At 45.8% G+C, this 144,179-nt stretch overlaps 1 protein-coding gene across 1 annotated transcript; it reads left to right on the top strand.

Annotated features, from left to right (window-relative positions):
• Nucleotides 1-23,640: 23,640 nt before the first annotated feature.
• Nucleotides 23,641-143,127, top strand: LOC149352144 (neuropeptide SIFamide receptor-like). The gene is made up of 4 exons (XM_089577116.1): nucleotides 23,641-23,764; nucleotides 59,762-60,302; nucleotides 132,508-132,607; nucleotides 142,036-143,127. The coding sequence occupies exons 2-4, from the start codon at nucleotides 59,843-59,845 to the stop codon at nucleotides 142,808-142,810; spliced, it is 1,335 nt and encodes a 444-aa protein (XP_089433242.1). The 5' UTR covers nucleotides 23,641-23,764; nucleotides 59,762-59,842; the 3' UTR covers nucleotides 142,811-143,127.
• The last annotated feature ends 1,052 nt before the right edge of the window (nucleotides 143,128-144,179 follow it).

Here is a 144,179-nt window from a genome sequence, read left to right as displayed (position 1 = left end):
AGCTGACGTTATTTTAAATGAATTTATGAATCTTTTTGCTTTCTTCAGGGGACATTTTCACACTAATTGTTCAAGCTGCAAAATTTCGTTGCGGATTAACAATCCTATTTTCCTGGTGCAATCATACTGGTGTATAGTTTTCGCCGTCGTGTCGTTATCTTGCCTTATGCAGCCTTTCCTGTTACATTACTCCTGTTCTCCTCTCTTCCTGCTTTCGATAGAGGCCTGAAGCTTGCCCTAGTTATTAAAGTGTTGTCCGTTCGATTCAGTGCCACGTTACAAAATTACAAAATACGCCTGGCGTGAGACAGTAGCTGGTTTGCTAAAAATATGGGCTTCTTTCACGGATTGGCCGAGAAAAAGCATCTCTCTTTTCGCAATTTATTCAGAGAAAAGACAGCAGTTGCCAGCGTTTGTAAGATGGTAGCGCTTGTAAACTGGTAGTACAACTGGTGGCGGTTCAATAGTAAAACAGAGCGCCAGTGCGCCCATAAATGGACTGTCTGAATGTCGACACTTTTTCCATATTATTTTCTCTCCACTTTATAAGAAGGAAATATATTTTGGCATCTTTTTAATTGTTTTGAAAGCCCAATAATGCTACGCAAACACATTCTGCTTTCAGTCGCGCTCCGATTAAAAGGCGTAAAGGAAATAACTACTATCTGAAATCGAAGCGAAACAACATTGTCTCCTGAATACACATATGTTCTAATGGAACACGAAAAGGAGCGGTCCCACAGCGCCCGTACAGCGTCGGCAGAGATCGAAGTCTTGAATTCTGAGTTCCTCCCACACATCTAGACCTTGCTCGTACAGTGACTACCAAATTTTCGGACCACTGAAAGAAGTGAAGGGAAGAAAAAAGTTTACCTCTGATGGTAATTTGCACCTGGCTCCAAGCACAATCAAAATTTTTTTGGAAGGCATTCGCGTATTTCGAAAACTCCGGAAATCCTGACTGAGCACAGCGCTGACTATTTGTCGCAGAGTAGCGGCATTGAGTAATCTAATGTGGTCCCTAAATTTTAAGATAAAATAATGAAGGTTATCATTTGGCTGCCCTTCTTGCCAATGAGGGTACCACCGGTCGATTTCAGGGAGTACACATTTTGCGCCTAACATACCTCAACTCTCGAAGTGCTCATCAACCTGACCGCAGTAAATTACTTGTTGTAGAGCACGACGTCTGAGAGCTGCCGTGCCGATCAGCTACGGGTGTTGAAGTGCATGGCTGGCTTGCAGCCTTTTCTACTGCAGAGCTTCTCCGCGGTGGCCTGAAATTGTGAGATAAGTGTTGCAGTCGAGGGTCGCGAAACAGCCTTTATAGACCATGCATTTAGAGTGGGGAGCCAATGAAGAGCGTTGCCAATTCATTCATAGTGCTATTGTCAACGTAGTGCGAGAGTTGTGCCTCACTTGGCGGGACTCTGCCCATACTTATCATTATCGTCGTCATCAGCCCATTTCCATTGCCAGATAGATACCTCCCCCACTTACCTCCACTTAACCCTGTGCTGCTCAAGCTGGGACTACCGTACACCCAAAAACTTCCTAGTCTCATCTACTCACTTGATTTTGTGCGTATGCTATTCGGATGCTAACGCTGTGTGCAACATATGTGCTCCAGCTGCGGTTGACTGGGGTACGAGGGACGGAGGCACTCCAAGCTAGGGCTCCTATAGTGATCCAGTTAGTGGACTCTGCGGAAGCCATTCAATCTGCCGCGGTGGCTCAGTGGCTACAGCACTCGGCTACTTAGCCGGTGATCCCGGGTGCGAACGTGGCCGTGGCGGCATCGTTTCGACGGCGGCGAAAAGCAAAAGGCGCCCGTGTGCTGTGCGATATTAGTACAAGTTAAAGATCCCCAGCTGGTAGAAGTTATTCCGAAGACCTCCACTATGACAACTCTTTCTTCTTTCACTGCCACCTCCTTCCTTCTCTCCCTTACGGCGCGTTTTGGGTGTCGACCGAGATGTGACACGATTACCACGCCATATCCTTTCCTCAAAAACTAATTTTCAGTTTTCATTTTCAAGCCATTCACGTTGCGAGCTGGAGCTGACTCGGCCTGTTGCGTATCAGGAAATTGATAAAAAAAAATTGTCCGTGCGGATTGCCATTTGTTCGCAGTGGGCGTCCAAGATCGATACCTTTTCAGGCCCTGCCCACGTCGGCGACGCTGAAATCGTAAGATTCCTGTCTCTACTCTTATATTCTTTGCACTGCTGTAAATAAATTTTGCACAGGCGCGAGCAAATGTTTGCGGACCAGGGATGGTGCAAGGTGAAATTTCTTCGCTGAATCGATATGAAGCCTCGAACTGGGCACTCTGGTCTGAGCATATACCTATGAAAACCAGTGTGCACCCATCAATCTCCACTTCCGCTCGCTGGCTGCGAAAAAAATTGGCCTTTTCCGAGACACCAATTGTCCGTAGACGGTCGCTCGCGAGTGCGCACTTAAAAACGAGTCTTCGTTTACTATGAAAACATGTCATATTTTCTCTGATCAAGCAAACAGGAAGTGATCCCGCTCAATAGGAGCTACAACGCAAAAACTGTGGCAGGGGCTCTGTTCTCAAAGCAGTGCGAGCCGTATGGTGCTGAAAATTGATGCATTTAGCGTCGATACAAAGAAGAAGGTACATATTGTGTGCGATTGTGCATGTCCGTGAAACAACCTGAGCTCCCATCCGTGGCGAGTAGCGGGTGTCACACAGAACAATAAAAAGCGGCCTAGCTGTGTTTATTCCCCATGGAAGACGTTAGGGCATGAATTTGAAGAAGAAAAGAAAAGAAAATGGCCGCACGTGGGTACACTGAAACTGAAAAATAGGAAGCCTGCTTGGCGTTTCTAACGAAAAAAAACAATTGTTTTACTTTGTGCTCATAAAAACCAAACTTATCGCCTTTAAACTACTGCAGCAACATGTAACAAAAGAACTATAGCGCAACCAAGACGAACACAAGAAAGGACCACACAGGACTAGAGCTAAACTACACCTAACTTTATTCACTAATAGCGCAGCAAATATAAGGAATAACCAGGGCATGCGCAGATACCAGTTCTCATACAACACTATCAACCGAGCAGTTCAAAGTATGCCATTTCCGATTTGAAGCAACGCCATTTCCGATACTGCAGCAACGCCAGAGGTTTCAACTAAAAGTTGTAGGCTCTCAAAATAACACCACGTAGAGCGATTACTGAAAAAAGTGCTTCGTACGTTTTATCGCCGCTCTGAATGAAACGCACAAAACTGCCGAGCAAAAGATTACGACCGCTCGCGCCCGCTGGTAACGCAAATGGGCTCGCAAAGCGCAGCGAATAAAGGCAGATTACATTCTAGTTTTGTCTTTCCCGCCCTTCGTAGTTGACCTACTCCACAGGGTCTCCCACCTTCATTCTTTGTTATGGTAGAAGCTTATCAAGAAAGGTATCAAGAAAGCTCACACGCGGCGCCCCTTGACACAAGCATTGAGGGTCGGATAAAAAAAATGAAATCGGAGCAGAAATGGCGCATTAAATCAAACCTGCTGAATGAATTTGGCTGCGCAATGTCGAACTAAGGCTAGTAAAAGAGCGGTGAGGAGCATAGAATATTTTGAAACGAGCTCTCGTTACGTGAACGTATCGGACAGTAGACAGTGAAGTCTGCACTAAGGGCCCAACCGGGCTCTCCGATGAATACTTTGTGATTTCCAATAATGGTTGTAAGTTAATCAATAGATCAATCAATCAATAAATCAATCAATAAATCAATCAATCAATCAATCAATCAATCAATCAATTAAACTTCGTGTAAAGGAAATTCTTTTTGCAGTAACACTCTCTGAACCTAAGTTACACGGTTCGATTCCTCTTCTAGACACTTCACAGTTTTCTTATCGCGAAGGTTTACACATTATTCATGGTTGAATTTATTTTATTTGATGTGAATTTACAAAAAGCCCTTATTTGCTAAATGTGTGATCTTACGCGGCTGTGGTAGCCGGAGTCTCGTCATATCAGCCACTATTTTTTTTTTGTGTGTTGGCTCACGTCAGTTAATACTTTCTGTACGCCTGTGCATCAGTCAGAGCTGTTGGAGAAGTTAAATCAGGCAAATGAGTTCAGTGACACCCCCACGACACTTCGAGCCATCGATTGATGACGAAGAATGACTATTTCTTTTGCTCACAAACTATGCTTTCTGGAAAGTTTACGAAGCATCTAGAAGACCGAGCTCTTCATACAACCATTGTGAAAAATCCAGGCGCTAACAAAAAACGACACAGAGGGGACACAGCGCTTCATACAACGCTCGGCGCCATTTTTCAAATGCTACAGTAGCTGGTAATACGGACTGGTCGACAATAGTAATTTTGTTTGAAATTGTCTTTACCAGGGGTTTTTATGTTCCCAACATGATATGAGGTGAATGTGCTGGGATTTGCACGAGAACGATTTACGCAAAATGTCTACAAGTTGCGAGAAACTTGCAAAAGTTCCAGATTTTATAAGTATGAGCATGCGCTAAGGCAAGCCACCTTGCCGCATTTAGACCGCAGTCTGTGCAGTTATGAGTGTCAGCGGAGATATGAACGCTAAGCGGTAATTGTAAGCATGAATGGTATTTTTGACACGCTTTGAGTGCGTTTAAGGTAAAGATGCCGGTGATCTTCGCAATTCCGGCCTTCGGACAACAAAACCTATAAGAGCAGCGCATGCATACTTCACCTCTTCAGTGACATGCGGTCCATGGTATTAGAGTTCGGGGAAGCAGCGACGCTGTCTTGCAGAGAAAGACGTCGAGATGCGAACACTGTGGAATAATGCATAGGTCGTTCTCATCGCTGCAAGAGCCGCCACTGGCACCTGTTGTCACCGTTTTGCTGATGTTAAGCTCGAAAAGTGGTCGTAATTTTCATATTGAAACGCCCGGTCGAATGTTCATGAGTTGTTTCGACCATGTCATGATCAAATACCTTGCCTGCCTGCACACACATGCATACGCTGTCGGCATCTCGTTGGCTATCGCAGGTGGAATCGCCTGGAATTTTTACTTTTCCGAAGCTTCGGCAGTACCGTAGTAAGGGGCTCCTGACGACGGCAAATGTCTCGGCTTCTGGAGAGCTAGCGTTGGATGAATGTGACTTGCTTGCGCCGACGACGGCAAGGAACTCACTGAGCGAAGAATCTTGCTCATCCAAGGAGTCTAGCGTGGAAGCAGTTCGACATGCCGCATAGGTTGGGTCGTCGTCCATCTTGTACGCGGAGCTCCACTGTTGGTGTTTTTCATCACTGAGAGAGGAAAGATTCAGAGATCCTCTTGAGGCTGATCCACAATCTGCTTCGAAACGTGTTGCCTTACCGGATGGGAACTCTTCCAAAGCAGGAGCTTCGCGACTCCCGCCTGACGGGAAAAGTGACATGTTTTCAAAGTTGACCGGAAGTGAATGCCCCTCCAGTGAACGCAAGCTATTGCCTCCAAGGAATCGATGCTATTCCATTTGTTCTGTTGACTGGATTTGTAGGCCACTGACACTTGTCTCGAGCTCACTGGGATGGCTATTAATTCCCACAAAGAAGTCTTCCTTCATCGCATTGCAAGAGGAAAGAGAAAACGATGTTGCATCGGCAACATTTCCCGATTTCCCGCTTGGGCTCTCTGCAGCCACTGAACGTTTCCACGAGTCTAGATCAAATCGCGCGCAAGTGGCGTCGCCGAGGTCGGGACTGATGCCTTCACGGTTTCTTGAGATGCGGCCGCCGCCGATATTGTCTGAAACGTAGCTAACTTACAAATTCTTTGCATACATGCCGAATGGACTCAATGGACGAGACTATAGACAGATGTTCGTCCCAACTCTCCTTGCTACGTAATGTAGAAGAACTTCTTGCTGGGCGAGTTGGTGCATAGCTTTCTTGGGATGGCGTTGCGCACACGAACAAACGTACACAGGAAGACAAGGCATTTGTATTGGATCCTGTGTCGCCCCGATCCTCTGCGAAATATTTTTAGCTGCTATTGACCGTTCCTTGAATGTAGAGCTTACTAACCACGGTGTTCTTAAGTGTTTTAGATATGTTGACGATTTTTTAATTGTTTTTTCGAAACAAAAAACGCTGACCTACACTGATTCAGTTAGCAGTGTTTTAACTCTTTTTGGACAACATGGCAAAGGCTTGGTTTTCACGCACGAACTCCCAACCAACGGTTCATTGCAGTTTTTAGACATAAAAATGCAGGTTGGCTGGCATCATGTCTGTTGGAAGTATGCTCCTCGAGCACAGAAAGCACTACTTCCATTTGATTCTGCACATTCAAAGATTGTGAAAAGAGCAATTGCAAACTCGTGCCTAGAATCAGCCTTAACCAAATCATGCGAGCATGAAATGCATTCCAGCTTCCATAATCAGATCACCAGGCTGCTTTCAGCCGGATTCCCCTGCTCGCTCATCACAGCGGTAGCCGAGAACCTTCTCCAGAAGACAAAGAAAGGCAAGCATAGCTGTGACCTTGAGCGCTTGCGGAGTGCGAAGCCGACGGTGCTTCCTTACATGCACAAAGTCGCCCACAATTTAAAAAAAGTGGCAAACAGGCATGGTGTTCCGGTGGTTTTTTCCGCTCCAAAAAAGCTTGCTGGGTTATGCCCCAGGATCGCCGAGGAAGGAGCCCCACGGAGCGCATGTACAATAAAACATGCAGAACAATATGTCAAATGTGCCACGGGCGTGGTGTATCAAATCCCGCTCAAGTGTGGACGCGTGTATGTCGGCCAAACTGGACGCTGCATAAATGAGCGCGCAGGGGAGCATGCTCTTTCTGTAAGAAAAAGAGACGGGGCGAACTTGCCTGCCCATTGCATTTCATGCTCTGGTTGTGAGCCGATGCTCAATTACATCAAGATTCTGGGCAAGAGCAAAAGCAAAATAGCCCGCGAACTTTTAGAAGCTTTCCACATCAGGGAAAAAGGCGGAGATTGTATTAGCGATACCTCGGTCACCTTATATGATAGGGAAAGGAATTTTATCCGTAGCTTTCGCTGACCTATGCAGGCCTGACTTGATATCCCCTTCCCCCCTGTCCTTTCTTTCCCTCTCCCTATTCTGTTTTGCACGTGTGTATGCTGCATATATATTCTGTTGCGAAAGCAATAAATCTAGTTGATAGTTTGCGCTCTTTCTGTCTTCTGCCTCTTCCTGTGTACGTTTGTTCGTGTGCGCAACGCCATCCCAAGAAAGTCTCCTTGCTACGTCTGGTTGGAAGAACCCATGGTTAGAGAACCTACAAGAAAAGCACACTAGAGGTATTGGCGTGAGTATCCGACAGGTGGCAACGTGGTCTGGTGAGCGGCTGCTTTTGAGTCACATCACTCGTTGCAACCCCGGCTCCGTTCTTGGACTCCGCGCGTGCCCTCTCGCCTTTGATGACCTGCAGCGACGGACACGACCTGTCATCGCTCGTTCTTTTCGACGGTAACAGTGCACTGAAAAGACTGCGTAGCATGTTTAACTTCGTTCGAAGCGTGTTCATAATATTGACTTCGACTAGCCACACGTCGTCTTCCTTCTCTGCCGTTAGTCAATCTTATATTCATTTTTCCTTCTTTATCTTTATTCTGCAATGTTGTAAAGGCTGTATAAACATAATTAAAGCGATACATGTGCTATAGGAATGTCGGGCCAGACCATAAAAGCGTCTCGCCCGAAATAATGGGAAAATTGCGTTAAAAAGGTAAAATATCCTGCAAGAGTAGAGAAAGCAACAGTAAAATCAGCGTAAGGAAAATGCAGTTAAAAAAAGACAAGGAGTCTCGGGCTTTCTAGCACGCCCGCGGGGCTAGTTTGCAAGGACACTTGTATCACACCCCCTTACGCAAGAGCCCGCTTCAAAACCCGACATGACTACAGAGTGCGCTGAAGAGAGCAATCATTCCTCCACCCATGCAGCTCTTAGTCCAGGGCCCGCCAGCATAACATTCTTAGTGGCCAACTTGACGGAAGTCAACAGCCGTAACAGCCATAACGAGTACCTCTTTTATGCTTGGTGGCCAACTGGTAGACATATACCTATAGTTACCCCGTCCATGGACGGCTGTGGCGGCACCACTCGCTCTAGAAAGTCCCGTAGATAGCTCTTTGATTACACTAATCGCAAAATTCTCCGTAGAAACTATGTTTAGAATTCCTTTGCTCTTATTGTTCCAGAACTCAACGCTTACAAGGTTCCTGTATAATGAGAAGGTAGCGCCATTCTTTGATCTTGCCGTCGTCTTTCTCGAGTTTGCGCTTACTCTGTATACACCCTCTCTTTCACATTGGTAGTGAACCGAGGACAAGTCCGACACTATTGGACAAAATTTTTAATATTGATAAATTGCAAGCTACTGCTATCGAAATAGCGAATGCAATGGTCCATCCATCCTATGTGTAGCAAAATCTCTTAAATTTTTTCCATCGCTCGCACAGAGCAGTTAATACTGCAATAGAAAACCAATGGGGAATGCTTTTGACGCTAAAATTGTTAATAGCAAATAAATTCCAACCTGCCGACGCGAGATCTGCAGACATATTGATTGTTACAGTGAAATCTTACAATAAATAAGAAAAAAAATGCGTTAATAAACTCTTCTCCGCACAAAAATGCTTTTGTCGAAAATTGTTGGGTGTGGTTGCAAGCGAGATGCAAAAGACTCCTCTATGCTGGCGAAGTCAGTGCAGGTTAAAGAACTCCACGTGGTCGTCATTAATTGGAAGCCCTCCACTACTTTGCCTCTTTCTCTCTTACTTCTCTCACTCCTTCTTTCTTCAATCCTCCCTTTCCTCACGGACTCTTTGGGTGTACACCAAGACGTGATCCAAGACGTACTGCCTACCATTGTTTTATGCTGCGTTTAGAAAGGGTTTAAACTTCACCTCATCTGCCAGCCGCGGTCGCGACGCAGTCGTTCACGCGAGCGGTTGCATGAATGGAACAATGGTTTTCATTTAAAACTGGTTGGCGCAAAAAATGGCGAACTTCGCAAACTGCAGAAACGCCTAGAGGTCGTAAGCTATAACGGGCAGGGAGGATTTTATATTGTGGGTTCGGCAATACATACGTAGGTATTAGCCTCGAGACAGGACTACTCAGGGATTCGGCCTGCTGACTGTGTCCTGGCCGTACAAGGCGGACCAAAAGTGGTGTGGTGCTAACATTAACAATCATGCAGACGTTCATTTCAATAACAAGCTATTACAATAACCTAGGAAAAATAACTGGAACACAGCAGGAGAGCAAGGCACATCAAGAAGAAGGTATATGATTTTCTGCTCTTTCAAAAGAAACTCAGTAAATAACGTATTTATGACAGGAACACATTAGTGACAAAATTTTCATCAAAGACAAGGGCAAAAACATGTCAAGCTACTCACGTACTGCGTTACCTTTTAGTGAGGAAACAGAAGGCAGGATTTTATATTTAAAGTTCTGAGCTGTGAAGGCACTACTTGCTGTTTCGATATGCTTGGATACTCTACATAGAAGCATGATCTACATGTGAAGAAAGCCAACAGTCACAGAAGCAAGGGAGTGTAAGGAAATGTTTTTTTTTAATTTGTCGTTTTGATCAATAGGAATTATTTGTTTATTTTATCGCTGAAAGATCATTAATTAGAAATTACAAGCAAAAGCAGCCACATGCCGCTAGCGACATCCGAACCCACGACCTCCGATGCTATACCAACTCGGCTAAGGCGGTTGCCTAATCTACTTTCGATGGTATTTATGTTGTGCGTGACCTAGCCTGCACAGTGTCCACTAGCGCCTTCATCGTCCCTAGCGGCGGACATAGCACACCTTGCATTACCGTGACTGTCACGCGGAACGTGACCGAACGCTGAGGGAGGAAGCTGTGCCAGAGTCATCTTATAATACCTGGGCCATCATGACTGCCGTAACCGAGGCCCTCGTTAAACTTCGAGCAGACAAGGGAAGGGAATTGAGGGGCTCGTTATGGCATACGTGTGAAAGAAGCCAACAGTCTCCGCAACCAAGCAGCCTAGGGGAATGTTTCTATGTTTTTTTTTTTTTGTGTGTGTGTGTGATGTTGCTACGACCGCCACTAGGGACCAGGGTTGCGCTGGTGGACTCTTGAAACGTTAGTTCACATGCAGCGTAATTAAATTGGGAAGTTCAGGATGGGACAGCCACCTCAGCAGCTCAGTTGTTAAAGCAACGGACGTGAAATTCGGAGGTCGCTGGTTCCTATCCCATCGGCGGCATGTGGTTAATTTATTTTACTTTATACCCAATTATCTTCCAGGGTTAAAATAATTATACAATTAATTTCCTATTGATAAATATAAGAAATAAAATAAAAAAAGGCAGAAATATTCCCCTATGGCCCCTGCTTTCGGTTCCTGTTAGCTTTTTTCCCATGTATGTCATAACAAGCCCCTCATTTCCAGTCTCTTGTCTGCACAACAGCTTAACGAGGAACTCGATTCTGGTATTATTGACACCTTAGGCAGCAAGGAGGGTCTTTGCACAGCCTCCGCCTCTCGGTTCGATTACGTTCCACGTGACACACGCGGTAATAAAGGGTATGCTACGTACACCGCTGTGGGCGAGGGTGGTGCTGGTGAAGATTCTCAATGTTCGGTTACACTACACATAAATACCCCCGAAAGCAAAAGATTGGACAGCCGTCGCCGTAGCTCATTTGGTAGAGTACGAGACGCGAAATTCAGAGGTCGTCGGTTTGGACCCACTGGAGCTATGTGGTTGTTTTTTCTTCTACTTTGTAATCAATTGCCTTTGTGAGATGGAATAATTGCAGTATTAATTTACTATTGGTCTGCCCAAGAAATTAAAGAAACGATGGAAAAATTCGCCTATGCTGCCAGGTTGGCTTCCTTGACATGTATGTCATAACGAGCCCCTCATTTCCTTTCCCTTCCCTTGTCTGCTCAGAAGCACGATCTGATGTTCAATTGTTTGTTTGGAATAATTAGTTCATGGTATGTCAGCGACAAGAATTCCACGTAACTACGGCTAGCACTCCTTCTGCAACAATGGGCAGGTGCATTGTATAATGTATATCCTGTGCAATGAATACGTAGCCAATTTAAGCTGGTAGAGTTTGCTGAAAGTAGGATTACTATATTTAGGCATAAATGTGGGGGCACTCAGGCACTCATGTAGAGACCGAAATGCTAAAATAGCTTTTCTTTACGACCTATAGCGCTTATGTGCGGCACAGAGGTCACTGGTTCCCTATAGTAGCACACACCGAATAAGATGAGAGTTAACCATTGAAAATTAATACTTTCAAAGCTCTAACCTCAATTTTTCTATTAAATAGCCTTAGGGGTTATCAGTCTGTCACGCCACGTGCAGCGGTAGATGAACTGTTGAGCGCCGCATAACAAAAGTTGCAGTGCACCACCAAAACTGGCTGTCCAAATGGTGCATCATCTCTGTACCTCCGCGATATGGCCACCGTGAATAATCAGGTTCTGAAACGTCGCCTTCCAGCGGTCATGGTCAAAGAGCTATGCACCCCTTTTCAGCTATCACTGTGACAGCCAGAATGACTAATAGAAATAAGTTCACGAGCAAGGCTAGCAACTTTTTTCAGTTCTCTGCTAAATGAAACCGTAGAACTCCGGAAGTTATAAAGAGTAGCTCAGTGTCAGTTATAAACAGTTGGATCCCTGTTCGCGTTCAGTATAAATACTGATAATGCTTTAGTGTAGTGCAATCTCTCTCATTAGAACGCGCATAATTAAAACTTTCGGTTTGTTTAAACGGGCACTTTGGTCCCGTGAACCTAAAGTATATAAAATTGTTCTCATTGGCTCGAACTCCGCATAAGTGAATCAAATGTCCTATCCTCATCCAGTTTGAATCACCGAGGGTTGATTGTATAGCATGCTTTAAATGTTTTCTTTGAAGTGTTTGTAATTCTCCACAAAACTAAGTACTTTTAAACATTCACACCACTCTCCACTTACGGATGCCAGACGATATTGAACAACAGAAATGATTATCGCGATTATACACGCAATCCTGAATAACAACTTGCCGCTCAACCTTACTGCTCATACACGCGCGCCCTGTGCACAGCCGGCTCAGGGGGCCGCTGGTGCAAATGGTTTCAGCGCTGGCGCCAACCGCGTCGTGCCAGAGCCAAGGCACGCCGAGCTGACATGAGTCCAGCCGGCCGTGAGTGTCCTGCCCACCTAGCAGAACGCACGGTGTGAACTAGCACCGAGTCAAGCGCCATGCGGTATGCGGGGAGCCCTTTCCGCATGACACACACCAGTGTGCAGCTGAGCAGTGCGCCGTCAGCGTGGCTTTGCGCTGATGCGACGCGGTGAAGAAGCCGCAGCCAGGCATGCGGTGCAGTGGTAGTTGGCAAAAGAAAGTCACAAGGGGCTTGCGCAGAACGCGCGCATCGCAGGACAAATTAACGGAGGAAATTTCAACGCGCATGCAGGAAGGCGAAACAGCAGGGAGGGCTAATTACTCGCCAGAGAGGCACAGCGACTGTAGTGCTTTGTTGATGAGTACATGTTGGCGACGCCTATTCTTAGCTGAGTAGGCTGTTTTTCGATGAAGGCGTGATGCAAAAACGCTCATGAACAGAGGCAGCCGGGAGAATTGAAGAAAAAAACTATTCTCTGGAATGCTCCACTACGCCATCGCCCAAGCCTGGATGTAGCTAAGAAGCTTGTCCAATTATTTTCTAATTGTAGACTTATCCACTGTGCAATCGCCAAGCTAATGTCAAAAACGGCTATAGGCTAAGCACAACTGACAGTAATTGCCGTAAATTTCGTAGCCTTCACTTAATATTCTTATTTTACGCAGCAGAGGGTGGTCTTTTAATGTGGGATACCTTTAAGAATGTTAAAAGCTCGACAAATATGTGAATTTAGAAACGGCTACCCGCACCCGCAGCTGCAGTGCCAGTTAACCTCAAATAGTATAGGTGAGTATAGATTGAGCTTAAGATTTCTTCTGTACGCTGGGTTGAAGATAAACACCTGCGATATTTGTGCAGCTATGGCTTAATTCTATGCTTCGCGCACACCATTGTTTCCGTCAAGGGCCCACGGTAGTGCATAATTCTTCTTGAGAAATATTCTTAATTCAGCGATTGATCTCCGCTTTAGGAACACTCCAGTGGACAGTGGTGTGTGACAAAATAGAGCGTGCCATGTCGGTGGCTGCAAGCGTTTGTCCTCAACGTTGTGTATTTCGTGCAGCACGCAGGCGCTTGTTTGACAGCACGCTACACATAGTTCTAATACATGAAACAGATTACCGTATTTGTGGTTTAGTTTCGGTGTTAAGCTAGATGACTGCCTAAAAACCTCCAAAATATGGCTCTCTCCTTAGGCTACGAGCGCGTTTGTTTCAGCAACGCATTGCTATACTTTTGCGGCCTTTGATTTGTGGATTGCGGGATTTACCGTCCAGAAAGCGACACACGGGATATGAGGGATGCCCTTGTGGCCGACTCCGTACTAATGTAGACCACCTGCGTTTAATTAACGTGCGCTGACATAGTACAGCACACCGGCGTCTTTTGCATTTCGTCTGCATCGAGACGCTACAGCCGCGGCTGGGACCGAACCCGCGACCTTCGGATGAGTAGCCGAATGCCGCAGCTAGTTAGCCACTGCAGCGGGTGCAGAATTTGTAGCTAGGATACTGTCATCAACTACAGTTTTAAATCACGCTGCTGACAAAACTAAAGCCCGCACTCAGCGACTTCGCCGATCATTCTCTGAAGTGTGCTGGATATTTAAGCATCCTAACTGGGCCACCTAAGCGGCAGGTGGGCCAATTATGTCACATGACCTTATGGCACCATCACAGCTTGCCACCAGATTATGAGCGAACTGCTTACCGTCGCAAGTGGCAGTTCAATTAATAACTGGCCGCGGGAGGTTGCTCGGGAAGAGCGACCTGGCTCTCACAAACCCCACCGGTTGCTGCGTTCGAACCAGCCACCTGCCGGGCACTGTCGCATCGCTTAAGGGCTGCAACACTGCGCCGAGAGTGGTATGTGGATTCCCAGCGATCTTTTAATGTAGAGTAGAAACTGGCCACTTCCGCTTATATGGGCATTAACCTCTTTTCTCTATGGCGTCAGTCCTTTAGGTGGAGCTTAAGTGTCTCCTCCAGTTTTGCAGCGCTGGGAATAAGGTACCCAGTCACCGACTTCGCCAGTCTTTGCCTGAAGCCTGCTTTACCTTGGAAACCGAGCCACGAACCGAAACCGGAACTGGAGTTAAAACCGAAGTTTTAGCGCACATAATTGGTATTTGATCTAACCACGCTAAATCGTCCGTCATTGTTTTTTTGGCACACCCGCATCCTGCAAAATTTTCGTGTCATCTGTGCACAAATCAGCCGATCATGTAATCAATTGATTCATTTAGCCATGTGTTGGTCGAGCTTTATTTAAGCCGCCCAAGCAAAACAATGGGGTGCGACTACCACAGTAGGCTTGTAGAGCGAAAACAACTTCATGAAAAAGAGTGACCCAGTTCTGCGCGATAAGAAGGTTGGAGCGTGTACTATCCCACTTCCGGATTGTTTTATACTTACTGAATGCTATCCAGCAGACGGGTTGTTCTCTGCGCTGGAGAGTAAGTGGGATGGTGACAAATTTTTTGCGACTGGTTACTGATTTCCAGGAAAGTAGTTGTGACGTTCCAATCTACCCGGACAAGCCGGTAGAAGCATCTCGCGCTACGTAAATCCGAAGTCGTTGCAATACAATAAGACGGAAATAGAGAGGAGCTGTGAGTTTCGTCTGAAGACAAAAAAAAATCAGGGCTTGCAAAAGGTCCCCGTTCGACCGTTCCTGTTTTTCTGTTTTTTTTTTACTTTAAGCACTGTCTCCTGCTGCATACATATTTTTGTAATGCTGCGTATTCTTTTCATACTCACACTGCTTGCCCGAAGAATGTAGACGTCAAGCTTGATTCACCCGGGGCAACCTTGAACGTTTATACCGGCAATGCTGATTCCCTAGGAAAGCACTTTTGTTTCGAAAAGACGCGGACAAAAATCCTGCAGCTATTTTGCAGCGTTGGACGGAAGAGACGGCCAAAAAGTGATTACTCGTGATAGTAAAGAAATAGCGCAAAAATACAGGCATGGAGGCACAGAAACAGGCAGGACGAGCCCTCCTCGTCTTGGATTAGGGTTCGTCCTCTCTGCTTCTCTGCCTCCGTCCCTGTATGTTTCTGTTATTGCCTTTACGGTCAAGTGTTCCTCAAAAGCCCAAATACTGCCTCCTGGAATATACTATGAAGTTATTTAACGTCCGACCCACGGCCAAAATTTGAATAAACGTGTTAGCTTTGCTCTAAAAGTTGTCCGTCAGACTTTTACCGCGATAGCTATTCTTATCGTTTCCTCAGTTCTGCGCCCCTAATGGCGTCCGTAAGCCCACCGCCGGGCTCCCACCTCGGAAAAAAATTTAGGGACGATGCAGTATTGATGCAGAGGTAATGTCACAGCATACTTCTTTCACTCATCTATTTATTGCAGTTCTGATACTCTACACCATTTAGTTCATTGTCGTTCATTCCCCATTCTAGTCCAATTTTGAATGCGCAAAATGTGTCACATTGTCAGATGGAGACGAGTACGCATAAAGTAAGACATGATATTGTGCTAGTCGGTTGACAGATTCAGCAAATATAAAACTACGCGAAGATGACAAGACGAGAAGAGACATAAAGACGCACGCACCAAGCGCAGATTATGTGTGCGTCTTTGTGTTTCTTCTCGTCTTGACTTCTTCGCGGAGTTTTGTATTTTCTGAATGCTCATACAACTACCGGTGCAGTGGCACAGGGGTTAAGCGATCGGCCTCTTCACTGACATGTGGCTGTTTCAAACAGAGTCACCGATAGGGCTTGCGAACCCCAGGTTCTCTTCCCTAGTAGTGCGATGAGGAACAGCTCCCGGAAGCTTCTTTTTTGCGCTGATAGTTCTTCGGGAGGCTGTATATTTTGCACCTAGCCCTGCTGTTGTCTGAGTCGTTTTGTTTTTAGTCAATTTCACTTTTATGAGTTATTATTCTTCTGGCTTCTCCCTTCTAGGTCCGCTACAAGTGGTGAAGGGGGGACGTTTGACAGGTGGGAGGTAAGGGAGGCAAATCCCCTTAAACACCACTTGGCAGGTGCAGGCTTCACACTGACAACGCCGGCGACGACGCTGACTCCGCCGGAGAAATTTCGCCTTCATGGCCCACCTAGCGCTATCGTATTAAAATTCGCAGGAACAACTAAACCTCCTGTTTCACAAGTCTGCTCTGCGCATGCGCGCCTCTTCTCCTCCAGCTCCACTGGTTGAAAATGAAACCGCTTGCATCTACTGCGCATGCGCAGTTCATGTTCGTGTGAAGTGCATCCGGCAGATGGCGGCTGCTCTCAAGCACACACACTTACCACTTCGCAGGAGCAGCGGGCTCCTCGTAGAACCACATCGCACCTGCGTCTGCTTCAGTCTGGAGCAGTCCAATATTCCCCACTTCCCGGACGGCGCCACATCTTGTGAAAAAGGCGGATTATCTTACACGTTGGCAACGCGACAGCATTATAAGCTATTCATGCGTTTACCTGAAAAGGTGTTACTACAGGTCTGGTGACGCCACCTCCCTCTAGGCAATGGGAATTATCTGGTCTGCTGACGTCACCTCCCCCCAGACAATCGGCGTTTTTCATGACCGACGACATATTCTGGCCCAATGATACTTCTAGTGCAATCGAAGTAAAATGCACCTTCCACATCCCACCGCTGCACCGCTACTATGCACAGTGGGGCCCAGTCGTCACTGCGGTCGCCTAGTGGTTAGAGCGCCCACCTTAATATATGAACTCTGTCTCCCCTGTCAACACCCGCACCTTCCGCACATGAGATGAATGCACTAACCACTAGACCACACCTGCGGTGACCTAGTGCATCCGCTATAACATGTAAACTCTAGTGTGTCTCCATTCTTTCGCGATCGCAAGCCAGCTAACGCTGGATCGTTCGGGGTAAAAAACTGCAACTCTCCTATCTATTTTTTGTGCTTTTTCACATCTTTTGCGGGCTACGTTCGCTGCGATATCCACCAACATGACAAGTAATCATGTTTTCAAAAGTGTCTTCAATTATTACGCATTTTGAGAGGTACCAGTGCAGTGAGGAGCACCGGCACGAATGTGCTTTATAATTCAATAGGGCAGGCAGAGTGTGCCACCTAGTAAAAACTTCAAGAAAATGCTCTAAAGATCAGCTAAACCAACGCTGTCGTTCGCTGCCGCTGAAGCCCTTCGTAAGCTTCGTCGTCTTCGAGAAGCCAATGAGTGGGGTCAGTTTTGAACGAGGAAAACGTTATTCCGGCCCTGCTTAACGTATGCAGTTAGCGCTGTAAAAGCGCACCTTTGATTTTCGTGGCTACTGTAAAGAAATAAGAGCAATTATAAGTAACTGACCGCGAATATTTTCACGGAAAGAGAACAGGCCTGCGAAGAAATTATTTAATTTCTCTTCGGCGCCCTAAATGATAGCAAGGGTCCATGGCATTCTCGTTCTGAGCCCAACTTCGTGGGCTCGGTGCCCAGACACGGCAGTCGCATTGTGGTCGAACTGAACTGCCAAAAAAAAAACGTGCACTGAATCTTCTGGTAATGAAATTAGCGCAGAAACAGAGAAAAAGGACAATGAATAAGCGACATATGACGATTAACAACGACATATGTGTCTGCTGCCATGTCCTTTGTCGCTGTTTTTGGGCTAATTTCTTTCGGAACAAGATAATAACTTGCAAAAAAAACAATAACACTGGCTTTAACAATCCCATGTCCTCCTCTTCCTGTCTTTTGAGCAAACTATAGGGTCCGTGGCCCCTGTCCCCACAATACATTCCACATTCGTTTTTGAATTCTTTTATGAGGGCGTTATCCTCCAGTGTTCTACCCCAAAGGACGACAGTTAGCACTCCATCAGGCTTCTTGCTCACGAGTAGCTCAACACGAAGAGGCCGGTGAAGACTGGTCCCTGTTTCCGTGGCAAAGATAGCCGCACTGATTCGAACATTGGGATCAAAAGCAAAGTCTGTGTTTTCTGCATTTTTAATTAGTAAATGACCAATGTGTCACGACGAATCGAGCCGAGAATCCCACTACAGTTAGGAACTCACCCTGCGTTTGTGTAAAGCTTATTCTCTGCACTGATATTTCTGTAGACATTGTGCATCTTGTTGAGTGCTATGAAAGAAACCTTTTCGCTAAGCATAGTACACAGTTCATGTGGAATGTCACCGCTGAAGTTCTGGCAGAGGCCTACACTTGCGGAGTTAAAAAAAAAAGGGACTTTTTTAAGAGTAGTAGGTCATAAGAGCTGTTAAAACCAGCAAAGTTAGGCAGATTTGAAGAATGACTGGGGTTGTGCTTGACTTTTTTTAGTAAAGACTACGGGGGATGAAATCTTCAGCAGGCGCTGGGTCGTCAAGGCTAGTTTTATTTCAGTCTTCACAAATCTATGACAGGCCATTACAAGAATCTCTTTTGAAAGGTGGCGCTACGGCGTTTTGATACTTCACTATACCGGGTGTTTCAGCGATCACTTTAAAAAAATTTCAAAAATAGGCTTTTTGGGGCGGCTTTTGCGGCATAGTATTACCAGCATTGACGGACACCAAAAAACCGGTGAATCGTCTTAAGTAGCAAGCTAGTTAACTAATGTTTAATAATTAACTTCTCCGTCCGTCAACACTGGTAATACCATGCCGCAAAAGCCATATTTTAACCCCAAAAGTTCTATTTATGAAAATTTCTGAAAGTGTTCGCTGAAACGCCCAATATATAGCAATGCATGCATGCTCTTCCAGCGCTGCCCATGCGACACGAAAGTCCTGCCCGCCTATTAAACTTACTACGTTACTAACGGAAGCTTCACTGAGTTAGTAAATTTGACAAGTTCCAGCGGATATAAGAGGGGCGCACGGTAAGTCTCAAAAACAAGACTTGTAGAGAAATTTTCCTTCGTAGAAACATACTCTGAAGTTGTATTTCTGAGCGTAAGTACATCTGTTCGAAGGGCAGGGCACAGACGCATAATAATCTTAGTATTTTCCAGCATGTGAGTCGATGCTGAATCATTTTGGTAACCTTGGGCTATTTTTAAATTTACACCAGAATTAATTTAGCGGAAGCCGCGGGAAATAGGGCACTGGCAAAGTTTTAGCATACAACGTCTTCGTTTTTCCTAGTGCGTATAAAATTAATTTCGACCTAAATTTTAACGAACGCTATGGTACAGAGATAGAATGAAGGGAGGGGAGAAAAAGAGATAAAGTCATTTTATTGTAGAGCGCCGATCAGGAGCAGAGAATGCATCTTTGGCCGATCCGGACATTTAAGTCCTTTGCTACGAAATTCTTAATAGGTTACATCCATGTAACAATAACATGAGAGCAAACACCCATAAATGACAACTGACCAGCTTCTTCTCACGCAGCAGAAAGTGAGGAAAAATTTGAGGACTCTCCCCATAATACGTAGGATGCTCTGTAGCCATAACTATAGGAACTACTTTGGTGTGGAACGAAATGAGTGCTGTGAAACCTGAATTGACACTTTGCGCTCCAAAAGGAGCCCACATATTCGCGCCACAGCCCCTGGTGCTAGCCTTTGACGCGCTACTTGCCATCGTCCGTTAAAATTTAACGTTACCAGCGCAGACTGCAATGCTAATCACGCCATTTTGCAAACCAGACAAGCCCGACGCGAAGTTCCGGGAGTGCGGTCCTTGCAACTGTCCTTGAAAAATTAGTGGTCTACTTCGTTCTGCGCCTCGGCTACCCAATGCAGGAATGCATGCGGGCTGTTGAGTGTTTCAGCATATTTATAGAAATTTTACTCACGCGACTAGCCAACCAAACTAACCCAGAGTATGACACTCGAAAAGTGAAACCCGGATACTACAAGCACGTGCTAGCGCGGACAAGAGCCGGTGGGAAGGCGTGCTCTAGTAACAGAGAACGCATGGGAAATACAGAGACTGCGCGTTCCAAAAGCATAAAAAGCTGCAACGTTTCGGAGAGTCTGTTTGGCCATCTCGTGAGGATATTGTGTATTCATAAGCGGATAAAATTTCTCTCGCATAGTGTCTTTTTATAATTCTTTGCTTTCCTCCTTGTACTTCGTTGCATACAAAGTTAGAGCCAGTTTTCAGCAGCGCTGTGGTTGTTATCATTGCACTTATTGCAAGTTAGCAATTATATGAGTATGTGCCATTTTTCATAAGCCTCAAGACCTGCATGGCAGATGTCAGAGATGTAGTTGGGGTATTGCTGCGGCGGCAGCTATAGCTTGGGCGTACGTAGTTGCTGCGACGCGCCTATTATTTATATCTTTTCTTTCGCATGTATTTTTTTCTACTCCCTTCAGTCTGCACGTGGCAGTGACAGTGGTCCGGTTGGAGATAGTCATTTTCTCGCAATGTGGACGGACGAACACCGGACGGACGTACAAAACTTTGCGGATAAAAAGAGGTCAAAATGTAGCCATTAACTGCATTTCTGTGTTGAAAGAATGATCTTACATCTAGGCTCTTGCGTAACGTTAACGCCAGCGACAGCTGAACATCGGCAGAACTACGACAGTTACCGACTCTGGCCTTCCGGTCTTTTGATTTATGGCCAGGAGAAAAAAAACGCCAGGTGAAAAAATGGCCAGGTGAAAAAAAATGATCAAGTGGACAGGTATGTGACTGTGGGAGCCATTACACAACCACTCTGCAAGACCGTGGGGTACGCTTTTGGCGTAAGAATTAAAGGTCCCTGGTATAAAGAAGAATTCAGTAAGTCAGTATAGTTAAGCCTGGCAAAATATAGTTTTGCCTATGCGCAGTGCTGCAACGCATAGTTGCGCCATGACGGCCGGAAAAAGCCTCTCTGGGAGAGGATGAATTGTTTAATGTTTTTTGTTTGAATAAAGTCAGTCCCTGACAAGGAATGTGTAGAGGACAAGTGCTTTATTCTCACCTGGGCATATTCTTTGCTCAGACGTCCTGGCGTATGGAATCTCTTGATTTGGCATGGATTTACGTCCGTCATTGATATGGTTTTTGACCACTCTCTCTGAAATGGTGTACTCAAGTGGTGGCGAAGGAGGTGCCCTTAAATTGTGAAGAACTGGGTGCTTCATACTAAAAACAAACTAATCCGTTTGTTATTCTGATGCTCACGCATAAACATTCAACCGATAACCCTGTGCTGTTCCTCGAACAACGAGAACGTATGATGAAGGCGAGGATAGGGAAATGGGGGGGCTCGTTACGACGCGCGTTTTATAAAGGCAACTGTAAACGAAACTAATGAAAGGATAAGAAAATATATTGCACTTTTTTTTAAATATAATATGTTCTTCATTAATTGAAACTTCGTTCTGTAATTATCTTATATCTGAAAGATAATCGATTAGTGCCGCTAGTGGGATCAGAACCCATGGCCTCCTGATGTAGTGTACGGTGCTCCACGAACTTCGCTATAGCGGAGGTGGTCTTATCTTCTGCTTTCGTGGGTAACTATATACGCTGTCTGCAACCTAATCGTGAGAGTGCTCGCCAATATCAACATACGATAGGTAATTATACCTGCCAAGCAGGGGCCACAAATGAAGTGGACGCCAGGCTTGGTAGAGGAAACAACGTGCTAAATAATTGTTAAGTTTGTTAAGTTTTCATCGCCTGTTAGCTAGAGAAAGATATTGTGCATTAGTAAACAATGTGAGCAATATTTTTTTTATAATCTGTGTTGGGCAACCTTCTGAGTTGAGAACTGCGAATCCGTCGATATAAAGAAGTGGACGTGAATCAATTTTCGACCGACCACAGCAACAACAAACTCCCACACTTTTCACCATCCTCCGAGACGAGCTGGTGACAAGAGTAACTGGACTTGACCCCCATGAGAGCAGCCATCTTCTCAGACCATCTGCAATCGACAGCATCTTGAATAACGGAATGCGGAGGACAGGGCCACTTGGATAACAATCTCAATGGCAATCAAATGAACGTTTGAAGGCATGATGCACTGCTATAAATGCGGAAGAGGCCTTGTTATGTTGTGCACTAGCATGTGTTTTACGGAGTAGCAACTACTTATAAGAAATGTATGTATTCACAGCTGTAGAAATCGTCGTGACCGACGAAAGATTGAATGCCTTTTTGTGTAGAAGCTTGCAACGGCAAGGAACTAGAAACTGCCTGAGAGAAGTGTGATACAGAGCGATTACGTTGCATGTTTCTCTTTTCGCACGGCAAACATGGAAAGCAAAGGAAACTCCTGCACGCTATTCGTTCGTTGCCGTTCATATGGTTGAGTTTCTTTTGCTAGATGCTGATTCGAGTCAGATCGGCCGAAGAATTAGGTGTAGATTCATTAGACAATAATTTATGTGCGTTCGCATAACGCAAATGCATAGCCTCAGCGCCAATTCAAGTCCGACCTTGGACTTACTTCACTGAAAAACCACACTCACGCCATGGAACCTTTGTGGCGGTGTATGTATTGACGAATAAACGCGATATTTCCATCGCGGTGAAGTTCGGAAAGAACTTTCACAAAGTAGCTTTCCGTTGTCTTTGTGAGGCAAGCCGTACGTATCTCTTCTCACGAGCATCTGTAGTGCTTTTCTCAATTCACTGGTTTGGCCTAAATCGTAAGATGATAAAATTGGTAAATTGGTAAATTTGTTTTCGAGGAAAGTAAATGGCGCAGTATCTGTCTCACATATCTCGACGGACACCTGAACCGCGCCGTAAGAGAAGGGAGGAAGGTGGGAGTGAAAGAATAAAGAGAGAAAGAGGTGCCGTAGTGGAGGTCTCCGGAATAATGTGGACCACCTGGGGTTCTTTAACGTGCACTGACATCGCACAGCACACGGGCGCCCCTTGCGTATCGCCTCCATCGAAACGAGGCCGCCGCGGTCGGGTTCGAACCCGGGTACTCCGGCTCGGTGGACGACGAGCGCCTTACCACTAAGCCACCGCGGTGGGTTGGATTCCCCCTCTTTTGCACGCAGTTACAGGTGTGCGCGCGCTTCTCCACGAGTGTACAGCATTTCCGTCTGAGAGAACGGAGCTAGGATTACTGCCAGGCTGACATGCCTGGCGCTCATAAACGCACTTCGTCACACCCTGCCCTATCTCAGCTACATAGATGCAGTATATATAACCACTGGTCCACCGCGATGAGTGTTTAGTGAAGTACTCTGCTCATCACTGCCACGCTAGCATGGCTGAAAGAGCTAGCAATGCATTCCTGGGCCTGTCATGGCTGGCAGCTTAGCAATTAGCGTTGCCTTTTCGCCTCGTATACTTCGCGTTAGCACCTCGCCTGCTCATTTCTTCTCGTTCGCGCTCCTTGGCCTCGCCTCCCTGCCAGCACGGACCGTGCGGTAACGCGGGAGCGGCTCTCTCGTATCCGTCGTCGCTGAGGAGAAGGGGTACTGTTGCCCGTGCGGCGCCGGCAGCGCTGTAACTAGCGGCCCTCTCCTCCTCGGCGACTTCCGCCTCCTCCCGCCGCATCCAGGCGGCGGCGCTGGCCGTGCTCGGACGGGGCGCCTCACTCGCCGCTATCGCCGCGGACCAAGCGGGCGCAGCGCTCCTCTCGTCGCTACTATCGGTCCCCCTGGAGAGACCGAGCCAGCACAGAGCGACTTTCGCGCTCGGCTCGGGCCGCTGCTCGACCCATCGTCCGTCCCTTCAAACGTAAGTCCGTCGGCAGACTTCTTTTCTCCGGTCAGGAATTTTTGAAAGTAAACTTTTGTAATGCTTCTGTGCTCTCAAAGGACTTGGATATTTCTCTTTGGCATCGACTTGTGCGTAACTTCGACTAAGGGCAAAGTTTGAGACAGAAGGCTTTGAAAAACAATCTGCGCACACTCCGTGAGAAGTGACAAAATGAGTACAAAAAGTTACTCTAATCTATTTGTTATAAAACCTCCTCTCAATCAATGTTCTGATTTCTGATCACATATTATGCTAGCACGTTAAGAAAGCGTTAAATCCGCTAAGAAGCAATGGATGTGTTTTGGTCGTTTGCTTCACTTTTAGTCTAGTCTAATGAGTTCTGGAAAAGTGGCTTTCTGAATTGGTGCACCTTATTTTGTTTTTGATCCTATTCTGGTAATAATAAGAATCCGGTAAGAAAAACGGAATTGTAACCTGCTTGCGCTGAAGACAGCAACAACAAAAAACTATGCCAGACCGTGCTCACAAATTGTTATGCCGTCTTTTTGTTATTTTATTAAACTCATTTTAATGCCCTTTAAACGTGTTGAATGTCTCAACGTGTTTTATTTGAAACAGTTCCACTTGGCCTCTATAGAACGACCACGACTGGCAATATTCGCATGTGCAACACTCTGTCCTCTTTGTATGAGAGATGTGCGAAAAAAAAAATAAGTTGGTGCCTGCAGTTACTGAGAGCACGCAGGCAAACAGCGCAAATAGGTGCGGGCGAGCTACATTTTTTCTTTGCACAGTGATGAGATACTGCGTATATCTCCTCGCTGGAATCAAAGAAAAGAAGTTGCCCTTCACGTAAGTTTAGAACCGTTGTCAACAAATATGTTAAGGACGCCTAGGTATGCTGCTGCCTCAAAACGTAATATATTATTGAGGTCACCGCATTTGATTGGGACATTTCTTCATATCCCAGAAAACCTCAAGGCACAAAGCACCGTTAGGCACTGCCGCACCGGAGGCTTCTGCAGTGTGGCATCCAGTTTAAATATGGCTCTTTGCGATGTCTAAGGAAAGATGTTTGTAGTGGTTTAATGAAAAAGAAAGTGTAAATGAAACTTAGAGTTAAATAGGTGAAAACTGTAGCTGCATTCGTATCATTTTTTGATGAAGAATTTTTTTATCGCGCTTGTTGTGCAGTGCGCGCAAGTGGTTTAAAAAGTTATCCGCCAATCCTAAATGGCTCAAAGCCCACACAAAATGCTCCACTTTTACTTTTACTTAACATCGTCCAGGTCACATTCAAATAAACCGATTATATCGGCTGATTTACTCATCCGCATTAAAAAGCCCTTGACGCATTTTTTAGGTTTTTATTCAGCTGAATCCGAAGCGGGAATACGTACTCTGATGGGTTTGCAGAGCCCCAAGTTTACTCGCTGGGCGAGTTTTTCATCAAATCATAAATGTTTCTCACTCTCGAATTCAGCAATTCATTCACCAACTCAATCTTCATCTCTGGAACTCGTTAATAACCACGCCTAGTGCTCACACAAATTCACTCACCTATCGATCAACTGTTATTCATGAACCTTGTTCGTACCCAAAAATAGCCTTCACTCCATTTACCTGTCAGGCCTTTTCTTCAGTAGCGCCGGGCCTCAAATTGCCGCGTCTACAGTGCCGTCCGCGGTGCCGATTTATGGTGGTAGGCGATGCCGGTGACGCAAGCAACAAGAAATTCTCCGGCCCTTCGCGCCAGCCCTTTTTTCCCTCCTTGCTCCCTCTCCACAGCCACGGCAGAGGCAAAATGCCGTGGGCGCCGCAGCAGCCGCTCGCTAGCTGATAGGCTGAAAGTTTTCAGACAGCACACATTCTTTTCAATTTACTCACTTTGTGACCCATCCATGAGCATGAATGTTTACTGCTGGAGTTAGTTATGCAGATGAGCGCTTAACAAGTTGCTGAGGCACTCACTCGCAGTATCGCTCCACAATATTCGATGCCTGGCAACAGTGGCTGACCTTTTATGACGATCAAGTTCGGAAACATCAGCGCACCGCGATTTCTGTGCATGAAAGCGTACCCCCATATACTATAATTATTTTGAATACCTTACAGTGGCCTGAGCTACGGTTCTGTGCATGGTCGCGCCCTTTTCCAGATTTATCGCGTAAGAGTCCCACGCAAATAAGTCGCAGAGTCCAACATTGAGAAGTTAGTGCGCTTTCTAAACTCATCGTAAACTTTAGCACTGTTCTTGCTGCATTTTTTTTTTTGGTTGGGGGGGGGGGGGGTAACTTCGACTCTCTATTAGGATTAGCTACGAGCTTGGAAGTCATTTTTCGTGTGGAAGGTATCATAATATTGGCAAATGTGACCGCTGTAGGCCACAGCGCTCCGGAATGAAAAACAATGTTCGTTTGTATCCTTTAAAATACTGCCAGGGAAACACCAGTGGCTGAAATTTAACGATACAATGTGTCCCATTTTTTTTTCTTTCTCGCGAATCCACTAATATCAGGCGTGAAAAGTTGCCAGACGCGCTAATTTTAAAAGAACTGGTTAATTAAGACAGCGATTTCATAGACATGCAGCTCGATGCCTTTCGACAGTTCCAAATATTTCTGGAATGACGATGCGCACAGGGGTGACTGGTGACATTAGAATGAATGCAACTTTATTTCCTTCAAGGGACGCGCAGAAATACGAATTTCCCATCATTGCGCGATGCGCTCCGAACGGTTCGCCATTTCGACTCCTTTTTCTCAATCTAGTTATGTTGCTGAGAAGTGCGGAATTTTGCATTTTTGCTCTGCACAGGCGAATTCTGAGCGCTTGATTCGTTAACAGAATGTAAGATTTCAACGTGGTATTGCAATTTCTGGGTGGCAAAACGAATGCAGTGTTTCTGTTGTGGCGCTGCCTTTAGTCAAGAACATTTGTACAAGATGAGCTTTGCCGCCAAACGTTATTTTACTGCAGCCTGTGCTTCCTTTCCAGCTATGCATGTTTTGCTCTTTTAAAATGCAGATATTTTGAATTGTCCCGTTTTATTAAAATCAAATGGGCATCATGAACGTTTTACAAACATAAATAAAGAAAAAGAAAGTAAAGGGCTCTCCTAACCGCTGCATGCAATTAGAGTTGCGCCTTTAGTCTGTTGCCGCATGTAGTACGAGCTGCGGTGGGTTTTTTGCAGCAGATGCTTTGACTCAACATGTGTTTTCTTTCTGGGAGTTATTCACACAGGTTGTCCTGTGTTACGGCAGAATTTCGCTTTCGACTCTTAGCAACATCAATTGAAATTGCCTCTCCTGAGTCGTACCAGTAGGTTCCTTTGCTCCATCGTAAATTGGTACGTGCAGTGTTTGTCATGCATTAAGCACATGAACAATTTGCTAGGTGGTTTAGTTTATTATTTATAGGCGAGAGGAGTAAGTGATACTGTCGATGTGAGCCACTTTACGGCGGCGCATGTGGCGCACTGTTGGGCTTGCGAGGCAGTGAACTGAGATACAGACTGGAGAACCCCATCGGTTCTTCCAGACCGATGAAAATGATTCAGTTATGTGATGCTGCTTCCCAGAGAAAATGCATACCGATGAAAATACGCTATCTGCGACAATGCGACGCCGGCTGGGCGAGGATGGATGAATTGGGATGTTGCTCCTCACGTCCCCTACTACGAGGAGGGTGCAACGCCGGAGTGTTTTTCCTTCAGCCTTCACAATTGCTTTTACAGCTCGAGCAAAATGTCGTGAAAACGGAATGTCTTTTTGAAGAGTATTGCTAGCTTAGGACAGCCTAGCTAAAGGAAATCGTGGATCGGGAAAGATTTGTTATGAAACCTGTATAAAATATGCTTGATCCACCGCTCTACATGTTGGACAGGCAGTACCGATATCTTCATCGAAAAGTCACTCTGTATTGAAATAATAAGGATATTGACAATAGTGTTTATTGCCAACAGAAAATAAAAATGTAGGATAATGCGGGCATGTCAGCGCTTACAAGGGCTTGTGCGACTAGGCACGGCAAAGACAAAAATTTCCTAGTATGTTAGCAATGCGGTTAAAATAAGGAATGAAAGCACTTGTTGTAAACCTTCCAAATAACAAACAACGGTACAGCCACTGTTTTTGAATCTTAAGAGATTATGAAACAAAAGGTGCCGTCCAATTACATACTGTCAGGTAAATAAAAACCGACGTCAAGTTCTGGACGACTCAAGAAAGCGACTGTTGAGAACTTCAAGACGTTCTCAACAGTCGCTTTGAAGCATTCAATGAAGTATCCGTGAGCATTTCGTCTCGAAGTCTATTAAACAATTCACGAACGTGAGCACAGCATCTCGCTTGGCTTGAAAGTAAAATATTTTGACTTGAGACTTGCCACGGCTACGCGAAACGCGGGGAGCAGCGTAGGTTTGTCTTGAACTCCGAGCTCCGAAAATATCTAGTGACCACCATGTGGAAGGAGAAAGAAAAACTTTGTTAGCTCCAAAAATAAAAACGGAATTTCAGGTCTACGCTGAAAAAAAGGAGTGAATGAAAGTAACAGAGCTTTAGTGACCAGAACAGGTTACCGATAACGCGGTGGAGGAGATGTAATGGCCAATTACTTGTACTTTGTTCGGTAATTTGTTGACCCATTTACAGCACGAAAAGAAAAACTGAGTGCCGCGATTCCGTATGAGAACACTGCACACAAATGCATGCATTAGAGTTCGTTCTACTGGTACCGGAGCCAGACTTTAAACTGTGCTAAACCCAAGCTGCTCTCCGCAGTCTGCTCTCTGCCATTTTCAAGTGCCATACGTGTTTCAGTCAAATATAACTTCGGTATATCTGAGTGAGTCCACATCATGAACAGGCGTACTTAGTTAGCGTACACACTTAATGACAGTTAGCGCGTAGATGTAGGCCATTTGGTAGCTCATAATGGGATGAAAAACAGCAGAACACACAGGACGGTAGCAATGCGCCACACAAGGCAACGCTAGCAGCTGAAGATTGATTAGCCATGGTTTTGTTTCAATAACTGCATGTCGAGTTGCTAGCATTGCCTTGTGTTGTACACTGCCTCCGTCTGTTCTCTTCCGCGATTTTACGTCCGCGAGAACTATGCGTATACACAGGTAGGTCAATTAGAGCACCAAAAACCTTAAATTCATGACCAGCGGATTTTGGAAAGGGAAGTTGTTTATGAATAAAATTTTTCCTGTATTGTGAGATTATTGAATGGAAATCAATATAAATGCAGATCTTCCCTCGGGGCACTTGTTTTCTCCTATTTATAAACGAGCCCCATTGGTTTTCTATGGCAGTTTTAACTACTCGCAATGAGCCCAGAAAGAATTTTAAAAGCAAGATTTTGCTATGCACCGGAAGATTAGACCATTCCCATCACTACGTACGTAACAGTATCTTACAAAATTCCACAGTTGTCTCCCTACTAAAAGTGAGGTCTAAAAAAAGCTGCACTTCTTTTTAAAGAGTTTTTAAGCATACATTAATTTTTTTTGTTTGGTTAAATGGCATTCATGCCAAACAATTCTGGACAAACACATTTTTGAGTGAGAAACAGTTTATGAACGCAATTTTTTCATACAATGTAAGATTTTAGTGGAAGAATCGATATATCCGCCGACCGCCCGTCGGCAGTCTTGAATTTTTTTGTTATTAGCGTTTTTGCTATCGCCAAGCGCGTTGTCCATTGGTTTTAGGTGGCAGTCTTCACTATCTTATTCGATCGATGTAAACACATTAAAAGAAATAATTTGTACACATTAGAAGAATGGGTCATATCCTTCAATATTTCCGTAAGAGTATCTTGCACTCTTTCAATATTAAAATTTTTCTCCGAGAATGTTGGACATGCAATCACGCGAGACCCGTGAAATCAATTCACAAACATTTTGACGTAGCGAATTGACTGCTTTTTCGTGAATATTTACGCTTTAAAGAGACGGCGGGGGCATCTGCATATTTTTAATTTTTATTATTTCGCACACTTGCCATAAAGGCATAATTTTGGTTCGCTGTAGACTATAGGAAAGCTTGCAAGCTATATTTAACGATTCATCCTTTAAACACGATAGCAGCTAAGATACTCATGAAAAAATAAGTGTGAAGCGGAGAGAGTAGACGAGCGCCTTAACCACTGAGCCACCGCGGCAAATTGGGCGACAATGCCGAAGTTGAAATCAAGTAATATAACAATCGCAACATTAAGATGCAACTCGACAAAAGCGCTGCAACGTGCCCAAAGCGGTTATTAAAAGTATAGCATCTGTAACAGCTTCGAGGTCACCTGGAAATGAATTCGTGAGGGAAATATTCGACTCTTGTTTGCCGCGAAACTGATTTTGCAAGGTTTCTTCAGCTTTGAATAAATTGTTCTTGAAAGTAGGGGTGCTTTTCTTAACTTATAAGCGCTACCATCCTGTGTCCTACTAGCCTGTGCTCAGTACGAAGGTCATTGTTTTTTGGTGACCACTTGCAGCGTTTCCAAAGCCAGTCGCGATATTCGGTCACGTCAATTATGACAGCATTTAGCGTGTAGTGCTTCTTTCCATGCTTACTTCTAACTCTGCGCGCACATTTCCCTCAAAAGTGACCAAAGTACAGCAAATGGTTTCATAAACAACTTCCGGGCCATCGAATTTTAACAATAACAACTAGTCGAATTGTTTTATTCCACTCAAATTTACGTTGATATACTATGCCTAAATTCGTCTGATCTCAACGCTCCCTGGCTTCGGCTAGCTGTTAGGCGTTGCGAGCCGAGAAACGGCAACATGTAAAATAGTGGTCGGCAATGCGCAGAATTACCGCATAAGTCTGATTTACATAAAATGCCAATATTCATGACACCTTCAAGAGACAACAGGTCTTCATCGTCATGACATTTCAGGGTACTGTCCAGTTCAACCAAGAAACGGTTCACATGCTGGACGGAGGGCGCTCTACTGATTAATAAGAGTAACGCTCATGATGAGTTATCGTCTCAATCAATTTCATTATGTACACGCCGCGGTGGCTCAGTGGTTATGGTGCTCGGCTGCTGACCCGAAACACGCGGGTTCAATCCAGGCCGCGGCGGTTGAATTTCTATGGAGGCGAAATTCTAGAGGCCCGTGTACTGTGCGATGTCAGTGCACGTTAAAGAACCCCAGGTGGTCAAAATTTCCGAAGCCCTTCACTACGGCGTCTCTCATATCCTGAGTCGCTTTGGGACGTTAAACCCCATAAACCAACCAACCAATTTCATTATGGCATCTTGACAACTTGGAAACCACTCCTTGTACTCGCAACCGCAGCTGCAAGCGCAGAAGGTGAATCAACACATGGTCCCAAAGGAGACTTTTATGCAAAGCAACAATGGCATATCCATGCAGAAGCTTACATGGACATCATCTGAGTTTTGGCACCATCGGGCCACTCAAGCGCAAAAGGTGGGCTGAGCAACAAAGCTTCAGCCTTGCTGTAAATAAATCCGCCAAGTTGACGCTGCTTTCCTCAGGGGCCTATGAAGCAGGCAAAGCACTGGCGCAGACCGGCCAAGTAGACCCAACAATTATTTGTCAATATCGCATCCTCCTGCAGCTCGAGCTGTTCACATCGCAGACGGAGGCTCACCTTGTTATTGGATTCTTGCCTGCAGCAGTCGTGGCTTATCTAATGTATTCAAGGCGCAGCTGGTCGGTCTTCCGAGCAGCGCATTTCTGTTTGATTTTCTATTCTAGCCGACCTGGTGTGATGTAGGCGGACGAATTGGAGCTTGTCGGTGTTCCCTTCTTCTCTTCCGTCGGAGACGCAGCACAAGTCGAATTACTCTTGCATAAACCACAACGGTTTAGCACACTGAAGGCTCCAAGCTGCGAAACTAAGTTATCCTTGGCGTAGAGCAATGAGTGTAGTTCAATAACATGTGCCATTTCCCAAAGAAATGGGTGTCTGTATCGACACAGCTGCAATATATTGTCCCTCATTGCGTTTTTGGTTGGCTGCCAATGGCAATGCGGCATGACACTTGCGGACGTGGATTGTATATGTAATACTCTTCCTGCATATTACTGGCATAAGACAGTTTAGTAAAGAGCTGTTGTTGGACAAAAACGTGGACGCCTTTTGTTGGAAATAATACGAAATGTACCATCACTGGTATCAATTAAAAGCGACATACTTCAGCAACACCGCCGATTAAACATACAAAAAAGCTTTTAATCAGAGTTGACTTTACTTGTGTTAAAGGGAAAGTAAAATTTATTTCACAGCAGTTGCACTCCAGCCTCCCCTGCTACTCGACTGGTTATTCATGAATTAACGCCGTTATTTACCATCCTGACACATCTACAATTTAATGAGAGCGTAATAGTTAATATAAGCACAGTGGTTTCCAAGAAGCTAAAATGAGCGTAGATAACAAAGTGCATGAGCTGCAAACTCAGCAATGTCTCGGTTCTCTTTGCTGCCTTTGGAACTCGTAGAAACATTCAAAGATTACGAATAGGTTCAACAAACATAGAATGGCGATCTAGCGTCCAAACCAGCAATACTCTAGAATAGTAGTAGAATACTAGGCCTATAGCCAACGGCTGTGCTTATTTCACAAATTTCCACGCTTACTCACTAAAGTTGTTGATTAACGGGTGGGGAGAAATTCAATACTTACGCAAAAAGCACCAAAAAATTTCCACTGAGCGTAGCAGAGCGGAAAACTATAATCTGCATTTCTCCGAAGACTTGTGTGCCTAAGTTTTGGCAGTCTTAAATTACAGTGCCCTAATTACTACTTTATCATAGTTGTGGCTATCGTTCCAGTCTTTGTGACGCAAAAGAAAATCAGTATCGAGACTCATTGCCATTCCTTGCAAGATATGTAGATAGTGACAGCTGTCATGTCCACCGTCTTTAAGTTCGAAGTTTCATGAATGTCGCCATAAAAAATGGTGTGCCTTCAGCATGCCGCGCCAACTTCGGTGGCGGCCGGCCGCAAGCCCTGGTAAACTAGACTTTACGTGCACCGAACCAACCGCATCACAAGTCTCAGAAGCGAGGCTTCAGTGAGCACACCGACCGGAAGACCAGTCACTCAGTCCCCATTCCAGACGATTCGGAAGGCCGAATAGCATATAGGGTTGCATTAAGATCAACCAAATTCACCGAAGCCCCTAAACATTTCGTCATGCTGCACTGCATGAGACCGTGGTGTCGTCTGGTGCCTTAGACCAGTAGCATTCGCTCTGCCGATCGTTCTGCGACATTCGAGGTCGTTTTTTAGTCAGCCCAGCCGCAAATCACCGAAGTATTTGTTCACGCATCCTAAAAGTCCTCACGGACATTAAATAGGGGGAGGGTGGAGGAACTCAAGACATGACGAAAAATGGTGAAATACATGAATGGCGCAACATGAGGGGTACATATCGGTAACTAAGCGCGAAAGTAAATTTGCTTGCCCAACGTTTCTAATCGAAGCATGTTCCTTTCGGAGATATTCACGTTGCATCGCAACCGCAAAATGCGACTTCCCCTTCCCCCTCATCATTCGTAACCACAGTTACGTGTTGCGCCTGCTCATCTATATACCCCACAAAACTTCTCTGATACTGCAATTGCGCCAAAAACTAAAGTCACAGCAATCACCTCAGCCTTGTCTGATCATACGGCCAGCATTGGAAACTTTGGGCAGCGTGCACTAACTGTCCAGCTCGAATATGACACGTTCAAGCATGCATTCCTGTAAGGTCGTCCGGAGTGATTTCAGTTACCCATGATCGTTCTTTCTACTTGAAAAAAAAAAGTATATTTACTTGCTTCTGCCATCACGCGATGGCTGAAGCAAGTATATTTTTTTTAGCTTTGGTTTTTCACTTTCTTCGGCTACTGGTTTCCGCCAAAATTGCTGCAGGCTTTTTCCTCTTTGAGATTACTGCAGCCTATTCTCTGACTGCCATAATAATACATGTGGTGTCCTCCTTAACGTATCTTTACGGTACGGTACCCTGCAAGACTTTCACTTCAGCCCCGCCGCGGTGGCTCAGTGGTTACGGCGCTCGGTTGCTGACCCGAAAGACGCGGGTTCAATCCCGGCCGCGGCGGCTGAATTTCTTGAAGGCGAAATTCTAGAGGCCCGTGTGCTGTGCGATGTCAGTGCACGTTAAAGAACCCCAGGTGGTCGAAATTTCCGGAGCCCTTCACTACGGCGTCTCTCATAGCCTCAGTCGCCTTGGGACGTTAAACCCCAATAAACCAAACAACCAACTTTCACTTCAACCCAGTAATACTAACAAGGGCCGCCGCGGTGGCTCAGCGGTCATGGTGCTCGGCTGCTGACCCAAAAGACGCGGGTTCGATCCCGGCCGCAGCGGCTGGAATTTCTTTGGAGGAGAAATTCTAGAGGCCCGTGCACTGTGCGATGTCAGTGCACGTTAAAGAACCCCAGGTGGTCGAAATTTCCGGAGCCCTCCACTACGGCGTCTCTCATAGCCTTAGTCGCTTTGGGACGTTAAACCCCATAAACCAAACCAAACCAACACTAACAAGGCCTATAATCTAGGATCAATGACAGACTACTGAAAATGTTCGCAAGTGTGAGCACTGCTCTGATTAGATTACGAGCTAAGCCGAGAATCTTACAGTTTAAGAAGAAGATTTTACATTGCTTGAAAAAGCGCAAACATAACAAATGTGCGGTCCGATGCTTGACACTGTAAATCTCAAAGCACCGAATCAGTAATATTTTTAATATTTTATGCGCATCATTAGCGCGCTCTTTCGCAAGTATCCTTATGCATTTTTTTTTGCTCTTCACGGTTCTCCCGCTGCGGTGGTTCAGTCGGCTCTGGCTTGCGGTTCGTGAACACGAAGTCGTGGATTCAGTTCTCATCAAGGCAACCGCATTCCAACCAAGGCAAAATGCAACACAGCTCACGTAGGAATATTTCAGAGAAAGGTAAAAAAGAAGGCGGTCGAAGTTAATCCAGAACCGTTTACTATACGACTTGCAGCCTTTGCGAAAAATGTCTCGCCCGTAGGGTTCACTATCCAGGCTTCTACTGGGGAATTTAAGGCTCCCCTGCAACTCGAAAAATCCATGGGGGGTGAGCAGATATCTATTCGTCACTCTTGCGGAGCTCTTCAGCTGCAGAAGTATCGTATGCAACTAATTACATGGCTCACTAGTGAACCCCGTGAGGTGGGCACTTTTGAGAGGGCGTCCCTCAAGGTCGTGTTGTAGTTTTGGCTTGTGAAAATTCAATAACCTTGGGGTTATACTGCCAGCGATCAATTTGAAATCTACAGTTCTATTTCAGAGGCTGAACTCCAACACATCATAATTCGTTTCCAAAACGTCGCTGCCCGGTAGCTAAAATTTCTGGGTAAATAGGTGTTCTTGTATTATTCATGAGGGGGCAATAATAAACGTCAGCACTCTTCATCGTGACCTCGGTTGAGACGTTATGAGCATCAGCGTTGAATCATAATGTGCGCCTTAACGATTTTTGGGAGCTCATGAGGTGAAAAAACACTCTTGTTGAAAGGAAAGGTTCTGAACCTTAAAAACATAAAAGAAAATAACGTCAACTTCAGGGGTAAGTCATGACCATCGTGACAGGAAACGCTTACCGTTATGAATGTCCTACTTGTATTCAGTGCTTGCATCCAACGCCTTAACTTGCTGCTTCCTTTTCTTTAAACTTCCCTTTGTTCTTGTACTTCTTCCGCGCAAAAACCATTCTAGTTTTTTAGGGGCCGAGTCATTGTTTGATCTACAGATTTAAACTTTATGTAAGTATGTTTTCTGCAGCTGACCGAAGATAGTTTAAGACGATTTACGCGTCGAAAAGCTTTGCGGGGGAGTTAACTTAGGGTAAGCTAAAGCCATTGTTGAAAACAAAAGAATATATCAAACAGGCTTGAGACGGAGGTTCGGAGGTCGTGGGTTCGGATCCCACCGGCGGCATGTGGTTGTTTTTTCTTCTGCTTTTCTAATCAATTAGCTTTAAGCGATAACATATTCAGTAATATTCTAAATTGATCAACACCACAAAATAAATAAATTAATTAAAAAAAATCCCCTGTGCCTTTTGGTTTCTGTGGCTGTTGGCTTCTGTCATATTTATAACGAGCCCCTCATTCATCTTCCCTTGTTTGCTTAATTCCTTAGGCTTGTGACAGGTAGGCATTAACAGCAAGTACGGGACAAAGACTAAACTTGTGGCAAGAGCGATTCTTCTGAGAACTCATCCAGAAACGTAGCAAGAACAAAATTTCAGCCTCGTTGTCTGCATAACAAAAGAGTAGGTGAGGGAAAGCCAAAACAATATTTTGCTCTTCCGCACACGCACAGCAATTACATAGAAAAGGGGCTGCCGATATCATTCATCAGTTGTCAGATTTAGGGCCATCACAAGCAGCCTGTATTGTTTACACCCGGTCATCGTAAATAACGCCCTGATCTGTGGTCTCCCAAAATGTATCTGACAGTTGTGAACAAACACGCGGATGAACCATAACTCACAGCTCTGTCTCGTCGGGAAAAGAAGGTGCGCAAAAAGAAGAAAGCGTTGAGTTGCTCTGCGCACTCTTTGAACAAATGCGGAAAGGCAAAGAGACTGTTCCTTGGGCGCGAAAGTGACAGGGATAGCGGTGCTATCCTGCGATTAATATCGATTGCGACGCCAATACTTGGCCGATCCACAGCGTAGTAGGACAAAGCAGGCCCCTACACCATCTGTAGAGTGCAGTATCTTCGAAGTGGGGGTCATGGTAGAGATGTGTTATTTTCGGACGAATTTTCCTCAATTTTTTTTTGTTTCTCCGAGTTAGGCAGGCATTAGAAAATTACGACCAATGCAGGCGTCTCACTATCATTTCCAAACTGAACGTTTTCACGCACGTTTGAAGTGACAAATTTACTTCATTATTCGCATATATAATTGCACCGTCATTAGGGGTCAAAAATATTCTTCTGTATTTCATACGGCCGCCAACATCACTGTTTGGATTTTATTTTCGTCAAGTGTGCCAGTTCATTTAGACCTTTTGGTCCAAGTGACCTGAAACTCACCTTAGTTAAGCCGTCGCATAAAAGTTGGCTAGCTGTTAGTAAGCATTGTGCGCTTCTTCTAGATGTTATCCTTATCTTACTGTGCTGCTGTAGAATGACCTCGCACGTACGGACCTGAATTTTGGTCAAGACAGCTGGTCTGTCTTTAACGTCAGACTGATTTGAACAAAGCAGAAGCGCTTCGGAGGCTTTGCGTCTTCTTCAGCTGGTTAGTTTTGAGTAGTTAGTGCACCTAACTTCACCAGCTATGCTCCTGTTGGTGGCGCCAAGAGAGGAAAAGAGGTAGCAGGCTACAGTAATGTCTTCCAGGAAAAGCGCATTACACGAGCCTGTTGTCTGCAGGTTAGCGTTAGGCGCATTATTAACTTCATGTAAGGCCCCCTTCGTCTAGTCTTGTATTCTGTTTTCCTTAGGCGTATAGTTTTCAATGCATCACGCTTCATTTATTTCGCAAAATAATGCTTTATCTGGCAGAGGATATTGTTATTTCAGTTGTTTTATAATGTTCCAGCTGTGATATTTCTTCACTAAATGACGACATATTTTTTGGAGTTCTAAAAATATACACTGCCTTTAAGGCTGGGAATCATTAAGGGAGGCCATCATATTTATAAAGGAAAGCTGAAGTGAAAGGGAATCATATTTAGAAAAAACTGCTCCATGTAACTTTTTGCCGGAAAGCTAGGACTTCGACTTTCTGTTTTGGGCTGATTTCTGCATCCAAATTTCCATCCGGCCTTCGTTCTGCGCCCCTCACCCTTACTTCTGCACCGATCAAATGCATAGAATGTCCATTCTAATAAGCACAATGCAATTATCAGTATATCCCGCAAACCGAGTCAGTCATCCTCACGCACGTTTACGTCAGCTGCTATGTACTAAAATAGAAAACCGCAAACGTGCTTCTAAGTGCATGCTCCGAAAAGTAACTGCTTTGGGGTGCTGTAGCCTGAAACATGCTTATTACGAGGTAACTATTCAAAAGAATCTCGTGAACTATGAACGCCAATTTCATCGCGCATAATTGTGAGATTGTGCAAAGTACAGGAGCGGAAGACGAGAACAAAAGTAGGAGTTTTCTGCTTGTATAAAAGTGTAACCCGCAAGCATATTACAGATATAAGTGTCAGATGCTGACATTTATTAGTTTTAAAAAAGAGGGTTGGGGCGACGACCAAAAGATGCAGCAAGTATTTGCACTTAATTGTGTTTTGCTGCGTTAGATTAAAAATGAAATGCTTCAAAGTTGTTTGCTGCGAAAGGCTCGGAAAGAACTCGCGTCGAAGCTACCGTTGCTTTTTTCTTCTCTAGATACCAAAATTTTCCAATAAATCACATCATTTCAGATAAACAAGAACCATGTAGTGAACTAATTATGAAGTGGGCGACGTATGCAGCGTAAAGTCTATTGATTACGTACACATGCGCTTCACAATCGCCATCGCCAACAGGGTCTTGAAGTACGTGGGAAGGCAACATGTCCTGGTCTTCAAGCAGTTTGTTGTGTGCCATATAACAGACAAAAAGGCAAACAAGTGCGGCTGTCCAGCAACATCGTGCACCTTTAAGAGGAATTTGCGGTGGGATGTGCGCTTCCTATGGCGCAACCAGGTTGATTCTGCTTCAGTGTTAGGGAAAACGGGTTTCAGGAAAAATGTGCCCGGAAAAAACGACCCCATCTTCGAAGGAGGCAAAAATGTCCCCAAACAGGTGCCACCAGACCCCCCGTAACCCCCTGTAATTTGAGCATCCTCCTCGCTTGCAGGAGGTGGGGGGTTCGGTCCCCAGTGCCACCGGGTGTCCACAGGTTTAATAATGGGCACACACTTTCTCTTGGTCTGGTGCTCTTACGCAACGTGCAGGGCCGGCATGCAATGAGCTTTAAACTGGATACTTGTCCCCGCTGGTGCTGTGTTAAGCGTAATGTCTGCAAAAATGCTTTAATTGGGGAGTGTTCCCCAAGCGATTCTGCCAAAAGCTGCCCAAGAAGTACTAGACTGCTTGGTAGATGGTATGTTTCCGGCACATTAAATCGGGTAAACATAGAACATAATAACTTCCCGGTGAACGCCTCCAGTTTATCCCCGTGTGATGTGGAGCGTCCACTCGGGCACTCTTGATGGAGCACACAGGACCAACAATCGTGCAACACTGTACCCTACAGCGGTTCCACTCATCGACATAGAAGTGTCTGAACAACGGCCATATTCAGGGCGTTCTGTGACAAACGTAATGGCTGCCATCGAGTACCTTAAGGGCGCCCCAACAGAGGGGCGATCAGTGTCACAATCACTATTGAAGTATTTAGAGGACATTGGGCTTATGAAGCTGTGATAGAGACGCAATCATTTAAATAAGTGACTCAGGCGGAGTAATTGCCGAGAGGCCGCTTTAAGTCTCATCCCGCCTGTACATTCACACTACTACCACCACCGCCACACACCCACCGTAAGGCGTCCATAAAAAAATGATGGCGGCGGAAAGGAAGTGGCCTAAGGCAGCTGCGTCTCTGGATCGTTGGGCACTTCAGCGGTGTCACCGGCGGAAGTGCTTCGTAGTTTGACGTTTCTTGGCATGACCTGCAGTAAATGACCATACTCAGTGTCAAGGGACAGTCCGATAAAAAGGGCAACTTTTAGAGTGACAGCTTTATGCGATTTTCATCAACCCCGCTCGACACCACGTCACCTGTCCGCTGTCCGAAATATTTGCGACCGACTGCACACACATCCTTTGCGCCCGCTTTAACACACTGTTGTATAGAAAGGGGACGTACGCCTGCCATTGCATCGGTAAAGGAAATAACGCCTCCGTCAGAACTTTTGTCACCTGTCTTCTCGATAGACTGTATAGGTATTGTGCGGAAAACCATAGAGTCAGGAAATCGAATGTGTTGGCAACTTCCTTAAGAAAACACCACAAAGGCCCCTGACTCCTAAGGCTAGTGGGCTCAAATAGAATAGGCAAATGGGCACTTAATCGTCTGTTAAACACAGCTAGGAGGAAGGGACAGCCGAACACGCCTTGTTTAAACTGCACTACGCTCTCGCGCTGTGCACTGCTGAGAGTCGTTTTCATCAACTTCCATCTGCTCCGTCGCTGCGGCACTGCCTGCTCATCGTCGTCTCCTACGTAGCACAAATCGGTGCTTTCGCTCGAATTCCCTAGCCAAAATTAGACCCAACCGCGAAATTTGACCTAGGCTGATTTGACCATAATCGATGTTCAACCATAACTGAGCGTGCCCTACTCAATGGCAGCCTCCAAGTTTGTTCCGGGGCATTTCCAAAATTTGGCGCGGCGACCACCGAAATTTGACCTTGGCCGATTTGGACCAAAACTGATGTCCAACCATAACTGACCGTGCCGTACACGATGGCGACCTCTAAATTTGGCATGAGTTAGTGCCAAAGTGCTATCGCTCGACGTTTAGGTGCAACCGTGATTAAACACTGCCTAACTTTTTTGTCAAGTAGGCTCCCAAAGAACTCAGTCTTTGGGTAATTTTTCACTTGGAGACCCTTTTTTCCAAGTGGGAGCTTCCTCCAAGTGCGAGCTTCGTTACGGGCTAGTTAACGAATGTGGCAGATTCACGGTGCTGGCTGCTATGAATTTCATTAATACAATGCCTTCGAAACCCGGTGGTCGCGAGCGTATAACTTCGGCAGAAGCACACTGCAGCCAGTCTCTAGCGTACCGGCGGCTTGTAAACGGACGGCTGACATTGCCAGAGGGTCGCGTTGCAGTCACTGGACCAGAGCAGGTTGAAATGAGACGCCGCAACGACTTCGAAAATAAACCGAAGAGAGCGGCTGCTACAGTTCGCATCAGTCCGGGATATGAGGGCTAGTACGCAAATCGGTGATCTCGGAATCAAATCGGGGTGCTTTTAGTTTCAGATCCACTCCTTTCGGGCCCTATACACATCCGGTATCTGCAGCTGAAAATGCATGCCTCACAAAAAAGGCTTTCCAACGCTGTGAAAGGCCCAACTAGAGCCAAGGAATCGGCTTCCAATTATCATGCGCTCGCTTTGCTGTCAGGGCGTCGAGGCTACCAGGGTTGTCGCAGCAACGATCCATTGTCAAGTGCTAGCCTCTTAGAGTCGAATATAGCTGCTTATACACTGACGACGACTGAGGCCTTCTAAAGTGCATCAAGCGTCAGTAAGACCAGGAAGAAACGGAAGAGCTTAGGAACAAGTCGACTGCAACAGAGTGCGTACGCGAGCGAAAAACAAATGTGCTCGATGGTATGTGGGGCGTACCGCCTAGTCGTTGAGCACATGCTGATGAGACGAATGCCCTAACTCTCATCAAAAGGATATGGTATAAGAGGCAAACAGTGAGTATTTCAAATATAACTCATGTTTATACTATCGATGATGTACACTAGGGATCTGGGACCTCCGTCAGGCATCTATCCACTGTTTTAGCTCCCAGCATCGCAATGCGCAACGATGAGCGAACAAAATATTCAATTCAATATTCAATTATAGCAAAGTGCAGTTCCAAGGCTACGGACTGCACCTGGCATGGGCCCATTTGGTGTTAATTTCTGTCCGGTTGAGAAGAAAACAGATGTTTTTTCTTGTGCATCCAGCGTTTCTCTCTTTCTTGTCTGGAAGGGAAGCGACTACGTGAGGAGGCGCTCCAAGTGACTAGTTAACTACTGTCAGTGCCAGCCGTAGGGGAGTGTACAAGCTATTTTTCTTCCTTGTCGGGCACAATGCGCATCTACCGCGGACTCTCGTGTCTGGCTTCCGCGGAGCACTGGTGGGCAGGCACTTGTGGGAAAACACAGAGCAGGCCGACGTGCTCGGCTTAAGAGCGCGCTCACACGTTGGATAATTGCTTATTGCTCGGGAACACAAGTAGTCACGACCATGAATTGTCAGAGCCGGTCACGTATTTTCTCGTCGCTCTTGTTGGCCAGATACAAAACAATGCTCCGCTACAAGCCGTTGGCATGCCTTGTGGTCGACGGTCGCGTGGTATTATTAAAAACCCTGAAGGTTGTAAAATACAGATAAATAGCCGGCATTAAGAGAAGAATTCGTGTCGTTACGACAAGATCACATGCAAAAATAAAACAAAAATATCTTCCGTGTTTTTTTGACTGAGCGTGCAGCGCGGCTAAAGTAGGGGCGGAGGAATGCGCACGCAACAACACGAGTCCGAATACGTGTACCCCACAAAGGCATGCGCGCACTTTCTGCTACCTTCGCTGAAAGGGTTGCAGCGGCAGCTATTTTGAGTTCCAGACACAAAGAAATCTACAGTCGTAGGTGCAAATGTGTAAAGCAATATAATCCTCTTTCGTAGCCATTTAACATTGGCGGATAACATTAGCCATATGTTATAGCGCGTAGCGCAAAGATTACCGAAAATATCAAAGCTTCAGAACTGAATGCATTTTTTGAAGGCGATTGATTCTTCTTATAGATCAGACTAACTTTGCAAAGATGGAGTTTGTGATTGGCTGATTGATCCTTGATGGCGTAGAGAAAGCTGTTTTTGGAAATTTGCGAAAGCTTTGCTTATAAACCGATAAACACGGTGCCATAACAGTAGCAACGGCAGTGATGACTAGTGCAACAGAGGGATGTGCAATGTAATGCGGGCGACGTGCTTTGGCGGCTGGCTGTTTTTCTTTGTGCCGTTGGGGGAGCACTCCTCGATCGCTCGGCCTCGGCCCTCTGGCCATTTCAGAGGCGTCTTGGCGTTTCGATGGGAAGCACGTTTGCACGGAGTAAGTCACGAGAAAACATATGAGGCCTTTTCAGAAAGCAAGCCGCCTCTTTTTTTTTTTTTAAATAAAATGTCCGTGACATGGAGCAACTTCTGCAGAATTCCTTCGAATGTACTTCCCGTGGGAGCGCACCAACTTAATCCAGCATTCCTCCTACGTATAGAAACAAACAGGAAGCTTGTCCTTTGGAATGAACATCACACGCCCTAGCGCGCCGCCTTTTTTATTTCTGGGACGGCTTAAAATTTCTTTCCTTGCACTTTCGGCTTCGATATCTGTTGGCTTCTTTTGTGCATACTGCCTTTCACACGAGACGTCAAAACTTGGTGTTCAAGCGAGTCGCACGGAGTCCTAAATGGGGTACGTCAGACACGAACGATGCGACATACTTCAAAACTCCCCATGACAAGTGATGGACGGGCAAGCACTTTGGTACGGCAGTCAGTTGTGAGAGACTAAAATTGCAGCTGCCGGTATGCCGCCCAAATTACGCGCTACAATGTCAGGAGCAGTTGCCCTTTCAACGCCATGGTTGTCTCTACTAGTTCTCTGGTTGCCAAATGGCAATTTTATTTGATTGTGTACGTGGACTATCCCACCTTTAGGCCGTTTAAGCAGCCGAAGGTCTCTAAAAATGCGCATACCTCTCAGCAATCCTGCGGACATTCGGGAAAAGAAGGTATCAAAATGATATTTGCTTTTCAGTCATGCAGTCGTCATCGCAAAATTTTAGATAATGAATTTCCAAACTGGAAGAAACAAAATACAAACACGCTGATCTAGCCGCTTCACCATTCCGAATAGGTTTGTGTTGTCCATAACTAATTCATTGGCGGTCTGTTACCATCGAGGGAACAAGAACGACAGTGACAACTTATGTGTATGCAGTTCAGTTTCTTCCAAAGGACACCCATATCTGGTGCAAGGTGAGCCAGATGCTTTGGGTTCTAAAAAATTGCGAGGACACTTTGGTAACTAAAGTGTTGAGAGGCGAAAGCCTAGCCTTGTCGCGACGACTTCCGGTGGATGTGACGTCACACCGCTCCTATGGCTATATCGATTCCCAAGTTTTACATCTTTCGCGGAGCTTAAGTGTTAATTACACTTAATTAAACCTTTTTTCATCTAATTTGACACCAATCCGACGTTTTTCCGACCATTCTGTGATAATTTTCACTATGCCGTAACGACTTCCGGTGGATGTGACGTCACACCGTTCCCGTGGCTATATCGACGTCCGCGCTATTTCGACGCAGTCTCGACATTTTTGCCAATAATTAATTAACTAATTAATCTACAATCGTCCAACTTAGCTTCTCGGTTCATTTTTTCCTCCTCTATCTGAAGCAACCATTGGTTTTCTTCTATCTTTTTGAGTTCCCGAGTTGTACGCGTGTGACACGCTCGAACGATATTACGAAGACATGAGTGGACTGATGGATTTTATCGGCATCTGCCCCTTTTAATCGGCGTGGTTGTTGGAGACACTTTGCCTATGAAATTTAAGGGCGAAATTAAGTGTCGAAGGGGACGTCGGTGTCCACGTGGCGTAGTAGACGACGAGATATCCTTGTCTAGATTTTGTCCTATTCCGAATCATCAGTGCGTCGACCCACCGCGGTGGCTCAGTGGCTGAGGCGTTCGACTGCTGATCACAAAGCTACAGGATCGAATACTGGCCGCGCGGCCGCATTTCAGTGGAGGCGAAATGCTAAAATGTGCAAGTGGTGTCTGCGCACATTAAATAACCTCAGGTGGTCTAAATTAAATCGGAGCCCTCCACTAGGGCGTCTTTCATATCCTGCATTGCTTCGGGAAGTTAAACCTCACATACCACATCCTCACTACGCCTAGTAGAGCGACGCGATTAATTATAGTTTACTAGCCTTCCCTGTCACCCCCGTTACTGCGCTGTATCGAACGCATTTATCTTGAAGCTTTTTTTACCTTTCAGTCGTCTTCTGGTTCCTTTTCGTTGTAAGATATTTTATTCATATAATCCAGGCTATGTAATTTTAACTTCTTTAGAGTTCGAGCAATTTTTCTGTTCTGCGTTTACGCCAGCAATATTCTTGTCTTTACGTCAGCGATGGCCTAGTCGTTTAAGTATACGCCTTGCATGCGGGAGGTGCTTGATTCAATACCCATTGCCGCCGGATATCTACCGGCATACAGTAGGTACAAGCTTTCCCTTGGCCTGCTACTCGGCTTCTCTGAAGTGAAATGCTTGGAAAATTCATAGCGCTGGAGAAGTGGGTTAGAATGTACGGTGTTTAGTCCAGGTAATTTTTAACGTCTATTTGCAAAAGGAGATTAAGAATGCCACTCTCTGTTATTGTAAGTAATCTCTTGCATCACAAACCGGCACGTTGTCATATGCTAAGTTAACGATAGTGTAAGAATCTTGAGTAGCAGTGCCGGAAATTTCCATTTTGCAATTAACTCAGTAAGTGTGTTAGCAGGAATGTTATATCCCACTCCCCCTATTATCGTTTTAGGCCAACTCTTGTTTTAAGGCGGGTAGTGCTTCTTGTATTCAATGGTGCTTTCCCGCCCACTCCTTTTGAGATCAGAGAATACATTATTAGCTTTAAAGAGAGCTAGTGAATCCTTGAATTTTAACTATAAGGGATTAACTTCTTGCGAAGTCGCTGTAGGAAAGCTGTCCTGCAGCATTTTAAGGAAGTCAAATATGGTTTCGTCATTTCCTTCACTGTCAACTTTAATTTGTATCCCAGTTTCGGCGTGACTACGCAACACGTTCTTACCCAAGCCAGAAAAGGCAAAACGAAGAGAGAATTTTGTAGTCACATATCGCCTTTTCTTTGACGATTTCAGAGATTAAAACCGAAGATCTGACAGCAAGGTAAAGCACCGAACACGTCGACTCTTGGACACGTGTCGGTTGGCCCACAAGCTGCGTTAATGAGAAAATGAACATGTTAAAAAATAGCTCACAACTTTTTACTTCTTCGTTGTCACTTAATAAATTAGCCCAATCTTTCCCTGGTAAATTAAAATAACCTGCCAAGATCACTTTGGTTGGTTCGTTGGTTTCGACAGTCGTGCAGAAAGCCATGCAGTCGTGTAAAGTAACTGTGAGGAGCACCTGGACGTCGGTAAGTGGCGCCAATCAGAAGGGAAGTGTCATACGCTTTCGTGGTCGGCGATGTTATTTCCTGTTTTAAAAGATTATCTTTAACAGCAATGACCACAACCCCGCCACAGCCATACCGGTATGTGCGAAGGACTGCATAAGATGAAGGAACTATCGTAGAGTCATGAATATGGGATTGCAGCCCGGTGTTTTGGTGACACAAACTACGTCTGTAGCGTAGAGTATAGCGGCAGATCTTCAAACGTTTTGCTTATTGGCAATGGTTCTTGCCTTAAAGCATAATAATATTAATGTCTACTTGTTTGTTGTTAAGCGCTGCACGATGAGATCGTGTGCGTTTAGAAGAGCACCCTTTAGTTTCCGTATCGTTCCAGTAGAACATATCGTTATTATTTTACGCCCAATTCATTGCAGATTACTTCATGAATTTCCTTCGAATCTCTCGTACACCACACGGAAAATGTTCAGGCATTTATATATCTGTTGTTTTCAGCTTGAAGCCGAAGTGCAACACTCACCACTTTCCTGCAAAGACACAGAAGTTTAGAATGACCTGCGTTCATGGTTTGCCTTCTTTAAACCAATTCGGTGTATGCCCTCGATATAATTTGCTTCGATGCCCAGATTGTCCTTAGGCATATCTTAAAATGCCAGCTATGCTCCAATGATGTAGAATTGTTTGTTTCATTTTCTTTTGCGCCAAAGCCGAGTATGTTATCTGACACACTTATATTTGTATGATAATTTCTTTCTAAAAATTGAGAAACTGTGCGCAAGGCACAGACAGAGGCTTCAATTTTCCTCAACAGGCATTCTTCAACTTTTTCTTGCAATTGCCTCAGTGATACGAGCGTTGTTTCATTCTGTGAAAGCTATATGAGTGCACATTTTCCAGTCCAGCTTCCAAAACAGAATGTGAAGCCTTGATTTCAGTGAACACATTAGTCTTCACATCTATCTTACGAGGCCCACGAAATTCTTCAACATCGCCCCTGAGTTTCATTTGGAGAAGAACTACAAGAAAGGGGTTCTAAAAACCAAAACAGTATGCCCTCATGTCTACGCAGCAGTACTAGACAGACATGGTTACTTGACCACAGTTAGCGAAACAGAATTTGCCACCAGCCTTTAGAAAGAATAGAGAATAGTTGGCCATCGTGCTCAGAATAGTGCCGCCGTGCCTATCGAAGTGCGCGTGGTTGGTGAGGTGAGTTCATGCGATCACGTGACCTTCCAAGTGTCGCTGGGGCACCAAAGAGATGCTTCAGACATGGCGTAGCCAGCAGGTGATCCGTTTCAGTTTGGGTTCGTACCGCTGTCGCCGATATGGCCGAAGCGTGAGACTGCTGACCGGCGGTTGTAGTCGTTGATGTTGCAGCTAAGGCGAGGCAGTCAGGACCTAGGAAGTTAAAAACAGCACTTCCATCAATTCCCAGCAACAAGTGTTCTAAGAAGAGCGAGATCTGAATTTTGCACTGCCTTACCCCTTATCCTTTACAATACCCCCTCCCCTTCCACCGTAGCGCCTTCGGCGCATTTTAATGTGGAATAAACGTGGATTCAATCAATCAGTCTTCCTTCATTATATGTTTTGTCCTATTCTCTACATGAAGGGGGCAGTTGGTGTATGAAAGTCAAAGTCCAAGACAAAAAATCGCCGTTTACTGAATAAAGTAGCCAAAGCTAGCCCGAACGAAAGATCCACCTTTTACCTAACCCAACATTCCGCATCGCGAACAGAGGCGTTGAATGTAAAGGTGTTGAGGATGAATCATGTAACCGCTTTTTCCTGACTCGTTCTTTAGCCTCTTCGCCACTGGTCAGCCACTACAGCGATACTGCAGCTGACAAATAATATAGCTTGCTAGTTATCTGCGAAACGTAGCGGGTGAGAACTGCATAATGATAAAGAAGAAAGAGGTAACCGAGGGAAGAATCGTTGCTAAATAGGACGACCACTACGTGCACTACTCATCACGTAAAAAACAGTACTGCACCGAAGCCTAATTATTGCCTCATTTGCTGCAACGGCTTGATACGACCGCAAGCGTTCTATTTCCTCGTTATCGCTGGCACCGTCGTCTTTTCACATTTAGGTCATTAGTGCTCGAAGCCGTGATCTTCTGTGTGCCTAACCCGAGTTCGTTACTTCATGCGAAAGTGAACAATAAATGACATAACATGTTCAGAAAAGCAAGCATGCAGGATAAAGAGGGGGAGAAGAAGATCATTTACGCCACGATAAGTTGCAAATGATGACGTACCTAACCGGTAACATTACAGAAGTAAAGTAAAAGGAGTGCGCATAATGACTGAATCTTATCTGCGTTAAAAGCGTTACGAAACGCTGGTCGACATTGTTATCAAATGTCTTTTAAAACATTGGTATTGCTTTGTTTTCGCCAGCTCTTGAGTGCCTTGCGTGGGCACAAATGGTAATATTTTAATGGCCGCTCAGCTGTAGTCCTGACAGGATGACGCACAGCATGCAGCATAGCTTAGGTTGTTGTCACATCACCAGGGCTAAGACTAGGCTATTATCCTGTCACCGTGTATATAGGCATATTTATCTTCAACCGTGTGCCTGCTTTCTGTCCCAGACTTCTATACTACCTGTCGTAGTTTCAACATCATAAACATCCGGAATGAAATTTGTTTATTTTCTCAAGGGGTGTCAAAGGAAGTGCAAGGTGCTTCGCTTGGAAACCTTTTCCTGTCTACGAGAGAAAGTATGCGAATGTGTGTGGCGCACAAAATCTCCTTCGCCCTCATTAATGTTGTTGCTGAAGCGGTATGCGCTGTGGTAGCGCAGTGGCTAAGGCGTTCTACGGCTAAGCACTAGGTCGCGCGATCGAGCCCCGGCTGCGGCTGCCGTATAGCGCTTGAACAGAAATGCTAAAACACACATGTTTAGCGCGATGTCAGTGCGCTAAGGAGAATCTCTAATGATAGAAATTAATCCGCAGCTGTCCAGTAGGACACCTCTCATGTCCCGCGAGCAGTTTTGGACGTCAGAACCCACACAACACACCACACCTACTGTCTCAGTCAGCGAATCCCTGTGCAGCCTGTACAGACAGTATGCGTCCGCAGTATGAGTACTGCTATCTGTGGCCTTCATTAGTATCGCAGGGACAATGCCACTGTAAAGGGACTATAGAAATGTTGCGAGACTTCCGAGGGTTAAGTCGAGTACTATTGTGGTACTTTAAAGGGCAGCTGCCGCACTTTTTGAGAATTCCAGGATATTCAAGGGTTTAATTATATGGGCGGTAGGTAAAGCATATCAAGTGATTACTTGCGTTAGCATTTAAAATGGTGACATAATCTATGATTAAACCTCATGCTGCCCCTCGTAGCATTGGAGGAGTGGGGAGATGCTCGATGATGACGTCACGGACGAGGAGATCTCAATTTCCGCGGCCTTCACCCACAACTAGCCGTGCGTCGTTGGATGCCACCAAACAATGCTCCGCAGGCGCTGCTTTCGATTGCGTTAATTTTTTTTTTTCCGTCAAGGAACGCGTTTCTGTGCTGTAAATGCTCCGGCACCGTAGATGACGTAATCGTGCGCCCCCAACCCGGCGCTGTGCGCTGCGAAGAAGCGTGAACGCCGCCGCGGTTTTAGTCAGCGATTGCGTCCCCATTTCTAATGTTAGCCCAAAATACTTAGCATGCTATACCGGCAAGTTCCACACATGCGATGTCTTTGAGCTCGCCAATTTGAGAAACCTCTTCAGTTTCCATTTAAGAAAATTTCAAAGCGTTCTGGCGGTCTGTGTGCTGAAAGACAAATAGTAGAGAGTTGACTATGGCATCCAGTGGCGCATGATACTCTTTTAGTCAAGAGAACTGAATCCTGGATGGTGATGTCGGTGAGGGGACGGACCTTACAAAGAAATTGCGTCTGTTGTATCTGTTTGCCATGCTCAAATAACTAAATCCGGTTGCCTTTAAGGCCAAGAACAATCGTTTACAATTCCCCAGTCTTCCTCTGTCTTCTGGTATATAAAAGTCTAACACGGCTTTGTATCTGCGCTACAGAGTTGCTCAGAGAGCAACGCGCTCATTAGAGGTATTCTTTATCTACCCACAATCTAAGGCGACCGAGAATATAACGGCAAAAAAGTATGCGCTACTGTGCTTGTGCACGCTATAAGCAACAGCCATTTGCGTATCGGAAAGCCTGGAACAGGTTTAAGTCTGTCCCGTCCCGGGGTTACAGAACATTGCGCCCTCGACGAGTATCGGTTGCTTAGAATAATTGCGAGAAATTGCTGAATGTCGTTCTAACGCGAGGAGAGTTCAGGTGGCGCTACAAACTCTGCTTTCATGGACAGCGCAAACGTACAAATCGCTCACAGAGATAGCACCGGACCGGCACATTGGGAGGACACCTAAGAGGCGCCCCATGGGTATTCGTCACTCAAAGGCGACCTATAGCTTCGTTAGCAGCCATTGCGAGGCGTGTAGCAGGGGGCCCTGGCTGGGCCTCTTGAAGGGTCATCTCTACTGTGGAGTCGGCCCGTTGAAGGGTTTTACTTTTTATGCGAAGCATACTAGCCGCACAACCGAGCTCTTCCTTGCTGCGCCGCGCGCGGCCGCGTAGCTACCACTTGACCTACATCGGCGCACCACGTGATATGACGTCACAACAGCTGTGAAAGCTGGGGCTCAACTCGTGCGCTCGCTTGCGGACGCGCAGCCTCCGCCGGCGGTATGCTTCGCATCCTAGGCTTAACCATAAGCTAAACCAGGCAATTTTTTCTTCTCAGAGGCAGTGGTTGAAAAACTTTGGGGGCGAGGGGAAGGATGGTGGGCGGGGCGCAAAGGCCAAGTTTCGTTGGTACAGCATGAATCTCGCTCCGAACGTAGTGTGCGGCTGAGCCGCAAGCGAAAGGTATTTTTTTTTATTTTAATATAGTGCCTAATGTTTTAAAACCATGCCAATGCAGCGAAGAAATGCAGAAAAAACACCAGCATTTTCAGCGTCCTGGATTTAAAGATGAGGATTATAAGCGCTGTACCACTTTCTCGAACTTCTCTTCCTGCTGGACAACTGCCACACGGCATACGTTCTAAATATACTCGTATATATTCGTTCAAGAACAGTGGATGTTCTCTCTGACTTGCAGGTGTTCCTTAATATCATTAAGGAATGTTCGGTATATGGACATTCACGTGGCAAAATTTTTGATCAGCCTTCAACAAACTTTGCACCAGCTATCTGCCGAATGTGTTTGTTGAAATGACATTAAACGGGATTAATTATTGGTTCTTGAGAGTACGTTCGTCGCGATAACATACATAAATTTCTTTACAGGAGGAGTCACTCTATAAGTATACTCCTTGGTACATTAGGAACAGTACAGAATTAAAAAGGAAAGACGAAGAACGCCCTCAATGCCTGCTATTGAAATTTTATTCCAGCATTTGTTGAAGCGCTTTAGCAACCGCTCGTTTTGTTATCGAAACAGAGTTGTAACAGTACAAATCCAATTCCTGCAATATGGCCATCTAAACGAGCAGCGCGGCGTCTTTCGGGGATCATCTGCGCGCAAAATCTAGTTTTGTATAGCCGGCAGCAGAGAGCACCGAATATCGGAGCTTGAAATCGAGTAACTGCGCCCACTATTACGTTCAAAAACTAAACGGAGCCCACAGAGAGTGTGGTAGTCTAGAATCGCAGATACCCGTATCGTGTACACGATTGTTGACGGTCATTATCTATTTTAATGATGTGCCATATTCCACATATTATTTAATCTCTGGGCTTAACGTAACTATACCCAGAGAAAAAGCGGCACGCTGCCAAGAGCTACGCTGTAAACTGCAATTAGTTGCCCACAGTCGTGATTTAAACTGATTGTGGGGAAAGGATACAGGGTATTTGAAGCCACTGGATTAAAGTATGAGTTGAAAACGAAGCGGGTAAGGAAGGCGCTATTTGTGGTGTGTTAGGACCTCCTTTATTACTGATCGCTGAGCAGCAGGAACGTCCGCTTTCACGAATGAAGATTTACAGCGTGAGGAAAAAAATGCTGCATTTTTAACCAACCTCTACATGTGGGAAGCCAGGCCTGTGAGCTTTTCCAGCTCCGGGTTTCTGGCCCATAAAATTTTAATACTGTCCTCATTCGCTGCGATGTACCTTGCAGTGAATAGTGTATATGCCTATAGGGCACAGCACTGTCGTTGCAAGCTCATTCTTTCTCGATAGGAAACAGTTCAAAATCGCCGGCGCGAAGTGTGAGTGCCGCATATCCCAGGGTAGGCTGCTGAAGTCGGAGCAAGGGCTTTTCCGTGGCCACCGTTACGGACCTGACTCTTCTTACATAATAATGAGGGCTCATTTCTCACCCGGTCGCCCACATAAACAAGTTCGCCGCTCGGTGCCCATTCTTGCGGGGCTCGCGTTATTTCGCATGTTTATTAGCTTTGTAACGAGGCACAGGCAGACGCCGAAGATTAATCAGTAAATTTCGCGCCTGCTGAACTGAATACAAGCGGAGCATCTTTGATAGTCTGTAACCGTTGTTGCTTCTAGCTGAAGATCGCCCCATTTCAGATCACAACTCAGACGTGGGTCACTGAAATGAAGCGTTTAGTTCCCATCGCAGAAAAGGACAGGGTGCGGCCCTGAAGAAAACTGTGGGCTCATATAAAAAAAAATGAACTAGAGAGAACGAAAGAGGAACAAAAAAAAGCAAAGCAGGAAGGAACTTGAAAATCAAAGAAAAATACAAGTTTTTACCGCTTTGTTTAGAGCTGACATTATGGTATGTGGTTCTTGCAAGGGCGAGAAATGAAAATGACTTAGCACATGAGATAAACAAGAAGGAAGAAAAACTCATCCCAACATTTACACGTTACTGCAAACGTGCCTAACATTCTGGTTTTCTCGCTTATTTCTCCTGGAACCATTTATCCGCCAATCCCGAGCTGTACTCGTCGTGGGAGATTGTATCAATATCGCCTATGACGAGTCATATTCGTTCGGTCCAATGTTACGCGGCTTCCACCGCGAAAAACGAGTTACGATCGGCAATTGCGTATCTTACAATTTTCAACACTAGAGGGTGGTAGTCATTCATAAAAAAACGCTTTTCACGCCTTTAGCGCATGTTTTAAGCTTGACAACAGTGATTTCATGATGACATCGTACATGAAGAATGCCGGTGACGGCGACCTCCCGAGACTCTCGAGACAGTAACTGTGACTTCGTTTGCGAGCTGGTGACTGCTTCATCTCAAGTCGAGAGCGATGGTGACGACGACAACGGTGACGCGCTGGGAAGTACACGTTAACTACTAATGATGAATCCTTGTTTGTTCTAGGACGAAAAGCAACTTCTATGCGTTTTGCAGTATGTTACAGCGTATGGGATCAAATAAACACGGCGCATTTCTGTACGTTGTAACCCGCTACTATGGAATGCACTGAGAGAAAGCCGCCCTCAAGAGCAGATTTTTCTCTTTGAATTTTTTTTCGTTAATTCTAACCAGAAACCAGTGAAGTATTTCCCGAATCAGAAAATCAGAATTACACGGGAAAAGTTATGCCTGTTTAAAGAAATTTGGCAATTTCGGTACGTTTTCTATTAATTAATTTGGCGGTTAAAGGATTCAAGCATTCGGTTCGAAGCTACGTCTGACATCACTGCGCTCTTTACAGCTTGGTTTTTGACGTTTCATGTTTCCGCAATTCTAAGGGAAATTTTCGCGTTTGTCAACCACTTTAAGTCTCGTCATTTGCTTTCTTTTTACGTCAATAAATATTTTTGGGGCTGAAAAGCTTCTTTCAAAACAAATGGACACCAACAAAATAATTGCGTTTCTTTTCAGCAAGATGCAGCCGTGTTTGTTTCATTCTTGCCGGCGGTGGCTACACAGGGTATACCTTTTCCGGTGTTTTTTAGCTGCTTTGGCTTCGTCACTTTTCGCAAACTATGAACTCACTGATCCACTTCTTTAGCAGTGTTGAGTGTTATCCTGGAGGGCCAGGGAACGGCCGCCCTCGATACTGTGCCCCGTGTGATCATGTCAACCAAGAGAACAGGGACGATGCCGGTATTATGGCGAATTCCAACCTGTGATCAGGAGCAAAATTCCCTACTCTGCGAAACCGAGGAGCTATTTCAACCGGCGATCTCGATGCTGAGTGTAGGTTGAATAACGACGGCATGGTCTCTAGACTCCCACGACATCTTTCTCCGTCGCGGATTCGAAGACCCAATTAGAGTGGGCCAACGAGCTCCATTTCACCGCCGGCCGGGTCTGCCCGTTTTTGCATATCAAGCACACTCCTGCTACCTTTTCTTTCTCTATCCTATTTGCTAACCTTCATGCCTCCTCCGCACCTGCAGTGGGATGAATAGAGCTCCCGATAACTAGTGGCATACTCCGGGACAGGAGCGAAGAAATTTTGTTTTCTTTTCATTCGCGGAGCGGGGTTCGTGCTATGGCGTAAGCCGGCGCTCCGCGTAAGTGGCGTTGCATCGCGATGTGCAAACAGACCGAGGCGTCTGAAGGGTGAAGCGAGAGATGTGGTTAGATTTGAAACACACGAGATGTTGAATGGGCGCTCCTGCTGTGGATGGGGAGCGGGTGAAAGGCGAAAAGTGTTTTTTTTTAATACTTCGATTTTCTCTACGTGAGACAGAATGTACGATGAGGTTGAGTTTTCGCTGTACACACTATCCTTTAAGAAATCGTGAACAACCTGGAGGAGGAGTGTACAACTGCATTCAATATCTCCAAAACATATGGCTTGATTTGCACGTCATTCGGCTGTCTGTTGGACGCACGCGTATTCGTCGCACACAATTTCATCCGCGCCATCGGAAGCGTGGCGCCACTGAACGAGGTGGCGTGCAACACCAGCGTCGCATTCAGTTTGGCTGCACAACTTGATCAGCGCATTTGTAGCAAGTTGTACGGTGGGCTCGAAACTTCATCCCTGCATACCTCGTAGATCATTCGCAAAACTTCAGAAGACGATTCCGCGACTAGCAAAGAAATTCTACTAGTTGCTAGTACGAGCCCAGACAGGGTGACATTCAAAGCGATACGTGCTGTAGGAGGCCTTCCAGTAGCAGAACATCTGAAAACGTGCAACACTTGAGGACCACTATCGGCGAATACCAACGATTGGCGGTCAGAAAACGAATTTCTTTTGAAAGTTGGACGCAGGATATAAGAAAGACACTCGTGCATGGCTGTGTTCCGTTGGGCTGTAATGCAGGTCCAGAAAAAGCTTTATATAGAGGTTGCACCGGACCCCCTCGCCGGAAACAATGATGTGTCGCGCAGAAGATCTAGTCTAGAAAACAAAGAAACATAAGCCCTAAAATACAAGGCGGAAACAAGATTTCGGTCCGTGACCGACCGGTCCCAAAGGGGCTGTTCAAAGATAACGAAAAAAGGACCATAGACAAAGAATGCTCCAATCTGAAGCAGGTTTTGCATACTAAATGGAATGTGAATTCGGCCCTTATGGTCTGGAAGACAGCGGTCGACAAATCTGCATGAAAACTTTTAGACTGATAATGTTTTTTGTTAAGACGTTCTGAAGAAGGTTTTCAGGGATAAAAGTGGTCGTATAAGCCCAAGCCCTGGGTGTGTGCTTAGGAAGTTGAAAAAAAAAGAATGCTTGATGTTACTTGCGTTGCAATCTCCATGCAATAAACCGGGGAGAGGCCTCCAGGAGGCTGAGACGACTCCCGAGTAAATCTAAGGCAGAGAGAGGGACGAAAAAAAAAAAACTGGGACTATTCTTGAATCTGTGCACAGAAGGCAAAAACTGTACTTTCCAAGAAATGCAGGTAAAATAATGCCAAGCTCAAGAGAAAAGGCAAAGACGAAAGCTTTGCGATATGGTGCACAAGAAGGGAATGCGAGATTTCCCGGAAGCTTTTTCTGAAACGCAGAAAGTGCCGACTCCTATTACCTGACTGTCTAGGCGAACAAAAAAACTTCTCACCTGCGCACAGAAATGAACGGCTTAACTGTTGCAACGAGAGCAATTGGATGCGGCCGTTTGGGAAATATGCGCCTGCTCTAATGCGAGGTGCGTGATTTTTACTCTTGCTTTCAGGTTTGGGTAAAGGTCACCTGTTTGACCCTGTTTTCTAAGTAGATGGAGCGAGATTTTGCTGCATGGAGCACATACACACACCACAGACTTTCAGAAGTATGTCCCTACCCTACAGGTTTAAGATTATTCACAACAGCAACAACTACCTTCTCTCTTTTCTCCTCGACGCACGTGTACTCCTCACAGGAGCTTAACTTGAAGAGACCTTTTCACTGAAGCTGTGAGTCTCTTTTGCTTGTCTGCTGCAAAGCTTTTTTCTTTTTGTAGATCACTATAAGCTTACCAAAAAAGAAACGTATTCGCCTCACCATCTCTAGTCCACGTGAACAGAAGCGGATGGAGCCAGAGGAACCTCCAGTTGCGAAGCGGGCTGCAAGAGCAAGCCGCACAGCGAGAGCCGGTGCTCGAACCCTTCTCAAGAGCGTTCCATCCCAATCAAAGTGCTTAGACGCGTGCAAAATCGTAGGCTAGAATGAAAGCGGCGAAACGTGAACAAGCAAATAAAATATTGTCCACGTGTTGCAGGCGCACATTATTGACCAGTGCTGATGCCGTAGTACATACGTCCTTAATCAAGCAGTCGTGTGGGACACTGTTTCAAACCCGGTAACAGCCATGGAAATCAAGAATAAGCCTCGATACTTCATAGATTCGAGTCTCATGGTACTTAGCAAGGGAATTTATTTTTTGGAGGGGTCGTGACTAGAACATTACGCTTTCACGTGCTGTGCTGGGCACTAAGCTCCCAACTAAATATGTTCTTAATAACACTAACGTGGAGCCCATTTCAGGTTATAAGTATTTAGGCACCAACATAACATTTCACCATACTTGGGACCGTCACATCAATTACGTTATTAACAACGCAAACGGCTTTCTGGGCTATCTACTTCGGAACTTTCCTATTGCATTCACCGTTCCAGGAAATCCTACAGTACAGAAATACCAAATTAAACTTCATTACATGCCATGCCTTGCTTGCTTCTAGGGCGTCTTGTTCACAACGGAGTCGCTTGACGCTGCCAAGCTTATACTGCACAGGAGAGTAAAACAGATTAAGGTCGGTAAGAAGAACCCACGCTTTGCTCCTCGCAGTTACATGCTTCGTATTTAGTATTTGAACCAAAGTAAGCAATGATAGCGACAGGTTGCGCTGTGGCTTGCGGCAATAGTTGTACATTAATGCTTATTTCTACAAGCGCATAGAGCCTACAAGAGCCGACGGTTTGTTGATAGCTCCCTGAAATATCGGCTTGATGATCCGTCTTGTTGCTGTCCACCCTCAAGAAGTAGTGTACGGAAAGCGCGCTTTTTCAAGAATACGCCAACCGCAGTACTTGTGTGCAATCTTCTAAGTGAGCGTCTGTAGCGTTTCATCATTTCTGGCACAACTGATTTCTCTTTATTGTTTCATTACTGCTAACTGAATCAGCGCTGTTTCTGGAGTGAGATGAGTCAACAGGCACTAACCGGGACATTTATTATTCAAATTCCCCGCCAGCAACACACTTCGTTAGAAAAAAAAGTTTAATATAACCATCAAAGCCTGTTTTCTTGCAGCTGCTTTCAGCAACGCCACACTGTTTGCAAGCAAACTGCCCCAGCGAGCTCGTAGTATATTTGAATGAAGTAAAGCATTTGTCTTGGCTGACTGACGACCCCGCTCGGCTCCTGAGAGAGGGTGACCTTTACTTAGAACAAACAACCATGACCGGCACCGAGCGCTCACTGCCTCACTTTGTATCGACATGGAGAGGCGACTTTTCACCGGCAACGCACTCGTAAAAGAAAATCAGGCGAACGCTTTTTCCCTGGCTTGCCTTCAGGTGGCACGGCACGCTCGGCCGGCTCGCATCGTCATCAGCTAGAAAAACAAGCTGTCACTTCGCTTCAGGTTGCCGACGCATGTAAGCGTACTACTGGCTCAGGCTTCTCTTCAGTTCCCTTCGCTAGCTCTTACCGCGGTCAGGTTCTGCAGGAGACAGCAGTGCTGAAATCAATGCCAAGAACGGTGGCTATAAGCAACCGCCCGCGTAGTGACGACAACCGACGCCGCAGGATTGTGGCGATACGTAAAGTGAATGCCGAATTATACTGGTGACTTAAAGAGAAATATTGTGGCGAGTTCAGGATGCGACATGGAAATCGCACGTTTGTTTTCTTTTGCACTGGCACCGTGTTTGATTTTGAGTAGAGTGTTGCGACTTTTTATCCGATTATTTTACGGAACGAAGCTTGTCTCCCCTTGGACAACAAACTAAATGCGATATGTTGGCAGACTTTCGTGTCACTATTCATATATAGGCTTTCGTGTTTTTTCTTAGTATCTACCTGAACGCAGTACCTGCCCCTCGCAACGATGTTACCTGCAATCTACACATGGACAAAACATGCATAACGGCTTGTCAATGAGTTGTTTAAAATGAAAGTACTTGCAATCACCAGAACTCACGGTTTTTCTTTCAATTAAAATAATTAGTAGGTTCCACATGGTGCAACTGCGAACTCTTTATTTGTCACTCGCAGCGTGTACAGCACTAGCGCGAACGGCGCAGGCAAAAACCGAGTTTGATTTATTCAAAACTGTTCACTCGTTCCGCAGAAAAACATACTGTCCTCTCTTGCCGCTGTCCGCGTCCTTTTCGCTGCTTTAAGATACTCAGAACCAACTATAGTCTTTACCTCTATCCTAATCCTAGAAGTCAAATCAGGGGCACCACAGTTATAAAGCAGGTGACTTGAAGAGGAAAATTAGCCGAGGTAAGTTGCAGGAAAATATTTTGCACCTTTAAATGTGTCGGCGACAAGGACCTTTGCTTCCCAAAAAGAGAATACTGCGATATAAGTATATATCAACTGCAGAAAGAGACAATAGAGTGTTCCCTAACAAAAAAAAAATTGAATGGTGATTACGCAAGTATAGTAATGCTTAAAAGCGGCTCTACTTGGCAATAGTGATTACGCAGAGAAAGGATGCTGCCCGTGTGGGATGGGTGTGTGAGGTCCCTGCCCTAATACTTCCGGTCACTGTCGACTGCAAGGACGCGAAATGACTACGAACATTAAAGAGTCTTTCCCGGGAGCCTTTACTCAGTTTTTTTAGGGGGGGGAGTTAGTGCGAGGCTCAAGGCACGGGCTACACTAGGGGTCACGTGATCGCACCTCCGTGGCGTTGTCCTACCACGCCTACCCCGTTCTCCAATCGCGCTCGCCTGCCCGGACACTTTTTGACTCCTGCCCGCTACTAGCCTACCATTCTTAGTACCACGGTTGAAAGGCCATAATTTTTGTTTCTATAATTAGACTCAACATAGCACCCTACCACACCATACTATTATACTACAGGGACGATGATGACAGCAAACTTTGTCCAGGAACAATCGCATTTAATAGCCAGCGCTGTGTAAAAAGTCAGCGATGAGTAAGGGTTGGAAGGCTTCAAAGAGTGAGCTGTGTGCCTTGTGACAAAATGACTAGAGGCAGCTTTGAAGGAGGCGCAGAGCTAGCAGCCTAAAGAGCGTTTCAAATAGGTGTTTTACGCATCGCTGCCTAAAAAGCGTTTCAAATAGGTGTGTTACGTATCCCTGTAGCGTAGCATCATGTCGAACGCAATCGGCTGAACGAAGGCCGGTGGAGAGCTTGTGGTCTGCACCATCTGTGGTCTCAACGGTTCTCTTGCGCTTATTGTTAGTCGTCTTATAAGCTTGTCTAGACATAAACAAGTGAGAGGGACGGCACGCGGAGCTGCGAAGGCCGACTCTCCTAAGGCTGCCGTTGTATCTCACTATAGTAGAACTGGCAGTCTTAGAATAGATTGTTTTCGTTATCCCGGTGAAACAAACCCCATACATTGATTGCACTTGCACCTTTTTCGCTGCTACCGCCAAAGCAACTATTTTACGCCGCGAACACTTTTGCGACATTGGGCACATAGGATCATGTTTGTTTTTGTTTTGTTGTTTTTTTTCATTCCTTTCCAGCGCCATCCGGAGCAGCAGGCCTCAAGCACGAGAGCCGACCGCTTCGGGGCGCCCTCCGAGCACAGTGCGCGCGTCCTTCGAATGCGGCAGGCGAACGTGACGTTCCACTGCTACGGCCTGTACCACTGGACTCTGTCGACGCTGGTGCCTGCGCTGAGCGGACCCCCGCTGGTCGCAGCGGGGCCCAACGGTACAGGCGGAGGGCTCGCCATGCTGGCGACCGCCGCCGCGCCCCAGGCGCCCCCTTCGACTGGGGCGGCCATGGGCGACGCCGCCGCCGGGGCCGAGCTGTCGACGGAGGAGTGGGTGGACGCGTGCTTCCTGCGCCACTCGGCCCCCTGGGTGGTGGGCTACTGCGTGGCCTACACGGCCGTGTTCGTGGTTGGCGTCGTGGGCAACTGCTGCGTTCTGCGAGTGGTGAGCCGCAACGCTTCCATGAAGAACTCGGCCTTCCACGCGCTGCTCGTCAATCTGGCCGTGGCCGACCTCATGGTCATCGTGTTCTGCCTGCCCGTCACGCTCGTTGGGCACCTCTTCGGACGTGAGTGGCGCTGCTTTCACTTACGAGTGGCCTGCACGCGCTGCGAGCATGATCAGCGCGGCCTGTGCTGCCTCTCTGCTGCCACTTTGGTGCCGCCATGAGGCACTGGTTTTAAACAAGAACGAAACCGCAAGCGTTCCCATGCCTGCAGCTTTCGGGCAGCTATTTAGGACAGAGAAATTCGGTTTTGTTGTGTGTTAAGACCGGTTTTTCTTTTTAAAACGGCTCAATTCTAACGTAAGAAACCTCTGAGATCAGAATGAAGGGCTTTTGAGTAGATGTGCTTGCCGCCGAGGCAAACGCGTCATGTTTCTAACGATGCAAATGCCGCATCAGTAACTGACTAAATTCCATTGCAGTAGCTTTTGTAACGCCTGCATATAAAGCGAATTTCGAGACGGTCATATATTAGGGTTATACCCCATTGCGTAAGAATTCTGATACGGGCATGCGTGGATGCAAGCAATACGAATGGGAACAAAAGCGCGCGTGTTACTATGGGACAATATGATGCCTGTGCCTGTTCTCAGCACTGCATGTGCTCCCCGTCCCTCTAGCGTGTCGTCTGCTTAGGAAGCCAGGTGGCAGTACACTGAAAAGTGCTCGTTTGGTGTGTGCTGCAGTATATAAAATTTGAGCACTGTTTTAACGCGATAGCATTAAGTGACGGTATACGAGAACTGCTAGGATATACAGGGCGTTTCACGTAAATTGAACCAAAGAATTGAACCAAGGTAAGCCTAAAGGTGAAACTGCCTGTACTGCGCATAGATCACGACCTCGCTGCCTGCAAAGCCAGCTGTATTTACTGGCAACTCGATGACTACACTGAAGATGGAGGATGGTCAGAAGATGGGCGGCAAGTATATACTGAGCGCAGGAGCCGTCACTATCCGCGCATAGCTTTGCTGTTTTTATTTGTCGGCTCAACCAAATGCATACTGAATGAAAAAATACGCAAACGAAACTTCTCTGAAGGTTGTGGAAATGCGCGGAAAATCCGAGGCTGTTTGCACCCACATGAACACCGGTGCCTTTTCCGCGGCACTGGAATTCGAGCGAAGCTGCTAATGGATCCAATATAGACGCTCGGTCACTAATGCCGATTTCTGCTAGTTTGCAGCGTATATTGTGCTGCGCGGCAGAGATTCCGTGTTTGACTGGTCGGTTCGGATCGAGTTCACGAGTTTGGTTGGTCGCTTCAGATCAAGTGGCTCCGAGACAGAGAGCTCCGTCTTTATCCACCGAGTAGACTCGAATATCGCAGGAACTCCTAATGTGTGGCGTCATCGCCTCCGGAATGCCCAGGACAGTCTGCCCTGTTGTGATCGCTCTTTCAGGCATCACCGGATAACACTTTACACTTACGATGACGAAATGGCATCGTGAGATGGAGTAGCTATGCTTCTCGCCTTAGGGTTGAAGTCGCCCAAAGCGCAGCAACAGGAACAATAACGAAACGTATGTGCTTCGCGCTAAGTTCATTAAAATAATGCTGCCAGAACAGCTTAAAAAATGACCAAAAATTAATGTCGACATCATGCCCTATCAAACAGGTATTCAGACGCAGAGGTACGCACACAGGCTGAGTGTGCATTCCGATTAGAAAGCAGCATTTCAGCAGCTAACAGCAGGGTAGCCCAGCTCTCTTTGTTTTTTTTTTATTATGAAGACGTTTACATTACGAAAAGGAAAGTATGACATCCGGATGCCAGGCGAAAAATCTAGAACTTGTTGCGCACGTGCAGCACTATAGCACCGAACGCTCTGCCGGAGCACATGTTTTGCGCTGGTCAATCAGGGTTGGATCCCTTTGCACTGGGTGCGCCCGCTCTATGACGGATTCGATAGTTCGCTCAAAATATTCTAGTGGGACTGACGATAAGTTATCGCTGCGCATCAAAGGATGACGTGCAATATACCGCTTGAACAGCTCGAGCGAGGCTCAATCTTCACTGCGCTCTCGAGTAGAAGATGTACGTGAAGACTTTGATATGGGCCTCGCAACATGTCTATGGTCCCCCTTCGCTTATTAGAAGAACCGGTGTTGGACTGTGCTATGTTGAGGCCGAACCACAAGGCAGCGTTTCTCCGGTGTCGTGTCAGCGTCTCTTCTACCGGCGCTTTCACTAAGCGCCCGCAGGGGAGGGCGACCACGCCACCTCATCAGCCAGCCGTGACCAAACACATGAAGGCATACGAATAGGCGTCTTCAAACGGTGGTGTGGAGTGATTGTGTATAAAGCCCCCCAGTTATAACCTTTCCATAGCTAAGCAGACAAGTGAAGGGAAAAGATGTGCTCGTTATAACATATATGACGGAAGCCTGCAGTCACCAAAACCAAAGAGCATAAGGGATGCTTATTTTTACTTTTTTAAATTCCCGTAGTGAATTAATGGGAGATCAATAATGTAATTGTTTTATCCGTCAAATATAAATGATAAGAAAGCAGAAGAAAAATGGTGAAATTCGCAGGTCGTGCTTGTTTTTTCTTCCGCTTTTTATCATTTACATTTAACGGATGAAATAATTATAGTATTGATCTCCAAGTAATTCACTCCAGAAATTTAAAAAAAAGTAAAAATAAACATCTCCTATGCTCCTTGGTTGCGGTGACTGTTGGCTTACATCATGTATGTCATAACGAGCATCTCTTTTCCCTTCACTTGTCTGCTTAATTGTTTAACGACGGCCTCGAATCTGGCAGTCTTGGAGCAATAGGTAGCATAAGAAGGTTCTCGCACAGCTTCCGCCCTCACCGTTCGGCCACGTTCCTACGTGGCACTCGCGGTGGTACAGGTCGTACTACGTCCGCCGCTATGGACGAGGGTGGCGCTGGTGAACATACTCAAGGTCCTGTTACATTACACATAAATACCCCCGAAAGCAGAAGAATGGATAGTAGTCAGCGTAGCTCAGTTGGACGCTAAATTCGGAGATCGCGGGTTCGGATCCCGCCGGCGACATGTGGTTGTTTTTTCTTCTTCTTTCTTATCATTTATCTTTAACTGATAAAATAATTGCGGGTATTGATCTTTCAATAATGCACCCCAGAAATTTAAAAATAAATATAAACATCCCCCTAAGCTCCTTGGTTTCGGTGACTGTTGGCTCTGTCTATAGCTAACTGTCCTATTCAGCGGCGACGGGAACCTACTGCGGCGGCAAGGGGGACAATAGCAAGGGCACAGAAGGGGCGCTGATTCGCAGGAACGGGCCGCGCCTAAGGCGGATACAGTAGAGAAGTGGAATAATCCCGAAGTCGCTGCCAATGCACTGCAGTCACTGGTTCTCACCCATCCCCGCCTACGAGGTATTTCCGGCTCCGACGCTGTGGTCTGGCTTCACCAGATATCTGCGTCTTCCTACTTCGCAGCGCTCCAAGCGCCGAAATTTCGCCTCCGGTGAAGTCAGTAGCGGAGAAGCTGATGCGACGCCGAAGGAACGCTGCCTTTTGGTTCTGCCTTTAGAGGGCGGCTTTCAGAGCGCCACTGAGCGATTGATTTGGTGCTTAGGCGCGCCCTTGCCTGGCAAGCGAGCGCCATTTGATTGGGCTGTACCTTCTCAAATTTTGTTTTCCCCCTTTACCGCGTGTCAAACTCTCTACTTCTATTGGTGAGTGCATTAGGAAATCCCAGAATATAAAAGTGAAGCCCACCTCGGCAACAGTTTCCTGTGGGCGCCACCGTAGTGCTCGAGTCGTAACGTTACAACTCATGTTTACATCTTCAGTTTGCGTGTATGTTCGAGGGAGGGCAAAATAGACGTTTGGTCTGGACACCAGGGTATGGGCGCGTAGCCAGCTGCTGCCAACTTTGGACCTTGTTGGTTAGTAAAGTATAATGATCAGTTAAGAAAAGGCGGTGGAGTAGCCGCTGCATGACGGCAGTCGTTCACTGCGGGTGTGCGGTTGCCTTGTACGCCTTCCTGGGTTTCATTGTTTGAAATAAGCCTCCGCCCAGTAGGGCCATGGTCACCCCTAATCGCACTAGAATTCAGGATTTCACCCGATGTAGACTTTGTTTAATCGGCCAGGTTATCCTTGTGAAAAAATTTCTTTGTGGTTTTCAACAACGGTGCTTGAACCCTCCCTGTCGGCAAGAGGCTCCTGGTCAGGCAGAATGGCTTATCACCTTAAAAACAGGAGCATATCATTCCACTTTGCCGCCTGAGATATACGGCTAATAACTTTGATTCAGTCTTTGCGGGAATTGAAGCACTCTTTCTTGACGTCACGGTTCCTTTTTTCTCAAGGTTTCCTTCTTCCGGCACTTGTCTAACTTACTAGAGGCTATGGGGCAGGTCCGCCGCAGAATGAACATAGTAAGCAACCTTCAGGCGACCTTGTGCCAATGTTCTATATAGATATTTTTGTAGCTGACGACAAAGGAGTGCTCAGTAACAACGTTTACTAAACCTGCACCATTTTATGCGTTTCAGGCAGCAGTCAGGCAGCAGGTAGTGTATTCTCCTCGGAATGGCAGTTATAGCGAAACAAATTATTAAACCCCATCGTTGTTATTCTTAATTTTTCTTTGCTATTGTGCCCCTGCTGTGCATGACTAGTTGCGCTGCTTGCCCGTTTCTTATCCTACCATAATACTTGCTGTAAGAAAAGGGCGTGCTGCAGTTTGAAATTAATGGAGAATATTCATTTCTGCACGGCGCGCTGCCGTTCGATTTAAAGTTACAAGTTCTGGCCCTCATATGTTTGATTCTCTTGGATTGGAAAACAGCTTTTGATGATGAACGCCAGAATACCTGTCATAGGGGAATGTAAATATAGCTATAGTTTTGCGGAGTTTTTTTTTGTCACAGAAGGAAACAAATTGGGAAATTTTTCCAGATACGAGAAACTACAAGAAAGTAGAAGAAAAGACAACGGCCAGCCCCCAGAGAGATGGAACGCCCGACCTGCGCATGTCGCGTTCGGTGCTGTATGAAATGACCCTACGGTGACCGCTGTCTGGCCTTTTGCTATCGAAGCCACTTCTCTTAGGTGTAGCCAAGCCATGAGAATGTTCATCAGCGCTGCACCCAACAATAGCGGCGGACACAGTACCACCTGTCATATACCGCAGGTGTCACGTGGACGGTGATCGACAGTGGCCGGCGGCAGCTGGGCGAGAGACCTGCTAAGCTGTCTGTGACATAAAGACTGCCGAAGCCGAGAACCTCTATAACGAGACAGGAGTAGTGGAGCTGAGGCCTGTTCAGGATATGTTTACGAAAGAAGCCAGCAGTCTTTGACACCAAGGAAAGTATAAGGGAGTGCTGCTATTTCTCACCAAAGTTTCGGTTGAAAGAAACAAAACAACACCATTCTGAAAATTTTAGGAGAGAGGAGAGAATGTTCAAGAACTTTCAGACTGCTTCACCCGCTACCACTTGACGCGCAGGCAGGAAGAACTGGCAAATCTGTATCTGCGGCTAAAAGGTCATCTGAAAGTAATGACGTGGCTGAACGAAAACAGTGCCTGAAAGCGTTCGTTATTTCAGTGCATGCACACGACGATATGGTGAACCGAAGTAGGCTCCGAGAAATTGCCGTAACGCACGATAAAAAACGCGAAAAACAAAATAGAGCACAAGTATCTGATATACATTCCTGTTACTGAGTCAGACTCTTTTACCCAGGGAGATCAGCTTAAATCTACACTTTTATTATTGATATTAGTCACTCAGTGGTGCTTCTGTCTTGCCCTAATTACTGCAGTGTAGATTCCAGTAAAACTTCCCTTATGACCCACGTGTTTAGTGGCTTGTGAACGTACAGTTATTCTAACGAAGAATGCTGTCTTTTACATGCATGAAGGCACAGCGCATTGCTTTGCGCCAAATATCCAAAAACGCGAAATGGGTCACGAGTAAGAGGGCGGGTGCGCGTCTCGTGAATGAATTCGCTGACCGCTTGATGCTTGAACACAGAAAGCAAAAAAAAAACTTAAACAGGCATATGGAGAGAATGCATGGGACTCGACATGAATCGCTGCATTTCATGCACGAGGTCGTCCATATGCTCCGGAATTTTGAGCGCCCGTCGTTCAGAATGCAATATTGATCCGCAGCCTTTTATTGGACAGTTTTGCGCTGAGGTTGCCGCTCTCTTTTACAGCTTCATAAAAAGCGTAGGGTCTTCTGGTTTGTATGCAATCGCGACGCAGAATGTTGCTGCGACAGTGTTTTATTGCTTTAGCGTTGACTGCAGTTTTTATGAGTAGCACATTTCGACCCAGACACTCCAAAGATTCTATTTACACTTTGATCAAATGCAATACTGCTCGTTCTGGTCACGTGCTGAAGCTCCACCAACTGGGATTGGTTATCCAACGAGGTGGCTTATAAGACTGTCGGAATTTTTTATTGCTTTCTTTCGTTGCCTTAATTCTGCACCCAAACGAATAGAATAGAAATAAATGAAAAAAATCTTGTTGTTTCAGCAAAATAACATCTAGGCAACAAACACCACCTCAAGACGGGCAACGGCAAGAATAATTATATGGCCCAAAACTAGCATCACTCAGTCCCACTAAGCGAGACTGAGAAAACGAAGATTGTCAACGATTATTCAGGATCTTTCGGAAAATGCACAAGCTCAGAAATCTCAGTTGAATGTCGAAAAATATCGTACTTACGGATTCATATCTATTACAATAGCAGTGTAATGTGCTTATAAACCTATCATCATCATCATACTCTGCTTGGAAGGGAGGTATTTGAGAGGGTTTTTTTGTTCTCTTTTTTTTTATAGAGAACGAAAGAGAGCGAGAGAGGGTTTTTTTATAGAGAACAAAACAAAAAAAACTTGGCACCAAGTTTGTGGATATGGCTGTTGAGTTGATTCCGAAATAAAACGGGAAAGGCAAAGATAATTTTGTTGTTAAAGGTTTTTTTTTTTCAGAGCGCCACAAAATTCTAATTAAATCAAACACGACAGCACTTAACTCGCACAGGCTTTGCAATCGACACAAAGGACTTCAAATGATATGTCTCTACATCTATACACTAACTCCCGGCTTCATATACTCAGGAAAGTAGGTAGGGCGACACTATCCATTTCTTTGTTCCGTGCTTCCAAATAAGGTGTTAGGATGTTCGCGAGCAAAAATTTGAACAGTTTGGATTGCCTGACGTCTCCTTGTGGCTAATCCAATTTAGAGGAACGGAGCGTGTTAGAGAACGTACTGCAAAAATACTCAAGATTGAATAAAATGATTCAATAATGAAATTTACGTGCCGCAGCATACGGGCCGTGAGGCGTGCTGTAGTAGAGGAAACCCAACTAATTTCGACCACCTGAATTTTTTCAACCTTCGTCGCTTTCTCGGTACGCCGACACCCTGACTACTTTTAGCCTGACGCAGTGCGTGGAAAGAGTTGGCCAACTCCCTCGCAAGGTGTCTTAAAAGACAAAACCTCCTCGTCTGGTTCGTTAAAGCTTTCCTTAGCCTTGTTCTTTTTATTTACTTACTGTCGACCCTGAAGGTCAAATATTTTTACGTGCTGCGACATGCACGCACCACAACATTGGTGTGGCAAGCGCATATGCACGTCACGCCTGAGGCCCCGATGGCGATGACGCTTTGCCAAAAAAGTTTTGGTGAATCGAACGCCGGCCGCGCTGTCCCAGACACATGCGAATTTCATGTGTTCGCGCTAACAGGAGTTTCTCATGAGGAATTTTGTCACATAAGTAAAGCGCCGGTTAACATGAAACGCCTGTTAAACAAAACGAAACATCTTAGTATGGCGAAGGACACATTTCGACCAGAACAAGGACGGGCGTCGCAGTCCCACAGAAAAAAAAAATTCAGGATAACCGCATCTGCAACCCAGTTTGCAACTGCTAAACTACTTTCATTATTACAGCGCAACGACGGCACAGAACAAGAAGGGGACACAACAGCGCTGTTGTGTCCCCTCATTACAGCGTCATTACATGATTACAGCGTCGTTGCGCTGTAATAATGAATGTAGGTAACCAACTCGCCCAAAATGTTGTATTATGCTAAACTACTCCTGACGCTGACTGCACATTTTTGTGCGAGCATTTTCTGCGCGGGGAGTTCACAGGGTGCACACCTTGACATGGAGCACAAGCGTCTTCAAGACAGCGTGGTCTGATAATGAATCCCGGTTGTGAGAACGCAAGTCATGTTTTCGTGTGAACGCATTGTACATCGAGACAGCGTGCCCGACATTGTGGCACGCATTTACGAGTCCGCCCTGCGATGTCATCCACTCAACAACGGGTGCAAACAGACCGACTAAACGACCTGTTAACTTTCTGATATTGCACCAAACCTCCTCACTGATATGACAAGGTCAAGGTGAGGAATCAAAGGCATCACGCTCATTCACTCTTTGAATAAAGCGAATTTAATCTATGAACTTGCTTTGAGAGTCAAAAGAGGAATTGTGAAGATGTGCGGTGTCTTCAAGACAGAGATATCGCAGACAGTTCTTGAAGCCACCGAGCTTGTCGGCGCGTAAAAGAAGGCAGCAGCACTGTAAATAGTTATTGCTTACGCTATAGGCAGCATTGCCACGAGGAGGTTTCGGACGCATATGTCAAAAGCTTCGTGAAAAAAGCATGCTAAAAGCGCAAAGTTTCAGGGCAGTAAAACTATTTAAAAAGTTTCGGAACAGCGACAGGCAGTGGTGAAAAACATTCACTGCGTCATGAGTGGCGACGTTCCAAAATTTTTTTGAGGAATTTCCGCGCCGTCAAGGATCCACGACTGCTTTGTGCAGCATAAGTTGCATGAAGTAAAAAACGTTCCTTATTCTCTTTTGTTTCCTAAATCTTGATGGCGAAACATGACGATTCATAATTAGTACTCAGCTAAAATTCAGTTTACCGAAGTGAAGCCTTTTTTTAAGCGGAAGGCCTTTCTGCTTTGTTGAAATGTTAGTGACATCTTTTCATCACTCTAGTAATTCAGTAGACAGTTGTGCATATGCCGCTGCAGGCTGAACTGAGTTTCATTTTATTACAACTTGCAGTGGTTTGATTTTCTGCTGACATTGTATTCCGTGCAGCACATGCTGTTCTTCCTAGTCATGGAACTTAACATCAGAACCTTAAGCAGTAGTACTATCATTCTTAGGGTCCTTTGATCATGCATTTTTTATTCGCTATCACTTCGCAGCTCATAAAGAGGGAATGAAAAAGCGCGGACATAGAACATTGATAGATGAAGAAAAGCGTTGATTTATAAGTAAATCATTACTCGAAATTGAGTCCAAGCAAATACAGGATAGGAGTAAAAACACACATCATAACAACATACCACCCTCCTCTGCTATTCCGTAGCGTCAATAATTTCCCGCGTCAATTGGCATCTGGTATTTAGTACTTGGGGTTTAACGTCCGCAAGTGACTTGGGTTATGGGGCACGCCGTAGTCGAGTTCTGCGGATTAACTAAGACCACCTGGGGTTCTTCGCAGTGCACTCAAATTGCGCAGTACGGCGCCATGCATAACGACTCCATGAAAACGTGGCCGCCGCGGTAGGGAACGAGCCCGCGTCCTCAGGATTAGCAGTCGAGCGTCGTAACCACTGATCCACCGCAGCGGGTCCAACTGGCCTGTGTATCTTTCAATGATGTGGCAACTAAAGAAGTGCGATGGATTTTCAAATTGCTGTGTGCACGCTATAATTCGGTTCCTTTGTTTCTCATGGGCTTTTTAGTTAGCAAAACAGCAACCAACCAACCAAAGAGAGACTTTTTCAGTATAATATTGAGCTTTGATATAGAGCACTGCACGGGCCTCAATCTGAGGCCCAAGCCCGGCCCGGGCCCGAGACCTGGAGCCCGAGCCCGGCCCAGGCCCGTGGCTTCAAGCCGGGGCCCGGTCCAGGCCCGCTATATTATCGCTCTAGCGAGCCCGGCCCGGCCCGTGAATCCCGGATTGAAGCCCAGCCCGGGCCCGGCCCGGCCCGTTTCACAGTAACGCTTGAGGTATACTGCTCACTCTGAGCACGTAGACCGCTCCTAGACCGATAAGAAACTGGCCGACAAAGGTTCTGAAACCACAGTGTGGCTTGCAGAAAGTTCGTTCTTTTTAACCCAGAAGGAAGTGATTAAGAGTAGTGCTCGTCAGGCCCGTCTTTTGGACTGTGATCTCGTGTAGGTGCGCAAAGATGAACTCTTAAGTTCCGAGAGACAAATAAAAAGGGCTGCATACGCGCGTAATAGACTACTTTGCATTCCCCCGTGATTTTACTCAGTTATATTTTGCCGCCGGGAAGTATAAACATTAGCAGTGGGATGTCATTTGTTAGTGAACGCGATCTTACAGGTTGAACTCATAGCCGAACTGGTCGCCTTTCAGCAGAAACGAAAAGCTAAAAGGCTTGAGTATTTCACGGTGTGTGTTTTGTAGACTATAAGCGTCCTAAACTAATTTGTTATTCGCGAATGCATTTCTAATAGTGTGTGGGTATATTTTGGGACGACGAACGATCAATGGCCAATTAAGACCGGTTGAATCTTACTCTTGCTGGTGGAGCAGAAGAGAATGTGCGAACCACGTGATAACTTACAGGGCAAAACACTTGTCACGACAACCAGGCTGAAGAAGCGAGGAGGGATAGATGTGATTATGAGATGAGATTTACAAACTCTCGCGAGCTTTTGTGGCTGTTTCATTTACGTGACGTTGCGGTCATCTGATCAAAAAGAAAACCAAACGCGCTTATGTTTGTGAATTTCCTCGCATAAGAAAAATTTAGCTATAAAATAAAAGCTATGTTTTTGGCCCAAGGGGAGTCAGGCCGTTAGAGACACCGAAGCAGAGGGCTCCGGATCATTTGGACCACATGGGTTTCTTCAATAAGCAATGATACTGCAAAGTACATGGCTTTCATGCTTGCCGCCTAAATAGCAATGCGGCCGCCGAGGCTAGGAGCAAACCCGGGTTCCCCTGCTCAGTAATCAAGCGCCTTGACCACTAATTCACCGCGGCGTGGAAATAAGGAAATAAATAAGTAAATGAATAAAGCATTGTTTTTTTCTCAGCGCGTACTATAACCCAAGGCTCATCCGTGTCGCTGCTGCAATGCCACAGTTGTGTACTTCACTCTGCAATAGTGAATGAATAGTCGGACACCAGCCGTTTCTGTACGGACCCAAGCCCGACTCGGGTCCGCAGCTGTAAGCCCGAGCCCGGCCCGGGCCCGCAACTTCAGGCCCGGGCCCAGCCCAGGCCCGGCAAAACAAATCACGTCACGGCCCGGCCCGGCCCGCGGGCCGGGCCGGGCCCGGGCTTTTGGGCCGGCCCGAGCCCGTGCAGTGCAATACTTTGATATTCGAAAAAAAAAACCTTGCCTCGATGCGTGGCCTCCCAATGTCAGTAATACTAAGCTAAACGTCTAACTTTTTCCGCGCACCGAAACGGCGAAGTAATTCTTACGAGAATTCGCTGAACCAAACAATACACTATCGCGTTGCCACTGCACAGTACAAAATCAGCTCTAACAGGGCGACCGCTTCGCAATGAGCGCTGTACTGATACTTGTACCTGAAGATTTTTATGCGCTCATCGCAGAGCTAGTTTCTCATTCCGAAGTTTCTCGGACGCGTCCATGCGATAAGCATTGTACAAGTAGTTTCCGGAAATTGCTAGTTTACTCGCACATGCAGTTAATTTATACTCGACGACCGTGCTCCTCTACACCAGGATTGAAGTGTAGCACGGCTGGAATGAGCAATTTACTCGCTTGCGCAGAATAATGGAGTTCATTTCCAGAAACCCTTTGACCTGGTAATTGGCCCGTCTGAAGAAGCGCAAGGCTCCTCATCTGAAATGGGCGAAACAAAAAGACCCAAATGAAGGTCGATTGCGGTCCATGGGCCTGTGACGCAAGTCCGATCTTACCCTGCGACTGCTTCACTCGCGTTGCCGGGATCACTGGCCGCCGCAATGATTTTCTTATCCTCTCTCGGAAGGCGTATTCGCGGTAATCTTGGCCGCTGAATCCTTTCGATGAATTTCCCTGACGTTGACTAATTCAAGCTGCATTTTAAGCTTCTATACTGCACTGTGTTCCTTTACAGGAGCTCATTGTGCTTTCAGAGCCCTGACACAATTTTTGTCATTATGATACTTTCAGTCGAGCATTATTTGCCGAAGCGAATCACTACCACGCATGAACCTTATGGAAGTAGGGCTATCTGCAGATGTTCAGAAGAAGTGAGTTGCCCTCGTGATTACTCTGTCGCAAGTCGTGTTACAGTGGACATTCAGTATAGACGGCCGCACAACGCGCGTACTACTGCACAGATACTTCTGCGCAAGAGGTCATGGCATGTAATTGTGTGTTTTGTAACTGAAGCCAACAATGCTTATCTGTACAATGTTTTCCACCTTGCTTTGGATCAAACAGCGCAATGTCCACGCGGTCGACATCCCCAGCTTAGAATTTTTTTTTTCTTGGAAGACTCGCAGTTGAACGGCGGTAAAAAAAATAGCAAGCTAAAAGTAGGTGTAATTAGATTTTCTTGTTCCGGGAACGAGTTCATCGTGCTGCTCATTCTCAAATGGACAAAGTAGTTAAACTTGCACGTAGTAAATGTTTTTCTTCAACAAGAAACGAGCAACATTTCCAGGCAATGCAGGCGTGTTGCTGGGAGAGGTCGCCTCCCTCACTGCTTAAAGCACTCGAAGTTTAGAATTTTTCCACGAGCTTCGGTACAAGGCTGTGCTTCATGGTCTGCCAAAGCGGCTGGGCACTCGCCTATTGTGCCGCGAAGCCTTGTCCGAAATCTGGATCTTCTGTCGTCTTTCCTTGAGGAGATAAAGCCTTTTTTGCTGTTTCAAGCTCTTCGTAGTTCGGACGGATCACTTTCTGCCCAACATTTTTCATGCCGAATCTGCGTTTCGCGGCACGTCTCGAGAGCTGCATGAGGACCGGCGCTGTCCGTTTTTTTTTTACTCCTGAAAAGAAAAATATAGAGAAATTGTCATTTTGAGCTCCTAAATAGCATAGCGCATCGTTTTCTTCCTTGCAGGCCCCGAGTGTGCTGAACGAAACACAGAAGAAACGGTTTGCAGAATTTGAATCGCGCGCTTTTTTTCAATACTTCCTGCTCTCCGCTCAGTGCTTTCCAAACAGGAAGTGGGTTCTGGGGTTCCTTTTTGAGCCCCATGTAGTCTACTTCCGACTGTTTATGCGTATATGTAATTTGTTAGACTGTGCGCTTTCAGCTCGTAGCTAATGCCAGTGGAGTAGCCAAGCCTGCTGCATCTTCCCCCTCCCGTCAACCACCCCCCCCCCCCCTCCCCCCTATCCTTGTAACTGTGCCTGCCCGGATATTACATCTGACAGCGAGCGGTATTCGAAACATTGAGTTTCTAAACATGACTTAGAGAGGGGAAGCTATCGCCATCGTCTATGCGAGTTTCTTAAAGAGCACTTCGTCGATCGCGAGAATGCCGGGAAGACGAGGTTTCGTGTGTGGTTTGACTAATGTTAGGCCGAAAGCATGGCATTGTATTTCGAAATTGGTAGTTGGGCCACGATTCTCTCCTCTCTGGTTTCAATAGTGCGTTTTTCACTTCTTCAATGCATTTAACGCAAATTAAAGTTCGGTGTTGCGCAGGTATGAAAACTTATGCAGCATTTCTTCAAAGTTTGCCTCAATAAGACTCGTATTCCTACGACTGAATCTACGTTTTGTGCCCGACATTAGTCAAGCCAAGTAATAAACCTCGTCTTACCCGCATTCCTGCGCCTCTCTGTGATGGATGAAATGTAGCGCCGCCAGCCTCCCCTCTAGTTATATCAAGAAGCTCTATCATTAGAAAGACCCCACTTCTATAGGCTCGTATGACAATATTGTCTGCCTATTGCTGAAAAAAATAAAAATTGACCTGAGATTTTGTTTTAGGTTTCCATTGCACGATGGATGAGTGTGCCCGTATCGTTAGTAACGCTCGAAGAGGTAGGCCATGAATTTTATTTTAGGCTTTTATTATACTGCGCATTACAGTGTACTCGTATGACCGGGTACGTTTCACTTGCACGACAGCATGTATGGAGAGCACGGTAATGACTGCATTCGACTCCTATGACAAAAGAGGAACGTTAATTAACTTGGTAGAAAATATTAGGAATCAGGGCTGAGAGCCTTCGGCAAAAAGAACATCAGTTGCTTTTGTTCCAATCTGCACAGTTCTTGAAGAAAGGCTCCCAGGAAAAAGAAGAGAGTGATCAATGGGCGCTGGAGCGGAGAACGCATGATTAAAAGCTGGACAGTAAAAGAGGCACATAAAGACCAGTATGACCCCCGATATGGCATTACTGAAAAGGTTTTGCTCGCAACCACCATCTATTCTACGGGAGCATGCCTAGATTGTATACATGCACAGGTAATAGAAGCAGATGGCGATGAGTACTGTATAAAAATGGCAACTTAAACTTTCGTTTCAATACAACTTCTTTCAGGCCCATCAGTTTATGAAAAAAAGTTACAGCCCGGCAAGCTAATCAAAAAGAACCGCCCGCCTATTCCCATCATTGAATATACACTGCTGCCTGCGGTCAAGGAAATATTCCATGCCTTTCCTGCGGATGTCTGTACATACGGTGGTTACCTAGTACTTCGGAAAGCACACAACGGCGTCGTTTCTAGGAAGAGTTTCCCTTTGCAGTCGATCTCTCATCGCCGCAAAGCGATGGAAGTCACAAGGTGCCAAATCTGCTTTCCATGGTAGGTGCAGTAGGACAGTCTAGCCAGGTCCGCAATAATTCTGCACTGTTTTCATACGATGTTCAGCATGAGAAGTATTTTGGTCCAAGAAAAGAGTTTTGTATTATAGCCAGACTGAAAAGTAGGTCCCAAGCTGTGTCAAGGTAGCGACGTCATGTCAGGAGTGCACAGTCGGTACAATTTCCAGAAATTGTGGTCGCCTGTTTTTTGTACGGAACGACAGCTTGCATCATTTTGCCCGATGAGGCCTGTCGACAACTTTTCAGTGATAGCGAAGTGACGCGTCGCCACTTAATTGACTGCCATCTTGACCTCACGCTGATAGTGCTATCAGCGACGCTGTCCTCTTCAGTCTGGTATTATTTGTAAACTTCCCTGAAGATTGCGCACGGTTTTCTATGTACTCCTCTAAGATAGTTGGGGTGTAGCGCGGACTTGATGCTAATGCAACATTGCCAGTTTTGTTTCCAACGCATTGGGGCTGACCTTCAGTTCCGCTCAGAGGTATGTAGTGCGAATATCCTGGTTCGTGGCGATAAACTTGTTGAACCTGGCGAACCTGGCGAAGTTGAACCTGACGAAAAATTCAAGATGCAATGTTAGCGCCAAACCTGATTTGTGTATTTACATTATTCTACCTCACTCTAAAAGAACTCTTTAGGTAATGCTCCAATTTTGCCCTTCATTCTGCAGCAAATAAAGCACGACCCTGACAGTTGCCGCATACGCGTTAACAAATTTGGCGGGACCATGAAACGCCGAATACATTGTAAAGGACGTCTTGATATTAAAAAAACTCTTTGACGCCCGTTAAGGCTGACCCTTTATGGATCTTTCGGTGGAGACAAAGAGCTTTAAAGGATAAGAAACGTGTGCTCGCGAGTGATTTTGCATAACAATAGTTAGCGGAAGAAACCTTGAACAAAGAACTTGGAGGCTATCCGACACACCTTTAGAAGGCAAAATGAGATGGATTGTCACAGCCTCTTAGGGCTGGGCTATGTCTTTTTTATGTGTGTGGGTATTTCTTCCACGCGTGCACAGGCGTCGAGCCGCTGTGGAGCAGCGGCTGCTTTGATAAACAAAAAATCCGACATCGATATGGCTTTAATATAATGACGAAGAATTTGCGTCCGTGCTGCCCTCGTATTATGAATTTCCAACATTCTAGGATAACAATTTTTAATATTTGAAAGCTTTAAGGTAGTGTAATGAAAATATTAAAGGTAATGATGCATTTTCCGATGTATAGCGAAATATTTCTTTTAAATCTTTTCCATCGCTCACATCGAGCAGTTAAGACCGCCAAAGAAAACCAATGGGGAACGCTTTTCACGATAGCAAAAACGTTAACAGCAAAAAATGCAAAGTTGTCGGCGGTAGATCAGCGGATATATTGATTGTCATAGTGAAATCCTCCAACATATTAAAAAAATTAGCTCATAAACTTTGCAGTTCAAAAATGCTTTAGTCTAGAACAGTTGGTGATGAAGTGGGGTTGGTTATTCGCCATAAGGCTTCTAAACGAGGAAAGCACCATGATGCTTTATTGAATGACTGCCTCCCATGGTGGCTTCTGAGATTAACAAGCTGAGTAAACTGCAATGTACTACCAGGTGGTTTAAAAAATGCATTACAAATAAACTAAGAGGCATCAACGCAGGCGGCGCCATGTGACACTGAATGAATAGAGGTTAAGAGTTGGACAGTGTTGAAATACATCCTTTTTTTTTAGGCAACTGAGGACGGGAGAAATCACTATCAAAGAGGGAGTCACAGGCTTCGAATTTCACTTGTTCAAAGCAGGTGACGGATCCAGAAATTCTTTTGTGCGTAACAAAGGTATGCGACTGGCGGACATGCTGACAAGTGTCGCTCTGCCTATCCCGAATGGCAAGCTCATGCATGTTGACTAGTGAAGAAACTGTTGTAAGCATGGAAAGCTTTCCGAGCTTGGTCACAAGTTCTCCCTTCTCTAAGTACAAACATGCGACTCTAACCCGCATATGCAGCTCTACATAAGTGAAATGAAAAAACACAGGCGACGCACTAGTGCAGGCAACAACAAATAAAACAGGCGTGCTTCTATTGTGTTGCGCTTTTATAGTGATGGACACGCACCGAGCCGCCTATTGGTTTGCCGTGAAGCACCAAGTTGACTAATCAATTTTCACTGTAACATATTGTTCATTCCAGTCTCCGCCCGAACCTGTTGGCGTTATCACAAATAACATTTATTGAAATATTGCTTATAGTAAAATGAAAACCCCTCCTCACTCTAGCAGCGACCGGTGCTGAGTGATCATCACCGTCTTCTTCATCTCTTTTTACTATTTATTCTTTTCTCGCACTGTTTGCTGTCATGTCTTGCTTGGATATTTCTCTTTGCCTTTTATCTGCAGCTGGCACGAGGATAAGGGTCATATTCCCAAGCAACGAACCCTTCATGTCTTGTTATGTTTAGCTTATCTATTTTCATTAGTTCACGTTAAGTGTCCTACTTTATTGTTTACAGAGCACTGGCGACGTTCAGTACCCAGGTGCAATTAAATACATCCCTCAGCAAGAAAAAAAAAATAGTTAGACATTGTCCATTCGAGACCACAAGAAAGTTTACTGCCTGTAAGCGCAAGAGAAAAACAGTATTGGGGTAGGTATACTTGTAGCCTTGACCCCCGATTGTGAAATTACGAATACACATCAAATCAGGCTTTAATGTTGTGCTTAACCGCAATAGCTTCATCTGTTCAGTTGAGCCCAAAAATGTTTAGTTGCAGCCCTTTATTGACAGACATTTTCAACTCAATTTTATAGGTAAATGATTCCGGCGCTCGGCTGCTGGCCCGAAAGACGCGGGTTCGATCCCGGCCGCGGCGGCTGAATTTCGATGGAGGCGAACTCCAGGTGGTCGAAATTTCTGGAGCCCTTCACTACGGCGTCCCTCATAGCCAGAGTTGTTTTGGGACAATAAACCCCAATAAACCAGGCAAATGATTCACTTTTAGCGCATTTTGAAGCCGCCCTTACAATCAGATAAAAGAAAGCACCCATACGCCGCAATTTTCAGCTAATATGGCGGATATTACTGTTGTGATTTGTCCGTGCATTGGCCAATAGTAGCGAGGAGCACTAATCTATGCAGCTGACATACGAACTGCCATATGAAACACGTACTTGTTTGCAGAAAGAGGGCTGGAAGATGTGCTTCTTGACAACACAAGGAGAGAGAAAGATGAACGGAAAGGCAGGAGGGCTAAATAGGCGACGCGCAGTATGCTACCCTACACGTGAGAAGGGGAAGAGAGGGAGAGATAGAAAGCGGAGAGAGGAAAGGGAGATCACTTTTCCACGTGTCCGTTGGCCATTACTTACAGGGCACTCAGTGAAACTTCATAACCTTGCACTCAATCCTGAGTCTAAGAACTTGAAAAGCGCCTTCACAGCTTTCCACAGCGATGAAAGTTTAGTCCAAAGACCAAGAATCTTGGCTTCAGTAAGGGGCCCAGGATCTAAGCGGCGGAGTGTTGCAGCCAGGAGAACACGCCCAAGCTCAAAGCTAGGGCAGTCACAAAGTTTTTGCTGTATTGTTTCGCCGCTCCCGCAGTTCTCTCACGCAGGAGAGTGCCATTGCGATTAAGTAAGGGTAGGCATTTGTAAATGTCACTCCCAGCCACAGGCGACACAACAGCGTAGCATCGCAGCGGGAGAGGCCGGAAGGAGGAGTGAATTTAAGTAAGGGGTCAAAGCGGTGTAGAAGGCATGCGGAGTTTTCAGGGGAGGACCATGACGCTAAAATCTCAATTCGTCCAAGCATTCGCAGATGTTTTGCTGCGTCGGCTCTTGTCAGTGGTATCTGGACAATGTTTGTACTACCGTAAGCCGATCGAGCTGCAGCGTCAGCTGCGTCGTTTCCGACAATGCCACAGTGTCCTGGTATCCACTGGAAGACGATGTCATGACCCTCTTCCTGTGCCTGGTGTTGAAGCTGTCTTAGTTCAGCTGCGAGTTTCTCGCGATCACCATGCCGTACAGCAGAATTAAGACATCGTAGGGCAGCGTTTGAATCGCAGAACACAGCCCATTTTTGGGGTTGTTTGTGCACCGATGTACTGCACAGCCGCACGAAGAGCGGCCAATTCTGACCCGGTGAAGGTTGTCCGATGCGAAGTTAGCTGGTTAATACTGGCCTGTCTCGCAGGAATGACCACTGCGCAAGCAGGACTTGTAGTTAAGACCGAACCATCTGTATACACATGAGTGCGTTCACTACATTCGGCGTGGAGCAGTAGAGTGTCAACTGCTTCAGGGCCGGAGTCGATAAGTTCTATTTTTTCGCCATGCCCGAAATTATAAGGCGCCAACATGGCTCCCGCAGACACCACTGCGCAAAGGAAGGCCGTGCCGTCGGGGTGAACTGTGATGGGATGAACGACTGGTAGGTTGCTATTACCTTAGTAAACGCTACGTTTGGTCTTTGTATCGCCACTGACACAAGGTGATGCTATAGGGAATTCTTGTTAGAGACCTATGTGGATCCGCACGGTGTCAAGTCCTTGGGTAGTCCTTGGCGATAGCAATGGTTGAAACTGTTGATGCGCTGCGAGAGATACCTAACCTTGTAGAGTCTAGAGCGCGCGCAAATTCGTCTTGCATGTGTTCGATAGCACGGGTGTACTATACCGCAAAAATCCCAAGAAGAGTGTTCTGTACAGCCGCAGCATTGACAACACAAACATAGTGAAGACGGGAGGATGATGCCTCAGTGTGCTTAGCCAACGTTTCGACAGGAAGAGGCGTAATCATTTTTCTTTTGTTGTTGTACCTTGTCATCTGCTTAAATTTGGATCTCTAACAACACGTTTAGGAAGTCTAGAGACGATGATTTTGATGCCAGCTTCATTTCTGTATATCCGTAAAATGAAACGCGTGGAGGGGAACTGAAATGCGAACAGCAATAATGGAGAATGTTACAGTGTATTTAGGGACGCAGATTACTAGAGCGGTTGATTTTCGCAACGAAGGCGTAAAGTCAGGTCTCTGGAACTGCTAAGAGGCCACACCTCCTTTATATCTGCAGCCGTTAATATTTTGATATTTTTGCTCGCGTTTCAGGTGTTTTGTTCGCGCTTCATTTGACGCTGATGGATCATTTCTTTAGGCTATGTATTCACAAAGTGCTGTAAGGTAAGCGTGATAAAAAATTGACTGTTGTCGAGCTCCCCACGGATGGAGGTTAACGAGGAACTTCTCTGACGATGCCCATGCTGTGTTTCAATTTGCCTTCAGTTTCCAAATTATAACAGTGAAAAAAAATTCTGTATTTTTTTTTTGACCGCAACCTCCCAAGGTTCCGAGAAAACATAGGCTCTTAAATTTACGTCTAAGACACCAGGAATAGCGACACCTCAGCAGTAATGAGTGAGGTCCTCCGCTTGGGCTGCTGTTGCATGCTGCTTTCCATACTGGTCAGCAATGCAAGCAGTGAGCCGGAACTTGAAGGGGCGAGGCGCTGCCTGCTCCTGATTAACTAAACCAAGAGCAAAATAAATAATAAAACTGTTCACAAAGCAAAGAGACAATGGCCGAACTCCTTACACTGAGACTATTGCGCACAAGGTCATCCGAGGAAAGAATGCGTCAGCTAGTTTGCTTGCGACAGCCTGCAGGCGGCTCTAATTTTCGCGGGAGGGGGATTTTTTTTCCCGTTTTTTTTTTTTTTTTGCCGGAATGAGGCGCAGCCAGCCTGCGGCAATAAGCGACCCAGTGGTTCTTGCACTTTTCGTGGCCCTAATTACGCCCTGGAAGAAGAAAATAAATTCCCAGCTGAGGAAGGACACAGAAGGGCGTGAGATGCCAAAGTAAAGAAATGCGAGGGACATGGGTGGCAGAGGTGGTCGTTAGTCTGGTATCTTCGCCACTTATTTTTTTTTTTTCAGCAACGACTGCTTGCGCGATAAATAGCTTTTTTCCCTGCTAACTTTCGTGGAAAAGATCGCGCAATGGGATGATGTGCATGTTACCTTTTGATCTGTAGAGCAAAATGACAACGACGAGAGCATGGTTATTGCACGATATTCTCCGTGTTTCGTAGAGTGCGCTTATCGTGACTGTACGTGTATTCATGCAATCATTATAACGAGCAGATAGATTATTCGTACAAATGGTTTTAAAATGTTATTGGCCGTTAGGTAGAAAAAGTGGCTGTAATCATTCGGCTTCACAGTCTCTGCAAAACTTGCTTTTTCATAATGTTGGCGAATCTCTTTCTTTATTTTAGCGATTTTTGCTCGCGTTTCAGGTGTTTTCTTCGCGCTTCATTTGTTCGCGCTCTATCACACAGATACATCTGATGTTGCACACATATGTGCAAGTGCGTAAATGTATATTCATGGGCCGCAAGTATTCCAAGACAGAGTAGAAGAGACAAGCATTGCATGACGATCTATTAATACCATTACCACAGTATTGTTGTCGCGTGTATTTGCTTTCTATTCAGATATTTTGTAATTATAGCTTATTCCAACGAGTCCTGTTTCCTATCTCTCTAGCAAACTTAAGCTGGGTTTGAAACCTTCTAAGTATTCAATTTACAGCACTTAGGCCTTTTGCACATGTCTAGTGGACGTGTTTGAACTACCTTTTTTTCAGTTCCTAACGCTAAACACTTATAATAAAATTTTTGTCGCAGCAATTCATAGAACCGATTAAAATTTATCCGGGTGTTGCATAATTTATTTTCTTTGTACTGAAATAAGTTTCGTCCAGATTAGTTCAGTACTCGAGCAAGATGATGATGTGTCCTCGGATACCAGCTTCAAAAGCAGACTTAAAAAATCTCTCTGTCAATGTCAGTAAGTTTGCCCGAGTAGAATCTCAATTTGCAACGAGGTGGTTACTACGGGCAACCAGAATTTAAACAAACCGGGAAAGCAAAATGAACACTAACACTTAAAGCATCGACAAATTTTTGTGTCCTAGACGTTGGCTTAATGCTTGTGAAACCAGGGCACTACTTAGCTGGAAAGCTGTAGAGAGAATTTCATAAGGTTTCGGGAGACCCTTAACGAATTTGGTTCGCGAATCTCGGGCTTCAGCACGACCTGTATCGCAAACAGTTCATTGAAACTTCCATTGCTTCACCGGTCTAGAGTGTTCACTGGCGCATCAAGCCACTTCTTCTCTTATTAGGGTAAAAAATAGTTTCTTTTCTTCTCGTTCAACAACGTCTAATGTTGAGATCGAGAACTTCGGGAATTGCTCCAACCGTACATTAAAAGAAGGGGAGCTCTGTCGCGACGATGTTAAGACTTTGTTTTCCCGGTAAATTAGGTTAGAAAGCAAGTACTGAAAAGTGGCCAAGGAAACTGACTCGAGAATCTTTTCGTGTTTTCTCAATAAAAAGATCAAAGAATTAAGAACCTTAAACTTCAGGAATGTGTGCAAGAGCAGAATTCCGAAAACGAAGAGTGCAGCTGCTGGAGCATCGGGCAGATGCATTTAATAAATCAACGAACTCTGGGCAATCTACTGCCAAGTTGGCACATCTTGAACCGCAATAAACAACGAGGTCGGCCGCGGTAAGAGTTCGGTACGTCAAAAAAAGAACAGAAAAGTTACGTGAAGAACCCAATTCAGTAGCAGTCATTCGAACTCCTCAGATTTTAAATTAAAAGCGATTTCTTACAAGAAAAGTAAAAGCATGCAGTAAAAGCATGTGACGAACCTTGCAAAAATGAATGCAAGGTTCGTCGCGAAAAATAAACATGTAGACCACAGCGACGCATGAAAAACTAAAAAGCAATTTTCAGTTTGTTTTAGTACTGCCTAATTAAACGTTTTGTACAGCAGGTACTCCAGTCCAATCTGACAGACATGTAGTCAGGCTTACATCGAAAGCGAAGTAAACGAAGCAGGCCTGACATGGTTCCAGCGAAAGATTGTGAGTCGTCTTTACATAAAAGACGGATTCGCGATCAGAGGGCGGCGCAGTTGCGATTTCCTCGTGTTTTTAAAGATGTACCAGCCGCATATGAAAGCTGCTCTTAAGCAGGAAACTTTTTCGAATCGCGGTCGTATCGAGAAGTCTTGTGTTATGCAGAACCACGGGGTTATTGGCTAGACGCGAGAACGGGCAGTCGGGGCAGGAAACAAAAACGGAGCCGAAAAATCACTAACCTTAACAGATCTTTTGCGTATTATGCCCCTGCAAGCTCTGGAAACATCGCATTGCGCGTTTTTAGGAAAGCGATTGCGTCTGACACGACACTGGTGTTGCTGGATGGTTGCTCTAGCTAAGCTGTTCCATCGAGGCTTATTTCGATTTCTTTTCCAATAGCAAAGCACGTGGATCAGCTCGACATTTCTCATCGACCCATGCGCAAGGCGTGCATCGCATCGCAGAGCAGGTTCAAGCGCAAGGGTCGATGCCTAACCAGATGTGGATGGTCTACGCCATGTGAACTGACGAATATGGAAGTGCATGAGAAGTAAAGTTTTTGCGTTCACGTCTTTATTAGCAGTTCTTAAAAGAAGGCAATGTCTGAAGGATCGAAAATTGTCAGCATAAGGGATATTCATTTATCAAGATATAAAGCGTGCGCAAAATAGATAACGGCTACCAACAAACTATATAGCTTCATACTAGTTCAGAATATTCGATATAGATAACAACAGCGAAATCCTTCTCGCCTTAAACAAGGCTTAACGATACACAGGGGTTTGTAAATGAGTAGGGGGAGATACGCCCCCTAATCCGTCGACATCAACGCGGGTGTTCACTTAACGGGTGTTCAAAGTTTTTTTTTTTACAATTCTTGTCAGGTAAGAGCACTTTTAGCACATTACAAATGTTCTTAGAGCGTTTATCTAAAGAAACATGGATCGAGAGGGGAGGGGGGGGGGGGCGTTTTAATTTTTAGTACACCACCGGGACAAGTCGGCACGCGCTCACTAGAGGACGCCAGCGATAACCTTCTAAGCTGGTATGCTCCGAGACCACAGATTCGACAAGATGGCCCCCCTTTCGGTTACTGCAGTAAGATTAAACGTTGGTCATCTTTATAGGTCCGACTCCTCAGCTAGGATCGCAGGCGCAGCAGCTTCTCTTTCTGTTCCTGCCTTCTGTTCCTGCCTTCTGTTGCCTCCTTTAGCTTTGGGAAACCGCAAGCGCCAATTCAACAGATTGCATGCCCTCTTCGTCTGGCACCTACGACTATGGTGCACTGGATGCAACGTAAATGCACGCGGGTTGCCTCATTTTCAGACTTGCTGGCGATTAATCTACGGGGAAAAAAACAGAGGAACTGATTGACAGGGATTTAAGAGGCAGTAGGGGACAGTAGGGGATCATCGCAGTGTATTTAAGTAAGGAAGAAGTAAAGGGGGATAGCCCAGTGTGTGACACGCCTCTTTGGAAGCGCGCACCTTTTCTTTCTGGAAGTCGCAGAATGAGCACCTAAATAGCTATCACAAGGACGGGTTCAAATTCGAACACTACCATTTGTTCTTCCTCGTATGTGTAGCGCGACTTGATGTGTTACCTGGGCCGTATTCTATAAACTGCCCGTTTGAAAATCACCATCTTGCGTCCATCTAGTCATCTGTCGTCGGTCACCAAGATATACCCGCTGCTTTCAAGCGCCTGTGGAAAGCGACCCGGACATCGCGTGTTTGGTGACTGGCCTCATCACAAGCTGGCATTGACTGCGATATGCAACCACTGGTGCGCTGCGTCGCAGCACTCGGTCAACAGCAGGCTACCTGACCTGTCCACTGGCAGCCATTGGCTGCGATATTTAGCCAACGGGGAGTTCCGGTCGCCTTCTACCCAATTGCCAACTTTGAAAGCCGTGGGTGTATCTGAGAGACCAATGACAGAGGACGAGACGGACGCGAAATTGCCATTTTAATATGAACAGCTTATGGAATACAGCACCAGTTTGTAATTTTACATTTCTCAGGAACCTTTATGGTGTGAACCTAAATGAGTTGTAATACATAAATGGGGGGGGGGCTATTTTGTTCAGATGTAGGCGCTGTTGGCATTGGATTCTGGCTGATAGTACATTCGCATATCACGAAACACACGTGACTTTTAAACCTTGATGCTCAAGTGGCCAAGCCACTCATGAAGTGTTTCGTGATTAAAAACGAGTGACTTGTGCAGGTTAAGAAGTACTTGCAGCTGGGCTTGTTGGTGCGTATTCGTTAGACATGAGAGCGCAAAAATGGCAACACGGACGAGTGAGGGGAACAGGACGAGCAGCAGCGCTCGTCATGTTTCCTTACTCGTCCGTGTTGCCATTCTTGCGCTCTTGTGTAAGTTATTCTCGTATTGGGCTTGTGAATACGGAACAGCTGCCGTAAGGCAAGTGTACTGTTCTCTCTTAATTCCATTCTCTTTTAACTTTATTGTCTGACACCTTTTTCTGCTGAGGCGACGTGCAGCTCACCGTTCACTTCGTAACTGAGACTTGTCTTGTCTGCTTCTCAATGTGCCTGTTTGATAGCATTAACGGTCTTTTTTTTTATTTATCATGGGTCCATTCCTTGCTTTCAGGATAGCGGTAGAGGGATGACACGAGCTAACATGTGCCAAATACCGTATGATAAAAAGTTCCCGCTTCAACAGTTCGTGTTGCAGACTACAATCTTCCGAAAAAGGTCAAAGTTTTATGCACACAGTGTGCGCTACGTACCGAATCTCGCGAAGGTTCTCGAAAACAAGACTTCTAATTTTTTTCTTTACCAGTAGGAGTGTACTTTTCAGAAGCTGATAAATTTTCTACATAAGACTACTGCGCTAAAAAAGCGACAAAAGCACTTCCTGAAATAAAATAGTCTTTATAATGCCAAGTCTCGGCTTGAACTTAATAAAGTCTTGGCATTGCGAGAAGCAAAAGAGCGCCCATGAATAGGCCTGAAAGAATTGATATATGCAGGCTTCCCGAAAAGCAACAAAAATACAGAAACATACTTTGCTGCCTTGACATTAGCTTATTCTAAATCCTTCTCAGTTTTGCAGCGATTGTTTGCCTTTATAGATGGGGCAAATGTAAGGATCTTTTGACATTCGCTGTTCGACTGAAAACACCATCGTGGCATTTTAGGTGACCTTTGAATATGTGCGGAGGCGTCTGGTTTGCTTGAAAATCTGCAGTATTTGACAGAAGCTAGATGAGTTTTTCTTCCTTCCTTCCTTTAAGCAGTTCATTTTTCTTTTTTGACTTCGCAGAAGGGCATTTGAACTGAACAAACATAGCAAATCAAAGCTCCAAAGGTTAATGCGAGGGTAGGACTGGACTTGTCTTCAGGCTAGTATATGTATTTCTTCAGACATGGCAAAGTTGGGCAAAAAACACACACACACGCACAAGATAGGTTACACGAAGAGCGCAACACTGAAATCTTATTTCATTGAAAGTTTGAGGCATATATTAGAGAGAAAAGATAAATCGCGAATGTGCAGCCAAAAAAACCGGCAACCCTTTGCAGACAACAAGGCAGTGTCCTAATGTGTCTTATCCAGGAATGCTACCTCACCCTTGTAAAGCACAACAGAAGAGCGCTGATGCAGCCGTACAAACTTTGTTTTACAAAATATGTTTTTATCAGTACCCGCGCGATAATATGACTCTTGCCCAGAATTCTAATCTCATGGCCCAGTCGGATCTCAAGATCTAATCTGTCCCGCGTACGTAGGCCAGACTGGACTCCACGTGAACATCTGCGCATGGGATAATGGCCTCCTTCTAGGCTGAGGAAGAAGGGGGGGGGGGGGGGAGGCTATTTTACGCATCGTAGTGTTCAAAAGTTAGCGCTCAAGCGCTTGAACTCAAAATCTCTCGACCCCATCGAATTCAACCAGAAGGTTTCTGTTCAACTGTTCTATGACTTCGCGCCGAGACAAACCGCAACATCCACCGGTCCCGTATCGCTTACACTGCAGCTCTTCTCGCTGATTTTCCCCGCAAATGCAGGAGTCAAAATTGCCGACGACAATTTCGCGAAGTGGAATAGGCTTCAGTGGCTGCGGTTTAGGGGTGACTGACAACTAAAGCAGTAACTTAAAGGGGGCATAATATTACACGTGTTCCATTCGAGATGATTGTTACAGCCACAGATCCAGAAATTAATTTTCTGATTTCACACAGCAAATCACAGAAAACGTAACATAAAATATTTGCACCTTAACATCTAGAACAGTTCGTCGGAAGACTGGGCGCTAGAAGCCGTGTTTGCTATTCTGTGCATCTTTAGAATCTGGTTCCATTGGAAGCCAAAGATGGCATAAAAAATTCTTGCCAGAACATAAGAGCGTCTTCATTATGCGACGATCAGCGGTGTCGACTTCTGACGTCAGCGGAGACGACATAGTCATGAGCCGTTGTTACGTGCAAAAAACTGTGAGAATTGTGTGAGAATGTGAGAATGTGTGTGAGCTATGGCAAACTAGCAAACTAGTATTTGTGCTTGTAAAGAGCACTCACTTTCTCTTAATCCAATAAATTACCATAGGGATCGCAGCGAAAAATAAAAACATAGCCACGTCCATGCAAGCTCCTGAGGGTACGAGATTTTAGTGAATTAATTTATACCACGCGCACGCGCACACAACACACACAAACACACACACACGCACACGCACACGCACACACACGCACACACACGCGCACACACGCACACACACACACACAAACACACACACACGCACACGCACACGCACACACACGCACACACACGCGCACACACGCACACACACGCACACACACGCACACACACGCACACACACGCACACACACGCACACACACGCACACACACGCACACACACGCACACACACGCACACACACACACACGCGCGCGCGCACGCACGCACACACACAGCGCCTCTTCTTCCCGCCCCTTCTACCAATGAAGAGAATGTGCATAAATCTCCTCCATATGTAACGGCTACTTTTAAGGCTTCAGCGGTTTACCAAACAGTATCTTTTCAGTTGCAGTGATTCGCCATCAATCTGTGTGTTAACACAGCTATGTTCAAGGGCGAAGCTTGAGTGCGTTTTCAGAACGTAAGATGAAAGGTGATACCACCGTGCCGCTCACTTGCTTCGAATTCTATGTTTCGGGGAGCCATGAAATAGTTGTGACGGCGTTTTGCTTCTTGTGTTTTCTTGACCTAAACAAGTATGTTTCTATTTCTACTATTTCAACTATTCCTATTAAGCCCAAATATGTTCTATATGCGGATGACGCCTGTAACTTTTAGCCACACCTGGTTGTAATCCACTGATAAATGAAGCAAATTCCTTCTTTACAAACCTTCGGAAGTGGTCAATAGTACACCAGTTAAGAATTAACGTTAATTCTAAACGAAAATTAGCTACTCTATATAGGCCAAAATCAAAACAAGTAGACATTCCTGTAAGTTTAAAGTAGAGAGAAGAAGAGCTACAAGTAGTCGATAAGGTGAAAATCCTGGGAGTTATTTTTCCTCAAAACATGTCGAGGGATAGCCATGTTGAATTTGTTTTAATGAAGTTGCCTCGTTTAGTTGGTCTCATATCATGGCTTACAGCATGCTTGCCATTTCAAGAAAATATTTTTCTTTTCAAATGTCTTTTTTATTCCTATCTAAATTACTGCTTTTAGGTTTGGGGGAAAAGTACGCATACAAATTTGCAAAAGATAATTATTCTAAAAAAAACGGCTCTCAGGATCCTTTATGACCCATCATATAACAGCCACACACACAGCTTTTTTTTTAAAACAAAAAACTGGAATAATGCCAGTGCAAAAACGTTTACAATTGTAAGTTAACTGTGGCCTTAAAACGAGAAATAACAGAAAATTAAATGTTTCAACAAGAATTACCATTTCTAGAAGAGAGCTTTACAACATACTCTTCGTAATAAGGGAGTAATTACTCATTGACATCCACCCAAGCGCAGCCATACGGCTACAAAGGAAAGTTATACAGCTTTCTCAGACACTTTGTAGTTAAAGAAAAATTCGTCCTGGTCCGGGGTTCGAACCCGGGACCACCGTCCCAGTTGGCTCAATTGGTAGAGCGACTGGTCCGATTACGCGGTGGTCCCGGGTTCGAACCCCGGACCAGGACGAATTTTTCTTTAACTACGAAGTTTCTGAGAAAGCTGTATAACTTTCCTTTGTAGCCATATGGCTGCGCTCGGGTGGATGTGAATGAGTAATTACTCCCTTATTACAAATCTACTCCACCTTGGGGATGCCCCTAAACATTTGACCAACACTGTTCCCACTTCGAGTTATTGATCAATTCGCTTTCGCCCTGCCATAAGCTTGCCGTCCCGGTTGGCTCAATTGGTAGAGCGACTGCTCCAATTACGCGGTGGTCCCGGGTTCGAACCCCGGACCAGGACGAATTTTTCTTTAACTACGAAGTTTCTGAGAAAGCTGTGTAGCTTTCCTTTGTAGCCGTATGGCTGCGCTCGGGATGATGTCAATGAGTAATTACTCCCTTATTACAAATCTACTCCACCTTGGGGGATTCCCCTAAACATTTGACCAACATACTCTTCGCGTCACAAAGAAAAAAAGGAATGTTATAACACCTTGCACTAACTGCTTTAGTGAAAAATTGTCGCCCACCCTGCGAGAACTCCTTGATCATTACAGTAGAACTGGTACTGACCTTTTCAAAAAGAACTAAACAAGAACTTCGCCAGTACTATGCACTCGTGCCAAAACTATCCCATTCACTTTTTGTTTTCATTGCATGTGCACATTTTTATGAACGTTTGCATATTTATTATTGTTTTGCTCCTAGGTTATATTTTCATTGCAGATGTCTCAAGTATCGAAAATTTGTGCGCGTGATTCAGAAGCTGTCAGTGATGTGTTCTGTGTGCGTTTCCTTTGCTTACTGTCGCCTTGTAAGAGGGGGCTGTGGGCTTTTTTCAAGCTGTTCAAGCTTCGGGCTGCTTTTACTTACCACCCCTCCATATATTTGATGTAAATAAACTATTTGATTTTGATTGATTGATATCTTTCACTCATGCGTTGTGTCATAGCGGCTTTCGTTTTATCACTGGATTTACGATGCGATTTTTGGCTGGTTTTTCTCATTTTTTATTGTGGGATAAGCTCGTTCATGAGCGCAGACATAAAAAAATGCGAGCAAGAAGCAACAAATTCGTGGCACAAAGTCACTGCCTGCAGTGGGTCATGCACGGACATGCATGCGTTGTTCATCAGCGCACACTGACAGCGTATTTTACTAAAGTGTATGAGCGTTCGAATGACGTTTCAGTGCCTTAAAGAGACATTGGTACTGTTTCTGCAGTAATACCATAAAAGCGCCCAGTTTCCTATAATTCATGCATTTTTTTTCTCTCGCGGTGCGGGGAGTATACGAGTTCTGTTCTGCTCACGTTTATGTGCAGGATTAAATACTGAAGTGAACTATTATCCCACCGCTCCTTCAGTGCTAGGCATGCCAAATGGGTACAGAACGAGCCATGGAAACGCTGAACTGACTCGCTGTTGTGGAAGCCGCTCTGCTTCGGTGAAGGAAAACTCGGAATAGATAATATCAAATGGCTCCTACACCTTCCTTCTTGAAGCTTCTTGAAACTAAGTAGGGGTGCCTAAACGAATTCTATTTTCGAGTTTGTGACAGCCCATCATTGTAAAGCTTTATTTCGCTCAATATATGGCTCCGCCACAGAAAAATAGCAAATGCTGCGGCTGTGAGAAATAAGAGAGGAGGTAAATGTTCACATACCTAAAAATACGAATAAGAAACTAGGTGTGTAAGTGTGTCTAACTTAGCTCTGAGTACGCTGTTGGTTTTTAATAGCGGCATTTAAAAACTGAGACAGAAAAGAGCAAAGTGTGGCATTGTTCGGTGCCGAGAACAAAGGAAGCTGCACTTCCACTCCTAAACTTGATAGCTCCAGAGCCATGTTTTAGGCTGCACTCCGGCAAGTTCAGAGTCCTCGCTCGCCTTTAACATGTGAGCTGAAAGCCCTTCATAAATTAATCAAACAAAGGCGGCGGCGCGTATCATGTGACGCCGAGGTTAGTGGTCTCGAAAGCGATACCCTCCATGGCGGATACCGGCGGCACTGCTCCACGTTAAGTAACGCCTCAGAAAGTCTCAGCTTTGGAGACCGGGATTAACTCGAGCAAATCACGTCATTCAAACTTGGCCCCCTCCGCTCTTTCTCTGTCTACCGGCTAAGGAGCTTGACTCGCGAAAGTACAAGGGAGCGACGTTGGATAGCCACGCAACACCACTGCCCTAGGCATGCTTAACGCAACACTGAAAGGTCCTGGCTTTGTTGAGGGGCCGTACTTACCTCTTTCAGGGCCTCGGAAAGGGCTGGAGGGCATTCTCTCTCATCTTGGTTTGTTTACTGAGGTCTTTTGTCAACACATTTCTAGCGGAAGCGACGCCTATCACAATTTCAGATAAACTTTCACGCTTCTTTTCATAAGGGTGCTGTCACTTATAAGTCTGTTGACGCGGCGAAACCTAAAGAGATATGGAACCTCACTTGAAGACTCTATACGGCAGGGCATGTGATCCGCCCAACAGTTACTGGAAGATATGCTGTGTTTTCATACTTGTTCATACTTGCTAGTTATGTTGTTATGTTATGTTGTGATAATTCTTGTTATGTTGTTATGTTGTTATACTTGTTATGTTGTGATAATTCTGAAAACAATAAAGCTTGATTCGATTCGATAAATGTGACTGTCTGTGGATTTTCTTGCCTTGGTGCAACAGTTATCTACCCACAGAAAAGTTGGTTGCCGTACCCAATATATACGTGCGAATTGGTTTGAGATTTCCTTATTGTGTTGAGTTGATGGTGTAGCCTGTGAAATAAATCACGTGTCTGTGAGCGACTGAGGCTTTTCTTTCGACTTTGGTGGCAGACAGAAAACCGTATCTGCACTGTAATACTGACCTTCTTTTCAAAAGTGACCTTTTGCAAACCCTGTTCTTGCTTGATAAAGACCAAAATCAGAGCATCGGTACGAAGCTTCTGTCCAAGAGAGCGGGTAATGGGCGAGTCATACCTTGGTAAAGGTATAGACAAATCCCTCTATTCAAGACCACAAGCCTACGCATTGAAGTCCTCCTAGAGCAGATGGAGCTTGGCCCGCCTACGCTGTTTTCATTTTAAGGAAAATGTACCTGATAACCAGGAAGGTCGTTAAGTAAGGAGGTGGTAGGGAACACCTGCCATTGAAAGTCACAGCTGTCAAAATTATCTGCTGTGCTCTATCACGCCTCTGACTGCAGTCGCAAGCGTGCAATCATCTACAAGAGGTAGATTCATGTTTTATTTATCCGTGCACCCATTGTTACATTTGCCTTCACATGACGCCTTATTGTTGCTCCAGATGGCCAAAACGAAACACGAAATTAGTGTCTGTGGGTACGCAATGATTTACCTCAAGTTCTGCGGTTCAAGCTCTACAATGCAATTCTGGCAAGCAGCGCAGATGTGGTGTTTGCGAAAAACAAACTTCAAGATTCTTTAAAATAACGTGTACTGCCTTGTAAACAGCATTCCTAGTTAGCAAGCACGCAAAACAAAATTTCTTACTGAGAATAGGATGAGTAATTAAAGCAGTTGTACTCCTAAATGTAGAAAGAACACGAGCATGTGTGCACTGAATCTAGTGCAAGGTTCACACTCGTGAGGTTAGTTGAGACAAGATCGTGGGAGCATGTTCCCGCAAACATCCTGTTGCCAAGAAGCGGGAAGGCATCGGACGATTCCGTAAAGCCGAGTTCTCAAACCGAGAAGAAAGGCACCGGTTCCTCACAGAATCTGAAAATATCGTTCCAGACGGAACGGTTATTATTATGAGGTAATTAAACATTGGTGCTCAAGCAGCGGCTGTAACAAGTACAGTCTACCAGCAGTGCGTTGTCTCGTTGTGCTGCGAAGACGAACGCCATGATGCGCGAGAATGGACTTTCCCCACGTGTGCAAGCAATAAATTCCTCATGCTTACAGCTTATGCATCACTCCGACCTATTTTGGGCGTAAAGCTAAAGCAAAGACAACATGTGGCAGATGTGGTCGACCAGGATTAGCACTTTTGCGAACAGGACACTGTAAGCAATAGACGAGAGAAATGATTATGATGATGGTGATTATTAATTTTTATGGTTTAAGAGTAACTTTAGCCAAAGAGCGCCATCGCACAAGGTATTGTTCTTTACACAAGGTGGGGTCAAAGGCCTAATTTCCAAGCATTTCTCCCCAGATAAGCCAACCACCAGCCCAAGGGAACCCTTGTACTCATTTTGTCCCTGGTGGATACCTGGCGGCAGTGGGGATCAAACCCCGCACCTCCTGCATGCGAGGCAGATGCTCAAAACACTACACGACCGCTGCGATAGACAAGAGAAAAGAAATAGCTAACAAAAACTGACTTTGTTGTCAGCACCGCAGCGTTCGTTGGGCATGCTTTCTGTGGGCACAAGCGGTGTTCAATAAGCTCCGTTTCCGGGGCTGCAACGTTTTATTGGTTGATTGATTTCAATACGCTACATTCAAAGGAAAAGATGGAATGTTCAGTTTTCCAGGAGCAACCTCACTTTTCGATATATAGTCCCCACCAGCACTGTTGCTATTCCACCAGAGGACCGCTACTCCTAACCTGTAGTCATAGAAGGGGCGGCTGTTGGCGACACCAAACGCGCACCACGCCTTACAGCCCAGACCTGGAGCCATCAGACTTGGGGCTGTTTCCAAAGATCAAGGATGTTCTAAAAGGTGCGCGGTTTGCGTCCGACGAATTGTTCAGCCATGCAGGGCGCCGTTGGCATCGTGAACAGCAGCTTCTTTATTCTTCTGGCTAGCATGTTTGTTTCACCAAGGTACCACGGCTTTCAGAGCCACGTGGCTGATATTTTGTTCCCACTGGTCCCGAAGGACCTGAAAACCTTTGGAATGGGTTAACGACAAATCTCATCAGCTTTGTCCGGTCTGAGAATAATTGAGTCCCGCGCCGCTCCAACAAATAAGATCGGAAGGCAACATAGCTGCGTATTCTTTTCTCTTTCTAACATCCTTCGCTCCCCCTTCCCGTTCTGCCGCGCTTGAAAAGAAAAAATAAAACACACTTCTTCGCCATCCATACAGGCTTAAAGAGTAAAAGCAAGGCTATGGAGTGAAACACCGGATGCTATATTTGACTTCCCGGGATTACTACACAAAACCCTCGCAATGGGACAGCAACAGACACGGACCATTTGGATCCTGCTGCTTTCCCAAGGGAGCTTACCAGCGCATTAACCGGAATGGAGAAGCCAAGGGTTGTACTAATGCGAGAGAAACGAGAAAGTGTGGGCAGTTCTGCACGCTCATACGCTGTCGTTCCAACACGAAGAGCGCAATGTAACTTCAGAGCGCACAAACCTAAATGTGCTTTCGCAGCGTCGACTCTGTTGCTCCATAGCGAGGATTTCCGCAGCGTAGTTGCGCACTGCCTGCTGGGCTCGCAGGAACATTTGTATTTGCGGCGTTTTGCATAAAAGGACACTTTCCCGCTGTTATGGGCTGCTAAAACTGGCCGCAAATGTGCAAACCCTTCAGAACGTTTTCGGCGCAGTGGACTAGCGATGTATTCTCTATGGCTGGTTTTAACGTAGAGGATGGCCTTGGATTCAACCACACAGCCACGTACAGATATGCGTGATGACGTATCGTGCGGCTCGCAGGTCATCGAGCAGAGGAGAGTACGCTTCGTTTTTCAGTTGCGTGGGCAGGTACAGCATGTGTCACAGACGGACACGGGAAATGATAAAACCGGCCCTTAACTCTAGAAAAGTATGTTTCACCACGAGGCGAAGAAAGTCGTAGAGAACTCGAGAGGAGGAGCCTGAAGCCGCGCTCCAGCTTCGCGGTGAAAGCTCCTTTTCTCCGCGTTAAGAGCCGATTTAATCATTCCTCATGTTCGTTCTAAGAATGACACACAGTGTATGGCTTCACAATGTGCCCATTTCATTTGAACGTCGGAGATGTAGGGCATCAAGCAAATAGCGATTAGCGCTTTCCTTGACATTGGTGGATTCTGCCTGTCGCAGAGCGACTAGATGCTGCGGTTCCCGCGCGAAAGCACTGCCTGCTCAGAAGGTTGGAACTGGGCCAAATGGGCCGCAGCCACTGGGTGACCAACACGCGCCTTTCGTCATTGCCACGGAGCTGACGCCGCGAAAAGAGTGTACACACAGTTCGTGAAGGTTGTCGCAAAGGCCTTGCTAGTGAGCACACAGCCTTTTTCCCTGTATCGAATGTGACAACTGCATTAAGTTGTGTCGCGAAAACTGACTACAGCTATGAAGAATAGAAACGAGCAGCTCTGTCGTGTGTCTTTCCACAGCTAATGTGTGAAAGTATTAATTCGATATGCGTTTTTCTCCAGATGCATATCGTGCGTTGAAAGAAGAATTTATAGAAACCTAGAAACTTGTAGGGTGCGGCATCGTTAAGGTTGTTCGGCATGCCTGAATGACGCCAACGACTGACTGTTGCCATAAGGTTGTTGCTAGAGCGCAATTTCTGGCTTTTTGCGATGAAAGACAAACGTGGAAGTAAAGTTTTAACCGTTTCTTTTCGGTGCTAAAGATCGAGCATAAATGTCCGACTACTTCATTGGGCTCACACCTAACCATGTCAGAATCTTGGGAAAAGCACAAGCAACATTTAGTGACATAAAAATTACAAGGAGGCCGTAGTGCAACCACGGGGAAAGAAAACAGAGCTCTTAAAAGAGGGCATTAAAAGTTAAAACTCGAAATTTGGTTCAAAAATGTGCTTATTTGGAAAAGAATGGTTAAACCTAGTCGCCAGATTTGCGTTCTTTAAAACTGCTTTTTTTGACTACTTACACGAAGTCTACACAGATCAGAAATTCATAGACTGATGACACACGAGCCGTTAAGTCATCGCAGTTGACATGGCTCGAAACATCATCTTCCTGTGGTAGTACTCCTCATAATTATATATATTATTCGTATTAGACAAAAAAAGCAGGTCGTACTACGAGTGTTATGAAATTTGCAGTAACATAATAAGCTATAGTCGGTAACGCGTGCACAATGCCGCGATAAACTCAATTTGGCGATTGGTGCTTCTGCAAAAATTTTTTCAATAAAATCTTCACGCCGTCGACAACCAGCTAACCAATGTGTACTTACAACCACTGTGTCCAAAGATGCTCGTATAAACTGTGACGAAGGTGGCGACGGCGTCACGTTCCAGCACATTTTTCAGCGAAGAAATTAGAACTTTGGCGCTCAAACTGCAGAGCAGCATCTCTTACTGACACCAAAGCTAGCGCCTATGCGTGCTATGATTACCTTCTCTGCTAGCCAACATCCGTTATTGCATAAACACAGCAAACTCAGCCGACCAGCAATCCACGTGCAACTGACCTGTGATGTGTCGTATCTACAGGTTATGACGAGATTATTCACAGAGAACAAAATTCCAGTGCAAGTTGATGCGGAATCATGCGGTTTGCTTGGCCAAGGGATCGAAAACACTCTTCGCCCCTTAAAACATTTTCATGTTTCCGTTTTCACTTTTGTTTTCAGTAAAGAACACTTTCGGTAAATGCGGATGTAGATGGAGACGAGCGCGATTTCACGAACGGATACTTTTCCCACTGGTTCGGGGCTGTCTGTAAAACGGAAATTGTCCTAGAACGTACGTTCTCAACCTTATGTCTCGACCAAACTCTCGGATAAAAACAAATAAAGCTACAATGTTTTATACTATGGCTCACTAACACTACGGCGTCCCTGAGTCACAAGGCACTCTGTTCGCTCTCAAAATGGCATTGGTGTCGGCGTTATTTATTGTACAGCAATTCGTAAACATCCTTGCATACAAAACACGCTTTGAAAGAGGATGAGCTGCGAGGAATCAAAATTGAATGCAGCGCTCTCATTTGCACCGAATGAAACCGACCTATTGCAAAGCCTGCCTAACAAACACACTTTCGTATGCACAGTCATATGCAACTACAGCGGAGATCTAGGCGAGAAATGGCAGCAACAAGCCCACAAGCCTATTGAATACACCATTAAGGGTATGCAAGTTAGCGCGGGAATTTGCGTCGAGATTTATTCGATGCTATGGTACTTTCCGCAACGTTTAGCGCGACTACCTAGCTGTGGAGACAGGGCAGCGGGCTACTGAAGTTAGTTTTTTTGTGCGCGCAGTCGTCATGCCAGCGCACAAAAAAAAGAATAAAGAAAGGAAACGCAAAAGAGTTCGGCGAGAAGTGAGGAGGACGGAGGGGATTATAACGCCGCAGTATGAGGATCGTATTCTTTCCGTTGTCCCTGCAATGACGTGCGCCAGCGCTGGAGAAAACACAATGACGGCGGCGTCTAAGCCCTATCGGTCATTATATGTGTGACCGGCACAGAGTAGCAAAGCCATTAAAAGCGCCCGGAAATGTTCTTTTACTGAGTAAAATAGCGAGGGTTAATAATAAGCCTTAGCGACAGAGGTGGGTGGCGGGGGGGTTGTAAGTTGGCACGAACTGAGGGGCAGTGTGCCTTCTTGGCGCTCGCTCTTTAAACACGCTTCCACTGCGTCCGCTGAAATTTCAGATTTTGTTTTCGCTTTCCACAATGAGAAAGTAAGCAAAATGGGTGCAGCGATGCACGGCGGTCCTTGACAGGGTCTGAGGAATGTGAGACGTGGAACACTGCACTGGTTCATGCCATCGCCACGCTACGCTGTACTGATCAGCCAGAGCTGATAGTCGCAGAATTTGTAAATAAATAAGGAAAAAAATGACATCGCACAGAAAACCACGGTGTCTGGCCGGTACACTCAGTCATGTGTGTATATGTAGTTTGCCGCTCCGAAGCAGCGCGTGGTCTTTCAGAGAGGCTGCGGTGGGGGGGCCCACAATATTGTGACGAAGACGAAGCTGGCAGTGGCGCGGGACGGAGCGCCCGCGCTAGGCCAGCGGCCATTAAATCATCTCATAGCCATGGTTCACCACGTCTCATTCTTCGGCTGGCCGCCGCGTAACATTTGGTGCGAGGTGCTGGGGTCCCTTCATCGCCAGCCTGGTCACGGAGCTTCGGCGTCCTGGGCCTGCCGTGGACGTCGGCCGTGAGTACCTGGTCAGCGCCGCACGGCCGTGCCCCAGCCCGCCCGACCTGAACCGATCTCGGCGCTCACCCCAGCCCCGTCCCCCGCCCGGACCACACCACACGACGACCTAAGACCCGACGGACCCAAGACCCCACCGACCCAATACCCCACCGACCCAAGACCCCACCGACCCAAGACCCCACCGACCAAAGACCCCACTGACACAAGACCCAAACATGAAGACACCGCCCCCCTGCCCCCGCCGTTCGGTGCGTCCAGAGACCTCGGCCGTCCGCTCCTGGCACCCTGCGGCCCGGATGCTTCGTGGACCGGGACTCATTCTCTCATCTTCTTCATCGTGGCGGCCAGCACTGCACCATCTTCTGCATATTGTTCGATCCTTCACTCAAGACCATCGCCATTTCGCCGTCTGTTCGTCACCGATCGGGACGATCGCTCGGAGGCCCCGGGTAGTGTGACGAAGACGAAGCTGGCAGTGGCGCGGGACGGAGCGCCCGCGCTAGGCCAGCGGCCATTAAATCATCTCATAGCCATGGTTCACCACGTCTCATTCTTCGGCTGGCCGCCGCGTAACAATATTTTCTATCATCTGGGGTTCTGTAACGTGCACTCACATCGTACGTCGTATGCTGTGCATTGACAACTCACAGCTCATGGAGGTATTGCGTAGCGCCTCCAACAAAATTTAACTAGCTACAGTGGCTAAGATTTGATTCCGTGGCCTTGGGCTCACTGCTGGTTAGCAATAGCCACTGATCCACCGCGGTGGGTACGCTTATACCCCGAGCACATGTCCTCAGTGGAGGGACTTACGCGCTCTGACGACGTGAGCAGAACGTATGACCCTTGCCCCGAATGATTTGAGCGCATTCAATAAGTTCGTGATGATGCCGCCTTTTTATGTTTTTATGCGCTTTTTTATGTTGCTTCTTGCATTAGGAATATTGTAGGATTACATTTGTTTCTTTTTTTCAGCTACAATACTGCTTTGCCTGTGCCCGATATAAACTGCTCTTACCATAGGGCATTGAAGGGCCTTCATTGCAACCTGAAATAAATGACACCACAGAATTCATAACGTTGATTTAATAACTCTCCAGTGAACCTTGCTTTATTCAGAACGCGACTGAAAGTTTAATTTCAGGAAAAAATAAAGCTCTCCTTCTTCGACTCAGCGAGCATGGAATCCTTGAATGTGTCGTCTTTAGGTTGAAGACGCAAGTCTTTGGGTGGTCATGTGAAAAGCCACAAACCTCGTCAAAACTTTTGTTGAGCTGATACGTGGAGATCAACCTTCGTAAGCTTATGTGACATTCTTTTAAAACAGTTTTAATCACAGCCCTAAGGCGTTTTTGCATTGCTAAGACACGGCTCCATGATTCGAGATTTTTACCTCTGATCCTATTTGAATGCGACAGCGTATTTCTCTTATAGGTGTAAGTTGGTGCTGGAAGGGATTTACGCCGGAAAGAGCTGTTAGTTACGAGCTTCCTACTGACGTGTGAAGAGACCACAGTTTCGCATCGCTGCGTGGGTTTTGTCCGCTAGCGTGCTCTCAGCTTGCGAGAACAGCCCCATTACAAGGCTTTTGCTGTAGCATTTTTTTCCTTTGCATTTATTTGCCTTCTGCAAAGAGCAGTACCCTTTTGAAGTAAGGATCCAAAATACAGTCATTATTTGAATACGTGCACTGCACGAGTTACTTATAGCGGAACCGGTGAGAAAAGAATTTACCTACGCAATAGCATTAACTAACATTTGGTTTCATTGGAAATCGTCATGGGAACTGGCATACTTAAAATGAAGGGAGGAAAAAAGGCGCTTCGAAACAAACTGGAAAAAGCTGCGCCCAATTTGAAAGAAAATCTTGCCCCACCAATAATCGCCGTACTAAAAGGTCGGGTTATATTATATCCTTCTGTGGCGGGTGCGACCGAAACACCGTGGGCCTAACCTTTGCAAGTTGAATGGTGTGTTCAGCATTGCCTCGCATGAATCGTACCGTGAGGCGAGGGAGACAGTTGCAGCTCATCACAAGCCATGTCCAAGAAGCTGTACGCTCAGGTCAGAATGGTTTGTGGTTTGTCTCACCTTAGTTGCCGCATTCACGGATTATCGTGATCGGTTGGTCCACAATGGCCGGCCAGTTAGGAACCTTTTCTTGTATCTGCTAACCGCTTTGATAATTCGCTCCTCGCCTCGCGACAGCGCATCATCATGGCATCGGCATCATTCCGGATGCGTCCACTGCGAAAGAAAGGCTTCTCCAAAGTGCTGGGATCTAAATATAGTATATTATCCCTGTCTCACTTCAACTAACCGCGTCCTGCCGCAGCTGCTGCATTGTTATAGCCCCTCGTACGTATTTCCTAACCACATTGCCCCACCTACTCTGCACCTGTCCCTGCGATGTTTCTCTTCTCTTAGAATCCGCGATGATTCCGCAGTGAAGTAACGATTATCGGTTCTGCCGCCAGCCTAAATTCACCCTCTGTATTTTAATAGGGTTCGTTCACACCTCACGCTACTCTCTTTCTGCCTGCTCCGTTACCCGTATTATTTCCTTTCCATAGATCGCTTCGCTGTCCTGGGTCTATGTTCAAACCTTATCATTAGCCCCCGGATTACAGCTCTGTACTGCATCTGGCTAAAGAGGGCCAACGTCGGGAAGCAAGAACTGGCGACAGCAAAACAGCGGCTGCATTGCAAAGATTGCCTGGAAGAGAGAACTCGAGGCGAGAACTTTCAGTCAGGATGCAGGCGTACCGGCCTCTAGCATCCAACCCTTTCATAAGCCTATCTATCTGGACTATCTATCTGGAAGTCTATCTATCTGGAAGTCTATCTATCTGGAAGTCTATCTATCTGGAGTCTATCTGGACTTCGCATGCGGGTTGACGCAGCATGCCACGACGCTTTCTCGACCCGACAAGATGATTTTTTCCTTGGACCCGGCATAAATGCTCCAGCAAATTACTTCCGGATTCGGCCTATATTTCGCTTCAGTGGGTGTGCAGTCGTACGTATAAAATTTAATAAGAGAGTAATCACTTACCGACATCCAGTCGAACGCAGCCGTACGAAAAGAATGATAAACAGCTTTCTCGGAAATTTCGTAGTTAAAGAAAAGTTTGTCCCCGTCCGCGGTTCGAACCCGGGGCCACCGCTTCACTGGAGCAACTGAGCTAACCAGGACAGCAAGCTTATGGTAGGGCAAGAGCGAATTGATCAATAACTCGAAGTGGGAGCTGACTGCGCTCGGGTGGATGTCAATGAGTAATTACTCCCTTGTTACAAATCTACACCACCTTGAGAGATTCCCCTAAAACATTTGAACAACTCAGTTCCCATCTCGAGTTATCGATCAATTCGCTCTCACCCCACCATAATCTTTGTGTCCCGCTTAGCTCAGTTCGTAGAGCGACAGCTCTGGTGAAGCGGTGGTTCCGGGTTCGAAGCCCGGACTAGGACAAATTCTTCTTTAACTACAAAGTTACTGAGAAACCTACATAGCTTTCCATTGTAGTCGTTTGCCTGGGCTTGGGTGTAAGTCAAGGAGTAATTACTCCCTTGCCACAAATCTACTCCACGTTGGGGGATTCCGCTAAAACAGTTGACCAACGTATAAATTTTAAGAACCGAGCACGCAGTTGTCGTTAACATTTGTGTCAAACCACGGGAAGAATTACGGACGGCCACCACCTTCAGAGAGGCCGAGTTTTTTGACGGGCTACTTGGTTCAAATCATTCATATTCAAACACTGCTCGAAAACTTGAGGACCAAAAAACTGCAGAAAACACAATCTGCGCTGTGTGCATGCCTTGTGCTGTCTTTCCGGGGCCTCGTATTTTCGCGCAGTGTTTGCACAAGCTTCACAGAAGCAAAGCTGAAAGCGAGCTAAATGGCAATTTAAATCTTTGTTCTCGCGTCAGGAAAGTAAATTGTCTTGCTAAAATCATTTGCGCAGGCAAACAGAGCACATGGATACGTAGCCTTGGCTGCGGTGTCAAAAACAGCTATTTAGAGAAATAGACGCCAAACCACTCTGCCTAGCCAATATATCTCGCTACCGAAGTGTTCATTCATATTTTAGGACTTATGGCTGTCCCAGAGGTCGCTTTTTGCTTAGACAGTGTTCTTTACAACATCTCGATGTTGCTGCAGCATTGCCTCTAATATTAAATTTTCTTATTGACGAAAATTGTGCCACACACCTTACTCGCTGCTTCCTTCCATCTATATTGGCGCCTTGGCGACAAGCCTAGGCCTGCTGAAGTTTAGTTGACCGCCTCTGAAACACCCAGAGAGCTGACATACGATGTCAGCGTAGGTGTTTTTATTCTTTTTCTTATTACTATTTTTGCGTGTTTTAAACGTAGACACGGAAGAAGCGATAAGTTGTTTGAACTCGAAGACTAGGCTGTTTGCTCAGTAGAAGGACCCAACTGTTCCGAACTCATGCGCGGTACTGCAAGATTCCTCTAAATCGCTTTTTTTCTCTAAGAAAGCTTTCTTTTTTTGTATCTAAGGTAGTTGTTCGTTCCCAGGTACTGTTACCTGCAAAGACTGACGACGCGTTTTGGCGCTGACACCTAACATTTGAAGTTAAGGGTAACCTTAGAAGACGGCCGACAAAAGAAATAGTCGCAAAACCAGTTGAAAAAGAAAGCTGTCGAAAAAGAGGGGTGCGCATAAATAGAAAGACTCGAGAAAACAACCAAACTGTCTTTGCAAATAGAAAAAAAAAAATAGGCGTCTACGTTTTGTTCCCAGGAGCTTTCGGTATGTAAGCAAAGTCAAACCGTTAAGTCTTCCTGCTACACGTCAGTGCTGCTTGCCACAGTGTTTTAAAAGCTGTACAAGCTGAAATGGTTCTTTCAGCATCACTGATGCCGAAATGAAATGTAAAAAAGTTTCTTCGCAGAACCTGCACAGAAAAGAAAAGTACACCTTACTTACAGCTGTGAATGCATTCTCCGGCGTGTTGAGAGCGTTAAACAATGACCAGCATACTTTTGCCCTAAGGTTCCTTCCTATCGTGCAAACGCTGCCGTTTCATGAAATCATGAAATGTTTTGCAGCAAATTAAAATCATCACTTAACTGCAGACGCGCTATTATTTTACTGTCCGCTTGTAGAGCTGTATGCCCATCTGTCAGACACGTTCCGGCAAAACGCTGCGCCAATCAATTCTTTGAAAATAGCTATCCCTTCAAATAATTGCCTATCTTTATCTGATCGCCTGTTCTTTGCTCTGTGTAGTTTATGCGCATATCGATGTGCTATGCACATCCTCCGAAAACTGTGTTGTAAGTGAGCGCTTGTTTTGCGTTACTTTAATAAACACCGCAAATTAACATAACATGGACAATCGGACAATGGCGTCTCTCCTAAATGACTCGCAAGACAAATTCGTCCCTGCCGGCGTTGTCTTTTAGCCTTTCTTCTCTGGAAGTCTCAGCACGCATGCGTAACCCTTTAGATGATGCACGAGCTCACAGTTGCGTTTCTGTTTTTTTTTTTTGCATTTTCCTACATATTAATGTCCATTTCACATCCCCAGGCGAAGAGCATACTTGCGGTTGACGCTGTAAAGAAGATTAGAGTCTATAAAACGATGGTAGTGCATACAATCAGGCCGCAAAACACTGAGGCGCACTCTATTAATTCTTTACGTATTGGACTTTGCATTACAAAACGTTATGGCTACATTGCGTTAAACAGCTTTTCCACCTATAGAGCAGTGCAACTAACCAACATGGGTTTCTGGCATGCCGGCATTTTTCTGACTGTCGTCGCTGTTTAGGCTTACCGCTAAAACAACGTCCTTCATCTGTAATAAATCTGTTCACATTATCGACTGTTCATTGTCTCCAAAAAATTCCTGTGCAGGAAGACATCGTGCCACTCGAAAACTTGAACATGTTGCCCTAAATAAACCGTCACATCAACATCGCACTCAGCGCCTTCCTATGCTACACCATCTTCTCTGTGGCTGATTAGCGTTTGCAGCATTACCTCGCCATGTATACCCATTAGGCTACAAAAGAGCTAAACCGACTGCTTCTATTTGCCATCGACATGACTTGTAGCTTTAGCGGCACCAAATTCATGCCAGGCAAGACTAATTTGGTCAAAAAAGGACAAGGTGGTACTCATAAAGGTGTTGAAAAGGACTTTTCATATAAAAAATACATCGCTAAATTGTCCATAACCATTGATTAACTGTCCGGCCGTTGATTGATTTGATTTGGTATATATATATATATATATATATATATATATATATATATATATATATATATATATATATATATATATATATATATATATATATATATATATATATATATATATATATATATATATATATATATATATATATATATATATATATATATATATATATATATATATATATATATATATACGAGGGGGTACCCAAAAGAAACCGGACTAAATTTTTTGGTCGGCAAAGCTTCTGTGGTACCGCGTTTTGCCACTAGGAGCGCATAGAACGAACATTCCAGAGTCAGTAAGCCGAGTGCCGTCATTGAAGGAGGTCAGACTAGTTTAGGCAGAGTTTTAGAGTGACGACTGTTTTGTGTGAATGTCGCTTTTTCAATGGCTGATTTTCGTGAACAGCGTGCGCCAGTGAAATTCTGATTTTTGCTCGGAAAAAGTTGAATGGAAATTATTGAAATATTAAGAAAGACGTTCTATGCGGACAACTCAAGTGTTCCTGAATCAAATCCTGAATCAAAGCAACAATCATGCCAATGGAAAACTTCAAATTCACCTCGCCTCAAGAAAGCTCGTCAGGTGAAACCAAACCTCAAAACAATGCTGATTTGTTTTTTCGACGTGGGAGGAGTCGTCCATTGAGAATTTGTTCCGCAGGGTCAGACAGTTAGCCTGGCTTTGTACTTGGATGTTTTGAAAAGATTAGGAAACAGTGTGCGGTGGAAGCGGCCAGATTTGTGGCGGTCGGGTGACTGGTTTTTCCATCATGGCAATGCCCCTGCTCACACAGCCCTGTCTCTACGACAATTTTGGACCAAAAATGGCATGACCCCTATTCCTCAACCCTCATACTCTCCCGACCTTGCCTCGTGCTACTTTCTTTGTTTCCTAGAATGAAAAAAATAGGTGAATGGAAAGCGTTTCGCTGATGTTGCTGGGGTGAAGAAAAAAAACGACGGAGGCACTGTCAAGCATCAAAAAAGATGAATTCAAACAATGTTTTGAAAAATGGAATGAAAAATTCGACAAGCGTATCATTGCAAGTGGGGAATACTTTGAAGGAGATTGAAGGTCTGTGCTTAAAATGTGAACAAATAAGTTCAAACAAAAATAAGTCCGGTTTCTTTTGGGTACCCCCTCGTATATATATGTATATATATATGTATATATATATATATATATATATATATATATATATATATATATATATATCCGGCGCTCTACCTCAAGGTTAGGTTATTTTAGAAGATTTGACCGCCTTCGCCGCAGCTCAGAGGTAGAGCGCCGGACGCGTAATTCGGAGGTCGTGGGTTTGGATCCCACCGGCGGCATGTGGTTGCTTTTTCTTCTGTTTTTCTAATAAATTAGCTTTAAGCGATAATATATTCAGTAATATATCAAATTGATCAACACTACAAAATAAATAAAATAAATTAAAAATCCGCTGTGTCCCTTGGTTTCTGTGGCTATTGGCTTCTCTCATATTTGTAACGAGACCTTCATTTCGCTCCCCTTATTTGCTTAATTGCTTAGCGAGGGCCTCGGTTCTGGCAGCCATGACGCCATAGGAAGCATAAAAGGGTTCTCACACAGCTTCCACCCTCGCCGTTCGATGAGGTTCCACGTTACACTAGCGGTAACTCAGAAAGTGCTACGTCCGCCGCTTACGAACGTGGATGGCGCTGATGAACACTCTCTCAAGGTTAGGTTATTTGTAAACATAAACACCCCCGAAAGCAGAAGATTTGACAGCCGTCGCCGTAGCTCAGAGGTGCCTATATATATAGAGCTCAGAGGTGCCAATATATATATATATATATATATATATATATATATATATATATATATATATATATATATATATATATATATATATATATATATATATATATATATATATATATATATATATATATATATATATATATATATATATATATGTGTGTGTTGCGAAAGCGTGAAGTACTAGACTGCTTATAAGAATATATAGCGAAGTATACGCTTCGTTAAAGGAAACATATTTATTCAACTCGACGTTTCGATCGGAAGACCGATCTTCTTCAGGAGTGATTTTACATTGTGAATGCATCCCCTTTTATAGGGGCGGGCACAGGACAGGTAAGTGAGAAACACAAAGCACATAGCAGAAAAATACGCATAAAAAATTATTACAGGCAGTGCGACCCACACACACATACACCAAAAAAAAAGAGTGCGAGGAACAGGTACTCCGTCAGAAAATACAACGTCCAGATGCGGCCTCTGCTTTGTTAAGCACCACAGGCTTGCTTATTGACAGTCGTGTCCAGCTGGGAGGTGCTCGACAGGTGCGTGGCCGTGCAACAACTTTCGTAGAAAAATGCGAAAACTTGTTCCTTCTCCTGGCCGCGAGAGTAAAAAAATAAAATATGACCCTCCAACAGAGAGAGCATATATATATATATATATATATAGGCACACACACCAGCGCAGGTTGCCCACCAATCTGTGGGCCATGCGGCAGCTCAATTAGTCGTGAGAGGCTGCTCGAGAGGAGCAACCTGGATCGCAACCCAACCCAAGTTCCAACGATGGCAGCACCTGCCATAGAAGGGCAGTGGCGCAGACCACTGCGCTATCCAAACAACTGCCATACGTGAACCCTGGATCTCAACACCAGAACCGAACTGAAAACCGAACTGCTGGTGCACCTAATTCGCATTTGGCTTAACTCCGCAAATCGACCGTTATTTTTTATTTCTCTTATTCATAAATGACATAGCGCACCACGCGGATGTAAAAATACGCTCGTTCGCAGACTACTGTGTGCTGTACCAGCAAATAAATACTCCAGAAGAGAAAGAAAAATTAAACACCGCTCTCAGAAACGTTGTGCAATGGTGCAATAGGAGGCAAATGATCGCCAAACTAGAAACAACTCTTTCAATATTAGTAACAAAACAAGATATCAACGCTTAGCTTCCCTTACGGGCGTGGAAATGTCATTCCTGAAACCGTAACAAGGAAAAAATACCAAGGCGTCATTATTTCACAAGACCCGCACCCGCGCTCAAAGGCGCATGTGCAGCATATTGTGAAAAAAGCTGCGAACACGCTACTTTTTATTAAATGAGCGTTGCGTGTTTCCACTCATGAAACTAAGCTGCTCGCCTGGAAGGTTCTTTTCCGCCTTATCCTAGAATATGCGAACGTCGTCTGCTACCCGTATTTACAAAAATAATAGTCATGCTTGAATCGGTGCAGCGGAAACCTGTTCGGTTTATCTACAACAAGTATGGCGCAATGACTCCCCCACAGAGCTGCTTTCACAGGCACGCCTCGCCACATTGTCAAGACGCGCAACCCTGGAAAGACTGAAGTTTTTATATTTATTACTTAAAAATGCGCTAAAAATAAATCCTGTCACTTATGTCAACTCCAGATGTTTTATAGAAACATGGCTAAGCATGTTTTTGCGCTCGAAGAATACTTTTGCACCTACACTATATATTTCCTTTTTTCCGCGGGCTGTTAGTGAATGGAACGTGCTGGATTGGACTATAACTTTCCATGATACTTGAGAAAAGGTTGTACACCGCGCTCAGGAGTCGGTTCTCTCAGTAGGCGAAAGTTGATGGGTATCTGAAAAGTTTTTTTTTTTTTTTATGGTCATCATGTTCTTTATTTCTTGGTGCATACGACAGTTCCAAAGTTCTCTGCTTCATTTAGATTGCACAACTGAGTGTGCGCCTTTTCTCCACTTCAATGCTAGCTCGACGGAATCTGTTTCGTGAATGCTTCAGATGCTAGTACGGCAGTTAGCTGCATTGTGCAACTCGGCAAAAGCTTCGGGCTATTATTTCAGTAAAGTTTGTACGAAGATATGAAGACTAGCATTGGTGACCGCATCGTAAGCTATAAGTGCAATCTTTCATTTTTTTTGCTGGCACCATAATTGCTGTTTTTTTAGTACTCGAGGACACTGTGGCAGTACTTGCAAAAAGTTTGACTACTAGATGGTCACTGTGTACTCTTTTCTTAATGCATACGACAATAGAAGGATTTTATAATTTCTTTGATTGTATAGCGGATTGTACACTTGTTTTTTCACTGACAGTATATTTCACCAGCTTGACTTGGATGTACAACTGTGTATTCAAGTATTGAAACCCATTTCTGTAACAGCCCTTAGTGGGATTAACAGTACGTTCAAATAAATAAATAAAAATCAATAATATAACTCTGGCGCCGAAATCCACATGGAAAATCCAAGTGACGGGCACTTCAAGCAGCGGGGTGCAGATAATTTGTTTTAATGTTACATAGACTGAAGAGGAACCCTTTCCATATGTGTCAGTCTGGTCGATAGTGGCACTACGAGAGAGAATCAGAACCGGACCCAAAGCTCTCGCAGTGGGCATACCTCAGTCGCAATTTGTTGCTGCGAGGACTATAGCATCTCTACAACTGCACTGTTTCAGGTGTTCTGTACACTTCCGACTTTTTTTCACCCTATATTTGCTCAGCCCGGCAACTTAGATCTCTCTCTCTCTCTTAATCTATGGCGCTCGCTTAGCGTGTACCAGCGATAAAAACGGACACAGAGGCGGTCAGTAAAGCGCTACTGTTTATCGTGCCTTGAAATAAGGCAAAATTGAGGTAAGAGCACAGCGCCTGTCTCGTTTCATATTTCTCGCCCATTTCACGCAGTAACTTCATGCTTTCTTTCAGCAGGTGCTTGCTGTTTGTTTCCGCCCACCCGAAAGACACTCAATACTTCGACAGTGACAGAACTAACCTTTAGCCTGACTTGGAAAAAAAAGCGAGTCGCCGAATGAAAAGAACCAAGCTCCATCCGCTTCAAGAACACCGGTGCTACTTTCTTCATTGCAATCGTGTATTTCGTGTCCCATTGGGGAGACGTTATTCCATTTAAAGAAAATACAAGCTCCCCAGTAAAATGACGCGTAGATCGCATTCGAGATGCTTTCCTATATCACCAAAAGGCTACACATCAAAGTGTGGAGGAAGGGACAGATTTGGCGCCTTTTTCTTTGAATGCGGTTGGAAATTTTTTTTGAACGTAAAGCTTTAAAGCTTACTGAGAGCTTACGAGCGCCTTTGGTGTATTTTAGAGGAAAGCCGCTAGTGTTCAATCCGCGTTTAAAAGGCCCCGGTTTGGTCTTCCGCACCTTTCATCGCATCTCTCATTCGCCTGTTGCCGTTCGCGAAAGGAAGAAAGTGGACACTAACTTTAGGCACGTTGTTTTGGCATTCGCCATCGCGAATTCGAGCCTCGCGAGAGAAATAAGACCATTCTGTAACGCTGTTTAGATGTTATTTCAAGCCGAAATGTCTCCCGAATGCAATGAACGGAAAGCACCAGCGTGCACGCCGAAAAACTGTTCGCCTTGCTTTGCGTCGCGTCGCATTGCGGAATCATGAGGTGGTTGTTTTAGAAAGAACTCCTCGAGTGTAGAAATACGTCAAGGTTGATTCGCTGAACGTAATAACAGGATCAGGCGGTCGTCACACGAGGGGAGAGGTGGTAGACGAAGGCGGAAAAGAATGCACGCAAGAAGCAATCAGTGAACGAATGCCGCGATGGCTCCACTTATAGTGCTAGGCTGCTGAGTCAAAGTTGGCAAGGTTTAATTCGGCGTTCTTCATAGCCCATGGACGCATTTGGTGCGTCAGATCACATATATACTATTAACGCCCATAGGAATGGGACCATGCAATCGACGCTCATCGGCTGTTTATGTTGTGAAAAAGGGGCATATGCACCACTCTTTTAAAAAATTCCCAGGCCATCTGATTTGCTTCTCTTTCTTGCAGGTGTTGTTGTGTAAGGTATCCGCAACTCTGTAAAAAGCCCAGGGAGTGCGGATAGCTTTTGTGCCAACTTTACAGCACTTTCAAGTGCCAGGGGAATTACTGGAGCTATATGCTGCACTGCCCAGCAGCGAACCCAATCTCCTGGGACTTCTGAAAAGAAAAAGGGTGCATTTCCTAACTTTTCCTTCTCCCCCATCCTTAGGCTTCTTCGCTACTAGAACGGTTATCGTAAACGAAAAAAAAAGAAAAAAAAACATAGAGCCTTTTATTATATGCAACCTCATTTCGCATTGCATGCACCCTTGTCTGAGCCAATCTGCTGTTTCTAATCTTTGTTGACAGGTGAAACTTACGGACAAAAAGGAGGCGGTCGCCTCCTTTTACTTGAAATTACGCAGCCGTAATTTCACATGAACCGTATACCTGGGTCGGGTTCAGGCAAGAGTGATTCTCTTATAACCCTTGATTCCTGGACTGTGAAATGGCATAACAGGAGCGTTAACTGCGCACGGGGTTGAAGAAGCACACGTAATTGGCTTCGGCACCTTTTCATAGTTTTCCAGCGAAACGACACAAAAGAAAAGAAGGAGGACGAACACAGCGTTCGTTCTTCTCGTTCTGCTCGTCCATGTTCGTCCTTCTTGCTTCCTTTAGCCTTCTGCTGTTGCGCTGGAAAACTATGAACTTAAAACTACAGTACCAACTTGCCCAACGTAACTTTACTGAAATACCTTTAGCTGTTTTGACACCTAATATGGGCGGCAAAAAGTCACAGGACTGAGCAGCGCCGCAGTTTATTTCACTCTCTGAACACTTTTTTACAGTGCGAGGATTGATCATGGGGCTATAGGAGGACGAAAAAGGGTATAACTGCACAAACGCAGGGATGCAGGTCTTTTGCTTAGAGGCGCTATGCGAGTTGTTTTTCCTTGCGACCGATGTCTTCGCCGAACACTCAATTCGGCGCCTGGTTTGAGTGTGGCAAGTTCAATGGCCTCACGAGCAAGCATGTGTTTGTGAAGCACACACTCCCATATGCGAAGTCATACGGTGCGCAAACGAACATACAACAACACAGACGCCCTAGCACGCACGCACACGCGTAGAAGCGAGGCCTCCTCATAGACCGGAAGACCCATAAAGCCGCCTTCTGCTCGTGACTGCTTCCGTGCCTCCTTGAAAAGAACCGCCAGACGCCCCTCGTGGGCAGTGGGTACATTCTTGCACCGAAGCTCGGAGCAGCTTACGCCACGCTGTTTATACGGGAGCCGGTCAGTCAGAGCCGCACAGCGCTTGCAACACAGTTCGACTGGGCTTAGACAGGCTTCCTCAAGAGGAGGGGATTTCCGAGCGCGTGCTTTTATTGGCACAAGAGAGCGTCGACGGTTCGCCCTATTTGCGTCACATATAGTTCATGACGCATGGGATGTTCATTTCCAAGAAACACTGCGACAGTAGAAGTGTGTCACGCCGTCCTACTGTGTGAGCTTCAACAGACGACTTGGAACACACTGCCTTTACGTGCAGCCAAGGTCTGCGAAAAATAGGCAGAAGGGCCGTAATTACTGCAGTAAAATACAATTAATAAGAAAAGCCAGGGAAGTTAAGTAGAGATGCATTCCATTTAACTAGACGTAAAAGACGGAGGAAAAAGCTGATGAAGCTGTCACAACTTGTCGTTCAAGCGTGACCCCCTCGGCAAGCGAAACACTGACGGTCGCCAAAGCCACCACCCCCAAAACATGTTCTCCATTAGCGGGCGAGGATCAAGGTGATCCGCCACAAGCTTCACAGGCAGGACTGTCAGTCATATATATGCAATGCAATGAGCAACGAAAAGCTTGGCAAGCATTACTCCAAGCCACAAACGACCCAGCCAGGTGTTCTCCTAGCGAGCGGTCGACATAGGCGGCAAGCAACGCTGCGGGTCAGCGTACATGATGCCCAGACGACAGTTTGTGAAGTCCCTTGAGACCAACGAAATTAGCGTGATCTGCAAGCATGCGCATCCGTTCTCAGGTGAGGGATGGAGACGTGTTGACCGTCGTTTTCGGCAGAGCTCGTTCTTTCGTCCATCCGGCAGGACCAAGTATTGCCTCAGTATTTTAGCAGCCACTGAATCATGTCATGTCCTGTGACACGGCACCGTGATGTAGATCTGAAATTGTCAACACTGGTCTGTTGATTCGATCCGTGCTGTAGGCAAGAGTTGGAGTCCCCAGGAGGTTTAATTTAAGTCGTATACGGATGCTGAGGTTCGTTAGAGCCTTCCTTAATTATTAAATTAAGTAGCACCGCAGTCGTGTTATGTTCCTGATGAAAATATTAATAACAATACAAATATAATAGCACACAGCCAATATTTTTACCGTGCCAAGGAAACAAAGGATTCGTTGGGGCAAAAACACCCAACGAAAACACTGTGCACAATAAAATAAAACTCAGTTTACTTACACTTGTACTGCTTTCTCTCGCTGCCTCGCCAACTGACTAGAAGAATCTGATAATTAGATAGTAATTGAGTTTGCCAAGCAAGCTCTTAAACATTTATATTGCAAGGCAGAGCTATATTATCGTGCAGTACCGATGACAGCTTCGGAATCAACAATACTGATGGAAAAATGTTGCAGTGCTCAACATCAAACACCCTAAACCTTTGCAGGCTGCGGTGGAAGTCTTTAGACAGTCCTTACAAGTCCTCGAGCCAGTGTCGTGTGCGTGACGTTGGGAACTATGCACACGCATCTTGGCGTAGACATTGTCTTTGCTTTATTTTTTGCATTTAATGGTACTTGTCGCTTTGCTAACACCTGCACACTTAGCGAACATTACCACCAAACAGCGCATTATTAGAGCTTGTTTAGAGTTCTTGTTTTTTTGGCAATGCCTCATTCCCAACACCAGAAAAAGACTTCTTTTTCTTTGTTTTAGAATTTCAAAACAGTGTGCGATAAACGCTACGCTTGATCACGACCCCCATTTGTTGCAGTCTTTGCCAAGCCAACATGCTAGCTACTCTCTTGTTGGGTCATTATTTATCTGCTTCTGATACGGCCGGTGCGTTCGGTTAGCGCCTTTGCTACTACTGAACTGTCCTCACAAAGCAATTGCTCAGGCCTGCCTGGTATATCTGAGTCGGATATTACAGGTAGCATGACTTCTAAACGAGAAGTGCAAGTTGCATTCCTATTTTTTTTTTGTAGCGCACTATCGGCTCTGCCCCGAGAATCTCCACGCCGCCCACGCTACCTTAAATTAAAAGAAAAACCTGGAGAGAACAGCACCACTCAACAACAACAACAAAAAAAGAAATGGAACAAAATAGGCTGCAGATCAACGCCGAATTCTTTGCTATTTCAAGGACTCATCATTCGCCGCCGCCGTTCTCTCCGCCACTGCAGGCTCAATTGGGAACATTTTATTCGTTTTACGTGCAAGGTTCCAGATTATGTTCTTACAGACTTTCGGTGCTGTGAAAGTGAAAAGGCAAAAGATATGCCGGCAAAGCCTCTGTTGATTCAAAGGCGGCTGCTGTCAAGAAGATGAAAACATTCCTGCACGTTTCCCGGGAGCGTTCAATTTCTCCGTGTACATGATTGCGTCTTGATAGTAGTGAAACATTTGTTGTTTTTGCAGGTAAGCCGGACACCTAGCATTGACAGCTCAACGGATTTTTTTATTCCACAGTTTGAAGCCTCTAAGTGCTTTTCATGTTTACCGCTATTCTGAGGTCAGTTATACAGTTACAATTTTTCTGTCAATTTCATATATGCATTTTTTTTAAGGGGGAGGGGAGGAGAGATCTAAGAGACTACATTATGCGCTGGTGCGATAAGAAAGCACTTAGGAAACCCTTAAACATTTGCCTATTATTCCCTCTCTCTATGTTGGGTGCTCGTAGGAGCGCCAGATGGTATGCTAAGCTATTGTATTTTTACTAGCGACAAAAATAGAAGCCAAAGCCCTCTAGAGAAGATCTGAGATAATTCAGTTGCATTGTATCACGCTACGCGGAAAAAAAAAGGAAGAATTTTTCCGAGATTCTGTCGGCGTCGTTGGTTTAAAGTGTTTCTCTCTGCCTTTTATAATGTAAAAAAGACACAGATCTATACAGTATTGGGAATATCTCAAGAGCCACAAGAATGATTTCCACCAGTCAGAATTCTTTAGCACTCGTTATAATCTAACCACCTCGAAATCTCCATGTTTTGAACCCGGCAGAAATGCTGCCTCGGCAGCAAGGTGTGGAATCTGCCTACGCACTTTCAGCAGTTGGGTGCTTTAGGCCTTGAGCTGCTGCTTCGGACTGTAATAATATTGAAATCTCACTGGAACCGCTACCGGAGTGGAACGCAGCACTCGCAGTGTCAATGATCTTTCTTTCTATCTTCACAGAACAATCGCAGTAGTTTCTGCGCGGCTCAGCAAAGGAACCCGGACTTAGGGGCGTAGTCCTTTTTGTCGAAAAAAAAATTATACGGTTAAAACAAAACGCTGAATTAAATATGGCTGGTTCAATACTCCGTCCAGATCATTTTTTTTTTGTTTAAATGTAGAAGTGCTGCAGATATATGTGCCGAAGCATGCACAACTAGGGGAATATCTTTGATCACAGTTTGTCCCAAAGCTATTTAGTATTATCCATAAAACCGGCCGCATTACTGACAGCGTAAGTATCGCAATGGATAAATCAGCCTAAAATATCTGTTTTCGCCCCCCCCCCCTCCCCCCCGTTCCCCGATACGACGCACGTCAAAAACAGGGGCTGGAGAAAAAAAAATGCTGCACTGATGCACATTATATCAGTCATAAAGAAGGTGTAACTTATACAATTTCTTAAAAAGTAGATTAGCAAAGAGTCGCTGCGGTATATAAGAAAACAGAACTCACAAAGAGCAAACCTCTTCAAGAAATCTGTCCACCGACAAACAGTTCGAGTATCTTTCTGATGGATTTTTAATGTCACTGTTTTGTTTGTAAAAGCGATGCACCGCATTAGCTGAAATGCACTGAACCGTTTATTTGTGGGCGTCAAAAAGCATTGCAATATGGCTGCTGATATTTCAAAGGGCAAGAATATATTCGTTTGCGATCCGCTACATCGAAAGACATTTCTTTTGGTGTACCAAGCGCATAGGGGAGTGCAATATCTTCTATAGGTAAATATTTATTCCCTTTAGAATTATGTTTGTGAAATAGGGGCTCCCTTTGCGCTTAACATATCCAACAACTGTGGACAGCAGCGTTTTTGAACGAGAAAGAGTTTACAAGCACAATTTTTCATATATTGTAAGATTTCACTATGACAATCAATGTGCCCGCAGATCTCCCGTCGGCAGGCTTGAAGTTTTTGGTATTAATGTTTTTGCTATGGTCAAAAGCGTTTCCCATTGGTTTTATATGTCAGTCTTAACTGCTCGATGCGAGCGATGGAAACACTGTAACAAATATTCTTGTACATACTGAAAAAGTGGGCCATTACCCTCAATGTTTCTATACCTGCACCTCACAGTTTTTAAATATTCAAAATTTTTGTCCAAGAAAGTTGGAAATTAGAAGTGCGTGACATTGCTCGCATCAATCTTTTGGGGAAAAAAGCAGATATCTTCCGGCCTGTCATTGTAGTCTTACTTCATAATAAGCACACTACCATAAAATACTATGAAGGGGAATTCAACGATGCCGAAAATAAGAGCTGTGTTGGCAGGGATAGAATGACGACTGCCATGAGAGTTGCGAGTAACGCTTGCCCCGTCCTGTTCTCTTGTCCTTCGGCCTTACTTGCTATGTAAGGCTATGTTGCTAGTTGCTGCTTGGTGTGCTACACCAACTAGCAACATAGCATAGTGGGCTAATTGTTTCTGCATCTTGAAAGGACGAAACAGCGCAACTTTGCGTACGTGTCTTTCCTTTCCCTGGCCCTTCGTTTTGGATGCCCTGCTTCGTTCTTTCAAAATACACCAACTAGCCCAGAAGACAACCGTGCTATGCCCTTTAACGCTCGAGCGTTGCCAAAAGATAAATTCTGCACTTCTAAACCTCTTTTATACGCTACTACCCTTATATTCTTTAGAAACGCACTTTTCATATTTCGATTCACCACCACGTGATTTCTTGAAACTTTTATTAACGAACTTTATAAAAACTTCTTTGCTCAAACGCAATATTGTCACGTAGGTAAATAGCCTTTCGGGTACGTCAAGGACGAAGACTGAAGAATTAGGCTCAACGGCGTCCAGGAAGAACGGCTGAAGATTCTGGAGCCGTCGCACTTCTGGCTCGCAAATCTCTGTTGCCCTCTTCAGCGCTGACGGCAATATATTTTCTTGCCTGAAGGAAACTGAGATAGCGTTCGTGCTCCCTTACGAGAAGGGTTTGATGATCAGGTCCTGATTCCATTAGCGAAAATGACCCTTCAGTGCCAGGGCAGTGCGATGGCCATGCTGAATTACATGCAGCTTAATTGCTGAAGTAAGTTCAGTCTCAATAAACCCCTCAAGCAGAATAGTAGAGAAAAAGAAAGGACTAGAAGCAGCAGTGTATTATAAGTTGGTTGTCAGTATGGGGACTTGGTTGCAACCTTTTTCGTGATCCCAAACAATTAGTTCGGTATTTATTGCGGCAGAGTCGAGTTAAAAAATCTGCAATCTTTCTCATCATGCGCCCGACAGCACTTCTGGCATTGTTGTGTGTAACTGAGGGTGGTTGTTTAAATATGAGGCATTTTTGAAGTATACGGCGGATATCGGAAGGCTTAATGCGCTTCCTTGCCAACCATTTTGTCGCATTGGAAGGAAAGGGCTGTGGATTCCACACTTTTCTACTCACTATAATTGGTGCCAATTGCGTATTACGGATATCTTTTGTGGAAAATCAACCCGTCCCCCCCATCGTTTTTCGACGCTCCCGACCATCCTCATCATCGTACGTCAGGACAGCCCCGGCAGGGCGAGGAGGGAAGTCCCTCAGGGGGGACGCGGAAGCAGCGAAGGGAGCGCCACCTCTAAGGATACGTGGAGCTCCGCGGAGCCGGTGAGAGTCTCTTCGGGAAACGGCCAGCGTCACGAGCGGCTGCAGCCGCACGCTATCGTCATCTTCCGCAGCAGATGCACAGAGATCCGTCGCGCCTTTGCCGCTGAACTTACGGTTCCAGGCAGCGAAGCGAGCGCAGCAAACGCGCGCTCTCCTCACCTTCCCCAGCAAATGCTCGGGGATGGCTTTGCCCCATGATTGCGGCGCGCACGGGAAAACTCGGCCGCCATTGTCGGCGCGTACAAATGTTCGCCGCCAATACCTCTGATGTCACGCCCCTGCCCCAGCCGCCATGTCGGAAACCCTTCCTATGTTAGCTTTTTATTTTCGAGGAATGCCTCGTTGATATTTTTTAGCTAGCCACTCTGTGTATTCATTGCAAGTTTAATAAATAGCATATGAGTGTTCACACTTTGGCGTCCCTCCCTTTGTCCCTCGAGCACGAACCCCTCCACGGTTAGCGAGCGGAAAGGCTGCATCCGCGGAGTGGGAGTGCGGATGCGGAAGGCTGAGACACCCCCCCCCCCCCCAAAAAAAAAAAAAAACACTTTAAACGTTCTCTTTTACTGCTGTTACTTTAAAATCCAACGCCTGCCTCTGTCTTAGCGTGGCGCTGTGCAAATCGAACATATGTTTTGTTCACAAAAGTAAAAATCTGTAACCTGACCTTTCCTCAAGCCAGAAAGTCCCTAGGTTCCTGGTTCAATGAGGACTCTGTACTCTTCAGTGGGCGTCGACACCCATACTCTAATTTCTCACGTGTGTACGACCTGTCAGCAGTTCTTTTGCCGATATTCTGCTTCTATTCCATCAATTCCGCGACCAAGCGTGGAGCTGCAAAGTGCATGGGAGTGCTTAGCGTAGACTATTGACTTTTCCTTTTCCTTTTTTTCCTTGTCAATGTTTTTGTGGTTGTGTCAGGGTCATATTTTTCCGATTCTATTTATTTAGCTGCTATTGTTTTCCACGTGATCAATGTAGTTGAACTCGAGAGCTTCAACTCGGTTGCTTCCGTAAAAAAATAGAAGAAATCTTGCGGATACAGCATTTTCAGTTTGGTACGAGCGAAGTTGGAATGTGTAATTATAGCAGAGCAAAACAAGACATGCTGCATACCTTTGGAGATTTTTCGCACACTGAGCTACATGGCTTCTTGAATAAAGACGCCACCTATGAGTATAAAAGAGAACAAACCTATTGCAGATACCTAATGGGCTGCCAACTGATCATGTAGTTAGGCTGAGGTTGCTACTTTATCAGCGGTTTGTATTACGATCTACTATTTTCATGCTATATTGAACAAGAGAAAATTAAAATAAATTAATGTCCAAATTGGTTTCGTTCTCTTAGATTCATACTACGACAAAAATTAGGGTGGGCGTCTAAAGGAAAAAAAAATAATAGCGCCCGGCTCGCACCACTTAGAGCACAACGGGCTATTCATACTATGACAAACGACGTCACGTGAAAAACAGAAATGTCTACTAAATTAACGCCAAATTGTCCCCACGGCTACGTCGATCTCAAAAACTACGCTCGGCGCGTCCTCAAATGCGACTTTAGCTTAATCTCCCGCGAGTGGACGGTATCTGCGCGCTGCCTGTGCAGTGTCGCCACAGCCTCTCCTGGCCAGGGTGCACACGCAAAAACAAGCACTGCGGCACGGATCCAAACAGTGAAAACCATGTTACAGTAGCGCAAACGGCTCTTGGGCGTGTCTTCACAGGATAGGATAGCTGTACTGCCACCCACGTTTGTTGTCGGTGTCTGGAACAAGGGACTGCGCCATCGCACTCTCTTGATTAGGCGGTGACGGGACCGGGTTGTACGAACACCAATCCACTGCGAGGTTCTCCAGGCAGCCATTCAGAAGGTCCTACTGCTCCGTCCGATTCACGTGTCCGGTTTCGGGAACTGTCGCTTCGAGCGGGCTTTTGTCTGACGCGCCGACGCTGCAGTGGTAAGTCGTGCACCGATGTGCCATCCCCTTTTGTACACAACTCGCAGAGAGCCAAGAAAGGGCATCGACGTGTTATGAAGACAGCCGCGATATGAGTCACAGCAAGAGGGCTTTCCACCCATGTTCCTAAAGCTCTCTCTTCGTAAGTAGTCTCGAAGCGCGTCTACTTTCTTATGGCTTACGAGACGACGGCGTGAACAGCTGGGCGAAGAAAAGGCGCTATAGTCTTGGTTTTGTTGTTTTCCGTGCACCAGTACATGCTGACCAATATTAATCGTCTAATGAACTCAGTTCAGTACTATTGTAATTGCTTACAGTGCTCGTTTTGCTCAGCTCTCCAGGAAACTGCAGCGCTAGAAGAACAAGGAAAAACAAGCAATAATTTAATTGCAAGAAACAAAAGCGCTGTCTGTAGCATTATATTGAAGCGTGCCAATATATTTGAAGTGAAAATAAGTGCCTTGATTGTATTAGGAGAACTCCCATTAAAGCCCTGGTAACTGACATGCAGACTGCATTCTTCCAATAGAAGGCAGTTTAATTCTTCCGCCTGTAAAGAAACAGCTAAAATTCTGAGAAAACAACCTCATTATTTGCGCCCATGCCAGTGGTAACACAGTCTAGAAGAAAAAATTGGTACCTTTTTTTTTCGCCGTCGCAACAAGTTAAAAAGCTCCAGGTAACCAAAATTATTTCGGAGCCCTCCACTACGGCGTTTTTCATGTGTCACATGCAGCTTTGGGCGTTAAACTGTACATACCATGTCGACTTTAGTTTCGCTGCGACGTCTTCGTTTGTTTTCTTATTCTCGGCAGGCGGCGCTGAGAAGCCATTCCTCAGACGAGAAAAATACCTGATTGTAGTTTTTGGGTTTGTGCGTTGCACATCATGAAACACGGCAAATGGCGCAAATAATCGACGCTATTCGTTGGTAGAACAGCAATTATATCATCTCAACTGAACGAGTCTTTATCCCGACTGCCATAGCGGCGTCTGTAGTATAAAACCGAAAAGTGAGTTTATCTCTTTCTTAACGGCAACAGGCGCAGCCACCGTTTGAGATAAAGATCGCGGCTAAGTTCAAGAATGTACCGCACAACTGCCGTAAATACACATTTTAATGAACATCTGTCTTCACGACAGCAATTGCGCTCTTTGTCACTCTTGAGGCTCACCTCCTCAAAGGAATCAGTATTCACTAATACGACTTCATTAATCCATTGGTTCAACTTGTTCACGGAGTTCTCCAGGCCTCTATTATGACGGCTCTTTTATTTAATATACATTCTCACGACTCATCTCATGTGTCACGGTTAGTCGCCTATCTCAGTATGCAGATGGCACTGATTTATCTTTCCGCACTAACTGCTCACAGGCGCTGGACATTCTACAAACTGATGTGATTATTGTTAGAGACTGGCTCTTCAGTAAGAGAATAAAACTGAATACATCTGAAACTAACCTTCTCTTCGTTAGGAACCTGTTAAAACATTTAGTGTTTTCTCGTCCATTGTATATTCACGATTCTGCCAGTAAAAATAACTGCCACTACGCTCCTACTGTCTATGAAGATTATATGAAATATTTAGGTACTTCGGGAGAGGGTGCAGTGTCTTCGAGCCCCCATATGTCATGCATATGTAAGTGTCTCAGAGTGCTGCCTGCCTCCGTTATATTAGTCGTACCTTCTCAAGCTTTCAGGCTTGCGGATTCTTGGCCCATTTACTCACACTGATTGCCTCAAGATGCGGTATAACTGTGTTTGGCCACTGTCCTCGCATTTGGAACCATTCGGCACCACATTTTAATTTATTATGCTTAAAAACTGTCTGATACAACACCGCATTCTCAGGTTCGAGTTCATTGTTTCTGTCGTTGTACATGCCTTCTTATGTACCCCTCTTGTTTCCACAGTAGGCTGGCAGCACTTTTGGTCCTATGAATTTAAAACGAATAACTTAAAGTGGTCTTTGCGCAACACGCCTAAATTTTTAATACCCATAACTTTTATGCCATACGGTAGAGCAACCCGCGAATAAAAAGTACATATTTGCAACAACCTACCACACGATGTTTTGCGCCAGAATACTTTACCAGGTCACAAAATCAACTCAAAGGCTTAAATACGCATAAAATATAAATTCACTGTCTTTCCTCCTCAGTGTCTGTATGCTTTACATGGGAAGCGTTTCGTTCTCTATGTTATGTCATTTGTTCCTTTTTCCATCAAACATAGCATATGTGAACAGCAAAGTCTTCCAATGAGCGATTTTTGCACGTTCGGACCTGAATTTCTGCAAAAATGCCAATAAATCTATTATTATTTTGATCTTGATTTAATTCCTATTTTATTCATCTGGATATTTCGAAAACTCGCTGTCCTCGTTTATATTTGCACTTCGCAGGGTTCCATTCTGAGCTGTCTCTGATCATTACGTGTAACTTTACCTTTCTAGCATATTGCTTCCACTTCATTTGTGCATTCTTTGTGTATATTTTTGCTGTTTTCTTATATCATATGTCACTTTCATGTGTTTTCAGTGATATTTTTCCTCTAGAAGCAGTGTTTTGTGTCTTGTTCATATCGCGCTTCCTGACTGTATTTTTTCTGTATGTCTGGATTAGCCTTTTTACTCAAAGACCGCTTTTTTGTTATTTTCTTGTGGATGTTCTTCGTGGGATGAGTGCCTGTAAACCATGATTTTGACGGCATTCATTCGGTACAGACGCTCCTTACTGGCATCCTGTTTTGGTGCTATTTCGTTTTTGTACTGGCTGTTATCGTTTTGTACAACATATATGGGCACCATTTTTTTTTTTATTTTCTCTTTAGTGCTGCAGTACTATGACCCCATTATTATTCCTGCTCACGTGGACAAAGTTTAATTGGATGACTAATTGCCTACCCCCGACTCTTGTGGTGTAGCTCAGTTTGCACCGCATCTTGGTATCCATTCACATAGCTTCTTCCGGAGTTGTGCTTACTTTTATGGAACATAAGTAGCTAAAGCTATCATGCGCCAAACCCAAGGTTTAAAATGTCTGTTGTGTTATATGGACTCGTTAAAAAAGTACAGTTTGGTTCAGACACTCGTTAAAAAAGTACAGTTTGGTTCAGACATTTGCTTCTTTCAAAAACCTAAAAACACGGGACATCAACAGGGAACGTTTCACCTAAGAACAACACTGGGTGGATAGAATGTTTTCGAAACTTTCAGAACTCCACTGGAAACCGAACGCCTATGTATTCGACAATTATTATCGCCTGGGGCAACGACTATTTTGTCCTCGTCATCTACGCCTCTCGCAGGATTTTACTTTGACCATGTCTCCTCTGGTTGTTATACATGGGTTGCCTGAAGATAACTGTATCCGTTTTCTTGATATCAAGCTGTAATTCCAGGTGCACCACACTTGTTGGACCTATGAACCTCGCAATAAGAAATCTGTTGTTTCATATCATTCCGCACATTGCAAAGTGGTCAAGCGAGTCATAGCGAGCCTGTGTTTTTCCAACGCCCTGAAAAAATGCTGTCTGTACAGTATGAATGCTAGCTTTGAAAAGCAGTATCTTCGGTTGTCAGAGCACGTTACCATTCACACCTCTTAAAATCATGTGCCCATAAGCTACAAAAGCAAAGTAAAATTCAAGTTAATGAAAGTGTTCTGGCTAAGCAGAATGAAAAAAGCAAACAAAAGGTAGCCGTCATCCCGTATTGCCGCACACTTTCTGATAATCTTAAAAAGATTATGAATTGTGAAAAAGTGAAGGTGGTCTTTTCTGCTCCTGAATAGCTATCCAAGATATGCACCCATGTCAACCCTGCACACAAAAAAGCCCGAACTTGCAAAACTAATCATCAAAGACAGCTTGTTTCATGTGAAAAAGAAGTCATATATTACATTCCTTTGAAATGCAGCAAAAACTACAACGGGCAGACAGGCAGATGTCTGCGCGAGCACAAAAATGATAAGAAAATGGGCTTAAAAGGGCACCTCACCGCCCATTGCAAAACATGTCGCGCATGCCACTCTGAAAGCGAGAAATTTGATGCTGAATTAGAACAATGCAACGTCTTAGCCCGGCACGCAGATAAACTCACTAGAGAAGTCATTGAGGCCTTTAGCATAGCATCCAATAAAGACACGTGTGTCACTGCGTCATCAGTGCTTTCATCCAACAAAGAAGTGAGGTATCTTTATGCTAACCTGTGAAACCTTTGACGACAAGTGTGCTTTGATTATTTCACTCCCCCTCCTTTTGTACCTCTTCGCACTTCTTTCAGTTTTATTGCGCGCCCACATGTATATAAGCTGGTGTCTTTGCAAGAAAATCTTCAGTTGGGAGTCAGTGCCCGTTTGTACGTCTCTTCCTTTTGCCCGAGTATTTTTTTACGCTGTTTTCAAATGAGTAGTTTACAAATCGCGTTCCTCTTTCCTTAAAGTTTTGAGCCGTTGAGATTATCGCCTTTAATTGAAAACATCGCGTACAGTGCTCTTTGAGGGACGAGGAAGTTGCCAGCGGCGGTAAACGAAAACGTGCAAGCGCTCATGAAAAATCTCATTACTTTCTCTACCGGTGACCAACCGTCAAGAGTGGCAGAATACCACTTACTCACTTCTTTTTCAATAGATGTTCTCATCCACACTGTCGCCCACAGAACGGTCGAAGACAGGCGGCTTACGAGAAACAGATGATGCTTGGAATCCTGGGGTTGAACGGGGCCATTATTTTCGGAGCACCGAATCTGCCATAAAACACTGCCTTCGGAAGAGAGCCCGGCGAAGGGCGGGGTTGGAAAATCGTTTATCACGAATGCGTTTTCATTTTGTTATCGAAGGGAAGATAGTGCAATTGTTGTCAGCACAACAGCGACATGCCGGTAGATGTAACACAACACACAGAGTAAGGGGTGCGTCAATGGGTATTCATTGGGATCTTCCTCTTACGCTAAAAACGCATGTCATGGGTGCTGGCGCTTGTATTTGTCCCGGAAACCAAGTCACTACGACTGGTCACGAAACTGCTTTTGATAGAGGAGATTGGATTTTGGACGTAAACTCTGGGTCTAATATCCCGGAAGCTTCTGGTTTGCTATCCCACGCCATGTTATGTGCTGGTGAAGCGGCCTGGCCCCAGCTTTCAATCACAGTATAGGTATTTACTTGTTTATTATCTGCAAGTCAAAGTGAAAAGCACAGCGCCAAATCCGCGAAAAAGAAATATTTGCATGGGAATTGTGGGATAATATACATAAAAATGGGTGACCATGGAGTTGTTTCACGCACAGGCGTATTATAAAAGGGCTGAGGCTTCGGCATAAACTGAGAGGTTTCGGATAACGGACAGGAAAAGGGCAAAAAACAAATTTATTCGCACAGAACAAAATAGCATGACTAGTGTGTTTCTTTGGCATCAATATCTTTATCGCTCCATTGTTGCAGAGGAGCACTAATTCCGGAACGCAGGAGGTATTTTTTTTGCCTTCTTCATCACACCTGCAAAACTAGGTTATCTAAGCTACACGCTTGAATTGATCAAACTACCAGAATTTCAGTCATTACCTGCAATCAAGCGAGGCTTGCTCCTGACTACGTGAATGGCATGAAGACATTTGGCTGGCTTCAAATGCTGTTCTGTTAGATGTCAGAGCGTGCGATTGACATATTTAAAAATTTTATAAAGACGCACGTTCACTGAATCAATTGTTTGTACTCATTCCTAGAATAGTAATATCAAGCGCTTTCATATAGATAGCCACAGCCTTGGACACATAGGTCTTTTCTGTATACCTCGTTGTTCCGCACTATATGGAAATCGATAATTCACAATTCCAACATTCCAGCGCTTTCTGATCGACCTGCGAAATCATATATGGTTTCACAATAATCCTTACACTTAGCAAAGCTCTCAGCGGAGCAGCAGTCAGATTGCCCATTTCCAAAACTATCATGCGTTTAGTTAAGTTCGTGCGCGATCTCATATTCTAAATTCGAGGGGTGCCATCCAAGCAATTCGAGGCTTTGACAGGCCCAAGTTCATGTGTATCACTTCCGTGCCATAAACATATTAATGTTCTTATTGTTATCGTCACGAAGCGCATTTATTATATGCAATAAAGCTCTTCGTCATTGCCGAAAAAAAATTTCTGTACAGAACTGGGTCAAATGAGGCTATCCGAGGATAAATATTCTTTAGAGAACAACATCACGGCTAGTATTTGTTCTGATCCATAGAATATGGGACACATTGAGGCGTTACGCGCGACAAAAAATTTCTTTAAAATTGTTTTATTCTGCAAGTCCGTATGTTTTTGGCACTATATCTTAAAACCATTCGAGAACACTTATTAGAACTTAAAGTAGGTCACGTTTCAGGCAGGTGATTATCAACTACCAAAACTTGTCGCGGTTAACAATATGGTCGATGTCCGCGCCGATCTCTGAGCATAAATATTAAAGCGTTATGAAGGATTATCGCTTCTCGACGTATTAGCAAGCTCCGAACGCATTTAAAGAGGGGAAATCACCATACTGGCAGCAGTTCGCGTGTTCTCTATCATGTTCTATCGCGGACCAATGGTGAAAATCTTGTTGGCTTTCTCAGGACCGCGGCATTTCCGGCTTTCTTGGTCACCAATAGCGCTATTAAATGCAAATCACAAATCCTGAAGAGGGACATGCTTCCGTTATCTATAATCTCGTAATCTGACGGAACCCCCAGTGATGTTTAAATCACATTCTTTTCAAAAAGCTTTACAATCGAGAATATTGTTGCGGGGGAAAGAATATATTTACAGATATTTACAAATAGACAAGAACAGCTGCGAGCGGCACCGAGAACACAGTCCGAACTTCGTTGTCGTCTTCTACTCTTCCCACTCGTGCCATCGCTGTTTGTCGTCGTCGTCTACCCGCTTCAGGACCCCTGGCTGCTGAAACGCCGTCTCGGCGTTCGGGCGGCGGCGTATGAGCGTCGTGATAAGGTTTCAGGCGACAGACGTGGACGATGTCGGTGGTGGCGCCAGAGGACGATGGCGAGGTTTCAAGGGGAGCAATTTCATAGTTCACGTCGGTAACACGGCGCACGACACGGTAAGGGCCACGGTAGTGCGAAAGGAGCTTCTCGGAGAGACCGACGCTGCGAGAGGGCGTCCAGAGAAGGACGAGTGATCCTGGGGTAAATTCGACGGCCTGGTGACGGCGGTCGTAGGCTGACTTCTGGGAAACTTGAGAGGCTTGAAGCCTACTACGTGCTATTTGGCGCGCCAGCGTGGCCTGGGAGATGGCGTCCCGAGCGTAAGCAGTGGTGGGGGCTGAAGAAGGCGGCAAGAGTGTGTCCAAAGGCAAGGTGGGATGCCTACCAAACAAAAGGCAGAAAGGAGAATAGCCTGTTCTGTCATGAAGGGAAGAGTTATATGCAAATGTCACATAAGGCAAGGCTGCGTCCCAATCTCGGTGGTCTGGCGATACGTACATGGCTAACATGTCGGTGAGCGTGCGGTTGAACCTTTCCGTAAGCCCATTGGTTTGTGGGTGGTAAGCTGTCGCGAGCTGGTGCTGCGTGTCACACGAACGAAGAATGTCGTGAACTACTCTGGATAGAAAATAACGACCGCGGTCGGTGAGCAGTTGACGAGGGGCGCCGTGGTGAAGGATGACGTCTTGCAGAAGAAAATCGGCAACATCGGTACCGCAGCTGGACGGCAAAGCACGCGTGATGGCGTACCGAGTCGTATAATCAGTTGCGACAGCGATCCACTTGTTACCGGAGAGGGACGTCGGAAAAGGGCCAAGAAGGTCGAGGCCAACACGGTGAAAAGGTTCCGGAGGGATGTCGATGGGTTGCAGAAGACCGGCAGGCAAAGTGGAGGGCCTTTTCCGACGTTGACACAGGTCGCAAGCGGCCACGTAACGTTTGACGGAACGATAGAGACCAGGCCAAAAGAAGCGATGCCGCACCCGAGCGTACGTGCGGGACACGCCAAGGTGACCGGCTGTCGGCAGATCGTGCAGTTCTTCAAGGACAGAAGAGCGTAGACGTTGGGGTATCACGAGCAGGAGCGGAGGGCCATCGGAGCGTAGGTTTCGGCGATACAAAATGCCGTTCTGGAGCACGTAAAGGTTCAGAGACGGAGATCGGTTTGCAGAACGGATGCCATCAAAGATAGGACGTAAAGATGAGTCGTGGCGCTGTTCGTTGGCAATATCGGCAAGATCGGAGATAGCGAAGAGGCAGGGCAGGGTCTCAGCGTCCTCTAGGTCAGGTGGTTCTACAGGGTATCGGGATAAACAGTCAGCGTCCTGGTGATGGCGCCCTGACTTGTACACGACGGAGTATGAGTATTCTTGGAGGCGCAATGCCCAGCGACCAAGGCGACCGGTGGGATCTTTTAGTGAAGACAGCCAACAGAGAGCGTGGTGATCAGTGACAACAGCGAATGAACGGCCGAACAGGTAGGGTCTGAATTTAGCCACTGCCCAGACAAGGGCAAGACACTCACGCTCAGTAATGGTGTAATTTTGCTCTGCGGCTGAAAGTAGGCGGCTGGCATAAGCGATTACTCGATCCTGACCCTGTTGACGTTGGGCTAGGACGGCGCCGATGCCATATCCGGAGGCGTCCGTGCGAACCTCTGTGGGAGACGACGGGTCAAAATGTGCTAAGATGGGCGGAGTGGTCAGCAAATGAACGAGGGTTGAAAATGAGTTCTCTTGAGCAGGGCCCCAAGTAAAGGGGGTGTCGTTCTTCAGAAGATCGGTGAGGGGACGAGCGATTCCGGCGAAATCTTTGATAAAACGGCGAAAATACGAGCACAAGCCGACAAAGCTGCGCACATCTTTCGACGACCTTGGAAGAGGAAAGTCCTTCACAGCTTGAATTTTGATGGGATCTGGGCGTACACCAGAAGCGTCAACGAGGTGTCCGAGAATAGTGAGTTGGCGACGACCGAACTTGCATTTCGATGAGTTCAGCTGAAGTCCGGCGTTACGAAATACTGTCAGAATACTGGAGAGGCGCTCGAGGTGCGTGGCAAAAGTAGGCGAGAAAACCACAACATCGTCTAGGTAACAGAGGCAAGTGGACCATTTAAAGCCACGAAGAAGGGAGTCCATCATTCGTTCGAAGGTAGCCGGGGCGTTACAGAGGCCGAACGGCATGACTTTAAACTGGTATAAGCCATCAGGCGTCACGAAGGCGGTCTTCTCGCGGTCCTTTTCATCAACGGCAATTTGCCAGTACCCCGATCGAAGATCAATTGAAGAGAAATATTTGGCGCCGTGCAGGCAGTCTAATGCATCATCGATCCTTGGGAGTGGATATACGTCTTTTTTTGTGATGCGGTTGAGGTGCCGATAATCCACGCAGAAGCGCCAGCTGCCGTCCTTCTTTTTCACCAGGACGACTGGTGAAGCCCAAGGACTTGACGAGGGCTCGATGATGTCTTTTGCGAGCATCTTGTCCACCTCTTGATTTATGACGGTGTGTTCGGCGCTGGACACTCGGTACGGACGTCTGCGGAGAGGAGCGGAATCACCGGTGTTTATGTGATGCGTCACCACAGAGGTCCGAGCCAAAACACGGCTATCAAAGTCGAAGATGTCGCGGAAAGATGATAAGAGGCACCTAAGATCGCGAGCTTGCAGCGGCGGTAGGTCAGAAGCGATCATGTCGGCGTAGTCGTCCGTTGGGTTCACTGTTGATGGGGCCGCAGGCAGCCGGCATTGCTGAGTGGAAGGTAAGCAGCTGTCCACCACTGATATCACACATTCGGCAGCAGGGCACAGCGTGGCGAGTGAGATGCCTTGCGGGAGCGGTTGGATGGATGAACCAAAGTTCAGGACCGGAAGGTACGCTCGGTTGGCCGACATTGTAAATACAGTGTGTGGAAGCGCAATGCTGCGCGTCAGGGCGACGTCAAGTTCCGGAGTGACTACGTAGTGACCATCAGGTACAGGGGGAACAGATGAGAAAGAAATGTAAGTTGCGGCTTGAGGCGGTAGAGGGACAAATTCGACAGCACAAAGACGGTGTATAACTGGGGACGACGACTCAGCAGAAAGAGCAAGGTCAAGCTGAACAACATTAGTGGCGCAGTCAATGAGGGCTGAATGCTCAGACAGGAAGTCGAGGCCAAGAATGACTTCATGAGGGCACTGGTCCAGAACAGAGAACAGAACGGATGTATGGCGGCCGGATATGGTCACACGGGCTGTGCATAGTCCAACAGCATGAGGCGTTCCGCCGTCGGCAACGCGGAGAACGGCTTTGGGTGCAGGGGTCAGTACTTTTCGGAGGCGGCGTCGTAGGGCTGAACTCATGACGGATACGTGCGCGCCTGTATCGATCAGGGCTCGCACAGGCACTCCATCGACATGAATGGCAAGCAAATTATGGTGTGCGCGAAGGGCTAATCGAGGATTTTGGGACTGGGGCTGTACTGCAGCATCACCTCCAGATACTGCAGCGTCTAGTTTTCCGCTTGCGAGCGTCCGTAGGGGCCAGGAGAGGAGCGACGGCGTTGGGGCGAACGGGACTGTCGACGCAGGGGGGACGGGGAGCGGCTGGTGCGGGGAATCTGGTCATCGACTGGAGCACTGTGCTGGGCTGGAGGGGGCGTGTAGTGGCTGGGCTGTTCGTCGTCACGGTGGGAGCTGAGAGGACGGTATGTGCTGCGACGGGACCAATAATTTCGACAGTGGTGGGAGATGTGGCCAATGCGGTGGCAATTGAAACAAATGGGCCTGTCGTCGGTTGTCCGCCAATCGTTAGGGTTTCGGCGACGTGGAGAGGAGTACGAAGGTCGTCCAGGAGCAATCGCAGTGATTTCAGGTGGTGGTGAAGACCGTACAGGGCTGACGGGCTGGAAACCAAGGTTTGCAAGCTCTTGGCGGACGACAGCTTGTACCAGAGAGATGGTAGGCAAGCGGTTGTCGCCATCATGTAGATGCAGGGCGGCAGGGGACATAGCTTCGAGCTCGCGTCGGATGATGCGGGTCACATTTTCTGGGGGTGCTGGAGTTTCCCGGTGTCGCAGGTCTTCACATGAAGAAGTCGCAGCCGTGTTGGGGAGGCGTGTGTACGGCTGGCTAATACGCCTGCTTTTGGCTTCCTCGAAGCGTCGACATTCCTTAATAATTCCGTCGATTGTAGTGCAGTTCTTGTATACAAGCAAGTTGAAGGCATCGTCGGCGATTCCCTTCAACACGTGGCTGACTTTGTCGGACTCGGGCATGTTGGCGTCAACTTTGTGACAGAGGGCCAGCACATCTTGAATGTACGACACATAGGACTCCGTAGATGTTTGAGCTCGGGAGGCGAGGTCCTTCTTAGCGGCAAGCGTTCGGCCGAGCGGCCGTCCAAACAATTCGCGGAGTTTCTCTTTGCACACGTCCCAGCTGGTCAAATGGTCTTCGTGCGTCTCATACCAGACCCGGGCGGTGTCTTTTAGATAGAATATTACATTTGCGAGCATGAAGGTCGGATCCCAGCGGTTGTAGGTACTCACTCGCTCGTACATGCTGATCCAGTCGTCGACGTCAGTGTTGTCGGTACCAGAAAATGTCCCAGGGTCACGAGGGGGAGAAAGAACGAGTGATGTCATGGCCGGGGCTGAGGTTTGCTGGGCGGCGTCTTGGGTCATGATGAGTGAAGGCAACTGGCGGCCGCTGCAGAGCTCCGTCGTCGGTAGACGTAGGGGAAATCCGCACCTCCACCAAATATGTTGCGGGAAAGAATATATTTACAGATATTTACAAATAGACAAGAACAGCTGCGAGCGGCACCGAGAACACAGTCCGAACTTCGTTGTCGTCTTCTACTCTTCCCACTCGTGCCATCGCTGTTCGTCGTCGTCGTCTACCCGCTTCAATATTGTTCATGCGCAGAGCGTGCCATAGCAGTGGGAAGATGACGATAGCATACAGGCGTATGAATCTGTCAGGATAGTAGGATGTAATCGTTCACACGGTGTCCACCTTTTGGCACAGTTCTAAGGGCGTGAGAATATATGTGCAGTAAGCAGCCGTTCTGCATTCTTCTTGAGTTGCTAAGTGTCGCTGCCGCTTCTGTGAGCTTCTGGGCAACAGTGATTTTCACGCTCGCTTTTTTAAACGACAATAAAGTTACAGTAGTCCTTCAATTTCCGATGAAAACCAAATGCACGATATTATTTTTTGTTTAGAAAATGGCACTGCTGTAATAAACTGTGTAAGCGCAGCAGTGTAAGCTTGCATTCTTCTGCACATTTTTGATTGTGATATGCAGACCTTCATGTACAGCTTACAGACCCGTCACCTTATTCCCCTTACTTTGTGAGAATCCCACCCACTACGCTCACCTCGGAGAGGACAGTTCGCACACTGCGTTTGAACTTCTAACTAGGAACTTCTAACGGTATAGTAGCTGGCATTAAATTACAGAAAACGTTGAACATGGTTTTTCTTCGAAGTAGCCAAAAATAATATTCGACAAGTTTGACTCGTTCAAGTTACCACAGCGTATCGCTTATCGTGAAGGGCTTCCGAACTGCGAATGAAGGTACAGTTTTCTACCCTGAAAGCATTTATCATTTGTCATTGTTTGCAGAGAAGTTTGCATATAGCAGATCCTGTTTCAGAAAATTTCGTTAGGGATTCAGCAAAGCTTTCTTACGAGACCTGTGGGAAGCTGCTACAGAAAGTTTACCATGCTTCGATTTGGTACCAAAAATGAATACAGGTTCGCACTGCTTCGACGTCAGAAGTGCTTGTCAAGCATAGAATGCGATATGGTGTGTTGTCGTTTGTGAGGGAGAGGTTTACGCATACAAAATCACACATCGGAAAACCAAATATCTTCGAGGACGTCTGCTGTCTTTTTTCTTGTTTTAATATTGGTGCTGAACTTTTATTCCTCGAGCTTTATTTATCTTTCACATTCTTGTGCGCTAAGTTTAGCGCTGTGTGCTTTTAGGCTTAACAGCATAAACAGTTTCTTCTTTTTGAAACCAGTTGTGCGTTAACGCCAAAGTTAAGTTTTAATGCAAGATCCCGTATTATTTTTGTAGTGAACACTGTGCCCCTAAAGAAATGCTATACGATTACGTTGATAACGACAAAAGCTGCTGTATTGTTTCATAGTACGTTTTGCGAAGTGAAGAGATCTGACAGGCTCATTGTGTGGCATCTTAAGCTAAAACGACGTAGCAGTTTCTTTTTCCCCTTCGTACGTAAATTTAAAATGCTGTGGACTATACGAAAAGCAGTACAGCACTGACATGTCTTAATTTTTTCTCCTTTCAGCGTGGCTTCTGGGTCTCTTCGTTTGCAAGAGCGTTTCATACCTACAAGGAGTTTCCGTTTGCGCTTCTGTCAACACTCTGATGGCCATTTCGATTGACAGGTAAGGCGGGCCCCTTTCTTTGCCCTTTCTTTTTCTTTTATGTGTTTGAGAGGCGACTTTATTTGCGATAAAGCGGCGTGCCTTGAACTTGACATTTCTCCTTTTTGGACATACTTAAGCTTTAAGTGTGCGCCCTCTGTCCCCTTGTCATAGTGGTCGATGGACACTTGAAAAACTCATTTTGTTGCCGCTATTTTTACTTTTTTTTCCTTTGCCCCCTTCCCCACGTGTAGGGTAGCCTACTGCGCACCACTTGGTTAACCTCCCTACCTTTCCGTTCTTGTATTTCTCTTTCTCTCTGTTTCTCTGGAAATACTTTTTTTTTTTAGGTAAAAAATATCACGCCCGCAGGAAAAAAAAACAATAATGGCGCGAACCTTTGACGACCACGAAAAGAAGTCATTATAGCACCGAACAAGAAAGCGGGTTTGGTCCTGTCGCTGCCGGGGTAGCGCTGGGTGCACGTCGAGTGTTGGCGTCTGATCTCGAGCAAGCGCCTCTATTCCTGAGGGGTCGCGAATAAAATAGGGGTCTCGAGCGTGGGCTGTTTTCCCCAGTAAAGCAATCATAGTTCCCCTGTTCAGCTGCTAACTCTGTTAACAGATTAAGCTTGGACACAGCCCAAAAACGGCACCGTGAGCACCAGCTTAACGTGCTTAACATCCAACTCGCCCAAACCTGTACCTTTGTTATCAGAACCTGATCTTGGCCATGCTTGAAGGGAGAGGTTTTAACAGTAGCTTTCAGACGCTACTGTTCTGCGCATGCTTGGCGTTGCCTAGCGACGGAGACACATCGCAACCTGTTATTTATTTATTTTTTTTGGCGTTTAAGGCTCTTCGCTCGGTCGGTCGTTGGCAAAGTGAGCAATGTGCGTGCCTTGGCGGCTAGGCGCTTTGAGGCGATTTAAACATCCTAGCATTTCCTCATTTATTATTGATGGCGTAAGCAACACGATAAACCCGATGCGGAATACGGCACAAAGCTAGGAGTAAATCGGAAGAAGACTGTGAGCAAGCTCAAGAGGGAAACTACATCCTCGTCAGGCAGTACAACGTAGGAGAGTGCAGTTATTGCAGCGATATGTGTCGGATGGAAAGGAACGCGCAGTCCAGTACTTTTGATATGCATATGCTGAAAGAACATAAGAGCTAGAAAAATCTGGCTGGAACAAGGACTTTCCCCTTCTTTTTCAGCCCGGGAAAGCCTGTCTGTCATGAAAAAAAAAAAAGCTTGAAGGCAAGATATAGCTGATAATTGGAGAGCAACAAATTTTCTTCCATGCGCAAGAACTCTGGATCAAATGATATGGCGTCAGGAGGATAGCTTTGAAAGCAGGCCAGAGTTTTTGCACAGAACTCAGCCCCGACGGCACAGCAGTTGTGTATCCAAACGCTATTTTTCTTTTGTCACTTAGTTTTGGAGCATGACCGCCTAAGCGGCAATATGCACACGACCAGTGAATGTTAACTAGTGCTGGTAAATGATTGCACTAGGTGTTATATTATTAGCTGGTTGTGAAAGTTTAGACAAGTATAGTTGTCTCAAATTTTGGTAGAAGTGCATAACGGTGGATTTCTCTTGTAGTACTGAACAAATACTTTTTAGAACATCAACAGAAAAGGCAGGGGTCCCGCGCTTTCGCCGCTACTGGCAATTTTTCTCAATGTTTGTGCGACCGCTGCGGTCCTCCCGCTTCTCATAGCAAAACAAGGTTTAGCTCATTAGAAAGATAAATATATTCACATTTCAGCAGTACGCGATGTTAACGGAATTAATTGTTGGCACGAGTGTAGTGATTAAAAAATTATTTTAAAATCTTTTAATGAAATGATTGATCATATTCAACTAAAACAACTCCGGGAGTCGTAACAGCTGCAGTAAATAACTTTCCAGGTGCTGTGCTCAAGTAAGTCGTTCTCTGATAATTTTTCTCCTCTTTCTCAGCGCCCACTATATTCTGCAAACAACACGCGGAGCAAAGGCGATAAATAGCGACTGAAAATCATTTGCTGCTGCGAACAAAACAAGAAGCGAAAACACAGCTCGGCCGGACGCAGTAAGCTTGCGAGTTTCAAAGATTTTGGGGGGAACGCTCTCAGGGGCCGCCCGGGAAATAGCGCAATGCCGCTCACGTTCTCTGCTCGTCACCGAGTCTGTAAGTTCGTCCGCTGTGAGCTCCCAGTGACTGCTGCCGGAGGTAGACCGGAAAGGACGCTGTCAACCGGCGATCTCAAGTGTCACATTTTTATGTGGCGCGCAGATCTGGCTTGCCGTGCTGCTTCGAGCCTAAGGGCACGTGACGGTGCCAGGTTTAGCCGAAAACATGAACGAAGAGAGTATCAAAGAAGTTATTGCATGGATAATCTCCCAGTATTAAATTTAGTTTGTAGAGCAACTAGAAAAGACATTTTTCCGAGTTTGATTCACGGAGCAAAACGATTTTCCTTTTTTTTTTTTTACTGCGTAAGCACGATCAGTTCTATTGGTCGAAAAATCCGCCGGTTGTCTCTGTGTGACCTTCTAGATCTCCGGCGGCTGTGCGAGCCGAGCGACGAGAGGCGTGAGGGAAAATTTGCATCGACGGAGGCGCAGCGACGGCCCTAAACGAGTCGCGAGGGCGTAAAGTACGGCAAAATGTGCATAATGCAACAAATCTAAAAGCTCAAAAATTCATTAGTGACCCATACAGACAAAGTAAATCGCAGTGTAAATGCAGCAAATGTAAAGCATAGAACCACAAACGAGCCATAAAAGCAAGCCAAAGTGAAGCTAAATTAATTGGCGCAACTTTCAGGCAATAGGACAGAGCAACCGGGCAAAGCAGCATATGGAAATGCATCAGATAGATGAGTATTAAATAGAAAAGCACCATTCTAAAAGTGCATTTTGCTTACGCGGTTTATCGTACCAGACCTTAGCGCCTGCCAGTTTCCGTAAAGGTTGTACAGCTTTCATTAGTAGCTGTATGGCTGCGCTTGGGTGTATGCTATTGGAAATGATGCTATTGGAACGGGTACAGTGTACCTTATTTCGAGACATAATGTGTAAGCTGAAGTACCCGCTCGTCCAACGTAATATTTTAGGCTTCAAGTTTGATTACTCAGAGAGCTCTAAACCTCTGCGGATGACGAGCTTAAGCTGCACGCATCACAGCTTGCCACAAAAGTTGCTTAAGTAACCACCACCAACCATGCTTCGGAGCGGTCTCGTCGCCTTGCGTCGTTAAGCTTGTTCTTTCCTGTTTCGTTGCAATCTTCCCGGGAACTAGATGTTCGCTTGAATTGAGTCAACACAATACCTCCACATGTTTGCGGTCTTTTCAACGTCCTCGCCGAACGTATCCACATCTGAGTTAAGAGCAGCGCCCACTTTCCTCCCTCAACGCTGCATCTTCGGTGCAGAAGCAGCGTCTTCTGGTTCCCTTAACATCAAGCATGAGCTGTGGATACTAAGACTGAGAGGACACAGGAGATAACAAGGGACACTGGCACTCGGAAAATGCTCAAAATGTAAAAAAAAAAAATGATAGTGAAAGATGCAGAGCTACCGGATAGGCAAACGTAACACAGGCAACCACTCTGCGCTGAGCACAATGCCTGTTTGCCTTGCGCTAGAGTTTCCTGGTGCGGTTTCAGGGCTGCCGAGTTCTTTGCCCGGAGTCCTCGCGGGGCTGCGGGATCGGGGTGGGCGGTCCGCTTGTTTCGACCCGTCCGCTTACAAGTCGGAGGCGCCTGGCCCTGTTTATTCACCGAGCTTGGTGGGTAAACAAACCTCAGTGGGCCATCTGGCCCGACCTGTTTATTCCACCACCTCGGTCGGCTAGAGTTTCACCCGCGGACCAGTTTCCCGGTACGCAGAACAACAGCCCACCATGCAGCGACGCAGTCCCGCGGTTGAAGATAGAATTCTGTCCTACAACGTCTTCCTCATTGTTCGCCTCCTTTTTTCAACCTATCCTCCTATTGCCTGGGGGGAAAAGCGCTCTTTTGGGTGCAACGATCAGTCTTAGAAAAGTGGTGCGTTACTCGTGTCTTGGTGTGCGTTTCCTTTTTTTTTCTTCACCTTCGCCAGACGGTTCCCCTGCGCTTCAAAGAGAATTTCAAGACAACCCGTCTGCACCGACTTGACACTGACATATCCAGTGTCGCGTCTGAGCGGCTCTCTCGTAATCTATATCGCAGAGTGTTTGCTTTCTCTTTTTTTTTTGCGCTGCCTTCGTGTCTGTGGGTGCCTCTTGTAACTGTGGGCCAGGGCAGATCACGCACCGTTGCCTTGCTCGCGGTAGGTTTTCGCAATTGCTTGTTATGTTGCAACGAAAGCGATTGCCCGCCAGTACCGCGTTTTATTGATTCGGGCAAATTTTTTGCCGTAATCCCTGTCAACGCACCTTTCTTGTCGACGTTGCCGCAGCGTTGCCAAAAGCAGCTTCTCAAGTTTTCCCAAGAACAGCGCTTTTTATCCCACTTTTCAGAGCACATCTTTTGCGAAGCGAAAGGGTTTTGCGCAAGAACGAGGCCTGATGCCATACTCGGTCTTACAACTTGCTAGCACTGCAGTGAAGGCTACAGCCGGCGCAAGCTAATCAAGGAAGGAATTCTTGATGCCTTTTGTGGGTTGGATGTGCGCATGAATGGGCATCTGTTTTTGCTGCTGCACGCAGGGACATCGTGATTGCCGAAGGCGCAGGCGTGAGCATGCGCCGAACCGTTTTTGAGGGTTGTGCTAGCCATACTGGCACAGCGCGAAAGACAGACACAAGGGAAGGCAAGACAACACGGCGCGGCCAACAACTTGAATTTTTTGTTCAGAAAGGACTGCCTGTATAGACCAGAAATAACACAAACAAAAAGTGTACACTCATGAAAGAAAAGCCAAAACACAGATATCGGCTCGAGATTAGAACTTGCCCCAACCCGCTTAGGGAACACAGCAGGTGACGTTTGTTAGATGCACACTCAACAAATTCATTCTCGTGTCGAAAACACCGTCTGCAAGAACGCAATCTCATTTTTGTGAAGGTTAATCGAAGGTTTTGCCACGCACTTGTCCGCTTCTTCTCGAATATAGAAGGGTTCAACCACTTCGCGTGATAGTTGATTTCGATAGCCGTATAATAAGCGCGTGCCTTTAAGGTCTGGAAGGGAACCACTACAACCCTGACAGTGCAGAACAAGATTAGAACTGGGCGGTTTCCCCAGTGAATCACGGTGTTCAATCAGGCATGTATTCACACAACGCCCCGTCTGCCCAATGTACGTCTTACCGCAGGACAGGGGAATACAATACACTACGCCCGCCCTACATGGCAAAAACTCCACATCATGGTTAACACTGCACTCCTTTCTGTTGTGGCTTTCCGTATTACTCAGCACCCGGTTGCTGACCGCCGGATAAATCTTCTTTAACCTATTTTCTGATTTGAAAAGAACGTTCAGAGGATAATTTTCCCCGATTTTCTTCAAGCGGTGTGAAACATCGTGAACGTACGTGATGGCCATAGTGTTTCTACGCGATTCATCTGGGTTGTCTTGAGGAGCCTCTTTTTTCATCTTCTTTACCAGCCTTTCACAAATTTGCCCCAGGGTCACTTCCAGATACCCAGCTTCCTTTAGACGCTCGACCTGCAGCTTCAAAGAGGCCTCCATCCTGTGCGGGCACGATTTTGCCAGGGCCACTTTGAGACAAGTGGCAGCCAACCCCTGCTTGACGGTTCTTGAGTTTCCGGAGTCATAGCTTAGTAGTGGTTTGGCCGACCAGGGGGAATACTCCCAGCAAGCAGGCCAGTCTGAAAACACAATCTTTATGTCCAAAAATTGAATGCTTCTTTCTTTAGGCGGCCCAGCCATGAATTTTAAGCCATACGCAGAATCCTCAAACGTCCTGACGACTTGTTCAATCTCTGTGTCACTGGGGTCCTGGTTGCCCGTGAAGACGACATAATCATCCACATATCTCATTACCTTCATTACCCCGTCTTCTAACTTTGGCTCTCGTTCCCTATCCACCCTACCAAGATAAATGTCACTCAGCACGGCGGCCACTCGGGATCTAATCCATACCCCCGACAGCTGAACGTACAACTTGTCTTTCCATCTAATGAAGGTAGAGCCCAGGTAAAACGAGAGGACTTCTAGGAAGCCTTCAACGGAAATACCACAGTTCTGGATGAAAACCCCTTCATCATTGTCGAGGGTGATGCAGTCTTTAACGCATTTCATGAGGTGAGATTGGGGGAGGGGATAAAACAAGTTTCCAACATCAAGGCTAAAGGTGGAGCACTGGGCTTGTGTCTGTCTTTCGCGCTCTGCCAGTATGGCTAGTACAATTGAAAACCAACTCGCCCAGCTTTCCGCCCTACAGAAGTTCTTGAGGGCTAGATGATTTGATATTTTAGCCTCCGGACGCTGGCCTTCTCTTCCACTTGATTGCTGACAAATTCTAGGCCGGAGCTTGTGTGTTTTCTGTATGTACCCAGGGGCATATTTTTTTCTCTTGTTGTTTTGTTCGTATTCTTTGATACGTTAGCCAGATAGTTGCTTTTTTATTTTTACAAATCGTGAAGGCTCAAAATATGTTATACAGAGGTTTTGCGTCACTAAAAAAAATAATGAGTACGCGATAGGTCTAAAAGAAATAGAAAGCGATATTGAGGTTCCATTAAAAAAACAACAAAATACGAATTATAGATCTCAATGACGATTAATCATTTATGGAGTGCATAGACCAGGTGTGGCTGTTCCAGTCTCCTCAAGGATCTGCCATGCAGCATTACAGAAAGGACTTTTTCCAGCAAAATTGAACGCCAACTTTGCCCCGTCATATCACTATACATGACGACACGGGTGGCAGCTGTGAATGATTATTTTCCTGTAACGCTGGTTTGTGTAGGAATACCGCCTGAGGAGACGCGCAGGCGAGAGTTCATGCTGGCTAACAGCTCCGATCTCATGCACGGTGGCCTCTCTCATGCTAAGGGTACGAATGAAGAGAAAAACGAATCATTACTAAGTAACGTCCATGCACAGCACCCAGCCGCATAATGTGCGTGCTGCATGGTAAGGTTATGTTCACAGATAAATCATCATCATTAACTGTGTGCACATTTCGCAACCGAAGTCACTTCGTGGGTTCGCAGTTACAGGCATGAACCCTTATGTTCATGCAATGGGTAAAAAAAAAGTCACTTACTGGATATATGAGTGGTCGTGTAAGCACTGCGCAGTCGTAGTGTTGAAAAAAGCAAATGTACTACATCTGCCACGCGCGCAGAAAATATTTCCAGGGGCTGCACCACGTGCATATTTCCTCAGGACATAAGCGAGAAGATTATATATCATTAAGGGCGTCAGGGAGAGGGAGACACCCTTTGTCGTTGCCTGGGCGTCTGCGAGATATATCAGAAGCTTTGGACTAAAATTGGCAGTGGTTTAGCTCAGCTATGCCAGGATATACGTAGCGAGAGGTACGGTATATACCTGGTTACGTCTAGTTGTTTTACTTATCGTCATGGCTACATGTTAGACATTAAAGACAAGACATATGGTGAAGGTAGCACGTGTTATTCAACTTTGTTGACTGTCAGAAAGACGGCCCGGTGATCCGTAAAGTAACACGCGGTCTTTCGGTCGGAGGCGAGCGGCGTCGGCGCGCGGTGCTGGCAGCTGTGACGTCACTCGGCGGCTCGTCTCGGTCGGAGGCGGGCGGCGCGGCGCGCGGCGCACCAGCTGCGCGGCTGTGACGTCACTCGGCTGCGCATGCGCACAAGTGGCGCCGAAGGCCCACAGCGAAACGGCGAGACTGTGGGTAATGTAGCTCTCGCTACAAAAATTAAGCATAGGACCCCATTGCCGACAGCATTGTTACATTTGTCAAGTCTAGAGAATAATTTCAGCGACTGATAGGGAAGAGAGTCTTGGAAGTCAACATGAAAAAAAAAATTGCAAAAAACAGGCAGCTGTAGAAACGACAGTTCAAGGTAGATACTGAAAAATTCCAAGCCGTGGTTGAACAAGGACACCTGCCTTTGCCGAGCAGTTGCGGCACGTACAATTGTGGCGAAAAATAATTTATGTGAAGCACAAGGAAGGCTTAAAATGCATTTGGCACACACTCCTGAGTTATAAATAGAGCATGATATGGACCCCACAAATATAATACGCATGTAATTAATTCCATCACCGCACAGCTACAGCGCTGTGACTTCCTGCCGAATGGCGAAGCGGGGCGGGATAATTGAAGAAAATGCAGAGAGACCTAGAAAAGAAAGCGATGGGTGTGGCCTTGAGGAGAAAGAGGAGTGTCGAGAGAAGCAAAGCAAACCCGACCCGGTGAGATCGCAGCTAAAATTAAGACGAAGATATGTACAAGTAACTAAGTGCACAAGTAACCGCCGATCTGTTAATGACCCCAACGAGGCAGATGTAAATGTGAATACTCCAGACGGAGAATTATGTGGAAGGGTGAGGTGAAGGCGCGAGGGGAATCTTGTCAATTGTAAGGAGTACGAAACTCTTAGGAACCCTTTGTCCGAAGCAGAATAAACCCGCGGAAGCGCGCATGCTGAGGATTCTTGTCATTAAAGTTACAATGATGGAGAGAGTTAGTGTGAAGCTACGAATATGACGATGTAGGCAATTCTCCAAATGTTTTCTGCAAGTTTCTGAAAGAAAACGATTTCTGTTTGGTGTTGTGGTAGCATAAATGGAAAATTACAATCTTCAGCGCTGTCCTTCGAGGAAATGGAAAACATGTTTTCGAGATCCAAAACTGAATTGGCTCGTTCCTGGCTCGTTCCTGGCTCGCCAGGGAAGCGCCTGGAACAGCAAACAAGGAGCGGTGAGAAGGTAAACTGCAGAGCGTGAAAATAACTTCTTCGTTCTATGTAAGGCCACCCCGCTCAATTTAGAATAGAACTGTGGAACACCCGGAAGCACAACCGATGGGCTTCATTTTTCATCCTCAAGAAGTGCCAATGTACTCTGTTTCACTTTTTCCGAATCCACTTAAATATTTCATTTAGTCTACAGTTATGCAGTTTCGGAGGAAGCAATTACGATTTTTTTTTTGCCCTTCGTATTGTATAATGCGACACCACGGCCACGCTACCCTCGAAGACTGTCAGTCACTTAAGAGACCAAACTAAAACGGAGGACTTATAGTTGTTATAATGTACCGTCCGTGGTTCAATAACCGTCTTTCGCTTCTTTCGCACTTCTATTAGCTTAAGGGAAGCACTGTAATATTCAGGTCATTTTTTCACTGCACGTGAAGAGAGGGGTGAATTTGAACCAAGTGCTTGAAGTGCGGCGCAGACATGAAGCGAAACTGTTTCTTGTTCTAAGCCATTCTGCAAGCACATGCATAAACGTTGAGCCGAGCATATGATGCCCATAATGCAACAATACCTTTCGGCTTCTCCTTTACAGGTACTACGCCATCTGCTACCCCATGAAACGGCAGATCAGCCTGCGGGCGTGTCGCGTCGTGATCGCCGTCATCTGGGCGTTCAGCTTGACCATCACGCTGCCGTGGACCTTCTTCTTTCGGCTCATGCCCATGCTGACCGAGAGCGAGACAACGCTGCAGGTGTGCCGCGAAGACTGGCCCACCGAAGGCATGGGAGTGCTCTACTTCGTCGTGGCCAACCTGGTCCTGTGCTATCTGCTCCCGCTGTGCGTTATCACCCTCTGCTACGTGTTCATCTGGCTCAAGGTGTGGCGCCGCCGACCCCCGGGAGAGGCGCACGACTTCGCCGTCGAAAACATCATCCAACGCTCCAAGATCAAGGTGGCCAAGATGCTGCTCGTGGTGGTCGTGGTCTTCGCCATCTCCTGGCTTCCTCTGTACGCCATTTTTGCTCGGCTGAAGATGGGGGAGCCGCTGGCAGACGGCAGCCTCGAGCAGTCACTCATCGAGGTGGCCGCGCCGGTGGCCCAGTGGTTGGGGGCTTCCAACAGCTGCATCAACCCCATCCTGTACGCCTTTTTCAACAGCAAGTTTCGCATGGGCTTCAAGGCTATCCTGTTCCGACGACAGTGCTGTTGTTGCTGCTGGTGCTGTTGTGACGGGGCCAGTGGCGGGCGTCGTCGCTCTGCGGCCAGTGCTGCGCGCCATGAGCTCTCCTGCAACCGGCCGTCCAGCGTGCGGACTTCGCAAGCTGTGGCTCGCAGAAAGGACTCTCGCCTCTCGGACGTGTTTTGACTGTGACGACGACGAAGAGGCGTGCCAGATATCGGTGCAGTGTTAAGGAGACAAAATTTCTCTGTGTCGCAGTGTGTCGTACACACGGAAAAATAGGGGCGCAAAGCGTAATATGTCTTCATGAAATCGGCCGAGAGAAGTTTTATTACCTGCTCCTATTATCTGACAGCCTCATATTCAGTGATGTGTAATGTTAAGATGTCATGGAACGTGCAATGTGGAAAGCTGCATGAAGCTCGTGATGTGGTAATGGTTCTCCCATAAATGTTCGCGACTGTCGTGTTACCGCAGTGTCAGGTACTTGTACAGTAAGAATATTAAGAGCACAACACCCGTTGCCGCCATTTTAAGTAATGTAAATTATCATTACTTGTTAATGATTGTTCTAAGCCAAATGCGGTTGCTCACTTCATGGTATTCACGAGGATAGGACGAAGCGTCTGACTGTATATAGGTGAACTGAAAGACTGTTCTCACAATATATCGGTGCTCAGAACGACCAAATTCTGCTAAAAGAAAAAAAGCGACTCAGAATAGCATTTTTGCAAAGTGTAATTAATCAGGTGCGAGTGTGCAGTTATTTTGCTGTTGAAGTTCGTGTTGTATAATTTCTTGGCACTGAGCTCGAAAGTTGGACCAGTGAAACAGATTAGAAAAATTAAGCGCAAACGTTAAAAAAATATCCGATTTATGTTGGCATACGCACACTGGAAAAAGAATCTTGAATTTCAGGAGCCTCTCCACAATAGGCACTTCAAGAAAGTGCCAAAGTAGACAAGATCATCTAAAGTTCGTCGTGTGTCTCTGCATGTTTCTTAATGCCAAATTGCCGAGCGTTTGGCGGGCACTTGCCGTCACAAAAATTAATAAGCAGTCAGCAGACCATTACCTTGCTACCAAGCTAACAAAGGTATATGCTATAGCTGTCTCCAGTCAAGTTAGAAGGCTGGATGACGAGTGTCACAACAAGTAAATGAGACTTACCCAAAGTCCAAGCGCTTTAGAAGGCCAACTTGTTTATAAGCCTCCGAAAGCTCCTCTGAGGCACTTTGTTGTGGTTTACTTTAAATGATAGCAGTAGCAGCACTTGACAATCTAAAGTACTTACAAACAGGATTGTCGGATATACCTATGTCAACCGTTGGTTAGAAAATGTGCCGAACATAGATCCTCATCAGAATATTGATTGCGTTTCTTATATATACGGGACTGTGATTTTTCATCACAGAATTTGTGTTCTTCACAGAGAACACTTCACGTACTCCAGATATTGGAGGCCCAGCTGTACCTTCTTTCTTTAGCCGGAGAGCTGGCGTAGCGGCTGTAGGATAAAATTAGAGATAGATTTATTTGGTGTTCCTTCTGTGAA

Source organism: Amblyomma mixtum, chromosome 3 (genome assembly GCF_055824585.1).
Source record: "Amblyomma mixtum isolate Tamu chromosome 3, ASM5582458v1, whole genome shotgun sequence".
In the NCBI taxonomy this organism is placed as follows: Eukaryota; Metazoa; Arthropoda; class Arachnida; order Ixodida; family Ixodidae; genus Amblyomma; species Amblyomma mixtum.
Note: the sequence above shows the minus strand (reverse complement) of the source record. Positions and strands in the feature narration are given on the sequence as shown.

Excerpts from the sequence above, each read along its gene's own strand:
- LOC149352144 (XM_089577116.1), top strand. The coding sequence starts at position 59,843 with ATGCGGCAGGCGAACGTGACGTTCCACTGCTACGGCCTGTACCACTGG. Across the intron at positions 60,303-132,507 it reads CGTTGGGCACCTCTTCGGAC|CGTGGCTTCTGGGTCTCTTC; the intron begins GTGAGTGGCGCT and ends TTCTCCTTTCAG. Across the intron at positions 132,608-142,035 it reads ATGGCCATTTCGATTGACAG|GTACTACGCCATCTGCTACC; the intron begins GTAAGGCGGGCC and ends TCTCCTTTACAG.